Below are 121,896 nucleotides of genomic sequence, written 5' to 3'. Positions count from 1 at the left end.
GGCCTGTTCCCCGGGACGCACACCGAGATGAACATCAACTGCGCCTGGAGGATCATCAACTCGGTGAAGGACGCTCTCTGGGTGGTCCGAAACCTGTTGATCTTCCAGCTGAAGGAGTTGACCCCGACTGAGTGTTGCAGACTGGCACATTCCAAGGTCCAGGACTACGTGTTGAGGGACGCGCTGAAGCTTGGGGCAGCTGCCGCCAAGGCGCGGTGGGGAAAGACCACCGTGTAATATCTGCCTGTCTAAGAAGAACAGGGAGCCCATGCAGACGTTTTGGGCTCTGCTGATGCCTCAGCTAAATACATGGACAGATGATTGAGAAATGCACAGACCTGTATATAACAATCATAAATTCTGATCTGTGTATGTAAATGTTGACATATGTATGGCATGACCAAATGTTCAGACCATCAAATCATTTTATGAATAAAGTATATTTTTGAAATAAAAAAAAGGTAGGAGCAAATTACTGCAGATGCTGGAATCTGAACTGGAAACAAAAAACGTTGGAGAACTCAGCTGGTCAGGCAGCATAGATCTGAAGAGGAGTCATCTTGACTCAAAACGTTAGCTTGCTTTCTCACCTCGGCTGCTGCCTGACCTGCTGTGATTGCCAGCATTTCTTTGCTTTCAGTCCAGAGCAACTAGTACCAAATGCTTTTGCTGGGCATTTAAGATAATGCCAAAGAAATGCATCAAGTCTGCCAGCATCTGTGTACAGAGAAACAGGGTTGATGTTTGATTCTGATTTGACTTTTCAGAACCCATTAACCTATTCTTTAGCAGCTATGCCGTCACAGGTTCTTTGCTTCTGGAAGTCGCTTGTTAATTCTTTTCACATCTTTACTTTTTTCCTTCCTTTAAAACCATCACCTAATATCTATCTGTTTACCCTTCCCTGTATCATCCTTGTTGACTTGGTGTCCATTTTGTTTTCTTTACATTTCTCCTGGGGTATGTTCTACATTTAACACACAATATAAATGCAACTCGACACTGGCTAGTATTAATTTTCCAAATCTTAACTATTCCTTCTTCTCACTAATTTACTTTTCAGTTTTCCCCTAATCCCTTTATTTCTGTTTAATAAATATGTATCTTGCAGATGGAAGCATTAATCTAGGACAGTCAGCGTGGCAGTGGAAAAGGGGAGGTTAACAAACTTGTAGATGAGGCTAGTGCAGTTGATGTCGTCTACATGGACTTTACTCAGGCTTTTGACAAGTTCTTGCATGGTCAAGAAATGAAAAGCTCATGATATCCAGGGAAATTTTCCAAATTAGATCTTAAAATGGCTTAGTGGCAGGAAACAGATAGTAATGGCCAAAGGATGTTTTTGGGACTAGAAGCCCCGTGTCCAGTAGCACTTCACTGGGTTTGGCGCTGGGTTTATACATCAATGATTTAGACATGAATGTAGGAGGCATTATCTGTAAGCTCACAGATGACACAAAAATTTGGTGTAGGAAAGCCTTAGAATGCAGGACAGAGAGTTGGTCTTTTCAGATGATCGGCATAAGACCATAAGACATAGGAGTGGAAGTAAGGCCATTCGGCCCATCAAGTCCACTCCACAATTCAATCATGGCTGATGGGCATTTCAACTCCACTTACCAGCATTATCCCCGTAGCCCTTAATTCCTTGTGACATCAAGAATTTATCAATCTCGGCCTTGAAGCTATTTAGCATCCCAGCCTCCACTGCACTCCGTGGCAATGAATTCCACAGGCCCACCACTCTCTGGCTGAAGAAATATCTCCGCATTTCGGTTCTGAATTTACCCCCTCTAATTCTAAGGCTGTGTCCACGGGTCCTAGTCTCCTCGCCTAACAGAAACAATTTCCTAGCGTCCACCCTTTCCAAGCCATGTATTATCTTGTACGTATCTATTAGATCTCCCCTTAACCTTCTAAACTCCAATGAATACAATCCCAGGATTCTCAGCCATTCCTCGTATGTTAGACCTGCCATTCCAGGGATCATCCGTGTGAATCTCCGCTGCCAGTGCCAATATACCCCTCCTGAGGTGTGGGGACCAAAACTGGACACAGTACTCCAAATGGGGCCTAGCCAGAGCTTTATAAAGGCTCAGTAGCACATCGCTGCTTTTATATTCCAACCCTCTTGAGATAAATGACAACATTGCATTCGCTTTCTTAATCACAGATTCAACCTGCATGTTTACCTTCAGAGAATCCTCGACTAGCACTCCCAGATCCCTTTGTACTTTGGCTTTATGAATTTTCTCGCCGTTTAGAAAGTAGTCCATGCTTGTTTTCTTTTTTCCAAAGTGCAAGACCTCACATTTACTCACGTTGAATTTCATCAGCCATTTCCTGGCCCACTCTCCCAAACTGTCTAGAACCTTCTGCAGCCTCCCCACTTCCTCAGTACTACCTGCCTGTCCACCTAACTTCGTATTATCGGCAAACTTCGCTAGAATGCCCCCAGTCCCTTCATCCAGATCATTTATAACAGCTGTGGCCCCAACACTGAACCCTGTGGGACACCACTTTTCACCGGCTGCCATTCCGAAAGAGAACCTTTTATCCCAACTCTCTGCCTTCTGTCAGACAGCCAATCCTCAATCCATCCCAGTCGCTCACCTCGAACACTATGGGCCCTCACCTTATTCAGCAGCCTCATGTGTGGCACCTTATCAAAGGCCTTTTGGAAGTCTAGATAGACCGCATCCACTGGGTTTCCCTGGTCTAACCTACTTGTCACCTCTTCAAAGAATTCTAACAGGTTTGTCAGGCACGACCTCCCCTCACTAAATTCATGTTGACTTGTTCTAATCCGACCCTGCGCTTCCAAGAATTTAGAAACCTCATCCTTAATGATGGATTCTAGAATTTTACCAACAACCGAGGTTAGGCTAATTGGCCTATAATTTTCCATCTTTTGTCTTGATCCGTTCTTGAACAAGGGGGTTACAACAGCGATCTTCCAATCATCCGGGACTTTCCCTGACTCCAGTGACTTTTGAAAGATCTCAACCAATGCCTCCGCTATTTCCTCAGCCACCTCCCTCAGAACTCTAGGATGTAGCCCATCAGGGCCAGGCGATTTGTCAATTTTAAGACCTTTTAGCTTTTCTAGCACTATCTCTTTTATCATGGCAACCATACTCAACTCAGCCCCCTGATTCCCTTTAATTGTTGGGATATTACTCATGTCTTCCACTGTGAAGACTGACACAAAGTACTTAAGTTCTCCTGCTATTTCCTTATCTCCCATCACTAGCCACCATCAGTTTGAAGTGGCCCAATGTCTACTTTTGCCTGTCGTTTGTTTCTTATGTATTGAAAGAAACTCTTACTATAATTTCTAATATTACTGGCTAGCCTACCTTCATATTTGATCCTCTCCTTCCTTATTACTCTCTTTGTTATCCTCGGTTTGTTTTTGTAGCCTTCCCAATCTTCTGATTTCCCACTGCTCTTGGCCACTTTATAGGATCTCTCTTTTTCTTTGATACATTTCCTGACTTCCTTTGTCAGCCACGGCTGTCAAATCCCTCCCCGGATAATCTTTCTTTTCTTGGGGATGACCTCTGTACAGTGTCCTCAATTATACCTGCAAACTCCTGCCATTTTTGCTCTACTGTCTTCCCCGCTCGACTCTGCTTCCAGTCGATTTTCGTCAGTTCCTCTCTCATGCCCTTGTAATTACCTTTATTTAACTGTAACACCATTACATCCAATTTTGCCTTCTCTCTTTCAACCTGCAGATTGAACTCTATCATATTATGATCGCTGCTTCCTAAGTGTTCCCTTACTTTAAGATCTTTTATAAAGTCTGGTTCATTACATAGCACTAGGTCCATAATAGCCTGCTCCCTTGTGGGCTCCATGACAAGCTGTTCCAAAAGGCCATCCTGTAAGCATTCAACAAATTCCTTTTCTTTGGATTCACTGGCAACATTATTTACCCAGTCCACCTGCATATTGAAGTCTCCCATGATCACTGTGACCTTGCCTTTCTGACATGCCTTCTCTATTTCCCGGTACATGTTGCACCCCTGGTCCTGACCACTGTTAGGAGTCTGTAGATAACTCCCATTATGGTTTTTTTGCCTTTGTGGTTTCTCAATTCCACCCACACAGACTCCACATCATCCAACCCTATATCGTTCAGTGCCATAGATTTAATTTTGTTCTTAACTAACAAGGCCACTCCGCCCCCACCTTCCTGTCTTTTCGATAAGTTGTAAATCCTTGGATGTTTAACTGCCAGTCCTGAACCCCCTGCAACCATGTCTCTGTGATGCCTACCACATCATAATCATTCACGATGATCTGTGCTGTTAGTTCATCTACTTTGTCACGAATGCTACGAGCTTTCAGGTAAAGTGTCTTAATGCTAACTTTCTTATCATTAGAGATATTGGAAGTCATAAGATGTCCTAAGTTATCCTTCCTTTTTGTTGCATTCCTAGTCTGCCTCAAGCTTAAATCCACCTGCATACATGTTATCCTCCTGCTTATCTTTCCATTTAACTCCATACTCCCTGTCGCTTTCACTTTCCCTTCCCCCCAACTCAGAAGTTTAAAGTCCTACTGACCACCCTATTTATCCTCTTCGCTAGAACATTGGTACCTGATCGGTTCAGGTGGAGACCGTCCCAACGGTACAGATCCCCCCGGTTCCAAAACTGATGCCAATGCCCCATGAAGTGGAATCCCTCTCTCCCACACCAATCCCTTAGCCACGTGTTTACTTCCCTAATTTAATTATCCCTATGCCAATTGGCACATAGCTCGGGCAGTAATCCGGAGATTATGACCCTTGAGGACCTGTACTTCAATTTCCTTCCTAGTGCTTGATAGTCCCCAAACAGGCCGTCCACCCTAGCTTTGCCTATGTTGTTAGTCCCAAAGTGGACAACAACTGGATCCTCCCCCTCCCACTCCAATATCCTTTCAAGCCGGTCGGAGATGTCCTGCACGCTGGCACCACGCAGGCAACACACCATGCGAGACTCCCGATCCGGCTTGCATAGGATACTATCTGTCCCCCTAATTATAGAATCCCCTATAACAACTACTTGTGTTTTTGCTCCCCCCGCTTGGATGGCTTTCTGCAGCATGGTGCCTTGGTCAGCTGGCTCATCCTGTCCAGAGCCCTTTTTCTCATCCGTACAGGGAGCAAGAATCTCATGCCTGTTGGACAAGGTCAAGGGCTGAGGCTCCCGCACTCCTGAACTCAGGTCCCCCCTTCCTGCCTCACTTACAGTCATACTCTGATGTCCCTGTTCACTAACTGAATGTGAATTACTTAATCTCCCAGGTGTGACTGCCTCCTGAAACAAAGCATCCAGGTAACTCTCCCCTCCCCTCTCCCTCTCCCCCCCTCCCCTTCCCTCTCCCCCCCCTTCCCTCCCCTCTCCCCCCCTCCCCCTCTCCCCCCCTTCCCTCTCCCCCCCTCCCCTCCCCTCTCCCCCCTCCTCTCCCCCCCCTCCCCTATCACAGCATTTACTCCAACAAGCCCCTTAAGAATCCTATGTGGCTCAATGAGATCAATTGTCATTCGTCTAAAACTCCAGTGAGTATAGTCCCAGCCTGGTTAGTCTTTATTCAGAAGACAATCCCTTCATATGGAGATCATCCTAGTGAACCTTCTCTGAACTACCTCCAATGAAATAATACTTTTCCTTAAATAAGAGGACTAAACGTTCTCATAGTAATCCAGATGCAGTCTCACCAGTACAACTGTAGTAGAACCTCCCCACTTTTATAATTTAACTCTCAAAATTCGGGCCAACATTCCCATAAGCCTTGATTACCTTGTGCACCTGTGTGCCAGCTTTCTCTTTTTCATGCACAAGTACCTCCAAATGCCTTCGTGAAACAGCTTTTCTGCTGTTTCTCTCCATTTAAACAATATTCGGTTCTTTTGCTCTCTTAACCTATTAATAGCTCTCTGTAAACTGTTTATATCTGTCACAATCTGTCTTTTCACTTATTTTTGTACCATCTGTAAACTTGGCTACACTACATTCACTTCCTTCCTCAAAGTCACAACTCCTCTTTATTAGTTTTAGTTAATTATTAGTTAAAGCATGGAAATCAAAATTAGGGCTTATAATGGAGTTGATTATATTGTTAATTAGGCTCAGCTTGCATACTTTGTGCAATTTTCATTATCACAATACATTAAGGATGAGACTGTACTAGAGAGGGTGCAAAAGAGATTCACCAGGATGTTGCCTGATCTGGAGAGATCTGCTTTCCTTAGAACTGAGAAAGCTGAGGGGTGGGGAGGGGTGGTATCTGATTTAAGTGTACAGAGCTCTGAAGGGCATAGTCAGGAGAAACCTTTCCCTTTTGTAGAGGGGTCAATAACTAGGGGTGAAAACACAGAGCAAGAAATTAAAAAAGAATTAGAGGAAAACATTTTCACCCAAAGGTTTGTGGACATCTGGAACCAACTACCTCAAAAGGGTGGTAGAGGCAGGAACGCTCAGGACATTTATGATGTATTGGGATGAGCACCGGAAGCATCATAGCAGACAAGGCTACAGGTCAAGTGCTGAAAAAATGTGATTAGAATTGATAGATGTTTGATGACTGGCATACACACAACAGGCTGAAGGTCCTCTTTCCATGCTGTAAAAACTGACTAGTCATCTCTGAATAATGCAGAGGATACATAAACAGCCAGACTTATCAAAAATTAATAATTCAATAAATAAACCATTAGCCAACATTGCTTTGTTTCTTTTTGGCCACAGTTCCCATCTTGCTTGAAAGATATTTCCATGATTCATTAAGAGGATTCCAAAGACATTAAAGACAACAGAAATTTAGCTAAGCCATGCTCTATGAGGTAAAACAATAACTTATCAACCAGTTGTCTTATTAATTGTTTAACTATATTTATTAATTATATAACAATTAAAAAGAAACAGATGTACTAAATAATCACATCAGCAATCTGCGACTATTTGTAAAATGGATATCACACAAATACCTTTAGTGCCACAAAGATGATTTCGGTCACATTTTCTGAGAATACACTGTAATTAGCAACTAAGCAATTTGCATGTTTTGTACTATGGTTTTTCTTGTACTATAAACTTTTAATAGAAAATTGCACTTCACAGTTTAACACAACATACAAATAGCATCTTTGCAGACTTTCAGAGCCTTACACATGCTAAATATTCCAAAATATAAGCAAATACCTCACCCTCTTCACACAAGTATCTTTCAAAATGTAAGCAATACATAATAAATGAAGCTTATTTAACAAACATGAACTATTAGCAAAAGAAAACAGACATTATTCACTTTTGTGTGTTCATTAGATCAACCAAGAAATAACATATCCTGTGGCATTCTGTAGAAGTGAGGAAAATTTTATTTGGACTATGAATAGTAGTGTGTAAAGTTTATCATGGTACAGTACTTCGATGCTATTATAGGTCTTAAATTTCAGAAAGGAGTTCAAATCTCCATTCTCTTTAGAAGGAAAGCAGTAATGTATGGAAAAGGCATCAATAGGTTCCTACAAAGTCAAATTAATCTATCAATATTTTAGAATAACTTATTACTTAAACTAGACAAATTATGGCTTCTAAACAGAATTTTTGATGCATATTATAGTATACTGGGCCAGTGTAATATAGCTGTATCTTTCTTTCCTATTATACCAAAACAGGAAATTGCCATTGATAATAACAGATTTAAAGAAACAGAGATAATAGCACTATTTTCAAAAAATGTTGAATTAACTATACTGCATATAAATATTCTTCACTATGTTACGGCACTTCAGCCTAAAAATGCAAATGGTAAAGATAACATTTTCTTGTTATACACCATACCGGTTTCTTAAATACAAGGAACTATGCTTCCTTTGCTAATTCAATTTTTGTCCCTCTTCTTAATATGGTTCAGTATGGTTTAACTAAAAGTCACCCAGCACTTTGACTCACGTAGCCTCTAGACATGTTGAAGCCAATCTTCATGCAAAAGCAATACAGTCAAACGTTATTCTTATCATTTAAAATTTGTATGTGCTCAATCACTTGCCAGGATCACCGATAGCAATTATAACCAGAAATGCTGGCTGCTTGATCCCTTTCTAGTTCCAAATTGTGGAACCTTTCATACCTTAACTGCCATTTCATACAACACAAGGTAACACAGGCAGATCATTGACTATGGAATCTTCTCGAATGTTACAGTTTGGTATCACTGGAAATGATGCATCCAATTATTAAAGTAATTATAGGAAATCTAGTCAGAGAACAGTGAGCCACTTCCTCATGTGTCATTTTCTTGGTATCTTTGTTCACAAACTCAGAGCTTGTCAGTGAAAGTCCAGTATGTAATAGCTGCTAGACAGAATAATAATGAATAATGGCCATAGTTTGAAACTCTCAGGACAAAAACAATTTGTAGCAACAGTAGGATTTGATTCCCATGTTCCATAGACCTGACAATAAATTAGCAGTTTTAAATCTTAATCAAAGTGAATAAACCAGTCTTACAAAATAATTAGAAAACCACCTGGATAAATTGAATACTGACACTATAATTTCAGTGAAAGTACTGGTACCACTGCAATGCCGTTACTTATCAAATCATAAGTCTCTCCTTATCACTGATGCTCATAGAGAGCTTGATTTTATTCAACTGCCAAAGTTATAAAGTACAAATAGAAAAAATCCACAAAGATTGGAATCGTTGGTTTTATTTTTCACATGAAACAAAATCAACGATTCCAATCTATAATGAATTCTTGTTCTATCTGTGTATTTTTCTATTTCTCAACTCTCAGTATGAATACATTTACAAATGGTTAAGTCTACAACTGCAAGGAGGGGATAAAACGTCCATATGAAGATGGTATATGACACTGTTCCCTCCCCTTATCAACATTAGCAAAATAATGTCCGGACATCTTATGGACTTAACATTCTGTGAAGGCAAATGTGTGTATTGAGAGAGTTTAAGGGAAGTAGTACATATATTTACAAATCCTTTATGACAAAGGCACTACTTTGTCATTTTCAGTCTGAGTGACATTACTTATCCACCCATTCTATGCTCACTGGCTCATGCAAACTCAAGTTAAGCTTTTCATTACAGATTCTCATTTTAAAATGTTGAAGCATCATCCAGTTCTGAGATCCATCAAAGATAATGTCACACAGATGTGTAATCAGGTCAAGCTGCTAAGGACATTCCACCTCAGCTGAAGAAGCAGACTTGTTTTGCAAATCATTTAAGTCTGAAGCTAATGTGTCTTGTTTTTCTCCATTTTCTTCGTCAGCACTAACTACAGGTATATTCTCAGACTTCTCAGACTTGACTTCTTCTTCTGTGTTTTGGTGAATTATGTTGTGGTCACCATTTTCTTTAACATTGACCAAAACTTCACTGCTAGCTTCAGTATTTTCTTTGTTGTCTTTGCTTGTATCATTAATATGCCCTTCTTCATTATTGCATTCTCCTTCCACCTGAAAAATATTAAACATCCATTAAGACTCCTCACAAATATCATGACTGATAATAATAATCTAAATATAGTATCACAACAAGGTTAGTTATAGGCCTTCTATTTCTTTTCAAGTTCAAAACACTCAACATGGGACTAACTGGAGATCTTTCTGAATCCACATAGAATAGTCAATGAAGTGATTGTTTTTTTTCCTCAGCAGTTCCTAACATAGGGCAGTAATGGCTAATATTTTGGAGCTAGTAACTGAAGTAAACATTGCTTAGCCCTAAACTAAAATCTCACTGAAGAAGTGACCACTGAAACAATGAGTCAAGAATATATGTAAGTTCACATAAAATTGCAGTCTAGATTATAGTGATGCTGGAAAAGCACAGCAGGTCAGGCAGTATTCGAGGAGCAGGAAGAATCGACGTTTCGGGCAAAAGCCCTTCATCATAAAATTGCAGGAAGCCTTTAAACTCTACACGGAGAAAGTGAGGACTGCAGATCAGAGCTTAAAAACGTGTTGCTGGAAAAGCACAGCAGGTCAGGCAGCATCCATTCCTGAAGAAGGACTTATGCCCGAAACGTCGATTCTCCTGTTCCTTTGATGCTGCGCTTTTCCAGCAACACATTTTTAAGCTTTAAACTCTACACACCTATTTTTGAGATCGACTGCCTTGCAGGAATGCTGTTAGTCATACCCTGGTCTATAATTCGTGATACCAATTTAAATAAAAATGTCTTCTTATTTTTGATAATATTGGCAACTTCTATGTGCTACCCTTTAGACTGTAATTACTTGGCCATTACTCGACCTGTGGTCAAGAACAATGGTAGATGGACTGCCCTCAAGTGTCTACCAAAGAGACTCTATGCCAGCTACTAAAGGAACATGATAGTGTCTCAGAGATGTCAATATTTCAGCATTCAGCAGAATTATCTGGTTAGTTTGTTATACACAATCAAGTTATTAAATGCAGTTTCTCAATACAGGAAGTTTAATAATAAAGCCAGCTATTTCTGTCAAATTGAATTGGATTTTAAAAAACAGCCATAGACCAGAGTGTGACAAAATAAAATCGATAACATCACAATCATGGTTACTTTGCTTGCTGCTACTTTTAAGTATCAGGTGTATTTAAATGCTTCACATTATTAGAATTATATTTATGTTATGTGCTACACAAATTTAAAAAATTATAATTAAGGAGGTTGTGGTAACATCACTGGATTAATAATCCAGAGACCCAAGTTGCCCCAGGCTGAAGAGTGTACACACAGCTGCTACTGTGTATCAATGAAGAAGGGAATGAATATTTGCCCTGAAAGGTGACAAACTTCTTCACTGTTGTTGTAGCTGCACTCATCCAGACAAGTGGAGGACATTCTGTCACACTCCTGACTCTTGTCTTATCGATGATCAACAGGGTTTGGTGACTCAGGTGAGTTACTTGCAAACGTGTCTGACTTACTCTTGTAGCACAGTATTTATGGGGGATAAACAACAAAAAAGCAGAAATTGCTAGAGAAGTAACTGTGATACAGCTTTAAATTCTTCAATTCCTTTATTAAATACTACCTTGATATCAGTTTTATCCAGCTTGATTTTGCCATCTTTCTCCTTATCTTTCTTCTTCTTGGAGGTAGAATGATCTCGCTTATTCTTATCCTGGCTCTGACCACTTGAATTTTCTCTGTTCTCAGCTCTGTCTTTGCTGTGTCCTCGGTCCTTGTCTTTTCTTTTCTCTTTCTTATTTCTGATAAAAAATAACAAACATTTTTAATCACAACCTCTACTGCAAATGCAGTGTAAAAAAAACGGACTGTTAATATATAATTTACAACAACTGCATGAATGATCAACTGAGCAGGTTTACTGAAATTTGCAAGATAAGAGGGGCAAGAAAAAAGGGATAAAAAGGTAGGAAAATAAGCAAAACGATAAAAGACAGAAAGGAAGAAAATCATCTCAAAGCAATGTACAATCAAGTTAGCACTTTTGAGGACTCACTGTTGCAATGTAGGATATACCAGTTTGTACATAATAAGCTTCCACAAAACAAAATGTGATAAATGGTCAGGTAGTATCTTTTATTGATGTCAGTTAAAGGAGAAATATTGGTTTGTGTATAATGAAGAGAACCCAATGACCTTTTTTAAAAAAGAATGTGATTTTGCAACATTGTTCTGTAGGAACTTGATATGCTCAATGAGATTGCCTCTCACTCTTGTAAAGTTTAGGGAATGTCTACATATTTCATCCAAACACTTTTCATAGTTTGATTCATGCTTAAAGGAGTTTGTCCCAAGTTTGGGAGAAGATTTGTAGCGTGGGTGCTCGTCGTTGTAGTTCTGTTCGCCGAGCTGGGAATTTGTGTTGGAGACGTTTCGGCCCGTCTAGGTGACATCCTCAGTGCTTGGGAGCCTCCTCATGACAAGCAGTAGGAGTTCGACTGGGACAACACTACTATTATAGGAAAAGCCAAACAGAGAACAGCCAGGGAATTCCTAGAGGCATGGCATTCATCCACAGATTCAATCAATAAGCACATCGACCTGGACCCAATATACCGGCCACTGCAGCGGACAGCTGGAACTGACAACTGGAAGCGGCAGATACAAATCAATATAAATGCCGGAGGAAACATCACAGAAGTACTGCACAGGAGGCTCCCAAGCACTGAGGATGTCACCTAGACAGGGGACGAAACGTCTGCAACACAAATTCCCAGCTCGGTGAGCAGAACCACAACAAGGAATCAAGACTAGTCAATGTATGTAGCGCTGGGTCTAAGGTAAGTATAGACTGCACACTGTAAAACTAAACTTGTACTCCAGAATCTGATTGCCCTGTAGAAGTTCAGTAGGACTTCACTCCTAGAGTCAGTCATAGAGAATGGAAACAGATCCTTGAGCCCAACACATCCATGCCAAACAGTTCTCCTAAACTGAATGAGTCCCATATACCTGCATTTTGCGCATATACCTCTAAACCTATCCATATGCTATCTATATGCCTTTTAAATGTTGTTACTGTACACACCTCTACCACTTTCGCTAGCGCTTGTTCCATATATGCACCACCCGCTGTGTGAATTAGTTGCCCCTCAGGTCCCTTTTAAATTTTTGCCCTCTGGTTTTGAACCCCTTCACCCTAGGTAAAAGACATTGGCTTTTATCTTATCTTCATCCCTTGTGACTTTATAAACCTCTATAAGGTCACCCCTCAGCCTCTTATGCTCCAGGGGAATAGGTCCCAGCCTATCCATTCTCTCCTTATAACTCAGATCCTCCAGATGTAGTGATATCTTTGTTAGTCTTTTTCTCCACCCTTTCCAGTTTAATATTTCCTACAGCAGGGTGACCAGAACTGTATGCAGTACGCCAAATGAGGCCTTACCAAAATCTTGTACAACCATGACTTAACATCCCATTATCTAACTGTGATGCCACTTTCAAGGAACAGTGTACCTGCACCTCTAGGCCTCTCTATTTGATAACACTCTCCAGGGTCCTACCATTAACTGTGCAAGCCCTGCCCTGGTCTGTCTTATCAAAATGCAATACCTCACATTTATCTAAATTAAACTCCTGTCATTGGACCAGCGGATCAAGATCGCATTGTACTCTTTGAAAACCTTCTTCACTGTCCACTAGCCTACCAATTTTGGTGTCATCTGCAAACTTACTATCCATGACTCTATATTCTCATCAAAATCGTTTATATAAATGACAAACAACAGTTTGGTAGGGCAAACTAGAGCAGGACTTACACAGCTGACGGTTCGCACTAGGGAGTCTTATTGAACAGAGGGACCATGGGGAGCAGTCTGAACAACAGTCCTCTACCACCACCTGTCTCCTACCGTGAAGTCAATTCTGTATGTAACTGGCTAGCTCTCTCTGAATCCCATGTGATCTAACCTTACTAACCAGTCTACCATGTCGAACCTTGTTGAAGGTCTTGCAAACCTTGCAAGTAGATTTCCCACACACAAAGCCATGCTGGCTGTCCTTGCCTTTCCAAATGTATGCAGATCTTGTCTCTCAGAATCTTCTCCAAAGTTATACCCACTACTGACATCAGGCTCACTGGTCTCTAGTTCCCTGGCTTTTCCTTGCAGCCTTTCTTAAAGAATGGCATAACTTTAGTCACCCTTCAGTCTTGCCACACCTCACCAGTGTCTGATGATGATACTAATATCTAATATTAATATATAAATACTAGGGGCTTTACAATTTCTTCCCTAGCTTCCCACAATGTTCTAGCAAACACTTGATCAGGTCCTGGTGATTTATCTAATATTGTGTGTTTTAAGACATCCAGCACCTCCTCTTCTGTAATGTGGACTCTTTCCAACACATGGCTATTTATTTCCCTAGCTTCCATGACTTTCTCCACAGTAAATATTGACAGGAAATATTTGTTTAGGATCTAACCCATCTCCTGTGGTTTCATACATAGATGGCTCCGTTCATTTTTAATGGATCCTACTCTCTCCATAGTTACTCTTTTGCCTTAATATACTCCTAGATTCCCTTTGGAATCTCCTTAACCTTATCTGACAAAGCTAACTTTTTGCCCTCCTGATATCCCCCTTATTTCCTACAACTCTATATTCCTCAGGGGATTCACTTGATCCCAGGTAGTCTTTACCGAACGTATGCCTCCTCTTTCTTGACCACAGCCTCGATATATCTAGTCATCCAGTGGTCGCTATAGCTTTTCCCTTCACACTAACAGGAGCATGCAGCCCTTGAACTGTCATCTTGCTTTTGAAAGCCTCCCACTTGCAACATGTGTCATTATCAATGAATCAACTCCAATTAACTTACCTGTCCAATACTATTAAAACAGGCCTTGCCCTAATTCAGAACTTTAACTTGTGGACAGGCCTATCTTTTTCCAAAACTATTTTAAAACTAACAGAATTATGTTCACTTGTCGCAAAATACTCTCGCACTAACACCTCAGTCCCAAAAAGAGGCTGAGTTTTTCCTCTTCTCTAGTTAAGGCCATCACATATTGATCAAGACGTTCTCTTTAACGCTATTAACAATATCTGCACATCCAAGCCCTTAACACGACGGCAGTCCCAATCTATGTCCGAAAACTCAAAATCCCCTATGATTACAACCTATTATTCTTACGGTTTGGAGATGCCGGTGTTGGACTGGGGTGTACAAAGTTACAAATCACACAACACCAGGTTATAGTCCAACAGGTTTGATTGGAAGCACTAGCTTTCGGAGCGCTGCCCCTTCATCAGGTGGTTGTGGAGTACACAATTGTAAGATAACAGAATTTATAGCAAAAGTTTACAGTGCGAAGTAACTGAAATTATACATTGACAATTACCTGGATTGTTTGTTAAGTCTCTCATCTGTTAGGATGACCATGATGCTTTTACTTCTTTCCTGTGTAAATCACAAAACTTATTTACGAGTTACAGTCTCAGGTTAACTGTAACAATTGGTGTCAGTGCAGATAAGACGTTGAGATGTTGAAGGTGCTAGCCCCCGGTGTTCCCTGTCTGTGCCATAATGTTTAGATTGATTCTAATCTAAAAAGTGAATTAACGGAGTCTTACATGGATTCATGCAGTTTTTGAGCAAAGTACAATGGAACTCTGCAAGTACAAATTCACCCCACAAATGCATATGTGTATATGGGTTTTTGTGTGTGTGGGTGTCTGTGGTGGGGGGTTTGAGAATGTCTGTGAGAGCGAGTGTATATATGTGTGTGTGTGTGTGTGTGTGTGTGTGTGTGTGTGTGTGTGTGTGTGTGTGTGTGTGTGTGTGTGTGTGTGAGAGAGAGAGAGATATTGTAAAGTGGTCTAAGTCCGTGAGAGGGTGCATGTCAGAGTGTGGGAGTGTATGTCTGTAGGAGTGCGTGTGTGTGTCTGGGGTGGGGGTTTGTGAGTGTCTGTGAGAGAGAGTGTATGTGTGTGTGTAAGTGTAAAGTGTCTGAGTCTGTGAGAGGGTGCATGTGAGAGTGTGGGAGTGTGTGTGTCTGTAGGAGTGTGTGTGAATGTTTGTGTGCGCGCGCATAGGTGTGTCTGTATAGTGCAATGGTGGTCACCTGTAGTGTGACATGAACCCAAGGTCCCAGTTAAGGCCCTCCTTATGGATGTCAAACTTAGCTATCAGCCTCTGCTCGGCCACTTTTCGCTGCTGCCTGTCCCGAAGTCCGCCTTGGAGGATGGTCACCCGAAAATCCGAGGTCGAATGTCCTGGACCACTGAAGTGTTCCCCAACTGGGAGGGAACACTTCTATCTGTTGATTGTTGTCCGGTGCCCATTTATCCATTGCCGTAGCCTCTGCTAGGTTTCACCAATGTACCATGCCTCAGGGCATCCTTGCCTGCAGCAGACGAGATAGACAATGTTGGCCGAATTGCATGAGTACCTGCCACGTACATGGTGGCAGGTGTCCCTACACGTAATGGTGGTATCTATGTCCACACTCTGACACATCCTGCAGCGCCTACCGTGACAGGGTGTATGGTGTTGCCCTGAAAGCCGGGCAGCTTGCGACAAACAATGGTCTGCTTGAGGTTTGGCGGTTGGTTAAAGGCGAGCAGTAGAGGTGTGGGGAAGGTCTTGGCGAGGTGCTCATCCTCATTGATAATGTGTTGCAGGTTGTGAAGAACATGGCGTAGTTTTCCGGCTCCTGGGAAGTACTGGAGCCGGAAAACTACGCCATGTTCTTCGCAACCTGCAACACATTATCAATGAGGATTAGCACCTCCCAAGACCTTCCCCACACCTCTACTGCTCGCCTTTAAACAACCGCCAAACCTCAAGCAGATCACTGTTCGTCACAAACTGCCTGGTTCTCAGGGCAACACCATACACCCTGTCACGGTAGGCGCTGCAAGACTTGTCAGAGTGTGGACATAGATACCACCATTACGCTTGGGGATACCTCCCACCATGTACGTGGCAGGTACTCATGCGATTCACCCAACGTTGTCTATCTCGTATGCTGCAGGCAAGGATGCCCTGAGGCATGGTACATTGGGGAAACCTAGCAGAGGCTACGGCAACAGATGAATGGGCACCACACAACAATCAATAGACAGGAGTGTTCCTTCCCAGTCGGAGAACACTTCAGTGGTGCGGGACATTTGACCTTAGACCTTCGGGTGACCATCCTCCAAGGCGGACTTCGGGACAGGCAGCAGCAAAAAGTGGCCGAGCAGAGGCTGATAGCTAAGCTCTGTACCCATAAGGAGGGCCTCAACCAGTACCTTGGGTTCATGTCACATTACAGGTGACCACCATTGCACTATATACATACTCCTACATGCGCATGCACACACACATTCACTCACACACACCCCCCCCACAGGCACCCTCTCACAGACTTAAACACACACACACACACATATACACTCTCTCTCACAGGCACTCACAACACCCCACCCCAGGCGCGCGCACACACACCACTACAGATACTCTCACTCCCACACTCACATGCACTCTCTCACAGACTTAGACCAATTTACACTCTCACATACACACATATATATATGACACTCACGAACCTCCAGCCAGACACACACAAACAAAACCCACACACACAAAAACCCACAAACACATATGCATTTGTGGGGTGAATTTGTACTTGCAGAGTTCCTTTGTACTTTGCTCAAAACTGCATGAATCCATGTAAGACTCCGTTAACTCACTTTTTAGATTAGAATCAGTCTAAACATTATGGCACAGACAGGGAACACAGGGGGTTAACACCTTCAACATCTCAACGTCTTATCTGCACTGACACCAATTGTTAGTTAACCTGAGAATGTAACTCGTAAATAAGTTTTGTGATTTACACAGGAAAGAAGTAAAAGCATCATGGTCATCCTAACAGATGAGAGACTTAACAAACAATCAAGGTAATTTTCAACGTTTAATTTTAGTTACATCACACTGTAAACTTTTGCTATAAATTCTGTGTCTTACAATTGTGTACTCCATAACCACCTGAAGAAGCGGCACTCTGAAACCTGTTGTTGTGTGATTTGCAACTTTATTATTCTTACAGCTATCTGCGATTAACCTACATATTTACTCCTGACTACTGGAGTGTGCACATGCGCGTGCGTGTGTGTTGAAACCTTCAGTAAAATCCCATCACCCTATTTTCTCAGCTCCACTGGGTGATCCCCTAGGAATAATCAGTGTTCCGCTGTGATGTTTTCCTAAACAAAACCAGCACTCCCCCCACCTCCACCCACCCCCTTCTTGCCTCCCCTTCTCTGGCCAATAGCCTCTGTACCCTGAAACGTTGAGCTGACAGTCCTGCCCCTCGCTCAGTCACATTTTTATAATTCAGCCATGTTTCCTGCATCCCAATTCTGTCAATAAAGTGTAACAAGACCACTTGCCTTCCTAATTGCTTGTTGTGCCTACATGTTACCCTTGTGATTTGCACAATTGAGGTTTCGTCAAATATCAATATTGCCCAGTTTTTCAATGAAAGATGATCCGCTTTTCTATTTGTCCTTCCACTTTAGAGAGGTCCATTTTATGAAGATAAAACAGTTTAGGCATTTACTGTCCGTGTTGAGAAGAATGAGAGAAGGTCTAATTGAGGCATATAAATACAAAAGGGGATTGATGAAGTAGACACAGAAAGGATGTTTCATGTGGGGCAATCTAGAATGAAAGATGAGGGAACCAATTTGATCCAGAAGGAAGGACAAATTATTTCTCTCAAATCTATAGAATCCACTACCCCAAAGTTTGGAGGATGCTGGGACATTAAGTTTAAATAAAAATCAATCCATCTCCTCCTTAGTCTTAATTAGTTAAAGACTATGGAGAGCAGACAGGCAAGTGGAATTGAGGCTGAGATAAAATTGGTCATGATTGTATTAAATGGTGGTGTAGGCTTAAGGAGCCTGGCTTCAGCTCAGCTGGAGCAAAGGGAAGCAAACCTAGAGGTGAACGGCAGCAGCGGGTGTGAACCTGATAAAGCCTGAGAAGTGGGGCCTGAATTGGGCTCTGACATGTCTTTTAAAAGCCAGTTGGTCAGAGTTCAGGAACAGCACGTTCCTGTAAGGAAGTAAGATAAGGATGGCAAGATTTAGGAACCCTAGATGACAAGAGATATTGAAAGTCTGGTCAAAAATGAAAATGAAGCATATATAAAGTTTAGGAAACTAAAATTAGACAAGGTCCTTGAATATAAAGGGATCAGAAAAGAACTTAACCAGGAATTAGGAGGGTAGAAATGGGCGTGAAATATTCTTGGCAAGGAGGACAAAGAAGAATCTGGAGGCATTTTTATGTATATTAAGTATCTGGGAAAGGGTAGGTCCACTCAAGGACAAAGGAGGGAATTTCTGCCAAAAGCTAGAGGAAGTAGTTGAGGTCTTTAATGAGTATTTGGCATTAGTCTGTAAGTTAGCTCGCTGAGCTTGAAAGTTTGCTTTCAGATATTTCGTCACCATGACTAGGTAACATCATCAGTGAGTCTCTGGTGAAGTGCTGGTGGTAATGTCCCATCTCTCTATTTATAGATCTTGGTTTCTGAAGGTGGGTGATGGCATTTCCATTTTTTTTCCCAAGGGAAGGTAGATAGGATCTAAGTCGATGTGTTTATTGATGGAGCTCTGGTTAGAATGCCATGCCTCGAAGAATTCTCGTGCGTGTCTTTATTACGAATGTCCTAGGATGTGTGTGTTGTCCCAGTAAATGTGGTGCCCTTCTTTGTCTGTATGTATGGAAACTAGTGAGAGTGGGTCGCATCTTTTGGTGGCCAGTTGGTGTTCACGTATCCTGGTGGCAAGTTTCCTGCTAGTTTGTCCGATGTAATGTTTTTACAGTTCTTACATGGTATTTGTACATGACGTTAGTTTTGCTGGTGGTATCTAATGGATCCTTTCGGTTCATTAGTTGCTCTTTCAGTGTGTTGGTAGGTTTGTGGGTTACCATGATGCCAAGGAGTCTGAGTACACTGTAGTCTGGAAGTCTTTTCTGACATGTCTTTGATGTAAGACAATGTGGTTATAGTTTCAGGTTGTGTTGTGTCTGCTTGTTTGGGTTTGTTTCTGAGGAATCAACAGATTGTGTTTATTGGGTACCCATTTTCCTTGAAAATGTTGTATAGATATTTTTCTTCTGCTTTTTGTAGTTCTTGGGTACTGCAGTGTGATGTAGTTCGTTAAAATAATGTCTTACTGCAGCTCCGTTTGTGGGTGTTGGATGATTGCTTCTGATGTACTTGGTCTGTGTGTGTTGTTTTTCTGTAGAAGCTGGCTTGAATCTGTCCGTTAACTGTACGCTCAGGATTGGGAGTCTGTTATCATTCTCCTCCTCGTTTGTGAATTTTATGCCTGTTATGATATTGTTGAGGGTGTTGTTTGTTTCCTCTAATATGTTCCATTTTATGATGATGAAATTGTCATCGATGTACCTGACCCAAAGTTTGGGTTGGATAGATGGGAGGGGAGCTTTGTTCATGTCTCTGCATTAATGCTTCCGCGATGAGCCCTGATCTTGGTGATCCCAAAGGTGTTCTGTTGACTTGTTTGTTGGCTTTGTTATTTTGTTACTGAATCCACCAAAAACTAAAACACTAATTGAAAATTCACAACACTGCATTCTATTCCACCCAAGAATTCCTGAACACCATTAAAGACTCCAAGAAATAATGGTGTCCTTTGGCGTTACAGCTCTTTTCACATCAATTAACATCGACCTGGCCAAAGAAATACTGGCGCCACTACTAAGAAATCCAGTACCACAAATAGCAGACAGCACTAACATCATCAACAAAGACAATATTTTCAAGCTAGTGGACCTGTGCCTTACCACCCACTTCACATTTAATAACAAATATCGCTATTTAGCATTAGTATTCACTAAGGAGAAGAACATGGATGATGGCAAGATATGGGAGGGGTATGCTGATACTCTAGGGCACGTCAACATTAAGGAGGTGCCGCCGTTGGGTGTTTAGAAATACATTAAGGTAGGCAAGTCCTGAGGACCAGATGGGGTCTATACCAGGATACTGAAAGACAAAGGGAGGCGATTACTTGAGCCTTTATAAAAAGGCCTTTGTAATCTTTTTGGCCACAGACAAAGTCCGAGAATAGCCAATGTTGTTCCTTAGTTTAAGAAGAATGATAGGGATAATCGATCATGGGCCGGTGAGCATTACACCAGTTGTAGAGAAATTATTGGAGAAGATTCTTAAGGATAGGATTTACTCACATTTGGAAAAGAATGGACTTATGGACAGTTGCCAGTGCTTTATCAGCAGGAGACCTTGTCTCACAAATTTAATTGAGTGTTGAAGAACTGACAAAGATGACTGATGAGGGTAGGGCAGTGGATGTGTCAAATGTTTTAGTAAAGTCCTGCGTGATAGGCTGGTCCAGAAGATTAAGTCACATGTGATTCACACTGAATGTGCAAGTTGGTTATGAAATTGGCTTGGTCGTAGAAAACAGAAGGTAGTTGTAAAAGGGTGTTTTTCTGACTGGTGATATTGTGCAAGGATCGGTGCTGGGACTTCAGTATATGTTATGATTTGGATGAAAATATAAGTGGTCTGATTTGCAGATGACATGAAATTTTGTAGATAATGAGGAAGGTTGTCAAAGGACACAACAATCAGTTGGAAAGTTGGGTAGAGAAATGGCTGATGGACCTTAATCCAGACAAGTACAAGGTGATGCGTTTTGGAAAGTCAAATACAAGAGGAATGTATACAGCAAATGACATGACCCTTAGAAGCATTTATATACAGAGGAATCTGTGGTGTAAGTTCATAGCTCCTTGACAGTAGCAACATAAGTGAGAAAATGTATGGCAGAATTGCCTTCATGGTTGGGCGCTAATTATAAAACTGGCAAGTCCTGATGCAGCTGTACAAAACTTTAGTTTGGCCACATTTGGAGTATTAAAGGATGTGGAGGCCTTGAAGGTACAAGAGGATTACCACGATGTTGCCTGAATTGGAGAGGATGGACAAACATGGACAGATCAAGAGTGTCAGAGACTGAGGAGCAACCTGATAAATGAATATAAAATGATCAGAGGTATAATAGGATGGATAGGTGGAGTTCTTTTGCCAGGGTGAAAATGTCAAATACAAGGGGGCATAGGTTTAGGATGTAAGGATAGTGTTTTTTAAAACACAGAAGGTGGTAGGTGCTGAGAAAGCAGATATGGTAGCAACATTTAAGAGGAACTTATACAGCCATATGAACAGGCAGTGAAGAGAGAGAAACGGACCATGTGTAGACAGATAGGATTTGTTTAGAATAGCATCATGAACGGCACAGACATGATGGGCCAAAGGGCCTGTTCCTGTGCTGAAGAGTTGAATTGCTGCCACCTGCTCTAATTCTCATGTTCACACATCTTTGTCCACTCATTTGACTGTTACTCAAACATTTTTTGCATCCTCCTGACAGCTTACTTTACCAAGCAAATTTTCCTTGCCACCAATCTTCAATATGTTACACTTGGGCCCCTCATTTAGGTCACCACTATAGTGCTATAACCATTAGACTACTTCCAAACTTACGATAAACAGAACTTTCTGAAATATTTATTTATTTGGTGGTGAGGGGAAGTTGCAATGAACTCTATATAATAGACTTATATGACAAGATTCTGAGTCAAACATTTTCACCTGACTTTAAGTTAATGTATTGACAAAAATGCAGAAGCAGCTGATTCTGATGCTGGAGACTTGTAGACTCTCATTGTTAATAAGACCTGTGGATTTGTGGGAGGTAGACCCATCATATATTATGGGCTAACCACCAAACAAACAGCTGGTGAGGGTAGAATTCACACAAGATGTAAGGAAGAATATCAGATGTTAGAGGGTAGCATCGCCAGTCAAAGATCTTGCCATGAGGAGACAATTCAAGACTATCTCTATGGAGAGTGCAGAATAATGGAGAAACACAGGGATTGAATTTTCCACTGTGTTAAGGTAGGGTTGGGACAGTGGTGTAGACCTGTTCTGTAATATAATGTATTAGGTGCCCACTAAAGAATGCCTCTGTGATGCTGATTTTACTTTGTTTGTTACAGTAAATGTCTTGAAATGTAAAATGTCATCACGTGGTTCTTTGAGCTGGTCACTGGGGAAACCACATGAATTTATAGAAGTCATCACCTAAATGGAAACACAAAAAAGTGTTTGTAAAGAACTTAATCGCCACCACTGTCCATTGTGGAACCCACTAATTACAGCCTACAAACCAAAATGTTGCCCTTTTATTCCTAATCTGTTTTCGGTTAGCCAATTGTAAATCCACATAAATATATTACCTCAAGGGGACTAAGTGGATATAATTTCCTGGTAACTTCTTAAGGCAGTTCTGCTAAATAAATTTAATGGTACTCACTAATACACCATGCAACCCTTGGAGTATAAGATTCATGCTAAATTTAGACATCCCTAGGGAGAAATATCTCAACTGGTAAAGTCTGAAGTCTAAATGCCATAGTCCCAGAGGACCAAATGCAGATGTCACCTTAGACAGAGATGAATCATAGAACCCAACAGTGTGGAAGCAAGCCATTCAGTCCATCAAGTCTGCACAAATCTGATGTTCCACTCTACCCTACCCCTGTAATCCTGCATTTTCCATGGTTAATCCACCCAGCCTGCATATCCCTGAACATTATTTGCAATTTAGCATTGCCAATACACCTAACCAGCACATCTATGGGAGGAAACTGGAGCACCCGGACAAAACTCATGCAGACAAAGGGAGAATGTGCAATTTCCACGCAATCATCGAACCTGGGTCCCTGGTGCTATGAAGATGCAATGCTAACTACTAAGCCACTGTGCTGCTCCAAATGGTTGGGAGTTTAATCAAAGAGTCACCATGCCTAAGACAAGGAGTGAGTTTAAGGTCACACACTGACATCAACTGGTACAGGGAGTGAACTCTTGCTGTCAGCTTCACAAACCAGCCACCCAGCCAAATGAATTAAGCGACCCCCAATTGCCTCTGGTCTCACTCAACATATTCCATTAAACACAATAATCCCCGTTCATTAGTGATTAAGTACAGAGGAACCTCAATTATCCGGCATGCAATTATCCAAACAAGATTGCAATGTCCCCGTGCTTGGCTAAATTGTGTTATCTGGCGTTCACTTATTCGAACATTAAATTATCTGAACAAAATACTTCCCGTCCGTGTCATTTGGATAATTGAGGTTCCTCTGTATATGAAAAATATGCTGACCTAACACTTACAATAACAATATAATTTTGTGGTGAAGTATATTTTAATAGGTTTGCTTTTACACAATAATAGCATGTTTGCAAACTCAACTATGTTGATGGGGAAATGGTGAACAGTAAATGTTTCTAAACAAGGAGAGAACAAAACAGCAGTCAGATCACCATACGTTACTTCAACAATGGTTTGAGACAAAAAAAAACTGCAGATGCTGGAATCCAAAGCAGACAAGCCAGAGTTTGGAAGAGCACAGCAAGCGAGGCAGCCTGACGTTGTAGTATAAGCCTTCTTCAGGGATAGAGGTACTGTTAGGGGAATTGCAGATAAAAGGTTGTGTGGAATCAAGGGTTATGGAGAGAAGGCAGGAACAGGATACTGATTAAGGATGATCAGCCATGATCATATTGAATGGTGGTGCAGGCTCGAAGAGCAGAATGGCATCCTTCTGCACCTATTGTCTATGTGTGTGTGTGTCTCTACGCATTGCGCCGGCTTGGTAATCCGGTAAACCGGATTCATTCCTCCTATTGACTTACCAGATTGCACCTATCACTTGTATTCACCTATCATCAACCCGACACCTCCCCTTACCTTTATCTGTAAACCCCCCCACCCCCACCTCCATTTCTGAAGAAGGGTTAAACTTGAAATGTCGGACTTCTCCACCTCCCAATCCTATCTAGCTTACTGTGCTCTTCTTGCCTCCTGGTTGTCGAATTCAAAAATGGTGGTAGGAGAAGTCTTACATGCTTTTCAGGTCATCAGGCTTAGAAGTGATCATACCAGACTGCATTACAAAATCTTTGTAACAGCATTATGAAACACAGTTTTGTTTCCATTGCACAAACACTCCATTTTTAAAAAACACAGTAATATCAGACAGTTTCCCCATGTTACAAGTTGATGGAATAATAAATGACAAACATTTTACACACTGGTCTAAGGAGAACGTAATGAGGACTCTATTTTAGAGTCAATAGTCTGACGTAAATGGCAGGAACAAAAATAGTGGCTTGTCACTGCCCAGCGAATTTGTGGTTTGCCAACTTAATTTCCAGGTTTTAGCAGATGCAAAGTCAAATTCTAAAGCTGCCAGCAAAAGCTGAAATTACACAAGATCGAAGACCTGAAGGAGCTGAGCTCAGTTAGTTAACTAATTTTGAAGATTCCTGCCCTAACCAGCAACCATGTTATTATTATTGGCAATTGGGTGGGAGTCAGCATCATGTATTGTAAATGAGAGCCTGCAAGTGAACTGAACCAGACGGAGGCTGCCATGCATCCTCATCAAACAAAGCACCAAGAACAGTCTGGCAATATATTACATATGGCAACCCAGGTGTCCCAAAGAATTTAATTGAAATGGGAAGAAGGATGAAGACATGAAGCTACAATGGGAGAAGAATTAGGCAGACGAATGAAAGCACAGTCAAAGAGATTTTTATGAACTGTCGACTGAAGGCACAGTAAAGTACAGGACAGAAGAAGAATAAGAGGAAGACATTCATGGGGTAGGATTATGAAAGTTCAAAGTGTAAGTATGCAACTTTAGGTTGTTCATTGTTAAAGGAACATGTACTATAAGACCATAATATGTAGCAGCTGAAGTAGGACATTCTGCCGTTGGGCCTGCTCCACAATTTAATAAGATCATATCTGATTTGACAAACCTTAACATAACTGCCCTGTTCCTTTTTTCCCATAACCCTTGATTCCCTTACTGATTAAAAATGTCTATCTCAGCCCTGAATATACCCAACAACCCAGTATCTACAACCCTCTGTGACAAAGAATTAAACAAATTCAGTACCCTCCAACAAAAGAAATTCCTCATCTCTGATTTAGAAGGACGACATCTTAGTCTGCAATTATGCCCACTAGTCCTAGACTCTACCAACATTTTTACATCTAACCCGTGAAGCCTCCCTGAGAATTGTCTATGTTTCAATTAAGTTGCCCCCCAATTTTTCAAACTACAGCGATAGCAGGTCCAACGTACTCAACCTCCCCGATAAGACAGTCCCATCAAGTGTTTATATTATGTCAAAAACAACCAATTTTGTTCATGTTATATACTGGAAGGTATGTAAAGTCACCTTTTTGGAGATGGAGATTTGGAAAGCTTTCTTTTTGGTGTCCTGGCTCGCCTTCGTGGGGATCTGGATCTTCTCTTTGGTGAACGGGACCTTCTCCTTGGTGAACGGGACCTTCTCCTTGGCGACCTAGACCGCCTCCTTGGTGACCTGGAACGTCGCCTCGGCGACCTGGAACGCCTCCTCAATGATCGGGACCTCCTCCTTGGCGATCGGGACCGCCTTCTAAGTGACCGGGACCGCCTCCTCAGTGACCGGGACCGCCTCCTCGGCGACCGGGACCGCCTCCTTGGTGACCGGGACCTCCTTCTTGGAGACTTGGATCTTTTCCTTGATAAACTCCTGCTTTTTTTGCGATACTTTTCTCTGTAAACATAATGTGTATAATTTTGCAACAGGTTCACATTAACGGAGGACAATAAACAATCCTAACGGCAGCATCACCTGGGCCAGAAGGATGTGGAAGAATTGACTGCACATAGTGAGCTGAAATTCCAGTGCATTACTGTGGGAGTCACACACTTTTTCAGGTGGAGTCCTTTAAGTGAGACATTTCCCAGTTAAATATTTGACAACACCATCCAAAGAAAAGAAGAGATTTCTTCATTATGCAACACTACCAAAAATAGAATAACTAGTTGATCACCCAGGTGCAATAAGATATTAAAAACAGCACTAATTAGCTGTTCTAAAATAAGCTAGTCTGGAGGTGACAACTGCGTGGATGATGTTTTCAGAATCAAATGAACAAAGGCAAAAATGGGTGATACTAAAAAGATGGAAATAGGCCAGATATTTAGGTAATGTAGACTATAGTTCTGGCTCATTGCGAGATCCAGCAAGAATTTAACACAATGCCAGGAATCAGCTGAACAAATGCATACACTGCACATTTTGGCCAACGTTTCAAATTTCAGGATTGATCAAACTTCTAAACTATCAAGTGCCTTATGTTTCCTTCACTTCAGGTTTTGCTCAAATAAAACATTGGAAGTGCAGACTTTCCACAATTACCATAGCAGCTTTTCTGTGGTCCACAAGTAATTATGTCAGTTTATGCTCTTCCATAGAAGGACTTTGTTTTGAAGTGCACCACAGTACTTCTAGTTGAAAATTGGTTTTAAAAAAAACTGTTCTCCATGAGTGCTGCATGAACTTATGCAATAATACTCTCAGGCCCAAGTTTAGATTTGAAAATCCAAAAGCAGCACACATACCTGAATAATCCTGAGAACAAAAACAATTTATTTCAATTGATATTGGGGAGTGAAGCGACTAGAACTGGTTCCTGCTTAATTTCAGAGAGCTATGAAATTGATGCTTTGAGTTCATTAGAACTTCTTCAAAACTCAGGATGATAAGTAACCTGTTAGAGAACTTGCAGGTGACAGTGTTTCCATGTGCCTCATGCTCTTGTTCTTTGTGGTGCTAAAAGTTGCAAGTTTGTAAGGTGTTGTCAAAAGAGGTTTGGTGAATTGCTACAGTGTATCTTACAAATGCTGAAAATGTGTTTCTGGAAAAGCACAGCAGGTCAGGCAGCATCCAAGGAGCAGGAGAATCGACGTTTCGGGCATGAGTCCTTCTTCAGCCTCCAGCAACAAAAAAAAAGGCCTCCAGCAACAAAAAACCTTGGATGCTGCCTGATCTGCTGCGCTTTTCCAGCAACACATTTTCAGCTCTGATCTCCAGCATCTGCAGTCCTCACTTTCTCCCCATCTTACAAATACTATAGACCTCCACCACTTAGTGCTGATGGCAGAGTAAGTGTTTATTAAAGGTGGCAGATAGAATGCTAATTAAATTGACTACACCTGGATAATGTTGAGCTCCATATCCTGCCACTTCAAAGACTTATGCACAGTTATTGCAAAGTTTCTCCATTTTTTTTTCAAAATTGTTTCACGTGATGAATGTTAGAAATGCCAACATTTGCTGTTCATCCTTAATTTTGCTGGTAGTGCGCCAGCTTCTTGAAGTGTTGCAGTCCATTTCTATTCCTACATTCCCTTTAAAATGTTCTATTTAGCTCTTTGCTCTTCCTCAAAATATATCACTTTTGTAACTGTATACTTTAAATTTAATATGCTATGTGCTTGCCCAATTTGTTAGTTCCCTGAATGATTACTCCGATGCTCAGCATTTGTGAGTTTGTGTCATGTACGAGCTTTAAAATTATTTCCTGCTACCCAAATGCAGGTATTTCTTCTCTCCAAAAGAACAGCAGCCTTAATTCGAAACACTGGAGGAAACTGCTCCATAACTATTTTCAGTTGGAAGGAAACCATTCATCACTGTTCATTGCTTTTTGTCCCTTGCCCATATGCATTTTAATGCAGCAGTTGCTCCTTTAATGCCAGTTCAAGTCTATTATGTGGTGCTTTATCAAATGAAAACTCATATACTCAATCACACTATCATCAACAACATTATGTGATACTTGCCCAAATAAAATCAAGTTAGTAGTTGAAAAAAATTGCTTATAATACATCCAAGTTACTTCTATTTAATAACTGATAATTTTTCATGTGTCAATTAAATCTGTACTGATTATAATACCCAAGAAGTCGCCCGTACTCCTCCTCTTCATGGTGCTAAACAGATGCATTCCATCTTGCATCACTTTATTATCTACAAAGAAATGAATGACTGTAGCAAGCCTACCTAGAACAGGTGACGTTTTTTTTCTTTTTCTTAGCAGTGCCCTTCCACTCCTTTTTTTTCTTTTAAATCAAAATAGAGTTCTTCAGTGATTTTTTTTCAACTAAGCCAGAATGTCATGTTGACACTCCTGTTTATTATTTTAAAAAAATTTAACCCCCACACTACCACCTAAGTGCGATAATGCTTATTTTTTCCCCAGCACCCATGGTGTGTGTGTGTGCGTGCGCAGGTGCTATTTTGTCATCCATTAAAAACGTCATCATTATCCTATTCAACATCTCACAGCAGATTTCAAACAAATTATGTTGAGTGTGAAAAATTACCTGTGATTACTTTAGTTGAAGTGTTTACAAGTATTTTCCATGGAAATTCAGTTCTTTTGTTTTGTAGATGATGATTAGATTAGATTCCCTACAGTATGGAAACAGGCCCTTCGGCCCAACTAGTCCACACCGACCCTCCGAAGAGTAACCCACCCAGACCCATTTCCCTCTGACTAATGTACCAAACATCATGGGCAAGTTAGAATGACCAATTCACCTCAACTGCTCATCTTTGGACTGTGGGAGGAAACCGGAGCACCCAGAGGAAACCCACACAGACACAGGGAGAAAGTGCAAACTCCACACAGTCGCCCACGGCTGGAATCGAACCTGGAACCCTGGTGCTGTGAGGCAGTTCATCAAATTGAAGATAACTCAAATATAAACGAGTACACATATGAATTTCTGAACTCAAGATACCTTAGTTTATCTGGGTGCGTACCTGCTTGAACTCCGAGATTTCTTAGAAGAGCTATTTCTTCCAGGTGGAGTGCTAGACTTCTTTTCTTTCTTCTTCCCAGAATCTCCATCTCCATCTTTGTTTTCTTCTTTTGCTTTGCTGTCATTTTCTGTTGTCTTTTCTCTATTAGTGAACAAGGAATTCATAACTCTCAGGAACAAACACATATCTTAAGCAAGACCTATTTAGTATGTACATTTGCTCTAAAGATTCAAATTTTAAAGTACTTTACTGCCAGTTCTGAGCTTCATTTTTAAATCATATTAAATTTTTGCTGAAATATTTAGCCTCCCATCTCTCAGATTTACAAAGATACAATAACATTTCAGATTAATCTATCTTGCATTTATATTGAAACTGCTTACTAAATTAAATCTGATTAAGAAAAGCACTTCCTGCAGAGTGGAGAAAACAAAATAAGATCAGACTTTTTTTGCAAGCGTCAAATTACTGTGACTGCTTTTGCCTTATAACATGTGCACTTATAGGGTCTTTCATCAGGGTTGTTGAAACATCTCAAAGCATTTCACACAATTAATTACTTCTACAATGCAGTGATATAAATAAGAAAGTTTAAATTTTACGCTGAGAGCTACAAAATACCTAATAAAATCACAAAGTTCTTCTAACTTAGAACTTAGGTGAATTTCTGTTCACCTATCATAGGAACAGGCCTGCTAAGTCTTAGACTATGACAAAGGCCTTAATGTTTTACTTCCAAGCAGTACTGTATACATTCTATTCTAGTTACTTAGGAACAAAAGCAAATGAATCTTTGAATCCTAGAAGAAATGTACAATAAGAGCAATTTAGTGTTGTAACTTCAAGAGTAGAAAAATTTAAAACTTTTCAGATGAGAAAGAAAGCAAGTTAGAGATGCGCTTGTAAAGCAATAAAGTTAATTGACAAGATTAATCTGAAAATTAATTTGACATGCCTTTTAAAAATTGGAACACAAAGGGGTTTATATACAACTAGTAAAATACAATTGCAGGACTAATGCAACAAGTATTTGTGCAGGTAAAATTTTGGAGTCACTCTTGGTAGACTGAGATGGTGAATCTGTAGATTTCGATGGGATGATAAACAAGTTAGGTTCTATTAGGGCTACTACTGAAGAATGAATTAGTTTTCTGAAAAATGGACAGTTTGTTTAAAATGAACAGAATTGAAAAGGCCTCAGGGGCATAGTTAGAAAACAGATAGGTAAAGTTAAGTTTGGCAATAGAAGGTATTAGTTTTCACTGGAAAGTCTGCAATTTACTTAGCGAGCATGCATTATTTACAGTCTTTAAAAAGGGAGGTAGACAGTTTTCTGACAAAGAGTGCATTTCATGTTCTAACAGGTCATTTGTGGACCGACTAGGGACTGAAAGGAGATTAATAAGCTGTAGAGAGGGTATAGACAAGCCTCAAGTGATGAATGATATTAAGTTAGTGGGAAACAAATTGGCAGATAACATATAAGGTAGGAAAGTGTCTAGTGGTGCAGTGGCTGTGTCCCTACTTCTGAACTCGGAGTTTTAAATGCTCCAGAGGTGTGTAAAAACATCTCTGAACAGGTTTATTCGAAAAATGGGCTAAATTGAAAAAAAAAGAATATTTTTTAATAAGTGTGAAAATTGAAAGTATTGATGTTTAAAGCAACTTAGACGTGTTCATTCAAGGAATGCAAAAAGGCAGCATGCAGGCAGAACAAGCAATTCATGTGGCAACTGGTATGTTAGCCTTTATGCAAGGGATTAGGAAGCGAGAATGCAGAATTTGTATAGTGTTTTGGTGAGAACACATCTGATGTACTGCATGTAGTTTGGTCTTTACATTCACAAAACTGCATGAACATATGAATTAAAAGCAAGAGTAGACCAGGAGACGGAAAGAGAATATATTTGTTGGAGGTGGTACAATGCAAGTTCACTAAATTAGTTCCTGGGATGAGGGCATTGTCCTATAACAGGCAGAATAAAGTGGATCCACTCTCTGGAGTTCAGATGAAGTTGAAAATCTCGGAGAGTTGCACAATTCTGAAGCACCCCAAGAGATAAATTCCTTGGGAATATGGGAACAAAAAGTAGACGCACAGCCTTTGGGTAAGGATCGAATCATTTGAGACTGAAATGAGAAAAAAATTATTTCACTCAAAGGATTGTGAATTTATGGAATTGGTCAACCTAGAGCGTTGTAGAAAGCTGACTGCTGAATATATTTAAGGTTGGGATAAACAGAATTTTGGTTCAGTTATTCTGGAATCAGTTATTGGAAATAGAAGCTTAGCTAAGAGCATAGAAATTCATTATATTGTTGTAGCGCCTGAAGCCCAAGAAAAACATTGTTCAATTGATAACTCTGATTCTCTGGTCTCTTCTGTTCATTGCATAATTGCTTTAATACAAGTTTAAGAGATTTCAAGTTATTTCAGTTGCTGCTCCTGATACTTTAAAGGGTAAGAATAATTGACACTTTTCATTAAACGGAAACTAACGGCTAATGATTAGTTTTTAAAACTTCTTTTGTATGTACACTGTCTAAGTTAATTGCTTCCATACATATTGGGAAATGGATATAAGAATGCAACAGACTGGCATATGGGCTTTGGGAGTTGGATGGAGGGGTATAATTTGGCATATTTGACATGGCAATAGGAAACAGTCACATCATCCTGGCATATGGGACTGTGAGGTTAGAGGACCTGGCACTTTTGTTGTTCTAAAAGGACAAAGTCCCACAGTATTTACAGCAGCCTGTCTCAATACCGACAATCTGATTATTTCCAACCTTCTTATTGGGTTGGTTGGTTTGACTACAGCCTGCAGCTGCAATGCAAATCAGTTTCTGGAGGCACTTTCTTCTGAGGCAGCTGAATGAAACTGATAAATTTTCCCAATCCCTGCGAGAAACCTCAAAAATGAAAATCTAAGCTTGTATGTCAAAATTCCATTATCTTGTCAATTTACTATCAAAACACAGTAATCAGTCAAGACTTTGCTAAATGTTTTTATTCACGGGACCTTCTTTAATTATGCTGATTTTTATATCTTTTTGGGAGTCAAAAGTTCCTGCAATGGTTCAGTAAATAAATAAGCAGACCAGATTAAAATCTCTGGGCTATTCTAACCTGAGTAACAACAGTGGTATGGTGACTAACATAGACAAAAAAGCTGAATTCCCAAGGTGAAAGTGACTGCCCTTGCCATCAAGATGGCATTTGATGGAGTATGGTATTGAGGAGCCCTAGAAAAACTGGAGTCAACTGGAATCAGATGAAAACTCTCTCTAATTGGAATCATATGTAGCAAAAAAGAAAATGGTTGTTGGAAGTTGATCATTTCAGCTGCTGCACATCGGAGTTCCTCAAGGCAGATATTTTCTAAGCAAAATATTAAGACTTGTTTTTAAATATCTCTGGAGAAAGTAGATGAACTAAGACCTCCTGGCTCTCAAGTAGGGTCATGACCACTATGCTACTCGTGCCCTTTAGATCCTCAGGGCAGTAGTGTTTTAGACCAAACCATCTTCAGCTACGTCATCATTGGCCTTCCCTCCAACATAAGGCCAGAAGTGGGGATATTTCCTGTTGCTTGCACCATGTTCAGCGTCATTCACGATTCCTCAGGTACTGAAGCAGTTGATGTTCAAATGCAGCAAAAACTGGACAATATCCAGGCTTTGGCTAAAAAGTGGCAAGTAACATTTGTATCACATTCCCTGTAAAGGAGGTTGTGATGTTGTGTCGTTGTGTCATTCCCGGAATGGCAGCAGACACATAGGCAAGTTGCTTAACTGCAGCATAACATGGAACTAATCAAGGGTCAACGCCATTGTTGGAAGAAACAAATGAACCATACATAGGGGAAGCATTTATCATAGATTAACTGTGAGCCTTCTTGTTTCTTTCCAGGTAACGTGGAGCAATTTTACTGTTAAGGGATGGAAGGCTGCCTGTCTTGTGTTAGCCTTGGTTGTTCGATGGGAGGGATGAATCTGGTTGGTAGCTGGAAGGGAGGGTCGGTAGGTGGAATGGAGGAGGCAGGGCTAGAAAGGGAGTCGAGGGATTGAGTCCTCCAGGCTGTAGGCTACCCAGGTAGAAGATAATGTGTTGTTGGAAAGGGAATGGGAAGGGGAATTGAAACAGGTGGTGGTCTGGAGATCAGGCTGACCCTTACAGGCCCAGCTGAGATACTTGGCAAAACATTCCTTAAGGGAAAAAGTGAGGACTGCAGATGCTGGAGATCAGAGCTGAAAATGTGTTGCTGGAAAAGCGCAGCAGGTCAGGCAGCATCCAAGGAGCAGGAGAATCGACGTTTCGGGCATGAGCCCTTCTTCTGGAATGAGTCATTCCTTGGATGCTGCCTGACCTGCTGCGCTTTTCCAGCAACACATTTTCAGCAAAACGTTCCTTAAGTTCACCACGTTGGAGCAAAGGTAGGTGAACCCATCCAGTCTCCCTCTACTAATACCCTCCTCTGCCTCGATGAAATAGTCCTCACGCTCGATAACATTTGCTTCAACTTTTCCTATTTTCTCCAAATCCAGGGAGTGGCCTTGGGCACTCATTTGGGGCCTAACTACGCCTGCCTCTTAGTTGGCTACGTCAAACAGTTCCTCTTCAGTACATACATGGGTACTATTCCCAAACTTTTCTGCTGTTACATCAATGACTGCACCAGTGCTGCATACTGCACCCAGGCTGAACAAGCGCATTTCATCAACTTCACTCACAACTTCCACTCTGACCTCAAATTCACTTGGTCAATCTTGGATACCTCCCTCCCCTTTCTTGATGTCCCCAGCGACAGTTTACGGATTGACATTTACTATAAACACACAGACTGCCCTAAGTACCTGGACTAAACCTCTTCTCACACCATTTCGGCAATTCCTCCATATCTGTCGAATCTGCTCTGACGAGAAGACATTCCACTCCTAAGCACCCCATATGAACACCTATTTTAAACAGCATTTTTTTGTCCCTCTGTCATCCAAACAGCTCTCCACCACACTTCCACCACTCCCTACTCCACTGCTCTAAAACACCCCGCTTCAATCTTAATAAAGGCAGGGTCCCCCTTGTCCTCACTTGCCACTCCAATTATTTCCGCATCCAACATATCATTCTCAAATACTTCTGCCAACTTCACCTAGACCTCACCACCCAGCATATCTTCCCCTTCCCACCCCTCTCTGCCCTCCCTTCGTCACTCCTTGTTTCACACCACTCTCCCAGTAAACTACCATCACCTCCCCACACCCCCCAATCCCCTGTGCCTCCCCTGCAACCGTAAAAGATGCAAAACCGATTGGCACACCACCTCCCTCAACTCCATCTAGGGCCCCAACAGAAGTTCAGCTGCCTTCCTGCAAACTAGTTTACGGTGTCTAGTGTACCCGACATGGCCTTCTCCAAATCAGTGAGACCAAATGTAAAATTTTGCCGAGCATCTCAGCTGGGCACCTTATCTTCCGCGTGGGCAGTGTACAGCACGGAGGTTTCAATACTGAATTCTCCAATTTACAGTAACCTTTCATCTTCCCTCTCCACTGCGACTCCCTCTCCAGCCCTGCCTCTTCCCTTCTATTCCCCTAACCAACCCTTCCTTCTAGCTACCAGATTCATCCCTCCCATTAACCAACTAAGTTGTATCCACCACTTGTTCACCTATCACTACCTCACCGTTCCGCCCCTCTCCCCACCTAAAATCTTTAACCCCTCTTTATCTGCAACACCCCTACCCCCACCTCTATTCTTGAAGAAGGTTTAGACCCAAAACGTTGGCTTCACCACCGCCTGATGCAGCCTGGCTTGTTATTTCTTCTAGCCATCTACTTTGAATTCCAGCATCTGCAGTTTTTTAAGTCTCTATCCTTTGATAGGGGTATAGATGGAAATGGTTCAGAAGGCTAGCAAATAGCATCACAAGTCATTAATGGGGCAATATCCTCTTAACACCAACATATAAGCTTTAATATAATGGAGTTGACATAGCACTGAAAATGACTGCCAACATTGAATATAAAGAACAAACAGCATTCTACAAAACTACACGGGCAACAAAACCATTTTGAGTGAAAAAAAAAAAGTGAAATACTATCATTTTGAAAGATTGATAACATCAACATTACGGCTCTGATAGGTAGAGCAATTTTATTTTAGTAGTAGTTTTGTTTTTGAACTGCTAGTTGGAAATATGAATATATAAAGACTTTTAAGATTCATCAGTACACATTTGCCACCGGTTCACATTCTTTTGGCAAAGTCAAATAGAAATGACTTAAAGATCACACCAGAAATTCAGTGACAGTGTTATTTAGTTGCGAGACAGAAGCAATGTTTCAGCATCTCATGCTTACTAAGATGCACTTTGCTGACAGCCCATATATAACTTACTTTCGTTAGCTGCTGTTTTGGCACCAAAATTGAAAGTATTAAAGAAATGAGACTGCAAAGGACAAGTTGACATTTGGCTCCTTAAATTTTAAACCGTAACAGAAATTTACCTTGATGGGGAACAGCTTTTTGATTGGTGCCTGTCTTTTGATCGTGAACGCTTCGTATGAGGACTCTTAGAATCATGCCTATCTTTGTGTCTTGAAGGAGATCTGTGTTGTGACCTACTCCTGGAGCCTCTGAAGAATAAAGGTGGGAAGACTTTTGTTGTCACAACACAATTGCAACAGTTTCAAAAAAAAAAATAAATGCATGCAGTATTTTATAAATTAATGTCTGGCCTCATATTAGTTTTGATGTAAAACAAAACTAAACATTTCTTTCAAAGTGCTGCAGTTTAAAATCCCAACTTTAAAATACCCATTTGTGATAAACCAGCCGAGTAGTTTTCAGCATTCTAGTCATCATGTAAACTACTATACAAACAGTACTTTTCCTTGGACAGCTACCACAGAAAGCAATATCATGAGTGGCACTGTACATCCAGGTCTGGTTAATGGGTGTCCATATCCAGTGATGACATGGAAGCTGTGATGCTGACTAGTGGTTAATATTCAAATTAGTAGTAGAACAAACAATGCTTTCAGATTTGAAGAGGAAATATTGTCCATTATCCAGACTCCCAAATGCCATCAGTAAGTCACCAGATGAAATACGTATTGAAATTTCTGAGGTGCTGGCCATGGTCTTTCCATCTTCCTTAAGATGGTGGTATCAGCGGCCAGTGAATTACACATCTTAGATCACTGATGAATATTATACTATTGAGTGAAGGCTATTTTAAAATTAACTCCGATAATGTCACTGGTAAAACTATCCTTTATTGCTCAGCCATTGGGAAGATGGTGGCGATAGTCTTTTCAAATCACTGAAGTCCTTTGTAAGTACATCTATAGTGCTGTGCTGTTAGGAAGACAGTTTCAGGATTTTGATGCAGCAACAGTGAAGCAATGGCAATATATTGCAAGTCAGGGTGGTGTGTGGCTTGGACGGAAAACTTGCAAGTGGTGGTGTTCACGTGTCTTTGCTACCCTTCATCTTCCTGGCTGTAGTGGACACAGGTATGGAATGTGCTGTCAAAGAAGCCATCATAAATTGCAGCGTTTCATCTTATGAATATTAGATTGCCATTTTACTTCAGTGGTGGGGAGAGTAACTGTTGAAAATGGTGGATGTGGTATCTATAACGCAGGCTACTTGGTCTTGAAATGCAACAAATTTATTGTGTTCTCTTGGGGCTGAGCTTATGGAGAAGATTCCATCAGAGTTCTGACTTGTACCTTGTAAATGGACAACAGGTTTCAAGGAGACAGGTGAATTACTTGCCCCATTATTTCCAGTTTCTGTTCTGTTCTTGTAACTACAATATTTATATGGTGAGCCAAGTTCAGTTTCTGACCAATAATAATCCCAAGGACACAGACAGTTAGGAATTCAGAGATTGCAATGCCATGGATGGTCAATGGGAGATGACTAGAAAAAGGACTTCCAGAAGGCATTTGATGAAGTGCCATGTTATCAAAATTAGAGCCATTGGAACAAAGGGATACAAACTTCGCTAAAGGAAACAGAATAGTAGTAAACAATCGCTTTTTTGGATTGAAAAGGAGCTTGAATTCCCCAAAAGTATTGATTCACTGCTTCTCTTAATTTATTTCAACGACTTAGACCTGACTATATAGGGCACAATCTCAAAGGTTGCAAACTACACACCAAAATAAGGAAACATTCCAAATTGTGAAGATGATAACTAACTTCCAAGAGGATATTTACAGGCTGATGGAATGGGCAGACAAGTGTATATGAAATTTAATGCAGAGAAATGTGAAATGATGAATTATGATCGGAAGAAAGAGTAAACAACATGGAGATGGTTACAGTTCAAAAAGGACATGCAGGAACAAAGTGACCTATGCATATTCCTGCACATATATCAAGGTACAAAGGCAGCTAATAAAGCTTAAATAAATCATAGGCTTTATAAATAAGGACATACAGTACAAAAGCAAATCAGGTTTGATTAAACTATATCAAGTAATGGTTTGAATTAACCGTAGTATAGTATCCAGTTCTGGGCACAATTTAGGAAGCACATGAAAGCTTCAGAGAAGGTTGAGTAAAAGTTCACTCACAGGAATCATTCCAAAGTTCAGGTACTTTGGTTGGGATGGGAAGTTTAAAGTATTTTGAATGGCTCTGTCAAATCTTATGAGGAGTTGGACAGGGTAGATAAGAAGAAACTGTTCCCATTTGTGAGAGGTCTGAGAATTTTTCTGATGATCATGCAGGTCAGTCTTCTTAATTTCCAAAGCTCTTCCTGATAAAAGGATTGTTGGATGTGCATTCAGAACAGAAATGCAAACAATCCTGAAGAAAGAGCTGAAAGTTGTGAAAGTCATGAACAGTCACAAAATCTAGATCCAAATATTGATGAAATCTGCCACTTGTTTAAAAGCATGTGAGTTTAAGTGCTATAACCACTACTGGAGTAAATTATTTCAATGTTTACAAGCTAATTTAAGAACATATTTTGGCTAATACTAAGCATGTTGCAAATTTAGCATAATAGAAAGAGATTTTGTTTACTGCTGCTGCGTGTTTCAGTAAGTTTTGCATGCTGCAAATTTAATATATCTAATTGATTTAATAACCAAGCAGTAGGTTCCCACCAAATTAAACATGGAATCAGTAACAGATAGGAAAAATGCACTTATGGCTCAAATTGAAATCTGAAAGTGGCTTTACCTTACTTAGTCAGTGGATCAATGCAGGTATACTTTCAGAGGTGAATCAAAGAACTATGTTAATGTTCAAGGAATAGAATACCTTTTCTCACTACATTTAATGAAAACCTTCAGAACCGTTGCAAGGAGCTTTCCAGGACAGAATAGACACATTCAGTGTACTTCTATGATTTCTAGTATACTTTTTAAAAATAAACTTACGAGAATTTTCTTTGAAAAAGGACATGTTCAGAAGGAACAAATTGAAAGCTCAAGTTTTCTAATTAATGAAATTAGTAGAATTTAGCATTAACTGGGTCACACTCCTTCAATGATTGGACTCTAACCATGTCACTGGCATTAACAATATTTCAGCAACATATCACGCAGAAGAACAGCAATGAATCCTTAGAAAATGTCCTCACATTATCAATCATTGGAGAAAGGGAAAATCAGACATGCAATGTCTGGTTACAATTGTAAATGGCTGAAATCAGGAATTAAGGTGTAATGGAATAACTAACCCATCGCCTATTTTTTCATTAGGATCTTCAATATAATGCATCCATTTTCAACAGAAACTAGGTCAGGCACTTAAGTTCATTAAATAAAACCATTCAAGTGGTTAGTTTATCCTAATTAATGAGATGACTTCCAAGTTAGCATTTTTCAATGAGTGTTAACGAATATCATTTATGCTTTCATAGTAGCATTATAATTTTCAAATGTCACAAAATTATCTTTCAAGATATTCTAGTTTTATATGCAAAAATATTTTAACTTTTGAAAGATCAGCAAAAAGAATCAGCCTTTAGTGTGCAATTATAAAGATTCTTTCACTGAACAGTTACATCCACAAATGTGATGGAAGAAATCAATATAAGTGAATGAAATAACCTTTCTACAATGTTCTAATAATCAAATGTCTTGGATGTGTAAACTAACCACAAATTTGTCCTGTGTAGTTGAGATATTATAAGTGCCATTAATCACTGTATGGTATAACAGAGCTTGCCACAACAGAAGTTAACAGAAATTTTGAATGTTACTCGATTAAATGAGCCCATATCCTTAAAATGAAAGGTGAACAAGAAACAAGCAATCTTGGGTATATTGCAAAATCAGTTGAATACAAATTGTTCACAAGGCATGTTGAAGCTATCAAGACACAAAAAATACTCAGGGGAAAGTGAGGACTGCAGATGCTGGAGATCAGAGAAGAGTGTGGTGCTGGAAAAGCACGGCAGGTCAGGCAGCATCCGAGGAGGAGGAAAATTGACGTTTCGGGCATAAGCCTTTCATCAGGATGATTCCAGATGTTTATGCCTGAAACGTCGATTCTCCTGCTCCTCGGATGCTGCCTGACCTGCTGTGCTTTTTCAGCACCATTATCTCGACAAAAAAATACTCAGTGTTCCAGGTCAAGCCAAGAGCACATATTTTTTTGTTTTCATGAATCAGAAAACTATGCTGGCCCTAGAATAAATACAAGGAAAGCCACATTATCTCAGTGTCAAGCAAATGTCCAAGTAAAATGTTTTGAAAAGAAACAGATCTTCAGGTTCCCAAAAGTGATACTTCAGAATACAAATCTAAGTGTTAAAGGATTGAATTAGGAAGATATAAGTTGTGAATTCAAATCCTAGCAAGTTGTGGAACTTAAATTAATATGCAACTTGTTCAATAACTTCGTTCAGAAACTTCAGTTTGTCATCCTTACTTGGTACGGCCAACGTGACCTCAATCCCATACTAATCATTCCTATTTTCAATGTTCTAAAGACAATAAATGTTGTCGTACAACATCACCCATAGCCGAAGAACAAATAATGAAGAAAATAATTACAGGATTGAGAAAAGTGAACTGAAATCAATTTCTTGAAACATCAGGACAAGAATCCAGCAGTTCATGTTGTGAAGGTGAAGTTTAGAACAGAACCAAATACGTAGACAAAGTGTTTATGGAAGCTGCTCAACTGCAGGGGGTGGGGAGGGTTAAGGGTAGGAAAGTCATTAACTTAAAGAGGCATCTAAATGCAAAAAAAGGGTGGATGTTAGTGGAAAAATAAATATTTCCCATGTACCTCTGGGCTTTCCTCATTGTGTTGTTGCTAAAATCTCTAATTCTGACAAACAGAATTTTCAAAAACAAACAAATTTGAGAGATCTAATTGTTTCACCAGAATCTACACTTATAGTAACAACCAAAGTGATAGTGCTATTAGTTTTTTTTGTAATTCATACCCAATAACATGGTAATACAAATATTTATTAATAAGTCACTGAAAATGGAGTTTATCCCAGTTATTAGCAACAGACAGAAGAGGTACTTCTGCTAAGGAAATGCAGAGCAGAAGAGCGAGAGGGGTAACAGAAAAAGAAAGACAGACACAGACCAACAGGCAGCATAGACACACAATCCATTTCACCATGGACTACATCTTATTAATCCATTCAATCAAAATACAATTTTTTAAAAAAATGCAGGCAAACTCCACAACCTCCACCTAATTCTTCATTCCCACTATTCACTCAAGCCAGCCAATCTTCAAATTACATATTTAAATCTTATCTTCATTCATACTTTTTGTCATAACATTTAATCATTAGCCATAATTTTCTGGGACAAATTCCATATTCAATGGCTTGTTGCTAATACTGCTACAAAGCAATCATTAAAAATTACAAACGTACTTCAGTTATTTATTTTGTTTTCTTATACCACTCTGTTCTTCATTTTCTTCTAACCTCTGTTGTTTTAAGCCCGGTTTAAAAGCTTATACAGTAAAATTACTATCGAAGGAATTTGGAAGTATATTTACAACAATGCAGTTATGTCACTCTTACTGTGGCTACTTCAAGATCTTGAAAAGAAAGACGAGCAAAAACCTGTAATTTCTCTCACATGTATCATCAGATCAGCCATTCTGAGTTCATGGAGGTAGCCTGCATAACGCCATCGTACTCACTGAGTATCATGTTTCAGCAAGTTACTTCCAGCTGCAGTTAGGGGAAAGAAAATACCACAAAATGGCAGGCTAATTTATTATTTACCAATTAGAGGTATGCTGCACAAAACAGATTTGTAACTTTTTTATTTTTGTATTAATGCAAATCTTCATTCAGGATTCATCATAGAAAGGTCAGTGAGAAATATTAGGCAGTATTCAATAAATATAATACTCAAGTTTTGTAAAGGGACCAGGAAAAAATAATTACTTCATGTCACAAATATTAAAATAAACCTGAGATTGAATTAAAAATCAAATTGATATAGACAGCAGTGTTGAAACTTACTACAGGAATCACCTTTTCAAGACTGAAACTATTTGGATTAATCAGTCTGCATGCTTGAATTGGGAGAAAGACTTCAATACCAATCAGGATGACTGTAGGAGGAAGCAATTATAAGATGGCTAGATGATAACCAGGAACTAGCTTGATGCTATTTCCAAACCAAACCCCGTGCTATTTGCTTTAGAACTGGTCCAATGCTTACCTTCTCAATCAAAACCCCAAAAATGAAACAAGTTCTATGAAAATAATAGAAATTTTAAAAAAATATATTAAATGTCGGATAGAAGATGGTCACTTAATATACTCATATGTAGCATGTTTATTCCTCTTTCTTTGGATGTGAATATATTAAAATAAGCATTTAAGATGAATGCTATCTGAATATTTGATTTCAATTTCCGAACAGTGCAAGATATGATTAAATTGAACCGTGCCTGATTTAACCTTCAGCCATTGAAAACTGGGTCAACTGCTAAGTATTTGCCATTCGTATTGTTTTGCAATTCCAGATCCCACAATGTTAACTCACCAGAGAACTACTGTATTAGTTGCCAATCTTTCTGTGCACAAAAGCTGATCAGTACCTTTCAAGCCCTGAATGCTAGTCATGAAAGGCTGAATCCAGTGTATTGCTTCTTGTAAAATGCCAACAAATATTTGTAGTAAACCATATTACATATTTACAGATGCCTCCAGAAAATAATGTCAATACCTATGTCAAACAATTACACAAATTCTATTAAACTTCACTCTTTCAAAAGATCTTACAGTTGCATTTTTGCTTCTCCTCCTCCAAAAATTGTACCAAGTATTTATCATGGAAAATGTTTGGTCAACAAATGTTACATATTTTTCAAAGCATTTGTATTTTTTGTGAAAAATGTGTGACTATGATATTGTACTTACTTTATTATACCTAGTCCCAAATCAAATTTTGATTGCAACAATGTTTACATTTCCATTTAAACATTTTAATACATATTTTTACTAGGTAAAGAAATTGATCAAGAATTAGAATGGCACAGTCCTGTATTATGTCACAAGTATACGCTGTGAAACAGTGGATGTCTGAAAAATGGACATAAGACATGACAGTAATAAGAAGAGCTGACAATAAGGGATTTTGTGGAAAGGAAATGAAATACCGTCGTCATTTTTAAATATTACTATATTTAGACATTACCAGTTTTAACAGGGGATTTACATTTTTAACAAACTGCTGCATAAATCCAAATGATAAAATATTTAGTCAAACTTTAAATCCTTAGAGTATTAACATCTGATGTAAACATAGTTTGTTTAATGCCTCACCTTTGTTTTGAGCTGGAACGAGATCTTCTTTTTCGAGATCGAGAATAGGATCGTGATCTTCTGTCTTTCTCATCGGTTTCCTTTTCTGCAGCTTTAAAAAAAAATAAATGATACTCAGCAAGCTGTATAGAAATACACAGTTTATGTGGCCAGAAAATTAGACATCTCTTCCACTTTATGTATGATAAAAAAAAAGTGAAGAGCAGAAATAGTACTAAAATGTTAATGGTACTTTATTGCAGCTATTATTTTGAGATCTAATTAAATAAATACCAATGTGATGAGAAATAATGGCCTTGACATCAAGGCAGCATTTAACGGTCTATGGCACAAGAAGCCTTGGCAAATTTGAAGCCACCGGGAAACAGGGAAATTTCTCCTTTGGCTGGGACTAATCCTAGCACAAGGAAGAAAGACATGGTTGCGAGAGGTTAACCAACCTGGTCTCAGGACATCTTTGCAGTGTTCCTCAGGATAGTGTCCGAGGCCAAACCATTCTTAGCTAACTCATCAGTGGTTTTCCTTCCAACACAAGGACAGAAATGGAGATGTTTGCCGATGTTGTGCAATATACAGGACAATTCACAAGTCCTCAGATACTAAACCAGTCTGTCCCCATGCAGCAAAACTAGGACAACACTGAGGATTGGGCTGTTAGGTGGCAGAATCAGAGTATCACCTTTACATTTATTGATGTTACTGTCATTGAATCCCATACCATCAACATTCCTGGGGTTACCATTGTCCAAAACCATAACTGGACTAGTCATATGAATACTGTAGCTGAAAGAGCAAGTCAGAGACCGGGAATTCTGTAACAAATAATTCAACTCCTGACTCTCCATCTACAAGGCACAGGAGTTGGACAGAATAGTCTCCAATTGCCTGGAAGAATGCAGCTCAATGTCATAGTTGAAACAGCATTTATCATTTTAAACATTGACTCTGTCCATGAGTTGGACACACCTCCAAGAGATACATTGGAGCAAAGCTCTTTCTTCAGCATCTTCCAAAGCCATGACTGTTAATACTTAGAAGAATAGAGACAGCAGATGCATAGGAACTGACTGTGGCTTCATCTTCAAGACACACACCCTTCTTAATTGGAACTATATCACTATTATTTCATTGTTACTGGGTCAAAATCCTGGAACTCCCATTATAACAGCACTGAATATGCACCGGGATCTCAAAGATTGCAGCACTTTATGGCAGTTCATTGCTACATGCTCAAAGAAAATCAGGGATGGTCAATAAATGGAATTAAAAAAAATTGTTTGTATTATTCTTTAGACAACAAACCAATGACAAACTGTAAAGACAATTTAAAAAATGCTTTATTGGTTCACTTTTGTGATCAAATGTAATTTATATTTTCCTCTGCAAATAAAGTTGACAATTTCTCTTGCTGCTATTTAAAATGAAAATATTCATATGCAGATTACTAAACTGCCCATTAAGTTCTCATAATTGTGTTCCTTTGGTGAATTTAATTGACAAATTTATCTCAAGGACTGAATTAAACTCTTATTATTCTGAACCAGACTGCTAAATTTACGTTATAACCTGGTTAGGGATCAGAAACTTTGATTTTTGAAGTAGACAAAAAGTTAGAGATCCATGGGACTTGCAAGGATATAAAAATCACACGATTCCATGATTTTGATTAAACAATGAACTTCACTAATAAAAGCAAAATCCTGCAGAGATTGGAAGTTGAAAACAAAATTCTAGAGAAACTCAGCAGATCAGGTGGCAAATGTGAAGAAACAGAGTTAGCATTTTGAATGTGGTATGACTCTTCTGCAGAACTAAAAGAACTGGCATTTATTGACATCGACAACTGTGGGCAACCACGCATGTATGTTCATTGGAGAAAACATATTCCAAGCATTATCATTAAAATGTAGCTTTTGTGTGATGTCATGCACAAATGCATTACTGCATGTGTGCAGTGTAGTGTGCGTGATTTTCAAGTGTTAAGGAAACAGCATGTGGAACTGCAGGGCGGAAGTGAGAGAGAAGGAAAGAAAAAGAGAGCGCAGGAGCTGGGAGGCCCTCTCATCTGTCTTCTTTCAGTGCTCTCCTGGCACTCCCTCCAACCTACCCTTCCTTTTCATGCTCTCCTACCACACCAACCCCTGTTCTGGATTCCAAACCACTCACCCTTCACCCAATTTCTCCGCCCCCAACTCTCTTACTGGGTCCTCAATCACTTTGCCAACCCAGCCCCAAAAATCTCTCCCGTTTCCACCAAAATCTGCTCGTGTGATTTAAAATGATGCACAGTGTGTGCAGAGTCAGCAAACACAGTTGTTGGAACATGGACTTTTTTTCTACTTTTGACAGTCACACTATTAAGCAAGAGAGCAGATGGTATCGAGGCACATTGCAAAAGATAAAGGGGCTATTTATAGTCGAGAGTAAAAAAAGATGTTAAGGTGTGAAAGGGAAAGAACAAGTGCAAAGCAAATAAGACACAAACACAGCATGGCAGTGAACAGATCACTCTTTAGAACTGTAATAGAACATACAACTTATTTCTGACACTCAGAAATAGTATATGGTAAACATTGGTAATGGACTGCAAGGTAGTGCACATCAAATAGCAAATACAATTAAGACAAACCCCAAGGATTTCTCAGCAAATCCCCTAGATGTTAATGTCTCAGTTGACTATCAAAAGCTCATTAAACTTCACAAGTTAGATTCACTGATTTGGCTTGAAACTCTCTCTCAAGAACTGCTCTGTCATTTTTAACAGAATGGGTTAACTTGGTCTATTAAAGTCTATCTGGTCTTTCACACTTCTTTCTTTGCTGTACTTCTGCCTGGAAGCAAAAGTAACACCTCCTGTACTCATACAAACTGCTATAATGACAATGAGCTAAAAACTGCCCATATCTTTCACAGCCACGTTGCTTCACATCCAAAGCATTCTTCAAACCCTTTAGAATCTGTGAGCCCTGATTCCAACATTTGCCTACTAAATTCCTAGAATTTCTTCCTGAGTTTGTCAACACTGCATCACCCAACTGCTCTTAACTTCTCATGACTCTCCTACTACAGAAAGCAAGTTCAGTTGCTTTCCCAGCCTTTACATCCAAATGAAACACAGCATACTTTGTTTTAACTGGCACACTTGATAAGCCAGCAACAATTACATATCTGAAATACCAGAAGTTTATTGTATTATCATGATCTTTAGGTAGTCAGTTGAGGGTGCAAGTGCGAAGGCTCTCTGCAGATAAGGTTTACTTAAGGCAAAGGTGCACTCTTACTGAAGTGATTTCTGCTGTATATAAAGTACAATAGAGATGTGAACACCACTGCATTACATTTCTAGTACTTAGTGAGTGGTTTTACACTGCTTACATGGACCTCTTGATCATACAGAATATTTCATCAACTGGCACAGTCTTGGTCCCATTGATTGCTGGTTAATACAGAGTTTGCAGCACTCCTAACATGGCATCTACTAGCTTTTTCATATCCTCACAGTCTTTCTGAACAACCTTGGAATTCCTCTTCAATGACCTCCAAACGATCCCAAAATGTATCAAAATTCTTTCAACAAAACCTTTCTTTAGTGCCAGGCACAATTGAATGTTATCCTGCATCAACTCTTGGAACTTCCAGTTCCACAATTATTACCAGACACAGACCACTAGCTTACTCAATACAAAACAATGGAAACATATGGATTTATATTTATTCATAACTGCCAGCAATTGTGAGAAAACAATCTACAATGCTATAGTATTTTTTGTAGTTTCATGATTTCTTATCATTCCTATGTGCAAATATAATAATTCAATATAAATCTATATAGCTTCAAGTCAAGTCTAATTTTGGTACCATACATTAACTGCAATACTGAACAATGAATAATTAAGCAAATACATGTATTGGGGCTAAATTGTTTGGTGTCAATTCTTATCATGAAAATCCGAGATTTAAGTTTTCACACTCTCATTTCTCATACCTGGTTCAATAACTGCTGATATAAAGGACTGGGCTTCTCTCACTCTTTTCATCACTTCTTCAAGTTCTTTGGCAGCAGCCTGTGGTGTCATCTCAGGAGGTTTCACAATCGCATTATTTGAATGATTGATTCTAGATATCGAAAATAGAGAAAAAAACCTTTCAATCATGCAGAGTTTTTCTTGAAGAGGCACATTTGATATTTACTGATCTAAATGCCCCACTACTGATTCAAGGTAGAAAATGTTCTTAATTTTTTACAGATTGTTCTGACTTCAAATCGAACTTGTGTTTTATAATCATCTTGCCATTAACAAAACTTATAAAGAACAGGGAACTTTTCCTCCGCTATGTGATGCTTTGACAATATATAAACTAATTTAGGTGGCCATGAAAATACACCCAGAACCTTCATTGGTACTCAAAAGTAACTTTCCCAACACTGTTGTGCAGTGCCAAGAAATGACTTTCTGACCATCTTGCATTTTTGTTGGTAATGGTTTCAGAGCAGAGATGGCAGATGGCTACATTAAAATAACTGCCAACTGCAACTGGCAGGTACTTTTGGAAAGCTATGGAACTTTTCTGGTGGCACACATAATATCTGGTGCTTGCATTTCAATTAATTGGGTGGTTTCTTAATTCATCCCCTTCAGGAAGTTTGTACATAATGTCCCACCACATACAATTTTGTGTTCATGAGCAGCAAATTAATCTGATTGTCAAGTTTGTAGGCTTAACAGAAAACTGAGCAGATAGACATTTCCATAAAATAAATACATGCCTGTCCAAAACTAACCTTTTAGAAGAGCCAAATGCTCTGAGATTAGAAGTCAGGTGTGCAATTATAATTGTATTCCCTCCTGCTTCTGGGTTCAAGCCAACCAGGTGCTTCAAATAACATGACTCACCACAGACAAGTGTAATGAAGCTCTCCTGGTACAGTGGTGGTGTCCCTACTTCTGGGCTAGGGGACCTGGGTTCAAGTTCCATCTGCTCCAGAGATGTATAATAACATCTCTGAACAGGTTGATTAGAAAAACAGGTTACAAAAAATAAATAAAATGGCAGAGAATAGAGGGGCTCTTGTGGCAAAATGGTAGAACTCCTGTCCGTGGACTGAGAGACCGTGGTTCAAGTCCCACATGCCCCAGAGATGTGCAATAACATCTCAACAGCACGGTGGCACAGTGGTTAGCACTGCTACCTCACAGCACCAGGAACCCCGGTTCAATTCCAGCCTCGTACAACTGCCTGTGTGGAGTTTGCACATTCTCCCAGTGTCTGTGTGGGTTTCCTCCCAAAATCCAAAAGATGTGCAATTCAGTGAATTGGCCATGCTAAACTGCCCATTGTGTTAAGGAAATGGGTCTGGGTGGGTTACTCTTTGGAGGGTCGGTGTGAATTGGTTGGGCCGAAGGGCCTGTTTCCACACTGTAGGGAATCTAATCTAATCAGATCGATTAGAAAGATAGGTTAATTTAAAAACAAAACACAGTGCCACCCAAGTGGCAAAAGTAAAACTCAAGTATAATGGAGGCCTCTGGTACAGAGTGGCAGTGTCCTTATTTCTTGCTTGGGAGCCCCGGATTCAAGCCCCACCTGCTCCAGAGGTATTTAATAATATCTCTGAACAGTTGACTGGAAAAAATATATTTATATAAATAAAAATACAAATGTAGTGTGGGCCCTCTTTTGGCACAGTGGTACTGACACTACGCCCGAACCAAGACACCCGGGTTCAAGTCCCACCTGTCCAGAGGTCTGTAATAACATCTCTGAACAGGCTGATTAGTAAAATAGGATTCAATATAATGGAGCAAACGAGCACATTGCAAACTTTCAATTTTACAGACTATCCTTGCAGGATATTCTGTGCTATAATTTAAAGATTCATTCTGATCTAAGATTTGATAACTTTCTAACACTGGACAAAAGGAACAGAAGAACTTATCAGGTCAACTGAGGGTGATATAGGCGGATTTCATTGTTCGGTAGGAAGCTTTGCTCAGCAGGTACCCAATTCTGAGTATTAGAGTAGCATATCCCTCTTATCCCGAGCAAGGATGCTGCTGAGAACACAAGGTTTTTCTTATAGCTTGACACTCATATTTGACTTGGACGTAGAGCATTCATGTCCAATGACATGATGGCATTCCAATGCAGTACCAGGATGGAAATTAGGTTTTTAAGCTGAAATGCTAAATTAACAGTCAGCCTGCCTATTCAACATGTATTTTAGAAAGAACAGGAGATTCTGCCATGTCCTGGCTAGCTTGCATTGACCAACCAACATCACCAAAACAGTTTTTTTATCTCACTGTGACCTGTAGGATCATGCTTGGCCCATTTATTACTACAATAATAGTAATTTCGATTTGATCAGTCATTTACTGTACTCTCAGATATTTTAACAGGTACAGTATAAACTATAAAGTCAAAATTGAATAGAAGAAATTCAAAATCAAATTAAGAACAGTAAATATTCTCCTGTTTTTCCTACAAGTATCATAAAGACAACAAGAACATTGATGAAAAAGGTCAAACAGCTCATACAAAGTAAGAGTAAAATTCCACTTTGGCACAGACCCACAAATGACAGCAGTAGATTTGCTGAATTTCCTCCACACTGATGTCAAATCATTCATTTTATGTCCCCACTTAAGCTGAACATCCCTTATTTAGTATTTGCAAATTGTGAGAAATCCCACAATAGTTCTCTCTCATAAAGCATAAATGAAAAGCAATATGCAAAGAATACATCGGACACTTAATGAAATATCACTTAGTAGTCAACAAACCCATTTCACAGCAGAAGCAACGACAAAGACATAATTCACCACTGAAAAAGTCACCTTCTGGGCTTTAATGTATTAAGATTTTTATTGTAATCACTGAGGAGACTTATTTTTGATGCTTAAATTAAGATGGAATGAACTGTTGATATTTTATTTCCTTGCTATCTGGTGTAGAAATCTTTTCACTTTGTGTTGGCAGTTCTCAACCCATGATTCACAACAAGCAATTCAATTAGTATATCTGAGTTTTTTTTTAATTTGAAAGTCTAACATCGTAAGCTGTAATAAAGGATATAAATGTAATAGCGACATCTTTAAAAAGATCAAATGGCAAATTCAGAGACATCCAGTAGAACGCTTGATATTCTATTTCTAGATTTTTAACATATATTTTACATTAGCAGCTGGCCATTATTTTAAATCAACGTAAACAAGTAAAAACTTACTTTAAAGGTCTATCCCCAAACATGGCTCCATTGAAGGCCAAAGCTCGTAGTACAGAAGATTGCTCAGCAAATTCAACGAAGGCAAATCGGGTTGGTTGTGTCTCGTCTCCTGCCATACGTACAAACTTGACCTCACCAACTTGGCTGAAAAATTCTAGTAGCTGGTCTGCTGTTGTTGTCTTTAGAGAAAAATGAAATAAAGGAATTATTGTCATCATTAGAGATAATATTGCAGCTATTAACGGTAGAATGTTGTACATAGAAGATGTTACAGCATGGTGTAAACCCCCTTGCTAATTTAAACCAGCAACACAGAAAAGATTCATCCCTGCTGTAATCTGTTAAAGTTTGAGGGGCAAAAAACTATCCCAGAGGTCTCTATTTAAAGTAAAAATTAACAACTTAAGTCCAACAGAATATATTAAAAAAACAGCAACTATTAACAATTCCTTTCTTTTAAACCTGTCTTTTACCTCCCACTCTGCAACAGTCCAATAAAAAAAATCCTGATTAAGATTTACAAAAAAAAAAATCACGTTTCAAAACTAGTCAGCTTTGCCTAGTCTCCTTTGTAGGTTTTCCTCTGTAGATTCTCTCCAAGTCAGCCCCAATATTCTGCTATGTAAACTCCTTCTCCAGACAGGTACCTTTCAGAGAGTTCTTGAGCTAGCAGTCTCTGTGGCAGTTCTCTCTCAACTGTTCCAAAATGTCCGGTTTTATACCCCAAAACATTGGATCGTTTCATTGGTTTTAGTATTATCAAAGTACTAACTTCAAACTTGATTGGATTTTGGATCTTGGGGCCTAATTTAAACTGATTGACCAAATTTGAATTTGTTTTAATCTCATGGTAACGCAGCTGCTGCTAGCTTTTCAACACTCTTAAAAAGTACAGGACCTCCACAAAGAGTTCATTTGGCAATCACGTTGTGAACCCATTATGGAGCACAACTCAATCATTCTACAGTGCACAGAATTCAAACAATAATGCTGCAGACTTGAGACAGATTTTTAAGTCTGAGCTAAAATTGTAATAAAGACCTTAAGAAGAGAGATATTGGCAAATGGATCCATAGAGGGAACATAAAAACAAGCAGTGGCAGTCACCTAGAGAGTCAAAGGAACAGAGAAGGATAACGTTGCAGAGTTTAAAAAAAAAGGTTAAGAGACACAAGATGGAGTCTGTTTTATAAGGTTCTGGATAGGGAATCAGTGCCATTCATCATGTACAACCTCCTAGGCCTTCTTCATCAGCATCTTTCAAACCAATAACCTTCAACATCTAGGAGGACAAGGGCAGCAGATGCATGAAAGTACCATGATTTGCAATCTTCCCTCAGACCTAAACACCATCCAGACTTGGAGCTATATCACCACTTCTTTACTGTTACTACATGAAAATCCTGGAACCCCTCACAACAGCACTGTAGGTTAACCAGATCCCCACACACATCAGCAATACAAAAATGTGAGTCACCAACACCTTTCCCGGAAAGTATTAAGATCCAGAGGACAGAGTTTTAAAGTGCTTTGTTAACAAAAGCAAATGTAAAAACGTTTGCACATAGTGAGAAGTAAAGGTGTAGGATGCATTGCGTGGAAATGGTAGAGTGAGGCATTTAAGATAGTGTTAGAAATTCTTTCAACAGACACATTGTACAGAGTTAAAAGGAAAAAGAGGAAGGAAATACGAAAGCAAAATGCATAGAGCTGGTGCAGACTCAATGGATTGAACATCCTCCTTCAGCACGACAACAATTCTGTGATTCTGACAATAAGATAAAGGAAATAAATGCTGGTCTAGCTAGTAATGCTCAGATCTCACGAACAAATAAAAAAAAAGTAACAGCCTAGACTCAGAAATAAAATAGTAAGTTACAATGTCAAATATGTAGTCAACACCAAAAGGAGGGGTTCATCTAGCTAACACAGATCAGAATAATGCCAATGTACTGATAGACATTAGTAAATTGACAGAATGGATACATAATCTGCTAATATAAAAACACAGCAGCACTTTGTGGAAGACTGGTCTTCCTTTGGAACACAAGTATCTAAATGGAATGGAGAGACCTTCATCCAGATACACAATTAACTAAAAGTAGGTTTATTAGGTACATTAAAAACAAAATTACTAGGGTTTTTTTCTAGATTTTTCAAATGAGAAGCAAAGTAATGTCAGTGTGGTGTAGAATTGCTGATCAAATCTTGGCAGGGTGGGTGAACAGGAATAGGGGTACAGCCCAAAACGTTGATCAGCTGCAGACTGAAATTCAGAATCTTCACCACTGACAAACAATCCCCATAGCAAGTTTGCTTTCGTCAGGTTTCTAGTCCTGATGGTAGGAAGGACTATTTGCTTTCCAAAGTCTCATCTTCCCAGTCCTCTGTTCCAAAACTTATTTGTAGGCTAGTGACTGTACCTTCTCTCTTTTCTCACTGTCAAAAATAATAATGAAGTATTGGTCACATCTGATCTTTCTCTCCTCCCTCTCAAGATTAGTGTCCAGGCTGTTCCAGTTCCTAAAATAGCACATGGTCTCTGCCCTAGCTTTAAATGCTAACTTTTAATCTCTGGAGAAGCAGCAAGATCAGGGAAGAGGAGACCTGTGATTGGAGGAGCTGGAGCAGCCAATGTCTGGGACAGAATTTGAGATTGGAAGAGCAGCTGTCTCTCCTATGCTGGCTGTTCCTCCAATCACAACTTTGCAACAAGTTTCCACTGTAACTGACTAGAGTTTTGATTGCTTAAACCTTGGTAGGAATGTTGGAACAGATACTTAAAATAGTGGATTTCTGAAATGTCAATGTTGGAAATCCACTGAAAAACAGAAATTTCTCATTCTGATTGCAGTTTGTTGTCTACAAAAATGTTCAAAGTTAAGAACTACATTTCTTTCCTTTTATTTTCAAGTCTCAGGTGGAAAAATAAGAACAAAGAACAATGTAATTGTAACAGTTGTAATTAATATTGAAACTAAAGTAAAAAAAACTCATTCATTTTAACTGTGGCATTTAAAAAACAATGAAGAAAAGTTACAAAAAAGAGCAAGCAAACATATTAAGCAGTAATTTTGAAATTAGTATGCTGTAAAAATTCAGTAAGTTATTGAAAATCCAGTCACATCGCATTCAACTACGTTTGGTCAAGTTTTGTTATACAGTAAAATGAACTGCAGGATCAAAGTTCTCAACAATTGAAAGCTTTTCCATTGAGGGCTGAGTGGGAAACATTAACACCTCAACCTCTGGATAATGCAGATACATTAATAATAAATTCTGAAGCTCTACAGTACTTGCAGTCCCTGCAAGTTTCAATGGAGTAATAACAGGGAATACTTAAGGTCTTGCTGTCATGACCAAATAAATCTCTAGATGAAATCAAGGTTTGGTGTGCTCGATTTCAATATACATGCCAGTCAATTTAAACTCTCCAGTAGCAGAATATTTTAACAGCAAGAAGAGAATACAATGTCCAGTTATCAAATTAAATCAACTAACCAAATTACCTGTGAATTCAAGTTTCCAACATAAATGGTTCTTCTGATTTCTTCGATCTTCGAAGGATCCACATTTCCCATTGCTGGAGGTTGAGAGTTTATTCCTAATGCTGTAAGAGCAGGATCAAGTCCAGCTTGTAGTGCTCCCAGTGTGGTCAAAGGGACAGAACCAACAACAGCTCCCACTGAACTCACAACTGCATCGACTGTAGTAATCTGTCAAAATAAAATTTAATGTGCGAATCAGCAAGCTGCTTCATTGAACATAGTCATATAGTTTGAAACATTATCAACTTCTATCCAAATGTGTTGTACATTTAACACCTAACATCTTGAATACACATATGAACTTACAAGCAGAAAGGAATGCCAAACTGAACAAAATGGTTACGAAGAGAGGCAAAGCTTTTCTCACAGGTGTGGGTTGAATGAAGGCTTTCAAATAGGTTAAGACATTTAGAAAATTCTATGACCCATTAAAGCAGTGAAGGGAAATAAGAAAGGGTTCTGCACTCATTTCATGGGACAGTAGTTGCAAATTTTTATTTGTTTAGCACAAAATGCATCATTCATTCCACGACTCAACATTTTCCATTCTAATGCAGCCAACTATCAGTATACTAACAATACAAATTAAAAGTAGACCATTTGATCCTTTGCGCCTTCTCCGTTATTCAATGAGATTACTTATTTTCTTGGCTATAGCTTTTGAGTCCCTAGTTAGTCGAGGCCTTAAAAAAAAACAAATTCAATGACAGCCTCCAAAGCTCTCTGGGAAAGAGAATGCCACAGACTCTTAACAATCAAAGAAAAAGAGTTTGACACCTCATTCTTAAAATGGGAGACCTCTTGTTTATATAGTTATTGCCCAAGATTTAGTTTCTTTCACAAGGAGTAACATCCTCTCAGCAACCAATCAGTCAAATCCCCAGAAAGATCTTATGCAGTTCAGTGAGATCAGCTTTCATTCTTCTTAATTTAAATGAATACAAGTCCAATCTTTCTTCAGACGTGTGAGGCCCCTTTCGGTCATGGCTCGCTATTCTAGCTTGTCTGCTACAGCACTCATCAGCTTCTTTTCCCGTTTTGAGGTGTTGGTTCAGGGTGCTTCTCCATCTCGTACGGTCAGCTGCTAGCCTTTCCCAGGATTCTAATGATATCAAGCACCTTCATGTCCCTCTTGAAGACATCCTTGTAGCACAGCTGGGGACGCCCAATGAGTCTCTTTCCAGATGAGAGCTCTCTAGAGGATATCCTTTGAGATGCGGCCGTCCTCCATGTGGTGGACACGGCCCAGCCAGCACAGTATACCCTGCCTGAGCACAGTGTACATGCTGGGAAGGCCAGTGCGAGATAGGACTGCTGCGTTGGACACTGTCTTGCCAGGATATGCCCAGGATACAGCGGATAGTCCTCAAGTGGAAAAAGTGTTCAGTCTTCTCTCCTGTCTGGCACATGTAGTCCACATTTCACTGTCGCAAAGCAGTGTGCTTATGATGCAGACATTTCTGTCTGCACTGTCAGCTTGGGATTTGTCCATACTCAAGTCATAAGGCGAGCAAGAGTGGAGGCTGCTTTCCCAATCCTCATGTCAATCTCTGTGTCCAAGGAGAGGTTGTCAGTGATGGAGAACCAAGGTACATAAACTGATGGACAGAGTTCGTAGTCATCAATGGTGATGACCGGCAGTGCCTGTGTCCTGTCCTAGGGCGCTTGTCTTCTTCAGACTGATAGTCAGTTCGGAATCCTTGCAAGCGTGGGAGAGGCAATATATCAGTGACTGGAGTTCCTGCTGGGTGTGTGTTGCAACTGCAGCATTAGCAAACAAAATGTCCCTGCTAAGTGCCACATTTACTTTTGTTTGGGTCTGAGGCAGGCTAGGTTGAAGAGCCTGCTGTCTGATCTAGTGCGTAGGTAAATTCCCTCCATTGCAGTGCCAAAGGCATGTTTCAGGAGTTGAGCAAAAGAAATCCCAAAGAGTAGAGGAGCAAGGATGCAGCCTCGTTTAATACCTTTGTGGATGTCTAAGGGCTCAGGAAAGCTGCCTTTGAACGGCACTGTCCCCTTCATGTTACTGTGGAAGGATTCCAGCATGCTCAGCAGTTTCAGTGGGCAGCCAATCTTCAGAAGAACCTTGAAAAGGCCGTTTCTGCTGACCAGGTCGAACGCCTTGGTGAAATTAATGAAAGCGATATATAAGGGCATTTTCTGGTCACTGCACTTCTCCTACAGTTGGCGAAGGGAGATGACGACATCTACTATTGATCTTTTAACTTGGAAGCCGCATTGTGACTCTGCCAATTTCTGTGGGTGAGTCAAGACGAGCCGAGCAAAGACTCTGACAGTGTTGAGGCAAGAGATGCCTCTGTAGTTCTCACAGTTGCTTCTCTCACCCTTGTTCTTGTAGAGGGCAATGATCTTGGCATCCCTCATGGCCTACAGTAAAGCTCCTTCTTGTCAGCACTGAGACAGGACTTCATGCAATGGGAGCAGGAAGCACTTGATCAGATTTGGAGGAATCCAGTCATTACTCGGGGCCTTACCTAAGGCCAGGCTGTCAATGGCCTTGCTGAGCTCTGTATTGACGGCTCTGCAGCTAGCTTGTCCATGGTCGACAAGTGATGACACCAAGTGCTGAATCTGACACTGTATGCTCTCTGGAGTAGAGATCAGAGTAGTGTTCAACGCACTTCTCCATCTGCTGGCCTTTGTATGTGATTACTTCCTCAGTAGAGGATTTGAGGGGGGAAGGCTGTCTTGCTCTGAGCTGGTCCTAGTGCGTTCTTGATGTCTTTGTACATTCTCCTTATATTCCCAGTTATAGCAGCCATCTGAATTTCCTCTCTTAGCTGTGCCCAGTACTCGCAACACCTGGCAGTCTGCTGAACCTTGTTCCTGACAGCCCGGAGAATCTGCAGGTTCTTTCTGCTAGCTGACCACTTGCCCTCAGCTAGGGCAACATGCTTGGCTTCAACGACAGGGGTCATCTTGGTTGCCTTAGTCTCAAACCAGTCGTGTGTCTTGTCGGTCTTCTTTACAAAGATAGCTAGGGATGTGTGGTGTATGGTATTCCGCAAGATTTCCCACTTCTCTGTGGCACAGTCTCCATGTCACAAGGCGCTGAATTCTCTGTTGAAAGCATTTTAGAACTGTTGCATAAGCTCTGTCTGGGACATCTTGCTGACATTAATGCGAGGGTTCCCATGTTGCTTCATGCAAAGGAATCTCTTAGGTTGCAGCCTAATCTTGCAACACACTATGGAGTGGTCTGTGTCACAGTTCGCACTGTGGTAAAAGCATGCATGGAGAACGTATTTAACGGCAGTGCACCTAACTAGGATCAGATCGAGTTGGTGCCAATGCTTTGAGCACGCATGTCGAGGAAACCTTGTACCGAGGCTTTGTCTGAAAGCAGGAGTTGGTGATGAACAAATGGTGGTAAGTGCATAGCTCAAGCAGTCACTGTCCATTCTCATTCATTTTGCCCACACCAAAATGCCCAAGGCAGGAGGGCCATGAGTTGTGGTCTGCACCTACACTAACATTAAAGTTGCCCAGAAGAACAAGTTACTCCTTCCTATGGACGTTGCTAATGAGGGGTGCAAGATTGTCGTAGAACTCTATCTTTGTGTCTGGCATGGAGGACAGTGTCAGCGCATACAGGCTGACAAGGCTACCAGTGGTTGAGGCGAAGAGTCAAGAGTCGCTCTGAGCCATTGCTGCCCTGTTCTACTGTGTTTGTCAGGTTGTTTTTACTGGAAAGCCCCAAGCTCTCTGGGCTCATCAAAGCTCTTCCCCAGGCAGTAAAACGTGTAGTCTTCTCTTTCAGTGAGCCTGCCTCTGCCAGACTTGTTTCCTGAAGGGCACCTATGTCCATGTTGAGCCTCTTGAGCTCATTATTTATGACAGCTGATTTTCTAGAGTTGCTGATGTCCTGGAGTTTTTCTGAGAAGCCAGTCAGCATTGTCTGGACGTTCTAACTACCCAGTTTCAGAGCTGGTCTCTTTTGTTGCTTGGTGCAATCTGTTGCTTGGATAATTCCTAATCCCCATGCACCCAATCAGGTAGCAGACGGTGGCAGGACAGTACTTTACTGGCTGAGGACTGCTCAGCTGTCCAGTGGGAATCTAAAATCCGTCCCACTGTAGGGAGCAACCTCTGGCATCATGTTCTATGCCAATCTAGCAATGACTTAAAATCAGTATCTGCTGCCCCCCCCCACTCCTCCCAGTGTTGTGTCGACGTTGTGGGTGAAGTTGGAGCGTTTTCTCCATGTGCGGTGGTGGTAGGATGCAAGCCTAGGCGATGTGGTATGGGGAACAAGCTGTTGGCCATCAAACACGTCCTCCGCTCCATGACACTGGCTAATCCAAAGGAACAGCAAAGTCATTACAGTTTGGTACTCGTGTCGTCACAGAAGCTGCCAGAACGAATAGATGACAACAAACTGCCTTCGGAGCCCTGTCTACAGGTTTTTCCTTGAGGTTTACTCTTGAAGCCTTTCCCACATGTGGGTCTGGTTTTAAACCTCCGCTGCCTTGCGGTCTTCATAAGACAAACTGCTCATCCCAGTAATCAAGTGACCTCTTCTGCACTGTTTCCAATGAAATTATGTCCGTTTTTAAATAAGGGTCACCAAAGCTATTTCAAATGTGATCTCACCAATGCCCTTTACAAAGAGTCCACTCCTCTTGCAATATGCTACAACAGTCCATTTGCCTTCTCAACCATGCTGGACTTGCATACTAGCCTTTTATAATTCATTTGTCAGGGCACCTAGACTCTTCTGTACATTAGAGTTTACCTCACAATGCTGCAATCTTTATTTAAATAATATTTTATTTTTCGACACTTCCTACAAAAGAAGGCACGTTCACATTTTCTCACATACTTTTTATATACTAAATACTGCCGACTTTGACAGTACAAGTGAGATCCCAAAACAAAACCAAGCTGGACAGATCACATGTTTCACTGTTTTGCTTAGTTAGTTAACAATGGTCTCTGAAGCAAGGTTTCAGATTTTTTAAAAAATTAACTGTTTATTATGCAAGAGGGAAAAAAAGGACAGCTTTTTAAAAAACAATTCACACACAGGATGTGGGGTTTCCTGGCTTGGCCAACATTTATTGCCCATCAGGAAGTTCAGAGTCAACCACTGTTGTAGGCTTTGGAATGACGTAGGCCAGACCAGATAAGGATGGCAGATTTCTGCGAAGACACTAGTGAACCAGATAGGTTTTTCCAACAATAAACAATTGTTTTTTGTGGTCATCATTAAGACTTTTAATTTCAGATTCTTTACTGAATTCAAATTCCAACATCTACCATGGCAGGATTTGAGCCCGGGGTTGCCAGAACATGAGTCGAGTTTCTGGGTTAATAGTCTAGCGATAATACCACTAGACCATTGCCTCCCTTTGATATGGAGATATTGCAGCTATATAGACATTTTGCTATTAAAATATCAAATATTACTAACTCCAACATTAAAACATAGTTTCAACTGGATTCCCAACACTATACATTACTGAGAGTTAAGATCAGAGAATTTATACACGCATCTCAACTCTGTGCTTCCATTTTACTATCTCCTTCTAGTTGTTCTTTCTGGAACTGTGGAGAAAGTATTTTTGATGCCTCTCAGAGTGGCATAAACCTTTCACATTTAAACAATTTGATGATTGCTATCCAAAGTTCTCCTGGCTTGGAAGCTGTAGTGGCTGATTTCCTCTGAATTAAACTAAATCAAACCTACTAAGAGATGGCAGCACGGTGGCTCAGTGGTTAGCACTGCTGCCTCATTGCGCCAGGGACCTGTGTTCGATTCCAGCCTCGGGCGACTGTCTGTGTGGAGTTTGCACATTCTCCCAGTGTCTGCGTGGGTTTCCTCCGGATGCTTCGGTTTCCTTCCACAGTCCAAAGATGTGCAGGTCTGGTGAATTGGCCTTGCAAAATTGCCCATAGTGTTACGTGCATTAGTCAGAGGAAAATGGGTCTGGGTGGGTTACTATTCGGAGGGTCAGTGTGGACATTTCCACACTGTCGGGAATCTAATCTAATAAACTAAAATCTGCTTCTGAACTCAATTCTTAATTTCTTTCAACTAGAAGTCTATTATTTTCTGAACTGAACTGAACAAAACCAATAGCATAATGTGTTTACACTGCCTGCCAAAAACCCAAATGTACAAGCATTTTTAATATAAACAAAATACCACAGATGCAAGTGATTTAGAAACTCAACAGATCTGGCAACATCTGTGGAGAGAGAAAAAGAGAGTCAATGCGTTGAGTACACGACTCATTGGACTTGAAATGTTAACTCTGTTTCACTCTACACAGATGTTGCCAGACCTGCTGAATTTTTCCAGCACTTTGTTTTTAGATGAGTAGAGTACAGGTATCCCCTGCTATCTGAATGTAGAGTGTTCCTATGAAACCTTTGGTAAACCAAAATGGTGTAAAGCAAAGAAGCATTAATTTGTATGTGATAAATTTCACATTTTTCCCATCAAAGCGACAATCCTCTTCAGATTTCTTTTGGTTAGCAAAAAGAGATACTAATGTAGGTGATGCGTAAAAGCGAAGTTGTGTAAAGCAAACTTTCGAAAAGTGGGGGATATCTGTAATCTGCTCCATTAACACTCTCAGGATTCTCTATGTCGGCTTGGATTGTTCTTTTGGATCACTGTTCCAAGATAGTTTTCAGACCATGTAAAAAATGCTCCACAGCCCTAACTCATATTCAAATGCTTCCTTTAAATCAATTCAACTTCCAAAGATGATGATACATTTTATCCATCTTTCATGATATTACTTACAGCCTAGATTTTTCTTTTGCACTCTCACAATGTACTCTCCACAACTTACTTTTCAACTTATCTTTGTGTCATCAGCAAATTTAACTAACATACATTTAGCTCCATTACCCAAGTCATCCAGCACTGATCCCTGTGGCAGCCTACTTGTTACATTTCATCAATATGGGAAAAGGGCATTTATATATCTATTAAGTAATGATGCTGTTCCTTTAAAAAGGTTATGTTGGCCCTAGTTTTTATTTCTCCAGAGAGGTCATAAAAAACACAGACTGCGAAAAATCTAAGGATTATAGGGTCAGTTTGCTTTTTGCTAACAGATAGTGCCTCAGGTAAAAGCTTATTAAGTTTAAAAAAACACTTATACAATGAAATGGGATCTAGCCATTTCTCCCAGCTCAGCTTTTCTCATTTGATTTGGCTTTTGGTCTAGCTTTTCTTTGAAAGAAATCAAGCAGTTTTGAAGCTGCTGAACTCAAGAGAAGCAGGTCCATGCTCACCCTCTCTCAGACTTCTCTCCTGCAAGATCCTGTGTATGATTTAACCTTTTACGCCAAGGGATGCTTATGGGGATTGTTGCAAGTATTGGGAACAGTATCATCAAGTTTGTATAATCTTTTGGATTTTCATATCGGGTAAGTTATTCACTATTCGGTTCTCTTTTGTTTGCGTTTCATTTGGTAATTTTGTAAATTTGACCAGCTGCATCACTCGTAGAATATCCGCGTTACACCCGCCTAAAACAACTAGCAAAGTTACGGTCTGGGCGACTTTCTTGAAATGTCTGAGGGGGTCTGGCCTGGTCCATAACACTGCTTCCTTTTAGTTAACTAGCCCTCTATTCATATAGTATGTCAATGCCTTTGCTCACAAGCTAGTTTCCTCCTCAGACAGCCCTGTGTTCCATTAAGTTAAAGACTGAATTTTACAAAGGAAACTATCAATCCATATAGCTTCTACACTAATGTCAAGTGTTATATTTATTAATAATATTTGCAAATTCACAGATCTTAATATATTAAAAAAATCACTTACCGAAGCAAGGGGGTTTGAAGTAGGGACTGGGAGCAAGCCTGCACCGGGTATCAATCCTGGAGTACCAGAAGGAACTAAAAGGGACACGGCTTTGGCTTCATCTGGGATTTTACCTGTGAAAGAAACAAAACAATTACTTAGGAAAATGGAATAAAATTTTCAAAAAAGAGTTCTTCCCATCTCAAAAGCACAGATTGACTAATCTGAGAGCTCACTTCTAGATCCTTCCAAAAACATACAAACAAAGATGTCTTTTTAACCTACTCTGTAATAAAATTAAAATAAAGTGCAAAACTGTCAAAACTGTAAGCAACCATATATTACAGGAAAAGTTGTTTTAATAATTAAAAATGTAGACAATAATTTAACACTTTGAGCTATGGTCACCTGTACTTGAAACTTATTGGTCATGTACCATACGATATCAAGCATGGACGCTTTCCCCAGGCGATCACTCTCAGTGTTCGAAAGTTGTGTTACACACGACAACCGTTCATGTTGGCTGCATCACTACTAGCACACAGAACATCAGATACAGAAAAGAAGAACATTTTTTAAAATTCTTTTTTCAGTCCCCAATAAAATGACATAGCCAAAATCGAAGAACTGATTTTCGTTTTTAAAAAAAAAATTAAAAACCAGTTTAACAGTTGCAGCAAGACACCATAATTGTTCATGTGAGATCATAATGTAATGTAATGTAATTCAATTTGCCCTGAATACCATGACAAATTACACGTTACCTTGCCTGTGCAACAATGATATGTGCATCTGCACAAATAATTTTACAGTCAACTGATTGCCAGTTACTGCGCAATAAAATTGGGGTAGGAGATGGCCAGGAACAGCAGGGAGCTCAAAATTTATGCAGCCCTTCTGTGGCTGAATTGCAACTGCTTTTAGTGAATTACTTAACTATCCTTCCTCCTTCCGGGCCCAGGTAACCTATAGAACTGGAATTAGTTGATCTCCTGTAGCACTGAGTATAGCCTTTATATCAAGTTGCTTACAGCTCTGTTCCTTTAAGGTTACTGTTAAATTATTATCTTAGAAAAGAAGCATAAATTAGGCAAATACTGTAATAAGCTTCCGTAGATTAACAACTGCTTGTGGTGCAACAACTACTGCCAAAGTCAAAAGCCAGTTAATCAACATCAGAAAAACTGTATGGATATAGGCATTAGCTTAATATTTTTGATAATTTTGAGGCGCAACAGACATAAACTAACTCAAAAGTTTCACATCCAATGATAATTAATATCATTGCTAAACTAATTAATTTTATTCAACAAAGGGCAATAACAAAACCAATGGTCTTGCACCCTCCAAAGGGGAGGAAAGGAGTGGGGGTGAAATGACATGAGATACTGGTGCTACTGCCACAAGCATATCTTTTTAGTTCTACAAGCTTCTGTCAGATCTGTTCAACTATGTGCTACGCAAATTACTGAGACTTAATTGCGAGTAACTGCAAGAAAAGAGCCAAATGCAAATAAGTAAGAAAAACAAGTCAGAAAAGAGAGTAGGAACAAGTAGAACAGAGTACTGAGTGAGTAAGAGAACGAGAAAGAAAACTGACAAGGACACAGAGGCGGAAAAACAGGATTAAATGATTATTAGAAAGCAAAAGGTAATCAGCCAAACTAGAGCAAAAGAGAAAAGGAGAAAGAGCAAGTGAAATTCATTAAATGATAGAGGAAAAGTACTGTGCAGATTTCAATTAAGTAGTTTAATGTAAGCCATACTGTAGCAATATCGGTAGTGCCACTATGTGTCACTAAATAGTAAATACATTGTTAATAAACCAGTTCACAACGTTTGTTTGTGCTACATACAGCATTATGATTTAAGTTTCTTGTTTTGAAAAACAAAAAGACAGATTATTAATATATTATTTTTAATTAAATTTTTGCATTGTAAGCTGGCACACAATTTTAAAAAAAATTTGTTAATTGGTCAACTCTTATTTTTAGTTTGCTATTCATTCTGGTGCATCACTAGATCCAATAATGAATGACTTTTCAAAATGCGGATTTGGTGTCCATAATATTTATGGAGGGAGGTCAAAGAAGCTGGAAAGTTTATGGACATGGATGTCCTGCTGAACTCTATTGCAGGATCTCAATGCGGTCAGTATCCTAATCACAAGCTAGTCAAACAGATAACCTGTAACCAGTAGTCAGGAGAAAAACTCAGCTGCAGTGGGTGCAGCTCGTACATCCAAAAACAGAACATAGAAATCAGGAGGAAAGGAGTGATGCCAAATATCAGTTCACAATCACGAAGCTGAAGGCTTCCTTGTAAAGTTAGAGAAAGCACTCTGCTTCCCAACGTGCAACAGTGCTGAAAAAGGCAGTGATCTCATGAATTCAGTACTGCCGACTTTCTTTTACTGCCATGTTCGTTGACTCCTGGGAAACTCATATTGTAAAGTCAACTTTAAATCAAGCTCCCAACTGCAACAAAATCCAATTTAAGTGTACGTTCAGCACTTCCATAGAGGATATTTGAACGTCAAGGATACTGCCATCCTAAAAATGACAATGGATGCACACCGTATCAGGGTCACATTTCAAGCATTTTTCAGTTTAATCCACAGCTTATCATAGAGGGGACTGATATCAACAATCGTGATTTTGCACTTCACAATATGACGGCTTAGTGATTTATCTGCTTGACAGACATAAACATCAAAGGTGTCAATAGAAAGTATGCCCGGATACTGGCATTGACCTTTTACATCAGGACTATTTGACAGTAGTGATAGCAACATTTTGAGAACAGATTAAGATGTTGCTTTGGTCAGATACTGCAGTCACCTGTAACAATTCTCTTGCTTTCAGAAGCCTGCGATGAATTTCTGAAAGTTCAATTTTAATTTGTTCAGGTTTACTACTGGATCCTTTTACTGGATAATATCTAAAGTCTCTGCAGGGTCAATTCATATTTCATACATGTTCTTGTGTTTAAAAAAAGAATAAGTCAAACTATCAATGCTACCTTTAGGTGCTGAGTTGGTGAGAACACCTTTATCATGAATTAATGCAGGTGAACAAGAAGCGCAAGTTAACTTAAAATTGTAAAAATAATCAGTCTGCAGCCATTGTAGAGTCATAGAATAATATGCATTTTATAGCATGGAATGCGATCGCTCAGTTCACTGTTATTTCACTGGGCATCCAGTACCTACTTTAGTCCATTTTCCAACACTTGTTCACATATGATATTTCAAGTGTTAACCTAAATACTTCTTAAATATTGCGATGGCTCCCAGTCCTAATACCACATCTGTGTTCCAGATGTATAGACTTCCTTTGGTATTAAAAAGGACTATTTTCCAAAACAAACTGTGAGGTTACCATTGAAATTTTAAGTACCTCCAAATTTTAAAACATCAAAATGTTTTAAGTTAGGTGAACCCAACTCAAATCTTTTCTAAAAATAATCAGTGAAAGAGACAGGTTAGTGAATAAACATGATTGTGATTCGTTAGTCACGTAGAGTTGAAAGGCCACACATTTATTAATTTCCAGTCTGAACTGACTACAGAAGGCCAGAATAAAGGTAACCCTTTAAATTGTGGGGAGAAAAATTAGGTAGGGTTCACACTTCTTAACACATTGATCTGTACTTAAAACCAGACACATATGGATATTGGATGAGAACAAAATGCAACCTTGCTGTATTCTTTTCTTATAGTTCAAAAGACAATTAACAATGCTAAACTATATTTATTAGTCTGAAATGTTAACTCAACTTCTCTCTTCACAGGCAATGCCTCTCTTGCTAAATACTTGCAGCAATTTCTGTTTTTATTAGTCAAATGATATTTATTGTCAGACCATCACAAAAACTAATTAGCTTTCGAATAAGGAATCAAAGAGCTATGGGCACCCAAGCAATTTGTACACTAATACAACTCACACCGTAGGTTTGAGGAGAAAAGTCAAAACCTGGATTAAAAAAAACACAATGTACTGCTTCAGGCAAATAGAACAAATGCTTCCAAACACTGCCATATTTAAGAACTGTATCAAATATTACCTTATAAAAACAATATCACCATACCGCTAGCTTTTAAATAAGAATTTCTGTGCGCTCGAATATTTAACTAGTATCACAAACTACTTGTAAATAAATTACAAATCTTGTGGGGAAGTGGTGAAAATCATGCAGTACACTGCACTTCACTACTTTCAAATGCATGCTCTGTTTTCTACCACACAACAAATTTATTTTAATAATTGCAGGGGGGGAGAATACATAATATACAGAGAATAGGCAGCATGCTGTGACTGGATAGAATACAGGGGGAAATTCAGGTTCACATTATATCAATCACTGTATACAATTTAGTGAAAAGATTATATATTAAAGCATACGGCTTCTGATCATAAATGAGTACACTGCCAGATGTGAAAATGATGTGTGGTAGAAAACAAATAGAATTTTATGTAATAGCCACTAATCATTATCTATATTAACTACATTGTCCCTAAAAATGTTCCTTGTTAACATACAAGAGTACAAACTTATAGTGATCATTAACTAAAACAGAAAAAAAGATTTCACTACAGCAGTCACAAAATTGTGATGAAAGCAAAAGAGATTGGTATCATATATCAATTGAAAATTTCAAAGCCATATAAAAAGCTTTCAAATACTTGCTGAAATAAACTCATGGTTTTAAACATTATAATAATGGTATAATTCAAAATATCTTAAGAAACAATGGCAAAACTTTATCTTGGCATTTAAAAAAGATACCATTATAAACTACACATCTAAAAAGAACTCCACTCCCCAATATACACACACATGCACGCACACATACAAACACACACATCAGGAACTGATTTAATAAACAGTATTTTAGTTAGAGAACATTTACAAATAACACAGTACAAAAACAGAAAGGTTAAAAAGTTTAAAGAGAAGATGTATACAAGGGACAAATAAAAAAAAAAGACAGGGTATCCATCTTGGAAGATGTCGACGGGCAGCCTCCAGTCATTATTCCCCCCGTGAAGGTTTTGCTTGGTGTCAGCATTAGTGGCATGGCAAACAATGCCTACAGTAGGCAAGTGCACAGGTCTGCCTTCGCCAGTCTAGTCATCTACTAATGCACACACATCACAGAGAAAACATACAAAACCAAATTAATATTGGCACTGGGATTCCATCGACCATTAAATATGGTTAATAAAGAAAAATCTTAAATTAATTAGGACATATTTCAATTACTTGAAAACATGATATACCTGCAGGAAAAGAACCAGCCACTGTCTTGGCTAATATGCAAGATAATGCAGCCACTTGGACTTAACAATTTCATTAATACTGAACCAGCTTTTAAAATTGGAATGTAACAGTTGACAGCAATTTAAATGAATTAAAAATGTTTCAGATGACTTAATGCTGCACATAAGAGCATGTCTGTCAATTGAGTAAAAACTTGTTCATTCCTACGAGATTATAAATTCCATTATTATTGAAATGGCACATAAAGACCGGATAGAATTTCTTTGCAAAGGCCAAAGCACAGAAATTATAAATGAAATATAACAAGAACCACGCATAGCAAGTTCTATACAACAAGCATGAGAACTTTATAAATTTTGTTTAACTCCAATTCTAAATAAGCATTTTAAGGTGAACCTTTATCTGCCATCACATCTTTTTCAGTTCAGATAATAAAATCAGTAGAACAGCACTGCATTATTAGCTACTCAAAGTTATTGAGTGTGTATAAAGTAACTCCATATAATACATTTTCAAAGCCACACCTCAGAATTGTTGATCACCACTGTTAATGTCAAGTGAAAATAAAGGTTGTGAGAACAAGGCTAAACATTATAAATTCTGGTGTGGTCTTTCTACTTAAAAACTTTGTGATGGATTCATTTACACGTTGATTTTGCAGTATTGAACAAAGCAGTTGGAACACATTATTGATTTCCAGCAGGACATTAAGAATTCAGAGTATACTATCTAAGGTGAACAGTGAGTAGTTCAATAGGAGTAAAATCAATTAGCACTTATAAATAATTTAAAGGGTCAGTATGGAAATACCAGTATGTTTAATAACATGACTCAGAAATATCATTAAATTATGTGGTCATATTACCTGGGTTTCATTTTTCCCTTAGCTACTTTTGTATACCCAAGTCTGTGTGTGCTAAATTCCACGAACAGAGCTCAATAGAGTTTGGGCCCTTCATCTCCCACATTACATGCAATTACAGCTTCATAACTGGGAGCACAATGTCAGTTCCATCATAGCTGTCAATGTGCTGTTGAAACTGAGTACCTTAAAAACATGTACTCAGAAATGTGGATTCTCTGCAATAAATCAACTTAATAATCTATAAATTTGTTCCAAAATAATCATCTGGATTACCGTACAAAATTAAGATACTGGCCTAGAAAATGTAGCTGAAATGATGTTATAACAGTCAGTGATTGCCATCAGTACTGTATGAAACCAACGGCAACTTCTGGCATCCGTAAATGCAGTTAAATTTGGAGGTTGCTAACATTCATACCATGCACCTCCATTGGATGTGCTGTTGCAGTCTGATCAGATGCGATCAACACAGAATTAGAAAGTTTGCCACAAGCTCTAAGTTTTGGTGCAGTATTCTCAATGTAAAACACTGAGCATATTGAATGAGATGTATTTGAGATTTTACAAATTCGAAAAAAAAGGAACAATCCCTCTAGTCTTGAAAATGGAGTGCCATTTCCTCCTCATAACATTTAAAAATATACTTTATTTTCTACTCAAATTTCATGTGTACATCACAATCTTTATATTATTTTCTGTAAAATCATTGAAAATTGAATTCGAATCCATGCATTTTATTTCCTGGTTTCCCGTCAGGATTCTTCAGTCTGAATGGTTGATCAGATTGCTTGAGAATGTAACTGTGAATGGAAGCTAATGGTCCCTTAAAGATTAGATCAGACTAAGTCAAATTGGAATAACCCACTAAATCTTTGTGGGCAAGTCTTTATTCACTTATTTTCCAGTAGTGAGTACATCCTTTTGGCCAAATGCAAAAACGACATCAATGTTTTGTATACTTTACAGCATTTATAAAATCTCACCATTTAGAAAGGATTTAAGGCAAAACTAATTATTAGCCAATTAAGAACAAATGGCGTTATTAACACTTGTGAAAAGTGTTGTATCTTAACTTATGTATTTTTGAAATTAATATCACTTTAGTATTAACTAGATTCCATAATGTTATCGACTCAGAACAAATGGCATCTATGCATTTCTTCTAAAACAAAACGTATGTATAGCATGTTTGTAATTATGCTTTGCATTGACTGCTTTACATTCGTTATTTAGTTATGGTCGCATAATGATTTGTTGATTACAGGTCTTCCAACAAATCTTGTGCTACACTGCATAAACTTTGTGTCATTTGACATAGCCTAATAGGTGAGGCTGTTGCAAAATGTTTGGGCACCCCTAAAAATTCAATGTGTTAAATTTCAATGAACATAGTAAGTACCAAATGACTGATGTTCTGCATTGCAAAATTAATAATTAATGCATGTGTGGATGAATTCATGCATCTATTTTAACTTAACTAATTTTAGAGATATCTAGTTTAACATCTTTGCTTAAAAATTTCACGCATTAATTACTAATTCTGCAAGGTAAAATTTCTAAGAATTCTTTTATATTTAATTCCAATTCCACGATTCCACAACAAAAAAACAAATATTTTGTTTTGTCTGTCAGGTGTTTTGATCTGTGCTTTCAATGCAATATTCAGAGTTCTACAAAACAGGCCCAGGCTCAATGCCGTAATGGGCATTCCAGACATTGGAATAACTTGTGTTAAATAAAGACCACTGCCCACCAACACGAATCACTAGAAACTCTTTCTACTCAGCTAAAAAAAACATAAAAATAATTACCAGAGAGCTTAAAAATTTGCAACAAAGCCTTAAATACCTACCTTCATTGAAGGGTACAACTATGAGGCCTCTGTCTATAAAAACCACGTTTGTTAGATGCTGGGCCACACCAACACTCACAGGATCGTGATATTTAATGTAACATACCCTTGTCGAAACTGGGATAGGCGAATTGCTGCAAGAATAACAACAAATTTAATACATTTAACTTACAACTGCACTACAATATATTCTTTAAAATTACAATAAAAACATCTATAGGATCATCCTGTATAATGAAACATCACACAAAACTTTCCAGAAAAACTGGACAGTAAGCAGGAAGCAGCAAACACACAATCAGAAGAAACAAGTTGAAACTGGCAGAAAGGGAGCTAAAGTTATAGAGAGAAGCTAGGTATTACATGCCCTCTCAGAGATTTTTGCCATGCAGTATCATGTAAAGTAGAATGGTTTCTAGCCCACCATCTTCACACCCACATGTGCTCATCCCTCAAAACACAGAATGGTGGGTTCAGAGACCATTGGCCTGCTCACCACATGTAAATAATAATGGGTCAATTGAACATGTTAAAAATTCAGGTGACCCCAACAGAGAAGATGTTGGCCTAGTGGTATTATTGCTGGACTGTTAATTCAGAGATCCAGGTCATACTCTGGGGACCTAGGTTCAAATCTCACCATAGCAGATGGTAAAATTTGAATTCAATGTTTTAACTGAGAAGAAAAGGATGTCACCTTATTGGGATTGTCCATGCTACAGAGGCCTCTTTTGGAATATAGCGTGCAATTCTGGTCTCCCTACTAAAGGAAGGATGTTGTGAAACTTGAAAGGGTTCAGAAAAGATATCCTGACGTTACCTAGTATGGTGACGAAACATCTGAAAAGGGAACCATTCCAGCTCAGTGAGTAAATCTACATCCAGAACCTCAACCTGAGCTACAAATCTTCTCAAAACTTGCTAATATGTTCAACTCTTTGAAAAAGGAGACATTATAAGAATATGTATAACAGTAGCACTAACTGAAATAATTTCAAATGGTGGCCTCATGTGTCATATCATCCCGGTTCTACGATATTGCTTAACCTTACTTCAGGTAGTCCCTTGTAAACAGCATACTGACAAAACTGCAACTGAAATTCAAATGGTAAACTCGCTTTGTCACGCAATTCTTTTCCCATTCCAATTACCAGTTTAGTGCTCTTCATTTGAAGTCAAATGATTCAAATTGCAGTTTTTAACAATACCTCGGGTGCTGTTCTGGTGCAGCGGCAGCTAACCCTGACCCAGAAGGCCTAAGTTCAAATCTCACCTACTCCTGAACGTAATAATAGCATCCCTGAACAGGTTAATTAGAAAATAACTATTTCTTTTCCCCATGAACAGTTGGAACTCTTTATACATCATTTAAACAATTATCCTGCATGCGAATTTAGACGCTGCACAGTAGTACAAGTCATTCACTTTTCAAATTACCACAAAAGCTGCAAACACTGTTAACATTGTAATTCACTGAGTGCCTTAGAATCTTATCCAGTAATCTACATCATTCCTAATTGCATGTCACCACAATTTAATTTAGAACCAAAATTTTCACATTGACATTTTTGTGAATGATAAAGGTACAAAAGCAGAGAAATTACACTGAACTTTTATAAACTTTTAGCTAGGCAACTACAGCACTGCATCCAGAAATCACATTTTAGAAAGAATGCAAGGAAGGTTCTTGGGAGCACACAGAGAAAATTTATCGAAATGGTTCCAGGGATTTTAACTCAGACTTTAGGTTGGAAAGGGTCTCTTTGAGGAAAATAAATTGAGGGGAGTTTTGAAAGAGTGTACACAATAATGAAATGTTTAGGTTATGCTGACAAAGAAAATCTTTTCTAACAGTTGGTAGTGCAGGGAGTAGGGAACAGAGATTATGACTTGGAATAGGAATCGCAGAGGGAGAACTTTTTTTAAAATAGACAATTAAATGATAACAATCTGGAACATGTGGCCTACAAAGGTTGCAGAAAAAGAGAAAATTAATAATTTCAAAAAGGAGAGTAGATGAGCAGTTAAGGGAAATAAATTTTGACACTCGTGTCTTCCTGCCAGTCTGAAAAATATCTATTATTCCTATTCTCTGCCTCCTGTGAACTAGTCAATCTTTTATCCATACCAACACAATACCCCTTACACCATGAACTTGTATTTTCATCAACAATGGAATGTTTGGTGTGGCACCTTTCTGTACAATAGTTCCATTGGTTCAGCTTTACCTACAGCATAAGCTACTTCTTCAAAAAGGCTCCAATAAATTTGTTTAATGTGAGTTCCCTCTGACAAACCCACGTTAGCTCTGCCTGATTAATGTTTTCAAAAGTCCTATTTTAATGTCTTTAGGAATAGTTTCTAACATTTTCCCTATTACATATGTTATGCTAACTGGCCACTAGTTTCCTGCTTTTTGTCTTTCTCCCCTTTTGAATAAAGGAGTTGCATTGGCTAATTTCTAATCTAAGGAAACCTTCCCTGAAGTTGGAAAATTAGAAGAAATACATCAACTATCTCACTATTTCTTTTAATATATGAGGAACAAATTTAACAGGACCTGAACACGCGTCAATTCGCAATTCCAACTGTTCTATTTCTGAGATACAACACAAATCTTCTTTACCAAAGACTGACATGAAATATCATTTCAATTTAATTTCTATTTATCCTCCATTAATAATTTCCCAGACTTATTTTCTACAGAACCAACACTTAACTCTTTGCCTTCTTGAATATTTAAAGAAACTATTCCTGTCTGTTTTTATATTTTAACTTTCGCTCACACTTTAACATTTCCCTTATTAACCTTTTGCTTTTTTTCATATTCTGCCTGATTTTGTTGTCCTGTTATCTATTCTTGAGCAATGTGTGTCTTTTCCTGGAGTTTGATACATTTGACTTTTTTTTTTGAGTTAACCATGGATGGCAGGTCTATCCCTCAGAATGCTCCTTATTTGTTGAAGTGTATCAATTCTGTGCTTTCTGAGACATCGTCTTAAAATGTTTGCTACTGCATCTCTACTGACCTCCAACTAAGTTGCCAGTTCACTTTTGCTAGACCTGCTCTCATACACTCATAATTGCAATTGTTTAAATTCAACAAGTCACCTTGGACCCATACTTCTCTCTGAAAACTGTACATAAAATTCAATTATATTATTGGACCATTGTAACTGCTTAACAACGAGATAAACAATTAATCCTAATTCACCAGTGAATATTAAATCTAGTGTCAATTTCAGATCTAGTATAGCCTGTTGGTTGGTGCCGTAACATTGATGGTCTAAGAAACTGCCCTGAAAACATTCAATATATTCTTCATCTAGACTCGTTCCTTTCCCCATCTGATTTTTCTGGTATATATGAAAGTTAAAAATGCCCCCATGAAAATTGCTGTACTTTTTTCACAAGCTCCCACTGTCATCCTTGATACTCTAACCTACCTTGTTGTTATTGTGCACAACCCCGACAAGTGACCGCTTGCCTTTATCATTACTGATCCCTACCCAAAGCTCTTTAGTAATCCTGGTTTCCTCAATTTAGATCACTTCTCCCACAGCAGTCATTCAGTCACACATTCAACTCTTTTCACCTTGATTACCCTGTGCTAATTTGAAAGCAGCTCAAGTAATATTTGAAAGATTACTTTGTTTAGAGGTTCTGCCTCTTAAATTGGTGCCTAGCTCCTCATAGCTTCCTGATACTAACTATGTTACTGGTGCCTGTATGGACTATGACAACTGGATTCACTCCCTTCCAACTACAAGTTCTTCTTCAGCCCAGAGAAGATGTATGAATCTTGGTAGTAGGCAGACAGTATGGCTGTCTGAACCTGTACCCTTCACTTCAGGGTTCCTCTTTCTTCAGCTCTTGCAATGTTCATTTTTGGTTATTCCTAACGAAGACGAGAGGGTATGTAGGGCACTGATCCTGACTGATATTAGCTCGAGTATTTATCTGATCACTACTGATCACTGTGAAAAAAATGAGTAAAAACGCCTATTAGTTTATTCTTTCCCTAAGGACATAACTCTCCTCAGATGAGCATCAAAAAGTAAATACTTGAAAAAGAATCCACACAGGAAAGGAAAATTGGAGAGAAAATAAGTTGTCAAAAAATCTTTAAAATAATCAAAATATAAATGAAAAGTGCAGCTTATGAAAAAAAATTTAAAGTAAAATATATAGATAAAAGAAAACAATTAAGCAAAGAATTCCCAACCTGGCTTAGGATAAACTACATATTCCGAACAGCAGGCCAAGTGAAAACATAATACAAAAGCCTGTTTTTGTCAGAAAGCTGTAGAATAAGAAATCAACCAGATGGAAGAGGAGGCATTCGAAACAAACAAAGATTTTGTAGAAGATTTACTAGAATTCAGCATTTATTTTACTTGAATAAATTTGACTAATACATACAGAATATTTTGCATATATTTAACATTTAGAACATTTTTAACCTGTTAGCAATTTGTCATTATTTGACATGTTTACAAACAGGGTACAAAACCTAGCACTGAAACTGATCAATGTTTAAACATACCTGTATGATAATACATTATATTTATGCATCTTTTTCAAAGTACTAAGAGTTCATAAAACACATTTGTGACAACTTTCACAATAACTTGTAACTATATATTATCCATAACATTATCAACAGAACATGCTTTCAGAAACATATTCAGATCAAAATCCACATTAAGCAAAAGGAAATATTAGGGCAAATTGTTCAAAACTTTAAACACATGCTAGTTTTTGAAAAGCCTCTTAATGCGGGAGACAAGCAGGGTTAAGAAAGACTTCATTAGCTCAGGCCAGTAGCCAAATGCATTGCCTCATGTTTGATGGCAAAGGATGCCAGAGGTTACAAGAGTCTGTAACTGAACAAAAAGATCTCTTGGAGGTTTGAAGATCTAAAAGACAGATTTGCAATAAAATCACCGAAGAATTTGAAAGCAAGAATGGGAATTTCAAATTTGAGGTGTCATGGACTATATTTTCAATTCAGGATGGTTTGTGCCACAGAGGAGAATTTTTAAGTGTTGGTGTTTCCACATGCTTGTTGTCCTTGCTATCCTCATCGATGGTGCCGAGGTGGAGATGGTCGACAGCATCCTGGGAGTAATTAGGACCGACAATCTGTCCTGGTCCACCCATGTCAATGCAATGGTCAAGAAAGCACAACAATGCCTGTATTTCCTCAGGAGATTAAGGAAATGTGGCATGTCAACAAGGACCTGTACCATTTTTCATAGATGCACCATAAAAAGCATTCTATCTGGGTGCATCACAGCATGATTTGGCAACTGCTCTTCCTAAGATAACAGAGAGTTGTGAAGATAGCCCAGTCCATCATGTAAACCAGCCATTCATCCATTGACTGTATCCCTATTTCCCACTAGCTTGGGAAAGCAACCAACATAATCAAAGTATCTTCAGTGCTCAATTATTTAATTATAGGATAGCATGGCTTATGATTCGAACACAAAACTTTTGATTGCGCGTACAATATGTTGCGACCTCACAACCACCCAAATTTCTCCCTGGAATGGGTGAGCCCAGAACTAGAGGGCATAGGTTATGGGGAGAGGGGAAAAATTTAAAAGGGACCCAAGGGGCAACTTTTTCCACGCTGAGGGTGGTGAGTGCATGGAATTAACTGCCAAAGGAAGTGTTGGAAACTGGTAAAATTACAGCATTTAGATGTGTAAATGCATAGGAAGGGTTCAGAGGTATAAGAGCCAAATACTGGTAAATGGGACTACACTAATTTACGATATCTGGTCAAGTTGGACTGGAGGGTCTGTTTCCATCCCTATGACTCCATGACTGCTTGGTGGGGGTGAGATCAGGCCTCATTCCTGATGAAGAGTTTTTTGCCCGAAACGTCGATTTTCCTGCCCCTCGGATGCTGCCTGACCTGCTGTGCTTTTCCAGCACCACTCTGATCTTGACTGGGGTTGAGAAAAGGCACGTGGGCCTCTTCCGCCTCTAACTGTATGGTCTCGACTAAGATGTGGGCGACTTTGGAGTGGTTCACTTCACGCGATTGTCCATGACTGACTGAACACAGAAGAGGGCGAATCTTCACTTTTAACGGTGAGCGTAAAAACAGGCGGTGACCGTCGGCTTTACGATGAGTTTGATTTTCTCATGAAGGACAAGGGTGTGTGTTTAAAAAAAAGCGGAAACAAATGAACCTTTGGCGGCATCTGAAGGGAGGAGGATGTTGTACATGATTCCCACATCTCCGCCACTCATGGTAACGTTAGAGATCAACCATGATCCAATATTGTAATCAGTGTAGTTGGCTGAGCTGCACTCAGGAAGCGAGCCATTGGGGGGGGGGGGGTATTTTATAACAATCTGAATCAGCTGGGATGGTCAAGTTTAGGTGGGCGATAGGGCCGCCACCGGGCTGAACCCAGGGTTGTATTTCCCGAGTTGGAGAGGGGGCGGGGGAGGGAAGAGACACAGAGAGAGAGCGAGCTCGACGCCAACAGCAAAACCTGCGCAACGCTCTCTCGGCGTAAAATGGCGGCAGCGTCGGGACTGGGGAAGTGAAGGAAGGAAGAAAGAGAGAGATCGCAACGTCCGCAACCCCGATCCCCTTCTCTCCCGGCCGCAACCGCTCACTTACTCGGAAGGGAAGACGCGGAAATCGTCGATGTCTCCCAGGAAACTGAAGAGAGTGGTCAGCTGCTCGGCGCTGGCCACCGGGGAGATGTTGGTGACCTGGACCACGCAGGTGGACATCATGGTGGTCCCTAAACGGAGGCTGCGCTCTATTTCTTTCTGCGAGCGGTCTGTCTATTAGCTTCGCCCCTCTTTTTTTTATATCTCTCTGGGTCTCACACGCCTGATCGGACGGCTCCTTCTCCCGATTGTTTTCTCTCGAATTTTTTTTTCTCTCTCCCGTTCTCTCTTGGCGTTGCTGGAGCGTCTCGCTAGGCCCGTCTCCCGACAGCCTTTGCCGCACGAGTGATTGACAGTCGCCTGGCCCCGCCCCTCACGGTGTCTGCAGCCTCCGGCTCCACCCACTCCTATTGTTCCGTCAGCCGGTGACGGGTGCTTCGGTCCCGCCCACTCTCACCGGTTCCTCAGAGGAGCCGGTGTTGGACCGGGGTGGACAAAGTTTTTTAAATAAATCACACAACAGAAGGGTAAAGTGCAACAGGTTAATTTGGAAGCACTAGCTTTCGAAGCGCTGCTTCAGGTAGTTGTGAAACGTGTATCCTTGTATCACTTTAATCTTTTGCTATGAATGCTGTGTTTTATGGTCCTGCTTCACAACCACTTGAAGCAGTGTTTCCAAATAAACCTGTTGCACTATAACCTGGTGTGTGTTTTTTTTAAAACTTTGTCCTCAGTCAGTGAACTGAGTCGTCCAGCCTCGTTTCTGGCGGTGACAGCGTATCGTCCCCCAAGCCCCGCCCACTCCATTGTCCCCCAAGCCCCGCCCACTCCATTGTCCCGTCTGCCGATGACCGAGCCCTCCGGCCCCGCCCCCTCGCACTGTCTCCTTCTCGCGTCATAATCCTCAGGTTCCCGCCCCCTCACTCTGGCTCCTCCCCCGGTGACGGTGTCCTGCGGCCCCGCCCCCTCCTCCTCCCAGTCGGTCGGCGGGCGAAAGGAGTCCGTAGAATTGGAGCTCAGAGAAAAAGATCCAGGGGGTAGATAAACTAGAAAACTATGGATAGCAGGCCAGGACAGAAGACCACGTCAATAAGAGTAAGCAAGTGGTCGAGCTGTGCTGAATGCAACCCCTCTAGTGTGATAATGTCTCGCGTATAGGGGTTGGGATGTCATTTCACAGCTATAGAAAGATTGTTGGTTAAGGCCATATTTGGAATACTGTATGCTATTCTGGTTAGCTTTTACACATAACACTAAAATCAGTAGTGTAATGGACAGGGCAGGTGGTTAACTAAGAGTACAGCATGCTCTTGGTCAGCTAGACAAATTTTAAAAATCACAACACCAGGTTATAGTCCCAATAGGCTTATTTGGAAGCACTAGATTTCAGAGTACTGTCCTTCATCAGGTACATTGAACGCTGAAGGGCCTGTACTGTTCTATGTTAAGCTGACCTTTTATCCTAGTTTAAGATCAAACTAACCTACATACCCTTCATTTTACTATCATCCATGTGCCTATCCAAGAGTAACTTAAATGTCCAATGTATCTGACTCTACTACCAACTCTGGCAATGCTTTCCACGCTCTCACCACTATAAAAAATCTACCTCTGACATCTTCCTGAAACCTTCCTCCAATCACCTTAAAATTTATACCCTTTTGTGACAGCCATTTCTGCCTTGGAGGAAAAAATCTGACTATTCACTCTATCTATGCCTCTGATCATCTTGTACACCTCCAGTGACCAAAGCCTTAGCTTCCTCAACCTTCCTTCATAAGACATGCCCTCCAATCCAGGCAGTATCCTGATAAATATCCACCGCACCATTGCTAAAGCATCCACATCCTCCTTATAAGGTGACCAGAACTGAACACAAAATTTCATGTGATCTAACCAGGGCTTTATAGAGCTGCGGCATAATCTCATGGCTCTTCAATTCAATCCTCCTGCTCATGAATGCCAACACAACATACATCTTAAAAACCCTATCAACTTGGCAACTTTGAGGGAACTGTGGACATGGACCCCAAGATCCCTCTGTTCCTCCATCCTGCCTTTAACTCTGTATTCAAATTTGACCTTCTAACATGAATTACTTCACAATTATCTAAGTTGAGCTCCACCTGCCACTTATCAGCCCAGTTCTGTATCTTTCAATGTCTTGTTGCAACCGACAACAGCTCTCCACATGTTCCACCACTCTACCAACCTTCATCTCTTTGGCAAACATACTAGCCCATCCTTGCACTTCTTCATCCAAGTCATTTATAAAGATCCAGAACAGGAGGAGCAGGAGTCCTTTGCAGAGTTACGAAAACAGGACCAATGATGTAGATGAAGGAGCAACGCACTGAAAGCTTGTGCTTCCGAATAAACCTATTGGACTATAACCTGGTGTTGTGATTTTAAACGTCGTCCACCCCATTCCAACACCAACACCTCCACATCTTGGTGAGCTGGGCCAGTGGGCCAAGGAATGGCAGAAGGAATTTAATTTAGATAAATGGGAGATGTTGCACTTTAGTAAGACAAATCAGGGCAGGACTTACACTGTTAATGGTTAGGTCTGAGGAGTGTTCTCAAACAGAGACGTAGGTGTGCAGGTGCATAGTTCTTTGAAAGCGGAGTCACAGTAGATAGTGGGATATACAACTTTACAAGATATTGGTAAGGCCACATTTGGTGCACTGTGTATGATTCTGGTCAGCCTCCTTTAGGAGGGATGTTATTTAACCGTAAGGGTGCAAAAAGATTTACAAGGACGTTATTGGAGTGTTTGAGTTAGGTGAGACTGTATAGGCTGGGATTTATTTTCCCCTGGAGGCTAAACCTTTATTGAGGTTTAAAAAATCATGAGCATAGATAAGGTGAATAGTCAAAGTCTTTTCCCCAGCGCAGGGGAGTCTAGAAGGCATAGATGAGATGGGAAAGATTTACAAGGAATGTGAGGGGCAACTTTTCACAGGATGTATATAGTACAAGCTACCAGAGGAAGTGGTAAAGTCAGGTACATTTACAACATTTTAAGATGTTTGGACAGGTATATGGATATGAAAGATCTAGAGAGATATGGGCCAAATAGGACTAGCGCACTTCAGAAAACCTGAGGTTTATAAGATCATGAAGGGCATGGATAGGCTAAATAGACAAAATGTGGGTATTTTTTTTAAAATAAGGGATGGAATCAGGCTCTAAAATGATCGAACTTGACGTTAAGTCCGAAAGGCTGCAGGGTCCCCAGGTAGAAAATGAGATGCTGTTCTTCAAGCTTGTGTGGACTGGCTGGAACACAGCCTACAAACAGAAATGTTTGTGGGAACACAGTGGCATTTTGTAGTCCCAGCAACTGGAAGCTAGGTGTCATTTTTTGCCATTAGAACTTGGTGTTCTGCAAATTATGCACCTAGCCTGCATTTAGTCTCTGCAGTGTAGAGGAGACCACATTGTGAATACCGTAGACCAGATTGAATGAAGTGTATGTAAATGAAGGTATGTCGGGGGCCTTGAATGGTGAGAAATATTACACTTTTTGCAATTGCATGGTAAGGTACAGTGAGTGTGGGGAGATAGAGTGGAGGAGGAATGGACTAGAATGTCTGAGAGAACAGTCCCTGCAGAATTTTGACAAGGGAAGGTGAGAGTCCTGTACCTGTCTTTCCCCTCCCCCATGTGCCTTAGAAGAGGACCTCTGATATTGGCTAAGACTCACCAGCCAAGGGAAACAAACATGCCACAACCTACTGGGCTCCTTTAGATTTCAATGAGATCACCTCTTATCCTTTAAAGCTTTAGAAAATACAGACCCATTTTCCTCCATCTTGATGTAAGATATATTCTGGTACAAAGAATGTGGACAGGTAAAAGACAAGGGGTAGAATTCCTAACGAGGTGCAGAAGCAAAAGATTTGAATGTGTATCAGCACAGAAAGTAAGAGGACAGGAAGAGAGAGTGGAGTAAATAAAGCAAGCAGAACCCTGGGGTGTTCTATCAACAGAGTCAGAATAAGGATGTGATGCCAAACTTACATAATTGCTTGGCCTAAGCTAACTTATTGTATGTGTTGTGGACCAGACCCCCGCCCCCCCCCCCACAAAACATGAGATAGCTTTAAACAAAATAAAAGTTAGGGTCTAGGCTATGGGTAAGGCATTGCATTCTGGAGGTGATTTGATTGGTCACATTACTAGACTTTAAACAAAACAACTTATTCTTACACTAAACCGAAATTACTAACAAAAAAAAAATTGGCAAAACTTAAATAACATGAGTTTGATGAGTATTTTGATAGTTAACTCTTACTAATAAACTGTTCCAATATATAGCAGCATCCCACAAACATACCCTTGGCAAAGGTAAATGCTACAAAACAGATTTCCCTCACTTGCTATCTCCCCCAGCCCAGGAGAAAGGGACACTAACAGAATGAATCTAGCAGCAGAGTGAGAACTCAAGTTTTTTGCAGCAGCAGAGAGAGGGGGAGGTATGTATTTAGCAGCTCCAACTCCACAAGCCCAGTTTCAACAACTGAATGCAAAAACTAAATCCCTGGGTCTTTGTAAGACTGATTCTACCCACTCACGCTTCGGTTGTTTTTTTAAAAAAACACACTCAAAGCTATTTATTCTGCTTTCTATGGAGCAGAAACCTGGTGTCAGGTTTACAACACCCCTCCCTTAAGAGAACCAGGACAGATAAAAGCACATCTCATCACAGATGCAATTCTGAACAAAGTACTGGAAGGATGTGAATATATTGGGAGTGTGGAAGAGATTTACAAAAATTGTTCCAGGAATAGAAAAAATCATTTGAGGATAGATTCAAGAGATTGGGATTGTTCTCCTTGGAGAGGTGGTGACAGAGGAGATTTGATAGAAATTTTCATAATCATGTGATGTATGATCAAATAAATAGTGAGAAACAGTTCCTATTTATAAAAAGGGTAAGTGGGCACATGGTTGATAATTTGCAAAAAAAAGTATAAAGCTTTTCCACATAATGAACAAAGACCACCAAGACTATGCTGACACAGGATGCCTTTCTAAACTAAAAACAGTTTGCCTCCACATGGGGTCTGTTTCCCTCTATTTTCTGTCTATTCATATATCCTAAATGTTTGGAGAGTTGGTACAAACATGATGGGCTGTATGGCCTCCTTCTGTGCCATAACACTTCTGTGATCTCTCCGCCTAAGACACATTGATCATTCCAAAGTATAGTCAGGTGAACTTCAAATGCACTGTCTCTGTTGCAAATGTATCCTTCCTTAGATAAGGAGATCAAAACTGTACACAGTATTCCAGGTGTCAGAATTTGAATTTGTGTTATTACCCCATTACTACTAAAACTCAATTGTTCCATTTGCCCATACAAACTCCAACCTTCCACTTCTCCACTCAAATATGCTACCAACTGCTAAAGCTATGTTCATCTTTCCCAGAACCTCATCAGCAAATCGAATTTCTGCTCCTGTCACTCTATTAAAACAGTTCTGATCAAATGCACAAATTATACCCTGTGATTGTAACAAACGTAAACTTTCTTTCCTCATTCTTCTTAACCCGATCTCAGCTTTAATATGGTCAATGACAAGTCTTCTCAACTCAGACTTACCCTGCATGAATTTCAACTCAAGTTTTGGTATGCTGCAGTGTTCCATAGCACAAACTGAAGGAACAACATCTCATCTTCAGAGTAGGCACTTTACAGCCTTCCTCTTCAAAAGTGTGAATACATTTCTTCCCTTTCTTTTAGCTTGTTACATTCTGTTATCATGTCCTCTCTCCCCTCCCTCCACCGAAGTGGGACTGTCTATCCTTTCAAGTCTGGCAGGAGACACCACTGTTCTGTCATTCTCACATTCCGATCACTTAATCTGAATTGTCAACATCTTTTCTCCACTAACACACTACACCCACTATCCCCACACCTGCAACACCCCTCCCCTCAAACTACAGCATAAATGCTGTCCCCTCCACATTTCACTTCAGCTCCGATAAAGAGTCATCTAGACTTGAAACATCAGCTTACTCTCTTCATGGATGCTATGATGGGGAGATGCCAATGTTGGACTGGGGTGGACAAATCACACAACAGCAGTTTATAGTCTAATACGTTTATTTGGAAGTACCAGCTTTCAGAGTTACTCCTTCATCAAGTAACTAGTTGGACAGGATAATAAGGCACATAATTTACAGCAAAAGATTAGTGTCATGCAATTAAAGTGATATATTGAACAAACCTAGATTGCTGTTAAAGCTTTCACCTTTTAGATTGAGTTGCAGGTTTTGGTTCGTTAATATGTAAAACCCAAAACTTCTTTTAAGTCACATTCGAGATAACTGAAGGTTTTATATATAAAAAAAGTGACATCTCAGCTCAATGATAATTTATTAAACATGTAAGGTCTGTATCCCAATCTCGAGTCAGACTGGTTCCATTTCCAAAGTCGGAATTTATAAAATGTTATATGGATTGACTGCCTGCAAGTTGTGCGCTTTTTGAGCAAATCTGTCTCTCTTCCCAATCTCTCACAAGTCAGTCTATGGGGTGAATTTGTATTTGTAGATACATTCTGACACAATCATGCCAACATACCGCTGTCTGCTCTCCCACAATGTACCCTGCGTAAACTTGAGTTCATCCAAGACTCTGCTGTCTGTGTTTAGAAACTGCCCTTGCAGTTACATAGTGCCTTGCTAAAACTAAGGACATCCCAAAGCAATTTATAACCAATGACACCAACAATGTGGATTCAATTTCCTCACCTGCTGAGGTAACCATGATGTCACCTCTCAACCTCGTTCCTTGCCTGCAGTGGGACTTAACCACATAGTCCTGACTAAGAGACATGTATATAACCAACAGAACCATTGCTAATACTGGTTTAGCTGCAAAGGTTGTGTTTTTTTCTGTAACCAAAATCTCAATACTCCCAAGAATATTGACAACACTTAATTGCTCTTGTGCTTTGGAACCTACTGCAGCAACTTTTACATTTAGGTGAGCAATGGGACACTGTAAATAGAACAATACCATTAACAATCTGCACAGCGTCCCCAGCTATTCCCTTGTTGAATGCGTTTGAAGGAAAGCAAAAAAAACAACAGCTGTGGGTATTTCAAAAACCGATAACAACTGCTGGTTTCAGGCAGATTTTCAGGATTTGCTGTCTACAGAGAAAATTGACGGTCAGTTTCAAATACAGTAAAGGGCTTAATTTCCATCTGCTAGGAGTGAAGTTTCCAAGTAGGAATTGGAAAATGTCAGATTTGCAAATTGCATTGATGCATTAAAATATTGAGGGAGTTTTAAAAATGTAATATTAATATGGCATATGTAATTTAAAAATTATGTAGTTAACTGAGGGCTCATTCATACTTTGGACTATTGGGAGACTTTCTCAAGAGCTATTAGGGCAATTATAAATGTCCAGCAATGCCAAAGAAGGCTTGCATCTGTGAGTGAGTAGAAAAATGCAATGTTGCATACATGAGTATGGTGGACTGTCACTTTAAAAGTCTAATTACATGACCTAATAACTTCATAAATTATTTTGGGTGGATAAACAGCTCTATAACCTTGCAGCCTGTTGAATGAACACATCCATAATAAAGCTCCTGGCTACAGCGCTTTGGCCTCCTTGAAACTTAACATTCTGTCCATGTCCTTTGGGAATAGTTGGAAGTTTTGTTTAGAGAACTATTTGGTTGTTAAAAATGTTAATAGTTCCAAGAGAAAAAAGAGAATGAAGCTGTCAATTAACAGAAGCTCTTCACTTGAAGAATGCCTGCATGATCTAATCGTTAGCATCTATTTAGTGCTTTTAATCATTCCTGGTATCATTGTGGTAAATCTCATCTGCAATTTCTCAAATGCTTCCTGCTTAATGTATGATGGCCAGAATCAAACAGGGTGAAGCTCAAGCTGAGGTCTACTCAGTGTTTTACAAAGATTTGACATAACTTTCTTGCTTTTGAACTCAATTCCTCTATTAATGAAGTCGCGAATCTCTTAATTACATTTTTTCTTAGAGGGAGATCCTAAATAACTAAATTACATAGAACATAGCAGCGCAGTACAGGCCCTTCGGCCCTCGATTTTGTGCCGCCCTGTCATACTAATCTGAAGTCCATCCCACCTACACTATTCCATGTGCGTCCATTTGCCTGTCCAATGACGACTTAAACTTGGCGAATCTACTACCGTTGGAAAGCATTCCATACCCTTACTATTCTGAGTAAAGAAACTACCTCTGACATCTGTCTTATACCTATCTCCCCTCACTTTAAAGTTGTGTCCCCTCGTGTTTGCTGTCCCCATACTTGGAAAAAGTATGAGCTCCAAGCCAAAGTCCTGAAGTGGAAGGTGTGTTGTTTCAAAAGCAGCCACAATGATGTGTAGAGGTGATGCCCATTTCCCTTGAAGGATGGAACAGGATGTTGTCCATAGAGCCTGCAGGGAAATGATGGCAATAGTGGAGCTGGATGAAAGACTGGAGAAGCAAGTGGTGAGCTGTGGCACCAGGTATTCAGTTTGATTCTCATGTTGGGAATGGAGGCTGTCTGCTTTTTCTGGGCAGGAGGGGAAATGGGAAGTTGCATGGAAACGAGGTGAGATTAGCCAATAATAAGATGCAAATGCATGAAAATAGACAGTTGCCATCCATTAGTGAAATTTAGAAATTGCCATTCAAACCCTTGAGAGGAACAGTTTGAAAAATATTTTTCAATGTTGAGAAGCTGCTTTTTAAGTTCTTTCTTGCTTTATCCTCCCAACTTTAGACCAATGCCCATATCATTCAAGACCAGGTAAAATTTAATCACAGGATAAAAAGAGTACATGAAAATGCTGGAGACAACACAAGCTGCAAATTGAAAGCCAAAAAGGTGTTTGTTAAATAATATACAACAAGACCACTGGGAGATTTGCAAAGAAGAATATTAGGGAGTTAAATTGGGAGGCCAACACTGCAAAATTAGGTCCATGTGGTCATGCATTCAATAAATCTTTGGCTTCAGTGATTCATTCATTCATTCAATCATATGAGGAGAAGTAGGCCATTTAGCCCATTGAGTCTGCTCCACCGTTCAATGAGATCATGGCTGATCTGACAATCCTCAGGACCATAATCTTGCCTTTCTATACAACCCTCAATTTCCTTACAGATTAAAAATCAATCTCAGCCTTCAATATACTTAACCACCCAGCCTGCACAGCCTTCTGTAATAAAGAATTCTACAGATTCACTATTCACCAAGTGAAGAAATTCCTCATGTCTCTTTGAAGTGTGGCCCCTAATTCTGAGATTACACGCTAGGGTCCTAGATGCTCCCAATTATGGAAACCACCTTTCCGCATCTACCCTGTCAAGTCACAGAATTTTGTATGTTTCAATAATGTCAATACTCATTTTTCAAAGAATACAAACTGAACCTACTCAACCTCTCCTCTGAAGACAATCCCTCCATACCTGGAATCAGCCTAGCAATCCTTCTCTGGACATCTTGTGTTTACATAACCAAAACTGTTCACAGGATATTCCAGCTGTAGTCTAACTAGTGCCATGCATAATTTTAGAAAAATCCCCTTACTTACATAAACCATTCGCTTTGAAATAAAGGCAAATATTCCATTCACCTTCCCTTTCTCCACTAAATGTGGATGGTAGCTTGTGATTCATGGACAAGGATTCCTAAGTCCCTCAGTTCTGTTGATTTCTTCAGTGTTTCTCCACTTAAATAAATAGTTCCTCTATTCTTCCTGACAAAGTGCATAACCTCAAATTTCTTAGCTTGCTTTTCATCTGCCGAGTTTTTGCCCATTCACTTAATCTGTCTATTTCCTTCTGGGGAGTTTGTCATCCTCAACACCGGCCTTCCCATGTATTTTATATCCCAAACTTGGCTATAATATGTTAACTTTCCTTATCCATTAAAACATATTGTAAATTTTGTTCCCAGCATGGATCCCTGTCGCAATCCGCTAATTATAGATTGTCATCCTGAAAATGCCTCCCTTATCCCAATTCCGTGTCTTCTGTTAGCCAATCCTCTATCCATGCTCAGACACTATTTTAAATACATGGTTTCTTATCTTAAGTAGCCTAATGTGTCAGGACATGCTAAAAGGTCAATATTCATTCATTCATGCATTCAATAAATCTTTGGCTTCGGTGATTCATTCATGCAATCTTTGGATTCTTTCATTCAATATTTGAATTAATTGTCTCTTATCTTGAGTAGCCTAATGTGAGATACCTTACCAAATGCCTTCTGAAAATCCAAATACATTGCATTCACTGCTTCCTTTTTATCTAGCCTCCTTGTTACCTCAACAAATTCCAAAATACAAGAACAAAAGTAGGCAAATGTAGGCAATTCAGTCCCCCGCTCCACTGATCGGCATTCCACTCTCCTGCCTGAAAGTTCTCCATAACCTTTTTACATATTACTACATAAAACTGTCTCTCCTCAAGTTTATACAATGTCCCAGAATCCATCTCATTCTGGGGTAGTGAATTCCACACGTTCATGCCCCTTTGAGAGAAGTTATCCTCATCTGTTTTAAATATTACTACACCTTATCCTAGGACCAAGTGTTCTAATTTGCACTACCTGAGGCATTCTTTCTGCACCTACTTGCTCAGTCCCCTTTAGCATCTCAATTACCTCAATTAGAGCTCCTCTCATTCCTCTAAACTTCAGACAGTTTAGGCCTAAACTGCTCAATCACTTTGTAAGACAACTCTCATCTCTCAAATCAATCTAGTGAACATCCTCTGAACTGCCTCCAATACAACTACATCCCTCCTAAAGTAAGGGGATCAAAAACTGTATACAGTACTCAAGATGTAGTCTCACTAATGCCTTGTACAGTTACAGCAATGCTGCCATACTTCTATACTCCACTGCTTTATCAATAAATGCCCAAATTCCATTTACCTTCTTTATTACCTAGTGTACTGGTTTTCTGTGATTCGTACAAAGCAAATCCAGATCACTTTGCTTTGATGCACTCCAAAGTTTCTCTCCATTTAAGTTGTCTTTCTATTCCTCCAATCAAAATGGAAACCTTACACGTATTTACATTTTGGCTCATTCACCTAACCTATTCATATCCCTTTGTAAATTTCTTATGTCTTCATTGCAATTTAATTTCCCACCCTTTTTAATGTCATTTGAAAATCTGCACACTCTTTCACCGTAGTAATAAGTCATTAAGAAACATTGTAAATAGTCAGGGCCCAAAGACGGAATCCTGTGTCACCCGACTATTTACATCTTGTTAACTAGAAAAGACCTGACTCTCTTTCTATTGGTTAGCTAATTCTCTATCCAAGCTAATAAATTACCCCTAACCCCATGTGATCCTACCTTATATATGAACCTTTTGTGCGGCACCTTATCAAATCCTTTTGGAAGTCCAGATGTACTACATCTATAGGATCGCCATTATCCACTCTGCTTGACACATCTTCAAAAATCTCTACAGCAAATTAGTCAAGCTTGATTCGACTTTCATAAAACTAGGCTGATTCTGATGGATTGCATTTTGACTTTACAAATGTCCTGTCATGACTCCCTTGGATTCCAGCAATTTCTCAACAATAGCTGTTAAACTAACATGTCTGTAGTCTCCTACTTTCTGCCTCCCTCCCTGCCTTTTTAATAAGAGTGTTAAAACAACATTTTTCCACTGGACCCTTTCCTGCATCTGGGAATTTTGGAACATTACAATCAGTGGATCCACCATCACTGCTGTCACTTCCTCTAAGACCTGGGACATGGGCCATCACACCCTGGGAATTGCCTACCCAATAGTTTGTTCAGTACCTTTTCCCTAGTGGTGATGATTATTCTATGTTCCTCCCTTTCGCAGAATGGACTCGATGGGCCAAATGGCCTTGCTACCACTCCTATGTCTTATTACCTGGTACTATTGGAATTGTACTAGTGTACTCAATTGTGAAAACTGAAGCAAAATATTGACAACATGATTTTGCCATTTGTGTTTCCCATTATTAACTCTTCAATCTCATCCTCCAAAGGACCAACAGTAAATTTTGTCAGGCATGATTTCTCCTTCATGAAGATTGGTATATGTATTTTTAAATACTCTGCGATTATAGCCTTTACAATAGACTCTGGCATTTTCCCAATAACAGATATTAAGATAATTGGTCCATAGCTTTTTTTTTTGTTTTTTTTAAATAAAGGTATTACATTGACAGTTTTCTAATCCTCTGGGACTTTTCCAGAGTTCGCTATCTCTGTAGCTAATTATGAAAATGTCCTGGAATATATCCTATCATGTCCATGGGACTTATCAGTCTTGAATCTCCATTAAGTTTCCTTGCACATTTTCTTGCATTTATTTCCTCTCCATCTTTTGCCCCTCAGTTATTCAGTCATTTTGGAATGCTACTAGTGTCTTCTACTGTGAAGCCAGATTCAAAGTATTCATTCAACTCCAGTACCATTTCTTAGTTCACGATTATTATTTACCCAGCCTCGTTCTGAAGAACCTACACTCACTACGTTTCTCGATTTTTTTTATATTTAAGGAATCCCTGGCTGCGTGTCTTGATATTACTTCCAAGTTTATGCTTAAAGTTTATCTTCTCCCCCTGATTTTTTTGGTCATCTTTCGTTGGTTTTAAAAACTTTCCAGATCCTTGGCCTTACCATTAATCTTTGCCACATTGCATGTTTTTTCCTTGAATTTGATGTTATCCTTAGCTTCCCTGTTTAATAATAGCTGGTTTATCTCCTTCCTAAAACTTTTCTTCCTCACTAGAAAATGTCTTTGCTGTGAGCGGTGAACAATTTTCTTTAGCATCTGGCATTGCTGCTCAGAATCTTTGTTACTAAACTCCTTTTTCAGTCGGTTTCAGCAGCTTTGCACTCAATCCTTTGTAATGATCCTTAATTAAGCTTACTACAGTTGTTTCTAACCCAAGTTCCTCCTTCTCAAACTGAACTCTACCATGTTATGGTCACTGTCTCCTAAGGCATCTTTTACTCTGCCATCATTTATCAAACCTGCCTCATTACATAACACCACACCGAAATGGTCTGATCCCTGGTCAGATTCACAAAATATTATTCTTGGAAATGTCCCAGTTACGCTATGAATTCTTCTTCGTGGCTACCTCTGCCAATCTGACTATTCCAATCCTCATGAAGATTAATATTATGTATTGCCTTTCTTACATGACCTCACTAACTCTTATTCTCTGTCCTGCTCTATAGCTACTATAGACTACTTCTTCTAGTGTCTTCTTTATGTAAATCATACATGGAAGACAGGCAGATTGAGAGAATCATTTGTCAAGTAGAATTTGAAACTGGTGTACCTTGATAACTCCCTTATACCATAACTAGTTGACAGAATCAGTTACGTTGATTAGCCAAGTTAGCCTTGAAATGTAATGATCTAAGATAGCATACACATCTTACCTTACCTGCATACGACCAGGTATCACCGACTGGTACATAAGATTGTATGACTTTTATCAATATTTACTGAATGCATTTGGGACAGTCTTATGGTCAATATTAGACAGCTGGTGGTTGATTTGGGCTAAAAAGCTCATTACATTAGTAAAGTACATTAACATCAAATGCAATTTTACTTAACTAGCAGAGAATTAAAATGAATATGTTCACGCACAATGCAATATAACATTTACTGCTGGATAATCATATCAAAACTAGAATTATTTCAGCCTGTCTGGTGACGCATACTTCTGCCATCTCTTCAGGCAGTCTTCAATTTGTTCAGTGTCGTAATGGAACTGTAACAGCAAGGTACTAAAACAGAGTTTAACAACTTATCTTTGCATTGGATTAAATGTTCATTGCACCTTGAGAACTTGGACACGAGCCCTAAATAAAGCAGAGCCAAAACAAAAACTTTTATAAAGTATTCATTATATTTAATGTACAGAATATGGCATGAAGCTTTATTTTTTATTAAATATATTTTTAAACCAATAAAAATAAATTCACGAATGTGACTGCAAGCGGCATTTCATTTTTTGTTTTTGAGACCACTTTAAACATTGAACTGTCAGATCTATAAAATATTTAAGACAATAAACCCCAAATCAATAATTTATAAACAAAACCAAGAATTTATAAATATGACTGAAAGTGGACTTGACTTCAAAGTTTTTGTTTTAGGAATATGCTTTTAAATGACAATATTGTTTGTAGAGTTCACTTCATACAATTAATGTTACAATGAGTCCATTTTGGATAAGACTGCAACCATGAAGTGCTTTTGTGTAGTATAGAAAAAAACTTCAAGATTAAAAAAAAACACAAAATGTGGTCAAATAAAGTGAGTGATTGGATTTTTTTTAATAAACCACAATAGGAACATAAAGAAGCAATTTGCATTTTTGAAAATTAAGTGGATTTATAAATCAGTTTCAGTTGTCAGTGGGACACAGCAATTTTAACTGGTCAGTCAAGATTTCATATACAACAGACTGCCTTCATTAAAACTAAAACTGTACAAATAAAACAGAGCATTTCTTTACCCTAATCACCATAGATTATGTCAGATAGCATCTAGTTATGTACAAAATGTGGAATGTTGAACAAATTCTGCTTTCTCAAACATTACAGATTTCCTCAATTATAAAGGCAATGTTCAAAATGTAATCAATGTTACTGTGGGGACTGAGTTAAGTACAGTGGCTACTGCTGGTTCATTTTAAATTGGTTCCAATCCAGGTCATGTTCAAGTATATACAAACTTTTGAAAACTGCAGTCCACAGGAAACCATCTAAAATAAATAAGTTAGATAATAAATATAAGGGAATGTTCAAAACTTTCCAATTTGTTTCTGGTTTGCATATGCAGCTGAATTTTACCTTTTATGAATTGGCCATCCATCATGATCCACTGGTTACTTCAAACACAACAGGCCTAATGTCAAACTTTGCTTTGTAAACCAGTGAACAGAAATTAAACATTTTTTTTAAACATTTATGTAAAACAAGGTAGAATGAAAACAGAAACAAATCACTTTGAAATCAAGCCTCTTGAAATTCATAAATGTTGCATCATATTGGTTACAAAAAAAAAACAGGTGAGATTTTGCCTTACTTTTGTCAAATAGCTGGTATCCCATCCATTGCTATGATCGAGTCCAATCAATGGATTTACTGGCACTATTATAAGTTTGGTTTCAAAATCATTTCTATAGGTTCCCGAAAAATCAATCCAGAATTTGAAAATTCCTCAAGTAAATGTGATATTAATAAGCTCTTTTGACCCAACATATTAATAGTCTGAAAGTGCATACATAATGCAAAATTTTCAAATGGTACATTTATGTTCATGAAAGAAAACATTTTACAAACGTCAATTCTTACTAAATGGCTATTTCATTGAAATATAATTTATTCTTTCAGTATAAATTCTGTTACAGTATTACCATGCAGCTGAACAGTATCATTCCCCCATCAGATGAAACTTTTTTTTACTTCTTTAAAGCTGTTCCCACACTTTTAAAAACCATGCCTAAAACTGTGGGTAAAAATCTTTTAAAATACCAAGTTAGCAATCAACACAGCTTGTGACCTGGTGTCAAATCTTATTTAAAAAAAAGGAAGTTTTTTTTAAAAAAACTTTCAACACACACAACAAACTCTTATACAATTTACCTTCATGGGAATGCTGCTACAGAATACCAACAATCAAGAAATATGAAGTCATGAGCTGATGCAAAATACAGAAGATACCCAAGAGGGTTTTGTTTCTGGTGACATATACAAGTATTTCTGCTATACCCTTAGAGCAACTTTATTGATCAATTTGATTCCAACATAAGGAAAATAGCCTTTAGCACCATCATGGGAGCATTTGTAGGGCTTCATTCAAATAATCTTGAGTGTACATTTGATAAAATAAATCAACTCATTTAATGCTTAAGTTGGTATAGAAATTTTACAGGGAATTGAGATTAAAAGATAAGCACATTACTAAATTCAGATTTTTTTCTTCTAAATATACAGACAGTATTGCTTCTTTGCATGGGTAAAATCTATTAAAAACTTAATTCTCGGTCTCCTATGGCACTTCCACTGTGATACGCAAGGTTGACCAATATGCATCAGTATTGTTAATGAAACCCACTTTTAGTAAAGATAGAAAGTTTTTTTTTTAAAACATTGGCCAAATGTACTAGAAATGATAACAGTGTAATAAAATAACATTCTCATACAGTAATAACATAACCACAATCCCCGCTTTGTAAAAACACTAAGAAACCTTGAATAACTTTAGTATCCAATCATATTTCAGAACATACTGTTTGTAACAGACCATCTCAGACAGACAGGTTTCATTTGCTCTTCCTTTCCCAATCCAACTTTGAATAATAACTTCTCCATCAGGTAACCACACTGTTGTACTTTTTGGCAACCTAGCCCCATATTCAGTTTCCCCATTTACTCATAGCAAGGTCACTTTATTGTAAATGCTCAAGCCATTCACCTACCCATTCGTCTAAACAATGCACAAACATCCATTTTCCAGCTCCTGTACATCAAACATATAGGTTTCAGCGTTTAACAATTATACAAAGGTGATTAAAAATAAAGGCATACATCTATGGAACAGATAGCCCTGCCACCTGTTCATAAGCTAAAATCAGGCTCACTACTTAAGCCTTGTACAATTTATTTAGTGATGTATAAGATTATCCAAAAATAAACCTAAATTCTGTACAGAAAAGCACACAGGTTTGTTCATATTAAGAGTGATTTTGATGTTTACTATATTAATTCTTCATCCTGCAATATTTGCTTCCATAATCTATTTCAGTCCCTGGATCCACACCCTTACCATTATACAGAGTGGTTGTGCCCCTTATACCAAAGCTCTACACTGCCAACAAATTACTTTACAGCCTAAATTTATCGGACCATTTTATAGTCTATTGATCCCTCTCCCAACTCCCAGTAAAAAGTGATATCAGCTGCATTTTGCTATGGAATTACTTATTTAAAAAAAAACTGGTCACAATGGTTGATTTCTTTTTTGTCCATGATTTACATCATTAGGATGCAACTTCTCTCAGGATAATTAAGTCCACTGCATTCTGGAAGGTTTTTAATAGTGACACCGCTTGTCCATGCTCAATTTTAACAAAATTGTATCCATTTGCCTGTAAAAGAAGTACATCCATTAATACATAATTTTAAAAATATAGTACAAGCAGCAAAGTTTAATCCAAGTTTACAAAAATCGAGTCTATTCATTTGCAAAATTAAACAATGCCTGTTTCATTGTTTAATAAGTCTATTACTAAAAGGTTTACTCACTAATTTTACTCTAATCCCTTTGTAATAAAGACAAACATAGCACTTGCTTTCGGAATTGCTTGCTTTATCTGTATGTTAACTTACTGTGAGTCCCTCAGAATGCCAACATTCTTTGTCTCTGTTTTTCTACTTTTCCCATCAAAGTGGATAACATATGTATTTCTCCACACTGTATTGTATCTGTCACATATTTTCCCCCTCAGTTAATCTGTGTACATGGATATAGTCTTCTTTCATGCTTCATACAGTTAACTTTCCCATCAAATTTTCTCCCATCAGAAAAACTGGTATACATCATCCTCAGTCCCTTCAAATAAATTGATGAAAATTGCAAATAGCTGAAGCCCAGACACTAATTAATGTAATAGTCTACTAGTTGCAGCATGCAATCTGAAAATGAACCATATTCACTTGTTCATCTATCTTAATTGTTACAGCCTCAAAAAACTGACAGTTGTCAAACATTATTTACCTTTCATATATGTACAGCCTTTCCACTCATCTAATTTCTGTGTACTTCACAGATATCATCATGTACTTAGTAATAAATTCTAGGGTTGCATGTATGACTGATGTTTAGCTTGAACCATACACAAACGATCTAGAATGTGCTCTCTATCTATTCTCCTCTCAGCTCAAACAGGGCCAGTTAATCTAATCAGTATCTATCATTCAATGCTGTTCTCCATTACAGAGGCAAAAAAAAAGTGCAATGTCAAGATTCTCATGGAAGTCAGCAGAGTCCCAAAGACTAAAGTCCCATCTTTACAGACTAGGAGTTGCAAAAGGGGAAACAAATTGAAACGTGACTCTCCTGCCTTAGAGATTAAAGCCTGAAAGAAAAATAAGAATGGACAGAGATGACTTGATCTTTGCTGCTACCATGAATTTTATGTAACTACTACCATCTTTCAGAACAAACAGCAATACAAGTTCAGCTGGAGAAATCCAAGATCAAGGCACTGAAATTGATTTGATCAGCACCAGTTGTGAATTTCTGAACAGCATTCTCAAAACTAACATCTACTACAATGCTGACTGTGATACAGTCTGTCATACCCTCTGGTGTGCAACAGGGTTACGATACAATTCTTGAAGTTTTTCATTCAAATCAGAAATTCTGGTCTCACATCAATGTTAGTCACACTACTTACTCCTTAAAAGACAGTTTCTTGATGGATTTGAACAGGCACTGTTTGGCATTTCCACACAGCACAGAAACAAAATGGAACACACTTTGAGAAACTGTCTACAACACTCTACTCTCAACATATGAAAAACAAGAGTGTTCAAATGCTGACTCCCGAGAGGCCATCATACTGCAGAATCTGCCAGTAGCGTTAAGTGGTGTGTTGTTAGTAATTATATAGCTATATATATTGTATAGATGTTATGGGACAGAAAGCCTCAACTTATTTAAAAGGTGGCTGGACGTGTATCTGAAACCCAGTAACATGCAGGGCAACAGATCAAATAATGTAAAGTGGGATTAGTCTGGGCTGCTTGTTTTTGGGCAGGTGCAGACATGAGCCAAGTGACCTTCTTTAAGCTGCACACTTTATGAATCTATGAAGGCAAGCTGTCTCCTGGTAAAAATGTTGAACTTGGAGCGGAAGTAGGCTAATCAGCCTTTCTAACCTGCTCTACCATTCAATATATGATCAAAACTGAAATCTTATTCGGTACCCTGTACCCACTTACTCCCCCCATACTGTTTGATCCCTTTAGCTCAAAGAAATGTATCTAACTCCTCCTTGAAAACATGCAAAATTTTGGTCTCATCATTTTCTATGGCAGAAAATACAACAACAAATTCATCTGTATCTTTAAACTGTGACCCCTCTTTCTGGATTCTCAAGTTTTATTTTTATTCATTCATAGGGCGTGGATATTGCTTAGATCAGAGTGGTACTGGAAAAGCACAGCAGGTCAGGCAGCATCTGAGAAGCAGGAAAATCGATGTTTCGGGCAAAAGCCCTTCATCAGGGATAGAGGCAGGAAGCCTCCAAGGTGGAGAGATAAATGGGGCGGGGAGGGCCTGGGGAGAAGGGAGCAAAGCATACAAGAGGTTAATGGGGGTGGGATGGAGGTGATAGGTCAAAGAGGAGGGTGGAGCTGATAGGTGGGAAGGGAGATTGGCAGGTAGGACAGGTCCTGAGGGTGGTGCTGAGCTGGAAGGTTGGAACTGAGGTAAGGTGGGGGAAGGGGAAATGAGGAAACTGGTGAAATACACATTGATGCCCTGGGGTTGAAGTGTTCCGAGGCAGAAGATGAGGTTTCCAGCATCTGTAGTCCTAACTTTTGCCTATGTGGACATTGCTGGCTGGCCAGCATCTAGTGCATCCCTGGTTGATGCATTTGTGGTTCCAGAACTGGAAACTTTACAATTGACTTGATCTTCTCAGTGTCTGGTAGCTGCAAAACAAATGCCATGAAGGAAGGACATTGTTTGTTTGCCCTCATCGATCTCATCAAGGCATTTGACCATCTTAGCAACAATGGTCTATTTAAAATAGTAGAACAACTGACTGCCCAAGTTGTTCAATGTGATTGGCTCTTTCCATAACAGCATGATGGGTAAGGTCATCTGGAGTTTGACAGCAATACTGGGATCAAACAGGGCCTCAGAGAAAAGACATTAATTGAATGGGGGGCCAAAGTTGCACAACAAAGGGAAAATCAAGGAAACAAAGTGTGATCTCTTGGAAGAGATGGAGAGGGTGAGTGTAAAAACTGAAAGCATGAGAGACTTGAGATTTGTAACGAAGTGGCTAGGAGTATAAACCGAAGAGGCTTGTGCATATCGTTTTCAATCTTAGAAATCCATGAATACTGGTATCAATGGGGTGAGAGAAATGGACAGGTGAAAGGACTAGATAAGACAGGTCATCTTTGTCCAGTGAGGGGTTATTAGCTTCCTTGCCTTGTTGATGATCCTAAAATAGAGGAAGAATGGGAGGCAGCAATGGTTCAACCTGGCTGACCCATATGATGATGGCGAACAAGATCAGTCATGAAACAAACGTAGAAGCATTTTGGAAGAGGCAACCAGTAATTTGGTTTTAGTCTAATCAGAAGAAAGTAAAACACAACTTTGGGACAAAACAAAATTGTGCGACGATTCTCAAAGGTGTTGTATGTACATCAATCAGTCATTTACATTTAAGTAAGGGGATTCAGAAGAAACCTGATGACAGATATGTACATTGGTAAATCATAGAAAGCATGGCAGCTATAAAGAAAAACCAGAAGTTCATGTGAAATTATGAATGCCATTTCAAGTTAAACAATGCCATGATAAATGCCCTATAGCACTGGTTAAATTTGTGCATTTGACCTAAAATGCATCACTTCACATTTGTCCACATTAAGCCCCATCTGTAATTTCTCTGCTCAACTAATCTATAACTGATCTGATTAAGTTTAACATTTGGAGATGATTTTAAGGCAAGAAACACTAAGGAGAAAAAGCTATTTTTAACTCATCTGGAGCACATGAATGAGAACATGTATAATAGAGAATAAAAGAAATAACCTGCGCAAAACGTTGAAGAAAATATAAGTGCAAGTGCTTTAGAGTTCAATTTTTTTTAAACACAACATGGGCATCAGAAGATAAAGTAAGATTAATGGGAAATTACCTGAACTATTTTATCTCCAGGCTGCAACAGTTTTGAAGCTGGCCCTTCTGGTTGAACTCTAGTTACAAATATACCCTAAATAATGAACAAACATTAAGAGATTTAAACCATATTTTCATATAATTTTTAGTAATTACAAGGAAACACACATGTAAATAGAACTCAATAGTAATAAACTTATGACACTGAATTTTGAAAATATCACATGCAATTCTAATCAAACAAGTTTCAGTGATCTTTAAAAATTTACTACAATTACTTGGATTGCAAAAATTTATCATGCTTTGAAGTAATTATATAGTGAAGTACTCACATTATCATCAGGTCTGAAGGGGTTCCCTCGACCTCCAATACCTCCAGATATACTGAAACCCAGCTCAGGATTCTTATCTATTCTAACGTGCATCTGGAAAATTGAATACAGGAAACAATTTAAGTAAACTGAAATATGCTGCTGTTATTTAAGTTGGCATCGATAACTTAAACTGAGAGGGTAGAGGGACATTGGAAAAACAAAGTAGATTAAAATCTTTTTCATTGTTGTACCTCTGGGATGTGGGCATGAGTCTTGCCTGCTGCTGGGAATACTTTGCATTTCCCAAAAAGAAATCCTAATTATATTACATTTTGGCAAATTACAACTCTGAAGTACAAAGGTTTCCCACAACTTTAATAAATATTTCAAAACTCTCTTTAAGCCTCTCAGTCACCTCAATTTTTTTTAAACCAGTGATACCAGGCAAATACAGTGGGTATAAAGCCAGTACTGAAACTTTATTGTTAAACTGCATTCATTTTAAACTTTAAATTTATAATAACATCTTGAGAAAACTTAAAGGTCAAGATTTGCACTTCATAGAAGTACTCAAGGCTGCACATAAGATGAAAGAGACTGATAGTGTATTCCAGACTAGGAAAATTCAATGTTTATTCACTAATATGCTATTAACCAATCTCAATTAGGTAATGGTGGAAATGTTACAGCGTTAATGCTCCTGAACAAAGTGCTGTGAAAGGAAAAGATCCAAGATTTCTGAATCTATGAATCAGTGAATCCAATCTACGAGTTAACATAGCAAGATAAATGAAGATAATTATGGCCCATATGACAATATCCTGGGATCAGTTATCTCTGATTTCTCTCCACAGATGCTGCCACACCTGCTGAGCTTTTCCAACAATTTCTATTTTTATCTCTGATTTACAGCATCCGCAGTTCTTTCAGTTTTCCTGGTTATCAGTTGTTAAGTTCAAAAGTAGAAGATGTTACAAATACAAGGATTAAAAGATTGCAACATCTTGGGATTCTCTCTTTGAGTTAGGGCAAAATTAAGGGCTGAAGAGGATCATATAACCTGTTCTGAATTGTACCCGATAAGTGGTGATAAAGAAGGGGCCCAGATTGTTGTACTTGGAACAAAAACAGAAGTTGCTGGAAAAGCTCAGCAAATCTGGCAACATCTATGAAGAGAAATCTAAGTTAACAATTTGGGTCTGTGATCCTCCTCAGAACTGAGTTTTGAGGGGGGGAGGGGTCATCGGACCCGATTAGTTAACTTTGACTTCACAGATGCTGCCAGACTTGCTGAGCTTTTCCAGCAACTTCTGGTTCAGTTTCTGATTTACAGTATCTGCAGTTCTTTCAGTTTTTGTTGTATTGAGAACCAGGTATAAAATGCTTAAAATCTCTAAAGATGGTGAGGCAACAGAATGAGAGCATGAAAGAGAACATTGCAGGGAAAGAGAGAGAGCAGACAGAGATAGCCAGTCTATTGTTTGCCAATCAATGTGGGAGAAAGCTTATGATCAGACTAAAGGGACAAGTTGCTGAGAATTTAAACAAAGTTGAAAGGTTCACCAAGTTCTACTTAGCAGGGTAACCCCACCATGAAACTCAGTATAACAATTTGAAGTTATCCAGTGGAAAAGAGAAATAGATGCAAGGCACAGGGAGTTGAGAATAATTTTGAGGTGGTTTCTGTAGAATGAAGCTCTGTTTACAGGAAGAGGAATTTTGATTGCTTTAATAGTTAAATGGAGGATCTTTTCTGGTGTATAGAGTATAAGTTGCTTATGCAGTGGTGGTTAGACATTGTTTCTTTTAGTTTGTTTTCAGCAGAAGCCTGAAACCTTGAGAATTTGTAGTGTGGACCTTCCACGGATACTGGAAATTTAAATATCCTTTTACAAGGTTTGGGTCTCTATGGAGAATCTCGCAAGGACAAGAGAGGGGAAAAAACAGCAAAATATTAGGATTATTAGGAGAGAGAGCCTATAATTAGTTCTTACCTCCTGCTGTATAATATCACGGCCTTGTCTCATCAAATGGTTTGCTGACGCACTTTGTGTTGGACAATGTGGAGGTTGGTGGGATACTTTTAGCATTAAATAATCAATCAGCTGTTCCCGAGAAGGATGTCTCCCAATGGTTGCTTGAGACATTGTGTGGTGGGGTTGGTTGCAGTTAATTGGAACTCTGGAAGATTGATATGTCTGACCATTTGTCAAAGGCACCTGGGGAGGAAAGTGGCAATGAAAAGTTCAACACACGTGCTTCAAACTTAATTCCAAAAGATTTCTGAATATTTTTGTGATCAAGTATCAGAATTCTAAGAATAGATCACACAGTTAATCTCTTAGTTTATCATCTCGGGTGTTTTACCCAAACTGCATGATTTTCATCTTTTTCTATTCGAAACCCATATTTCATAACTCAAATCCCTAGCTAAATTCTTTGATTTGTATTTCCACACTAGGTGGCAGCATCATAGAGCAGACAATCTTGTACAAGACCATATTATACATATTTATCAAATAATGATTAAAACCCCAATAAAATCACAAGAAACATAAGGGACGCCTGGTGACGTCTTTCTTCCTTTTGGAAGATATTCCTCTCTCTCAACAATCATATAGTGAATAAGACACTCAAGCATGTAGGAGATCATGGGAACACAAACACAGACACTTCCATTCAAACGAAGCTTTGTGCTTTAATGCACTGGACTAACTTGCTCCGCCAGGTTTAGTTCAATAATCCAAACTCAGCACGCTGCAAATAACTCAATAACATTTTGAATACATGAAAACCAAGAGATCAGGACATAAAAATGCATTAACTACTGGCACACAGACACATTCAATTGGTGATTTCAAATCAGAAAATAAAGCCTCATGAGAAATCTAGCAACAAGGGCATGCAGGTTGGTGAATTAATCAGACTGAAGAATTTGCATTCACAGCAAGTCAGGAACTTTCAAATAGAATATCTTCACTTTTTAAATTATTTATTATTACTTTCAACCACTTCGTCAAAGACTTTCCCTCCAGCACGAAATCAGAAGTGGGGATGTTTGTTGATTACAAAATTGTTCAGCGCCATTCACAATTCCTCAGCTACTGAAGGAATTTACGTTACAGACCACTGAACAAAGCAAAATAAACTGAAGAGTGAGATATGTAGATAACTGTGTATATTCAAGTATATGTTAAATTGAAGTAGAAGTAACTTTGGCCAAAAATAATCTGGTATTTTCCATATATCTTATGTATATGTTGACCCTACTATATCGTGCTAAAATGCATACGTTCATTCATACTGGTAACTCTATTCACTGTTCATTCATTCATAATTCTACTCACCTTGATTTACGACAGCATGTTTTAATTCATTCATTCATTCAAACCAGTATTAGAGTCATAGAGATGTACAGCATGGAAATAGACCCTTCGGTCCAACTTCTCTACGCTGACCAGATATCCCAACCCAATCTCGTCCCACCTGTTAGCACTCGGCCGGTTATCCCTCCAAATTGTACTAGTCTCCTCCACTTCCTCTGACAGCCCATTCCACACATGCACCACCCTCTGCGTGAAAAAGTTGCCCCTTAGGTGTCTTTTTTATATCGTTCCCCTCTCACCCTAAACCTATGCCCTCTAGCTGTGGACATCCCCACCCCAGGGAAAAGACCTTGTCCATTTTCCCTATCAATGCACCTCATGATTTTATAAACCTCTATAAGGTCTACTAAGTCTATCGGCCTTTATCGCACTTTGTTCACTCTACGTTCTAAAGTTAATAGCGTTAAAAAGTTGATCATTTTAATTGTGCCATTATATCTGAATAAAATTGAGATATATTAGCTACATAATCGGGTTTTGCTTATAATACAGTACTTAGAACTGCAGCATGAATTTCAGCCCCTCAAAACATGTGTCTGTGTAATACTCGACCCCCTAATTTCAGCTTTAAAAAACGGTCTTCAAAATTTGACCTCTCCACAAGTATACACTATAATCACAAAAGATTTGCAACATAACACTTGTAATAAAGAAAGACCCTACTATCTCACCTCTCCAAAAGGTAGGCAAACATCTTTGGTAGTGTTTTTGGTGGTACCTGGAACATGCTGTCAGGGGAAATGATAGAAGCAGATATGACTGCAACATTTAAGAGGCATTTAGACAGATGCATGAAGAGGCAGTGAATGGAGGGATATGGACAATTTGCAAGCAAATGCAATAAGTTTAGAATAGCATTACGGTCGGCACAGACATGGTGGGCTGAAAAGTCTGTTCTTGAACTGTACTGTTCTATGTACCCCATGGGCACCAACTTAAAATAACTAAATCTTCTACATGACCACCATATTGTTCAGACTTAATCAGAAACATTTTATTGCAATCTAAATTACACATTCAATTTGATTCAGACACGTACACAAGAGTTGAATGCCACTGAAAAGATGAGAGGACCTGCTCTTCTAATTTATTAACTGAGTTATGGAATGGATGTAAATGAAGTCAACGTGAGTCAAAAGGAAAACCTTCCATTCACTGGAATTGTACCTAATGCAAAGTAAGATGTGGTTATGAGAAGCCAGCCATTGGACAACACTTCTAGAGTTCCTCAGAGATGCATCCTTAGCCCAATCAACTTCAGCTGCTTCATTAATTAATTTCCCTCCATCATGAGGTCAACAATTAGGCCAAATCTACATATTCCAGTGTTCAGCTCTATTCATGACTCCCTCAATAATGAAGAAACCCCACTGAATCACACCCTGTAACAAGTATGTGCAGAGTAATCAGTACCTTAAAAAAAAGAGAAAAATTCCACCATCTCTCGAAGTTTAGGTACCTTTATTATCAAATTCCACCATCAGAATCTCGGCAGGCCCTATTGACCAGGGGTTGAATCAGATGCAGCCATATAAATAGCACAGCTCCGAGAATTCAGTCAAAGCTGACTGTTATGTGAAAAATGGCTCACTTCCTAATCATTTGGTGTCTTTGCACCATCGACAAATCTGGAGGAGTAATCACTACTAGCCTGAAGAGGTACAGCTGCAGCTCTCAAAATAATCCAGGACAAAGCAATTCACTTCATCAACTTCCTGACACTGGACAAATATATACTGCCATCTCTACACGATATGACAGAACTTACAGCCTGCAGCATGCAACATAGTAACTCAGTTCACTCCTGTGACTGCTCAGTCAAGATCAACAGCAACAATGATGCCAGGTCACCATTACTTTCAAGTCACAACACATCAAGAACAACAGTATTTCAAATGTCCCTCAGTGAAGGAACTGGAAAATACAATAGCAGAAACAGCCCTATCGATCCTGCAAAGTCCTCCATAAAAACATATTGGGTGGATATGGAGTGGATGAGAGAGTGGATGAGAGAGTGGATGAGAGAGTGGATGAGAGAGTGGATGAGAGAGTGGATGAGAGAGTGGATGAGAGAGTGGATGAGAGAGTGGATGAGAGAGTGGATGAGAGAGTGGATGAGAGAGTGGATGAGAGAGTGGATGAGAGAGTGGATGAGAGAGTGGATGAGAGAGTGGATGAGAGAGTGGATGAGAGAGTGGATGAGAGAGTGGATGAGAGAGTGGATGAGAGAGTGGATGAGAGAGTGGATGAGAGAGTGGATGAGAGAGTGCGAGGGAGAGAGAGAGAACCACGAGTCAAGTAACAGCCTCACAGTTATCCTCATAGCATAATAACTGAAAGACAATGTCACAGGACAACTACCATCACTATCCCCAGATAGGTCTTGACCCAGCAGCACAGATCTAGCAAAGATAGCGGAGGCACACTGGCAATCAATGGGAGGAAATAGCCCGAGGAGTCCTACACATTGACTCAGGACACAAATAGTTCTCATGGTTTCAGGTTAAACATGGGCAAAGAAAGCTCCTGATTAACATATACCATTTTTTCTCAGTTGAAGAATCAGTATCTCTCCACATTGAACAACACTTGGAGGAAGCACTGAGTGTGTCAAGGGTGCAAAATGTACTCTGGTTGGAGGATTTCAATGTCTACCACCAGGAGTGGCTTGGCAGCAGCACTACTGATCGAGCCGAGAGGAGGAACAAACATACTCAACATCATCCTTACCAATCTGTCAACTGCAGAATGCTCCATGACAGTATCAGTAAGAGAGTGACCACTGCACAGTCCTGGTGGAGACCAAGTCTTGCCTTCGCATTGAGAATAACCTCCACCGTGTTATATGGCATTATCGCCGCACTAAAAACTTCAAAACAGACTGAACGACTGAAGACTGAGCATCCATGAAGTGCTGGGGGCCAACAGCAGAATTATGCTCCAGCACAATCTACAATCTCATGGCCCAGCATAACCACCAAATCAACCAAGTTATGGGATCAGGAAAGAGTCACTTGATCAGAAACATTAACTGATTTCTCTGCACAGATACTGCCAGACCTACTGAGCTTTTCCAGCAACTTCTATTTTTGTTTCTGATTTACAGCATCTGCAGTCCTTTCAGTTTTTAACAGGATCAACCCTGGTTCAATGGCAAGTAGAGGAGGGCATGCCAGCAGTAGTAACAGGCAGCTCTCATAATGAAATGTCAACCTGGTGAAGCTACTAAACATGATTACTTGCATGTATAGCAGCAGGTGAGAGACAGAGCTCAGCTAGCCCACAACCAGAAGGTCAGTTCTAAGGTCAACACGTCCCTATCCTCAATGATGGGACAGCCTCCAGCACATCTGTGCAAAAGATAAGGCTGAAGCGTTTGCAACAATCTTCAGCCAGAAATGCCATGTGGGTGATCCATCTCAGCCTCCTCCACAATTCTAAAGCATCACAGATGCCAGTCTTCAGCCAATTCGATTCACTCAATATGACATCACGAAATGGTTGGAGGCCCTGGATACTGGAAAGGCTAGGGCCTGACAACATTCCAACAATAGTACTGAAGACTTGTGCTCCAGAACTTGCCGTTCCCCTAACCAGCAAAGTTATAATAGTGGCATCTACTAGCACTGTGGAGAATTGCCCAGGTATGTCATGAACTCAAAAAGTAGGACAAATCTAACTTGTTCAATTGCCACACCATCACTGTGCTCTTAACCATCAATACAGTGATGGGAGGGGTCATCAACAGTGCATTCAAGTGGCAGCACCTGCTCAACAACAACCTGCTCACTGACGTCCAGTTTGGGTGCCGCCAGGGCCACTCAACTCCTGACCTTATTACAGCCTTCGTTCAAACATGGATAAACATGAATTTCCAACATAAGAGTGACAGCCCTGGAGACAATGGCTACATTTGACATCATGGAGCCCTAGCAAAACCAGAATCAATGAGAATGTGGGGAAAATCCTTCTCTGACTGGAGTCATACTTGCACATAGAAAGATTGTTGTGGTTCTCATGTCAGTCATCTCAACTCCAGGACATTTCTACAAAAGTTCCTCAAGGCAATGTCCAAGGCCCAATCATCTCCAGCTGCTTTATTAATGATCTTCCCTCCACAAGGTCAGAAGTCGGGATGTTCGCTGATGGTTGCACAATGTTCAACACCATTCAAATACTGAAATAGTCCATGTTCAAATGCAACAAGACCTTGACAATCAAGTGGCAAGTAATAAATGCCAGGCAATGGCCCTCTCCAATAAGAAACAAACAAACTGTTGTTCTGTCACATTCAATGGTGTTACCATCACTGACATTCCCATTATCAATTGTAGCCTGGCGGCTGAATTCACCATATAAATACAGTGATTACAAAGAGCAGGTCAGAAGTTAAGAATGCTGGCAGTCCAAAGCCTGTCCACCATCTACAAGGCACAAGCCAGGAGTGTGATGGAATGTATCTCACATGCCTGGATGAGTGCAGCTCTAACAACATTCAGGAAGTTTGCACTATCCAGGACAAAGCAGTCCATTTGATTGGCACCTCATCCACCACTAATGTTCTTTAGCAACAGTGTGTACTATCTACAAGATACATTTCAGAAATCTGACAAAGGTTCCGAGTCAGCACCTACCAAATCCACAACCATTTCTACCTGGAAAGACAAGGACAACAGTTACATGTGAACACCACCAAGTTTCCTGCCAAGCCATTCATCTTCCTGAGGTGGAAATATATCATTGTTCCTTCACTGTCACAGAGTCAAAATCATGGAACTCCCTCCCTCACCACATTGTAGGTCTACTTTCAGCACATGAACTGCAACGGTTCAAGAAGGCAGCTCACTACCACCTTCTCAAAGGGCTGCAAGAGACGGGTCAATAAAATGCTGACCCAACTTGTAACGTTCACATCCCACAAGTGAATTAAAAAAGCTCACCATGATTTTCTCAAAACAATTTAACTGCATCCACGTCAACGATGCTACATCCAGAGAACAAATGAAACTTAATTTATAAAATTTGTGATAAACTACTTTAGCTATTTGATAGATACAAAGAACATATATAAATTAGTTAAAATGAATACTAATTAGAAGTTAAAACCATGTTCATGGGTTAACTTTTGATTAATTAGGAGTTCCTCCTTGCACAGTTGTTTCATAGTTTGACGTTTTTGGCTGACACTTGGAAAAAGGCTAGGACGCCAATCATGGCATTGGTTTGGACTAACAGCTGTTATACTGTGTATTATGAAATTACATTGCAGTCTACTTATTTTGCAGTCACATTCTTTTCAAATTGTTTAGAACTTGTTATAGGCCAGGCCAGAGCCCCTCAATCCATTTTATGAGTTGTTTTACGCAGATGGAAGGGGAATATGCCAGGAGCGATGTAGCTGGTCAGACCACTCTATTTTAAACAAAACAGAATTTATTTACAAACGAACAAAAGGAAACTGAATTTCTAACATAACTATTTAAAAATCCAACCAACACAAAAATGAGTTGTCCCCATTTCCTGTAATATCCCATAACACACCTCTTGGGAAAAAAAGGTAAATCCAAACACAGGTTCTGACAGGAGAGACATGGCAGAGAGAGAAAAAGAGATCAGCATGGAGCAGTTTGTTTTGAGTCCCCAGCTAAAACTAACCCAAAACCAGAATAACCCTCAACTGAGAGAACTGGCCACTCCCCTTTCATTGTACAAGCGTTTTAAAAATAAACTTAAAAGCCTTTATAAGTAGATATTTACAGACATATCAGAAACCCTGCTTTTAAGACCCCTCTCAAAAAAAACGAGAGCAAAATAACCTTGTTAAAGGGGCAGCATCATTGCAACTTGAAATCCACAGCCAGTACAGTTCATATCAATCAAAAGATGAGAAACACTGATGTCTACAGCTATTGTATATGACCTAAATATCCAAGTAGGTAAATATACTAGGATGAAGATACATGCAGAGCTTTAAGATACTTCTAGCTGCAAGTTTAGTTGCATTTTAGTAGTCTGAGGAAATCTTCACCTGGCAACATAATGACAGCAGCACTAGCACTGTAAATACCATTTCAATCAAAACCAAGATCTGTAGTTGGAGTTGTACTTCTTAGTACAACTAAAAGAATGTAGTTGTACTTTTTAGTAATTCTGATGAATCAACTTTAATTATGAGAAGAAAAGATTGCAACTCATTCAGGAATAAATACATTTAATTAAAAGCAAACTAATTACAAATTAAAACAATGCTCATAAGCTTATTTGGAATTAAGTTGGAACTCCTATTTTTACTGTTGCTTCACAGTTCAACATTTCTGGCTTGACACTTGGGACGAGGCTGAGACTCCCTAACCTTTTTGATCAAATCTAGAGTATAAAATACGTCACAATACCACTGCTGTCATTGACGATATCATTATATAGTTTCTGAAGTATTTATATATATATGTAACTTTTTTTTTCAAAACAAACAAAATATTAAGCTAGTAAAAACGGCAAGGAAAATGTATACAGTGTAACTCTGAAAAAGATTTAACCTTCTGTTGAATTGCTCTGTACAATACTCTTAGGGTTAACCATTTGTAGAACACTTACTTTTCTCATACTGTCTGGTGGAATATCCTTCATAACATGTGTGCTGGTTGAATAATTCTGCTGTCCAACACTGAAGACATCATCTTGACTTGGGTCTCCAATACTGTTACCTTGTGATGGGTACTATTATGAAAATGTGAAAACACAAAACCAATTAATCCTAAAGAACTGATTAAAATGACTGGAGGGGTATTTTTTTAAAATTAGCTCAAATTTTATTTGAAGAAAATGCTTACAGTTTATGTTTGATAAATTCAAAGTTTGCTCCTATTGTAACCACTGTATCAATTGATAATGTTAAAAAAATGAATAAATACACCTAATGGACTACAAACATTTTAGTGAGTTGCAAAATTTTCTGTCTTTGGGTAAATCAAAACTTCAGGAGCATAATTTCTTTACTTTGACAAAAGCAAGTCAAGCAACATAAGCATACACAGAATGAGTGGTCCATTTAAAACACATTTTTCAAAATAATCTTGACCTGAATTAACACAAAGCACATTGAGAAAGAGCCAAGGAATGGAATAAGACCATGTGTAGGCAGATGGGATTAGTTTAGAATGTTCAGCATAGACCTGGCAGGCCGAAGAACCTGTTAGTGAGTTTTGAGAAGATTTGTAGCTTAGGTTGAGGTTCTGAATGAAGTTAGAGCCTGTGCTCTATCTGTATCTCTATCTATGCTGTTAAGTTCTATCTCTGGAAAATATTATAAAAGGTATGCTTTCAATGCATAAAGATATTCTATATTTATAAATGTGAAAAAACTTGCAGCTTTTGGCAACAAAAGACAATTCAAAAGCTTTGACAAAGGGTCAGTTAGACTTGAAACGTCAGCTCTTTTCTCTCCTTACAGATACTGCCAGACCTGCTGAGATTTTCCAACATTTTCTCTTTTGGTGATAATTCAAAAGTGTTATTAATCACATGATCTCAAAACAATGAACATGGGAAGCATTCACATGCTACGATACAGAAATTCAAAGGAATTTGAACTATCACACAGTAATACCTCGTTTAATGTTGGCCATTTGAAAATATTTTTGTTGCAAGGTGGACAATACAGAAAGTATTGTTGACCTTTCAAAGTTGACCTTTGAAAGTATCCTTTCAAATGTCACAGCATCCACTAGTGTTTTACACCTGACACTCACCGTGATCATATAACCAACACTGCTCCCCAAACCACTTGCCACTTCATTTCCACCTTGACCAGTGTTCCTACATCCAGGTAACAGATTCACAAGAACCCTTACATCGGGGGTACTGGGGCATGTTGGAAGACAGAATTTGCTCAGGCTCCATGGGATTGGGGTGGAATGGGGACCAGACCTATTCACTGGGGCCCAGGGGGGTGTTTGTAGTGGGTGACCAAGAACATTGAGTCAAAAATTCCACTGGAACCCTGGGGTAAGGAGACTTGCTGGGCCCCTAGTTATGCATCAATTGTGGGAAAATTTAGATTGTCTAAATTTGTTTACTTCAAATTGCACCTGTAAAGAACAAAAGTTAGACATTAAGTGAAATTTATGCATTGTTTGTAATTGTCTTTTGAACCTACAGGTTACTTCATGATTCTTAGGTTATCTCAATCTTCTGGAAATATGCTTGTGCTATCTGGGATTTTGTTGCTCCCTTAGCATTTGTGTAAAAGGCACGCTTTAATAATAAGCAATGACATCCAAAAAAATCAGAGCTAAGTGGCTGTCAAGTCATTGCCAAATATTGGAAAAATAATTTGCTAATACTGGGGATGCATAAATCTGCTAATGCAACTGTGCACAACGTCACAAGCCACATCTACATTTAACAAGGCACTTTTAACAGCTAAAATTAGCCCTAAATCTTTCTCAGGAATTGAACTGAATGGAGGTTTACCTTTTGGACTTGAGCACTGAACAATATCTCCCCGTTATTTTTACAGTCACAAAGCTGTAATGATTGTAGTACAACACTAAATTATACATGTTATAAAAGTAAGCTTGGCAGCACAGAACATCCAGTGGTCTGGAGTTTGAGATTGATTATTTTGTGTTTAAGTGTTAGCTTTTAAAAAAAACTTGTATTCCAAGCTTTTTCAGACATCTTAATGAAGTAAATAACAGTACAGTAAAAAATTAGCATTTATGTTTAACAGCTTTGTAGCCATTCAAAAGAAAGCTGAAATTTAAAAATGTGAACACAGTGGATATTATTGAAAGGAAAAAAGTTCATTGACTATTTCAGGGTAGACAGGGTTCTTCTTATAATAAAGTTTAATCATTGCCATTGGGAAAAGGTCAGATTTGTTCACTGCTCACTTTGATAAACTCTATCAAAACAACGACAATGATCCTGCTACAGTTCTCAGTTCTGGGTGAAGTTGGGGGATATCAATCAAAACTTTCCACTCCCACTTAGAACAAAGAACCTTTTATCCCACTCTAAGATCAAACTAACCTACATACCCTTCAATTTATTATCATCCACATGCCTATCCAAGAGTCACTTAAATGTCCCTAATGTATCTGACTCTACTATCACCACTGGCAGTGCATTCCATGCACCCGTCACACACTGTCACCCTCTGACATCTCCCCTGAACCTTCCTCCAATCACCTTAAAATTATGTCCATTGTGATAGCCATTTCTGCCCTGGGAAAAACGTCTCTAACTATTCACTCTATGTATGTCTCTCAACATCTTGTACACCTCTATCAAGTCACCTCTTACCCTCTTCACTCCAATGAAAAAAGCCCTACCTCCCTTCCTTCATAAGACATGCCCTCCAGTCCAGGCAGCCTCCTGGTAAATCTCCTCTGCATCCTGCTTCCACATCCTTCCTATAACGAGGTGACCAGAGCTGAACACAATATTCCAAGTGTGGTCGAACCAGTGCTGTATACAGCTGCAGCCTAACCTCACAGCTCTTAAACTCAATCCCCCTGCTTATGAAAGCCAACACCCCATACGTCTTCTGAACAATTCTATCAACTTGGGTGGCATCTTTGTGGGATCTATGGACAGGGACCCCAAGATCCCTTTGTTCCTCCACACTGCCAAGAATCCTGCCTTTAAACCTGTATTCTGCATTCAAATTCAACCTTCCAAAGTGAATCATTTACACTTTTCTAGGTTGAACCTCTGCCACTTCTCAGCCCAGTTTTGCATACTGGAAATGTCCTGTTGCAACCCACAACAGCCTCCACACTATCCACCATTCCACCAACCTTCATGTCATCAGCAAACTTGCTAACCCACCCTTCCACTTCCTCATCCAAATCATTTATAAAAACTCACAAAGAGCAGAGGTCCCAGAACAGATCCCTACAGAACACCATGGGTCAGCAAGCTCTAGGCTGAATACTTTCCATCTACTACCACCCTCTGTCTTCTAAGGGCCAGCCTATTCTGTATCTAGACAGCCAGGGTTCCCTGTATCCCATGTCTCCTTACTTTCTGAATGAGCCTCCATGGGGAACCTCATCAAATACCTTGCTAAGATCCATGTACACCACATCCACTGCTCTACCGTCAATGTATTTTGCCACATCCTCAACTAATTCAATAAGGCTTGTGAGGCATGACCTGCACCTCACAAAGCCTTGCTGATTACCTAGAAAACCATAGTTTGATTAGAGGTAATCATGAATCCTGTCTCTCAAAGTCCTCCTCAATAATTTGCCCACCACAGACACAAGACTGACTGGTCTCTAATTCCTAGGATTATCCCTATCCAGCTGGTAGAGAAACACTTTGTCAAAATAATGACAATTTTTCTTTTACATACAATTAATATTAATCATTTTGAAATCAGAGCTGTGTATTAGGATTTGCTAAAGTAGAAAATTGTGAATTTAAATCGTCTGATAAAGAATTTTCACACCAAAGCAGAGAGCAGTGGAAAAATGTACCCTGAAGACAAACGTTGAATTTAAAAAAATCCTTGTGGCTAGGATTGCTCAAGTAGTCACTACAAAACTCATTCATGATAACTGGCCCATTGTTGGTACTCACACGGAACATGTGCACTCCAGAATTCCTTCTCTCTGCAACACTCAAGGCAATGTTGCCCTGGCTGTCGTGCAGTTCCCTACAGCTTCCAGAGTGCATGCTGCCAAAAGCAGCATAATTGAAATTAAACGATCTAGACAGCATGCTCTGAATAAAGAGGAACAAGAAAATTCCACAGCTTTAACACAGAGATTAGTGCAGCATGCAGCAACAGGATAAATTGCAAGAGACAATTTCTCCCCAAAGACTCAACATCATGCAAAAAGAAATAGCATGCAAAACATAAAATGTATTCTGATCAAACAACTCATTAAGGTTAATCTGAATGTGTACTTGTGTTCTTAGTAAAGCTTTTACATACATCCAGCCAAATAAGCAAGCGAAGGTAACTTAACTTTGGACTGCATGATACATTTTAGAAATAAAAAGGGTTTTCTACCAGTATAATACTTTTGATTTGCAATATTTTCCCATGTAAATTGATCAAAAAAGTTCAAAGTGTGACTGGTTGAACATTAGTACGGTAAAAGTAAAGTCTCCATAGGACTGCTCTTTCATTAGAGGGGGAATGGCTGCTGGTGGTTTAACCGGAGGGTCACCATGCCACAGGTCAGGGGAGAGGGTGAGCAGGAGAGTCCTTAATGGTAAATTCAGTCAGTGAGGGAATTGAATCTACACTGTGAGCATCTCTCTGCATTGCAAACCAGCTGTCCAGCCAGCTAAATACTAAAATTGTTTTCAAACCGTGGGGTTTAAATAAAGCAAAATTAAAACTTTAGGTGGAACAACCTAGGTCTACACACTAGATTTATTTCCAAGAGATAAAACAATACAAGCTGAAAATGATTGCAGTGAAATGAAAGGGACATGTCAATAAAAACTGAAGGTCTAGTTAGGTGCCATTCAATTTTATTCGTATCAGCTGCAGATGTTATTGAGGGTGAGCAACTGGACATGCAGAGGGTGTCGAAGCTCCTGACAGCCAAGAGGTTAATGTTTCTAAATGTTAACTTGAAGTGCATTTACTGCAAATTAACATATATACATCCAGTTTCAGGAATGAATCATAAAATCATGCAATTATGACATTTAATAATAGATTTTACCTTGAGCATATCTTTCGCATTTAAAGGAAAAGCAAGATGATTTTCTAACTTTCTTTTTGTATCTATAGCATTGATCTCCCAAACACTTGAATACAAATGTTATTTCCCAGAACAGCGAGGTTAAAAACTATTAGGAGTTCATGCAGTTAACAAGATGGTTTTGTTCATGCAATGTTTTGGAATAAGGATTCCTAACAAAAAAAAGTATGATTCCTAGTAAAAGGATACAAACAATGATGGTATATTGAAATTGCAGTATACCTTTCTCTAAGCTATGTCGTATCTTTCTTTCAAAAAGAAATCAAAATTTATGTATTATACAGCCATTTCAATTAATGACTGCATTTTCTCTGACAAGGTTAAATAGAAATATTCACACCAATAAAGTGTTACTAAAAATGGCAATGGAAATAATTGCAAATTCTGAAAAAGGATGCACACACACATCCAAATGGTAGCTGCTTCAATCATAGATTTGGTTCTTCCATAAATTTATCTATCAGTGTCTAATGCTGTGAATATGGCGTATATGTGCACAAAGGAGTGGAAAGGTATAGGGTGATGCGAAAATGAAATTATCTTTTGAATTCAGTATTATTTGGTAATGAAGAGAACATAGAAATTTGAAAAAAAATTTTAAAAAGCCATACATTTATTCATCAAGAGTCACTATAAATGAATTGTTCTGTTAAGATTCTGTAATGAAGTGGTGATTTCCCAAATCTGATTTTCTTCTGTCTTGTGTTCCAGAGTTGATACACCTTTATGAGACATAGTATGTCAATATACCATTAGAGGTAAAAGCTTTGTGATCTAAAAGATCAGCAGTTTCTATCCACAGATGTTCCCAGGCCCCTGAATACTTCCAACATATACTTCTTAAAAACTTTAAAAGCTGTGTTACAACAGTATCTTTAAATTATTGTTAATCAATCTATTATGACACACCCCTGGGGCAGATGGGATAGGACCCCAGCCTTTTGAGCCCAGAGGTAGGGACACTACACTCTGTCACAATAGTTCTTTCTGTAGTCAGGCCAGATTTGGTAATAAATGACTAAACTGCATTTTTTTTAAATCACATAAAATGTCCATCCTGTGGAAACACAAAAAACATTGAACACCTCAAGTCTCCTCCACCATTCAATATGATCATGACTGACCATTAATCCCAAGACCCTAATCCAACCTTCTTCCCTATCCCTTTATTTTTTTAGCTACAAGAGCGTTACCTTCTTGAAAGCACAATGTTCTGGCCTCAATCACTTTGCATGGCCCACAGACCCACCACTCACTGAGTGAAGAAATTTCTCATCTCAGTCCAAAATGGCTTATCCATTATCCTGAAATTATGATCCCTGGGGTTCTGGATTCTCCCCAACATCAGAAACATCCTTCCTGTGTCTAAGCTGTCTAGCCCCTGTTAGAAGTTTAGAGAAAATCCATCATTCTTGTAACGTCCTGTGAAAACAATTCTAACCAACTCAAATCTTTTCTCATACATTAGTCCAATCAACGTTTGCTGCACTCCCTCTAAAGCAAGAGCACTTTTCCTCAGATAAGGAAACAAAAGGTGCACACAATACTCCAGGTCTGGCTTCACGAGTGTCCTATATAATTGTAGCTGGACATCCTTGTGCCTGTATTGAATTTTCTTGCTATGGAGTGGACAAAAAGGAATGATTAGATTAAATTCCCTACAGTATGGAAACAGGCCCTTCGGCCCAACAAGTCCACACCAACCCTCTGAAGAGTAACCTATCCAGACACATTCCCTGACCCTATATTTACCTCTGACTAATGCATCTAACACATTGGGCAATGTAGCATGGCCAATTCACCTGACCTGCACATCTTTTGGATTGTGGGAGGAAACCGGAACGCCTGGAAGAAACCCATGCAGACACGGGGAGAATACGCAAACTCCACACAGACAGTCGCCCAAGGTGGGAGTTGAACCCAGGTCCCTGGTGCTGTGAGGCAGCAATGCTAACCACTGAGCCACCATGCCGCCTGTGAAGGATGAGAATGCTTAATGGCTTTAATTGAGAGTAGGGCATCAAAAGATAGAGATGAATGCAGCGTTCAGCAAATCAAAAACCACAGAAATGTTGTGGCGGATGGAAAGCCAAATGTTTGACAGGTGATATGTTGAAAATGTAGCTCAGAGGGAAACAGGAAGATTCTTTTCTAGGATGCGCTTTGGAGGACTGAGGAGTCTGTGCAGGGAAAGAGAGTGGGGTTAGAAAATGATTGAAGGATATGTGCATTGATATCACTGTGACTGACCCAATAACAATAATGAGGTCAGATAAGTTGGCACGGTCAAGGGGTTAGCCATGAATATGTGTAACTGAGTTTATAGAGGAAGGGACTGAAGGAGTATATGAGAGCAGTAAACTCAGAAAAACACACTATTAAGAGCTAAAGTGTGGATTGACATTACTAAGAATGAGAACTTGATTAGTGAAGAGGAAAACAGTGAAAGTTGACACGGTACCTGGGTGAGTTGGGCAGAATTAATAGTTGAGAAGTAGAAAAGAAAAAAATAAGGATCCCAACGGAGTTGGGAACAAACAAGCTGATTTGGCAATGACTGTGCTACACCACTTTAAGTGGGACAAGTGGTAGAAGGTTCAATCAAATAGTGGAAGCTTCACATAAGGGTGAAGGCAGTATCACTCATCAGCAAGGTTTTTTTAAGGCCATGGTGTCAATGAAATCACTTACAATGACTTCATGGATGATTCACACAAGCACACAGACACACAGTAACACGTGGCTGCGCTGCAGATTGTAGACAATTCCGGACAAAATATACTGGAAACTCAGTACCTTGAACACTGATATTTACTCACATAATTACCTCAAAAAAGATAGGTTTGAAAATATTACTCAAGAAAGCAGCTCATCTCTTTTAAAAGGAATACTGCAATTTTAAGTATATTTTTGAGAATTTTCCAGTTTATGATCATTTTAAAAAAACTGCATCAAATCTATATTCAATAAACAACTAGCAAAGAAATTGCATCAAATATTAGAGTGGGTGAAAATGAGAATCTTTAAGTTATTACAGTGCACAGAACTTCAAATCATATTCACATATTTGCCTGTAAATGTTCAAATATCACAAACGTGCCACATGATACTTAGCACAGCTGTTTCAAATTATTTTCATCCAACATATAAAATTTGGCTGCAGCAATTCAAAAGAAAGAATGCAATACCTTTTCTAACTTTTTGGCTTCAATGTGACGCAACACCTGCTCTCTCCAATCGGGTGGCACCTTATTGGTCCCCTGTGCATCGAGAAGCGAATGCTCAGATTTCACCCTCACATTGGGTCTTTTAGTTGGACTAGTCCGTGAGTAATTGAAATCACTGATGGACATTGTTCGCTCTGGAACATCAGTTATATGTGGCCGGGCACTATGAGGCCGAGATGCAGTTGGACCATCAACACTATAAGTCCTTGCAGACAGAGGTCTTTGTGAGCCCTGGATTATCTGAGGGCCTCTTCCAAGTGTATGTAAATCCCTGTAAGTCATATAATCGCCTTCAGGTACTGGGACTCTCCTGCAGTGATGGGTTTCAGGAAGAGTGACAGAGGAAGCAGATGAAACACTACTCTGTCTCTGCAAGGTGGACCTCTGACTGGCCTGAATCAATCTCTCGCTTGGTGGGCATCCCCACATTTCCACTTGGCGAGCTCCAATCCTTGGCTGCATATTGTAGGACATATTGGACTGGGCATTATTGCGATTGGAGAAGTTCATGTTTGCAGAATGCTTTACATAATTGGCATTGTCAAGTGTCTCAGACCGCTGATAGTGATGAGATCCTAAGTTACCTTGCTCGATTTGAAATGCTGGTCTCTGTGGCCACATGTTCTCTTTGGTTATCCCACTGCTACTGTACTGGACATTGTACTGAGGTACTGGAGGCATCTGTGCAACAGCTACAGGCCCTCTTTTTAAACTGATGCCTTGAGGATTGAAGTTTTGATCAAATGTATACACTGCTTTTTTGCAAGAAAGAAGGTCTGATGAAGAAGAGGAATTTCCACTAAATGGTTGCAATGACTGATCACTTAGAAGACTGGCCGATTTACTACGGATTATATTTTGTCCCTGTCCAGCTACAGGGGGTGTCCTTACCATTAAGCCTTGCTCATGTGGTCCATTGTCGTTGATATCATAAAGTTTTAACCCCCCGGTGTCAATGTGTGTTATACTGTGAGATTTGACGACTGGCCCTTGAGGATACTCCCTCTGTGGAGATAGCTCTTCAGCACTCCCTGAGATAGCAGCATCAGCATCTGAAAACAGAGGTGAACTTTGTTGTTCTGCTTCAGTGCAGAATTCAGGTTGCCTTATTTCCTCTGGGCGTCCATTTACTTGGTTTTGAGGCAAAACATTGGGTATTTCATTTCCATTCTTTAAATGCTCTGCTATTTCTTTTGGATTACCTTTCACAATATTTCCTGACGATTGTTCACGGGTGTTTATACCTCCATCAACAGTGCTTTTACATTTAGTCACTTCATCTAATCTCTGAACCACATCATCTGCAGTTATTTCATTCTTATTCACACCAATCTGGAGTAATTTCTGGTATTGCTGCATATTACTATTCAAATCCATTTCTCTCTGCAAGAGAGCTATTTTCTGCTCGACATTCAATTCAAATTCAGACAATTTACTAACTTCTTTGTTCTCCGTCGGAGAATCAATGTTCTCATGAGTTTTCACAGTGTTATGGAATTGTGTATTGGATCTTGTTCCATTTTGTAATAGTGGAGATGTTTCGTGAAGACCACCTCGATTTTTTCTGCAAATAACATTAATAATACTTAGAAATGAAAGCAAAAGGTAACAAAATGAACCCAGCCAGTTTCAGCAGAGGCAGTATTTTAAAAATATATATATATATTCATCACATTTCACAACAATAAGCAATGGATAAGCTGCAAAATGGCTTACAAAACTGGCTAGCATGAACAATGAAGTAATTCAACAAGTGTAAAAATTGTCCTGTTTTTGACTGCAAAATGCTTAAATAGCAAATTTGCAAATATCTATAATGACAAGTAACAACACTCAGAGCTATTTTATTAAAGATCCAATATAAATCTAAGCAATATCTGTTGACAAACTACAAACTCTGAATGCTATGTCAAAACAGTTTCCACAGGCAAAGAAGAATATTTCACATTTCAGTTACTATAACAGTAATTTCTCATTTTACATACCATGAAATTGTTTTTCTATTTGAACATATATGTCCACTGATAACCCATCTTATGTTTTCCCAAATCAAAGTTAAAATGTCCAAGGGTGAAATGTTCATCATCCTTTTTGAACTGCAAAACTTTAAGGCCTGCTCCAGAATTAGTCCCCTATCTCAGAAACTTTACTTATTTCCATAGTGGAGGTTAAACCTCTTTATTTATGTTACAACATGGATATACCTATAAATGCATTAAGCCTGCATTTTTTTTAAACAAGGTTCAAGCATAATCATTAAGTAATAAAACTAAGTTGTCAGCATTTGATACTGCACATTTCTTAAAAGTTTCTTTAGAAGCTGATTACCAACAGGATAGAGCATCTCATCATCAGCATGGTTCACCGCATTACTTGAAAATCTGGGATTAAATGTGGACATTCTCAAATAAGGTTAACCTAAACCTGATCCCCATATTTCGAGCAGAAGGCAGGACTGGGGAAGAAATCACAGAAGGAGTGTCCCTGTAAGAGCTTTCGCTTACTACCTTCACCAAGAGCTCACTATCATATTTTGCTTCCGGGTTGCAGAGGAGAATTAAATCCAGTCCTGAGTTTGTGTGTTCACACAGCAAGGGGAGGTTGTTCAATTCGAACAATAAACCTGTCCTCTACATTTTGTTCTCTTGCACATACTGCAGAAGTATAAACTTTGATGCAGAGTTGGTGTTTGCATTAAGTGGAAAATCTTAAAGAAAGTCATAAAAGCAATAAATAGGAATTGAATAACTTATACCCCAACTTAAACATGAGACAATATCCTCATTTGCCAAGACAACTTTATTTCAAATTAATTTGCTCACTTTTGACACACACATTGAAAACCTATTTTGAAACAAAATGTAATGTAGGAAGAGGCCATTCAATCTTTTGATCCTGCTCCACCATTCAATATGATCATAGCTGCTCATCCAGCTCAGTAACCTGTTCCCAATTTCTACCCTTTATCCCTTTAGCCCGAAGAACTACACCTGAATCCTTCTTGAAAATATTAAAGTGTTTTGGCTTGCTTTACGTGGCACAGAATTCCACAGGTTCACCGTTCTTTGGGATATTTCACCTCCTCTCAGTCCTACATGGCCCATCCTGTATCCTTAAACTGTCACCCTTGGTTCTGAAATCCTCAATCATCAAGAACATCCTGCCTGCGTTCACCCTGTTTAGTCCTGGTAGAATTTTATTGGCTTCTGAGAGATCACTTCCTCCTCTTCCTTCTAAACTTCAGTGAGTAGAGAAATGCAGGCCGTTCATGAATATGCCATCCAATCTTTCTTTCATTGTGTCTGAACGGGTAGAGGGTAATTTCTCTGAACAGTCCAATAGGGTTTACCTTTTAAGAAGTGGGATGGCAGTTTTGTCAGGGGTTGAATGCAAGGTTTCCTGGCTACTTTCTGTGTTGAAGGAAACTGTATCCGATATCCTGGATGGCGACGAACAATTACTGTTGTTCTGATTACTGTTTGGAATTATCTCCTCAAATAAGGAATCAGCATCATCTTTTTCGAGAGAGGAGAAAGCATTCAAATATAATTGGATAAATTACAGACAAACACACACAAAAAAAAACTTCACTATCTCCATGGATTAGATGGAAATTTAAGATTCCTTTGACTTGGCAAGATAGGTTTCATAGTACAACAGAACACAAACACCTTAAAAAGGGTTATACATGCTGGAATTAATAGGAGTAAGTTACTAAAAAGGAAATATAAGGCACTGCTTTTAGGCAACACGATTCTGTGACAACTTGTTTCAATCAGCAATGTCAAACTATAAGATCAGAACAAACACAGACATCAAATCATATTTTAAAATATATGAATGATTCTAAAACTGTAAAGAGTTGTAAGCTTTCCATTGATCACAAGGTTTATTTTGTGCCAAGGGCAGCTTCCACTGCCTAACCTCATCAACAGCCCTGTGTACACTAGAATCCCATGTCTACTACTCAATTGTTGTAACTTTCCTGAAAGCAAATAAGAAATACTGGCTAAACTGAATCTAATAGAGAAAATATTCATCGAAAAATACTTAAAACACATATGGATCTCACTACTTCAGCAAGCACGTTAATCAAAGATGATAATTGGTGAACAGTTTAGTTCTGCTTTAGAGAGAGAATCTCATTACTGTGAATGGTTAACTATTTATGACAGAACTATGAATTTTCTTATTTCAGAAATAAATCTAGCACTTGATAACACTAGGGAATGTGCTTTTAAGCTGGTTATGGTCACGCAGTGGTTATATTCCTGAAGTAATAATTCAGAGGCTTTAAGTAGTAATCTGGAGATTGGATTTCAAATCCCAAAATGACAGTTTATGAAATGAATTCTGTTAATTAACTAAATTCGGAAAGAGCAAAAAAACAAAATTTGAGAGTTTGGCCTCTATCTAACTCCCCTTCTGCCCTCGAAAATGGCTTAACGAAACAGGTGTATTCAAGGCAACTATTCCCCACCACTTTCTCAAATGCAATTAGGAAGGTGCATGAAATACCAGTTCTCTCAGCAATATCTAAATCCCTTGCCCAAAACAATGAGAGAACAAATACGAAGTTGAACACTGATTGTGAAAAATCTTTTAAAAAGTTTTTACAATTAGATCATTTAACAAAGACCAGTAAATTCCAAATTTCTCAGGTAATGTAGCAAGTCTCCATGTGAAAGCACAGCTCTGACCCAAAAGTCATCAGTGAAAATCTTAACAGATACTGGCAAATCCAATTTCAATATATTTTTACTAATAACCATACAGCCCATTTAATAACTCCTCTTTCTTCCTCTCAACAAAAGTTATCATTGCTTATGTGTGTTTTAGGACAAGTAAGAATGTTGCCAAAGATAATCAATGTGCTTCACCACCAAGTTTCATTAGCTGCGAATAACAAGTTGTGGAAATAATCTAACTCAAATTTGCTGTCCTTTACTAGGAGGGTTCACTAGATTCTGCAGAGTCCATGTATTTCTATTTTGATATGTAAGTAAAATTGCTGAGGATTAAAGAGAACCACCAAAATATTTAAGTTAAATTGGCTTAATGGTAACACACTCATGTGACAGATTAGAATTATTAGTTCAAGTCCTACTCTAAGGCTTCATTACATTTCCTTGGCTAATATATAGGGAATATTGCATTTAAGGAATTGGCTACTTTCAGCTTTTAAGCCAAGACTCGAGCGATACTGTGCAGAAGATGTCAATCATACCATCAACAATAATCTACTGTAGTCAGATTTGTTGTTAACAGAATTTAGATGTCTCAATTAATTAATTGGCTCTGAGATGTATTAGGGCATCACAAGAACAAGACAGACAACATATAAATTCAAGTTTGGTCTCCAATTTATCAGCAAGATCAGGATACACATGTAAATCAGAAATCAAGGCAGTTGTTCAGCTAACTGAAACACAAACACACAATTTTAGAGATGAACCAAAAGTAAAGTCAATTGATTTTAGTCAAGTGTCAAAGTTACAAAAACTTAATTTCTATGTCTGTCCTTAATGGAAGTGTATTAAAAATGATTTTAAAGCACCTACATATTTTCAGACAATAGTCTGTAATTTAAAAAAAAACTATATAGGTGAAGGTCTCTTCACATCTTACCCACAATCAAAAGATTCTGACAATTTTACCAATCTGTAATTTGGATGTATGTTCAGTCAATCTTAACCAACCTCTTTTCTCTTTACACAGAGCAACAACTTTTGGTTGACTGATTGGTGTATCAATCAAGGGGGGCCTTAACTCTGCCATCTTCATCTCTTCATCAGAAGAAGTATTTTCAGTATCCTATCAAAGAAGAATGAGAAAGGAGGGAATTTTTAAAAAAAATTTTGAATGCCATACAAATCATAAAATCATAAAAAATCTTTCTACCATTTCACATTTTAAACCCTAGTCCTTATTCAGAAAACAAAAAAAATTGTTTAAAAAGTGCCCTGCTATACATAACCTAAATGGTTATACATACTAAAAACTTATCCCAGTTCTTTTGCTCACCCAAATTTTAGCAACCCCTGAAGCTACTG

General features: G+C 39.1%; 2 protein-coding genes across 2 annotated transcripts in view; both read right to left on the bottom strand.

The window, feature by feature from the left end:
- Positions 1 to 6,862: 6,862 nt before the first annotated feature.
- Positions 6,863 to 76,570, bottom strand: srek1 (splicing regulatory glutamine/lysine-rich protein 1). Its single transcript, XM_072595732.1, has 12 exons — positions 76,224 to 76,570; positions 69,578 to 69,711; positions 61,599 to 61,711; positions 53,753 to 53,959; positions 50,244 to 50,422; positions 47,001 to 47,131; positions 43,016 to 43,106; positions 35,736 to 35,864; positions 29,223 to 29,363; positions 25,800 to 26,162; positions 11,043 to 11,220; positions 6,863 to 9,479 (listed from the first exon to the last, which is right to left on the bottom strand). The coding sequence occupies exons 1-12, from the start codon at positions 76,340 to 76,342 to the stop codon at positions 9,195 to 9,197; spliced, it is 2,070 nt and encodes a 689-aa protein (XP_072451833.1). The 5' UTR covers positions 76,343 to 76,570; the 3' UTR covers positions 6,863 to 9,194.
- A 15,047-nt stretch (positions 76,571 to 91,617) lies between these two features.
- LOC140496172 (erbin-like) overlaps positions 91,618 to 121,896 on the bottom strand; it is a 40,058-nt gene continuing 9,779 nt past the window's right edge. Inside the window, exons 4-12 of the mRNA XM_072595690.1 lie at positions 121,543 to 121,657; positions 119,193 to 119,358; positions 115,805 to 117,407; positions 111,475 to 111,618; positions 107,479 to 107,601; positions 99,493 to 99,717; positions 97,517 to 97,609; positions 97,204 to 97,278; positions 91,618 to 93,405 (exon numbers count right to left, since the gene is read on the bottom strand). Of these exons, the coding sequence (XP_072451791.1) occupies positions 93,298 to 93,405; positions 97,204 to 97,278; positions 97,517 to 97,609; positions 99,493 to 99,717; positions 107,479 to 107,601; positions 111,475 to 111,618; positions 115,805 to 117,407; positions 119,193 to 119,358; positions 121,543 to 121,657 (2,652 nt within the window). The 3' untranslated portion in view covers positions 91,618 to 93,297. The remainder of the gene's footprint in view (positions 93,406 to 97,203; positions 97,279 to 97,516; positions 97,610 to 99,492; positions 99,718 to 107,478; positions 107,602 to 111,474; positions 111,619 to 115,804; positions 117,408 to 119,192; positions 119,359 to 121,542; positions 121,658 to 121,896) is intronic.

This window comes from Chiloscyllium punctatum, chromosome 2 (assembly GCF_047496795.1).
Source record: "Chiloscyllium punctatum isolate Juve2018m chromosome 2, sChiPun1.3, whole genome shotgun sequence".
Lineage (NCBI taxonomy): Eukaryota > Metazoa > Chordata > Chondrichthyes > Orectolobiformes > Hemiscylliidae > Chiloscyllium > Chiloscyllium punctatum.
Note: the sequence above shows the minus strand (reverse complement) of the source record. Positions and strands in the feature narration are given on the sequence as shown.

Excerpts from the sequence above, each read along its gene's own strand:
- srek1 (XM_072595732.1), bottom strand. The coding sequence starts at position 76,342 with ATGATGTCCACCTGCGTGGTCCAGGTCACCAACATCTCCCCGGTGGCC. Across the intron at positions 61,712-69,577 it reads AGTTGTACCCTTCAATGAAG|GTAAAATCCCAGATGAAGCC; the intron begins GTAGGTATTTAA and ends TTTCTTTCACAG. Across the intron at positions 9,480-11,042 it reads TGGATAAAACTGATATCAAG|GTGGAAGGAGAATGCAATAA; the intron begins GTAGTATTTAAT and ends AATATTTTTCAG.